This window comes from Gopherus flavomarginatus, chromosome 6, assembly GCF_025201925.1.
Source record: "Gopherus flavomarginatus isolate rGopFla2 chromosome 6, rGopFla2.mat.asm, whole genome shotgun sequence".
In the NCBI taxonomy this organism is placed as follows: domain Eukaryota; kingdom Metazoa; phylum Chordata; order Testudines; family Testudinidae; genus Gopherus; species Gopherus flavomarginatus.
In genome coordinates this window covers 20943368-21055425 of record NC_066622.1, presented here as the reverse complement: position 1 = coordinate 21055425, position 112058 = coordinate 20943368, and the positions used below count along the sequence as shown (strand labels likewise).

At 43.0% G+C, this 112058-nt stretch overlaps 4 protein-coding genes across 7 annotated transcripts; 2 read left to right on the top strand and 2 right to left on the bottom strand.

The window, feature by feature from the left end:
- Positions 1-6166: 6166 nt before the first annotated feature.
- Positions 6167-25670, bottom strand: CHCHD4 (coiled-coil-helix-coiled-coil-helix domain containing 4). The gene is made up of 3 exons (XM_050960876.1): positions 25395-25670; positions 18694-18792; positions 6167-7357 (listed from the first exon to the last, which is right to left on the bottom strand). Exons 1-3 carry the CDS (start codon positions 25414-25416, stop codon positions 7065-7067), a joined length of 414 nt encoding a protein of 137 aa, XP_050816833.1. The 5' UTR covers positions 25417-25670; the 3' UTR covers positions 6167-7064.
- A 321-nt stretch (positions 25671-25991) lies between these two features.
- On the top strand, positions 25992-42378 carry TMEM43 (transmembrane protein 43). Its single transcript, XM_050960854.1, has 12 exons — positions 25992-26183; positions 27087-27236; positions 29005-29139; positions 30380-30474; positions 31099-31148; positions 32556-32625; positions 35603-35673; positions 35890-36011; positions 36770-36844; positions 36937-37038; positions 38781-38898; positions 40100-42378. Exons 1-12 carry the CDS (start codon positions 26172-26174, stop codon positions 40300-40302), a joined length of 1203 nt encoding a protein of 400 aa, XP_050816811.1. The 5' UTR covers positions 25992-26171; the 3' UTR covers positions 40303-42378.
- A 1280-nt stretch (positions 42379-43658) lies between these two features.
- XPC (XPC complex subunit, DNA damage recognition and repair factor) lies at positions 43659-65459 on the bottom strand. Of its 4 annotated transcripts, none has more exons than XM_050958366.1 (16): positions 64377-65459; positions 59718-59925; positions 58542-58660; positions 56834-56957; positions 56024-56108; positions 54369-54526; positions 54045-54165; positions 52246-52335; positions 50648-51541; positions 49993-50153; positions 49779-49860; positions 49146-49280; positions 48185-48354; positions 47695-47788; positions 46807-46896; positions 43659-45321 (listed from the first exon to the last, which is right to left on the bottom strand). In XM_050958366.1, the coding sequence occupies exons 1-16, from the start codon at positions 64489-64491 to the stop codon at positions 45109-45111; spliced, it is 2859 nt and encodes a 952-aa protein (XP_050814323.1). In that variant the 5' UTR covers positions 64492-65459; the 3' UTR covers positions 43659-45108. The 4 variants fall into 4 exon arrangements, with proteins under 4 accessions (XP_050814323.1, XP_050814325.1, XP_050814324.1 ...); XM_050958368.1 differs by lacking the exon at positions 64377-65459 and adding an exon at positions 63489-64343; XM_050958367.1 differs by lacking the exon at positions 64377-65459 and adding an exon at positions 63493-64343.
- Positions 65460-65589: 130 nt separating this feature from the next.
- LSM3 (LSM3 homolog, U6 small nuclear RNA and mRNA degradation associated) lies at positions 65590-71842 on the top strand. The gene is made up of 4 exons (XM_050958409.1): positions 65590-65690; positions 67936-68046; positions 70988-71083; positions 71433-71842. Exons 1-4 carry the CDS (start codon positions 65670-65672, stop codon positions 71511-71513), a joined length of 309 nt encoding a protein of 102 aa, XP_050814366.1. The 5' UTR covers positions 65590-65669; the 3' UTR covers positions 71514-71842.
- The last annotated feature ends 40216 nt before the right edge of the window (positions 71843-112058 follow it).

Here is a 112058-nt window from a genome sequence, read left to right as displayed (position 1 = left end):
ATTTATTCTGGTGCCCTAGGTGATTGCCTAGGCTGCCTAAATGGTAGCGCCGGCCCTGGACATAACGGTAACTAGAAAACATTTTAAAAAGACATTAGAATCAAGAGGAAGACCAAGAACAGAGTAGTCCCATTACTCAATGAGGAAGGAAAGACAACAACAGAAAACACAACAATGGGCAAAGTGTTATATGCCTTTTTTTGTTTATTTTTCACCAAAAAAGTTAGCAGTGATTGGACGATGAACATAGAGAACATCAAGGTAAGTAGGGTAGGATCTGAGGCTAAAACAGGGAAAGAACAAGTTAAAAATTAATTAGACAAGTTAGATGTCTTCACATTGGCAGGGCCTGATTAAATACATGCTAGAATAATGAGGGCACTGGCTGAAGCGATCTCTGAGCCATTTGCCATTATCTTTGAGAACTGATGGAGAATGGAGAGATCCCAGAGGACTGGAAAAGGGAAACTATAGTACCTATCTATACAAAGGGGAATAAGGACAAGCCAGGGAATTATAGACCAGTCATCTTAACTTCAGTGCCCAGAAAGATAATGGAGCAAATAATCAATTTGTAAGCACCTAAAAATAATGTGATAAATAACAATCAATGTGGATTTGTCAGAAACAAATCATGTCAAACCACAGGGTAGCAAGCTTTGTGGGTAGAAAGAAAGCCCTATATTTGATATATCTAGGCTTTTGATACTGTCTTCATATTTTAAAAAGGAATACCTATTTACAAGCAGCAAAGAGTCCTGTGGCACCTTATAGACTAACAGACGTTTTGGAGCATGAACTTTCGTGGGTGAATACCCACTTCGTCAGAGCATCTGACGAAGTGGGTATTCACCCACGAAAGCTCATGCTCCAAAACGTCTGTTAGTCTATAAGGTGCCACAGGACTCTTTGCTGCTTTTACAGATCCAGACTAACACGGCTACCCCTCTGATACTTAATATCTATTTAAAGTGTTATAAAAAAGATATGGTTAAATAAAACCTCAAAAGTCCCACTAACTCCCAAAGGAGCTTACTTGGTTCCTGGCTGTCTGTGCTGTAACTCAGGGAGAGGCATGCTGTCCCTGGGAGGAAGGGGGGCCAAAGGCAGACTCAGAGTCTGCTAGGCAACCAAGAAGGAGAGAGAAGAGACACTGTTTGGAGAGGCAGGGGCCCCCGTTGGGTTGAGGGTGGCAAGCAAGGTGCCTGTATAGCCACCAGTATGCCTGTTAAGAGGAGCAGTGACTGTGAAAAAGGAGGGGAGGTAGTCAAATGATCGAGGGGGAAAAAGCCTGCTAAGAAGAGCTAGCTTGATCAATAGGAAGTAAGATGTCCTGCCCTGGAAGCATTGGAAAGGGGAGAAGCCATTTTGGAGGAGTTGGGGGCCAGCCATTGCAAAAGCAGGACTTGCTTGTGGTGAGGTCCTGAGTCCCAGGCCTACATGCAGGGTGCCCCTGAGAACTGGCCTCTGGGTACCTGGCAGCAGTAACCTTAAGCTTGGTCCTTTCCCCGTTCAAGGTGACTCACCGATGTATAGAGTTTTGTTGGGAAAACTCCCTACCCAGCCAGGCTGAGTTAGCCCTCCAGCACCCTAGATCCACTCAGTTACCACATGGCAAATACTGCTCTTGCTGCTAGTTTAGGGCTGCCTACTTGCTGTGAGGGTATGTGAGCACTACAGTAGGAGACTGGAGTTCAGATTTTAGTAGATTAACTACAATTTGTACCTTGAGCACTGCATCCCTTGGCAATGAGGGGAAATCTTAGGAACAGAAGCAGCTTGATTCCTGCATGAAGAAGATGCCTGCCAACTAGTTGTTGAGGAGTCTAGATTCATCTCTGAACCAGAGTATCATTTGCGGAGTTGTGAGTACACCATCTTTCAGTCAGTCAGGGAAATTGATAGTCCCCCCTGCATTGTGTCAAGCCAGGCTGTAAAGGGCTGGGGATTTTATTATCTGCTGTCTAGTAAACTTGGGGAGGGACACACCATCTTATACCCACATGAGAGTTTTGTGGACTGTACTGAACCAAGTCAGCCAAGCTGCTTTGCTGCTACAGACGATATCGTTCTCACACGTCATCAAGGGACCCTGCAAAGTACACATAGCAACAGGACACTAAATTTTACTTTTGCTCTCACGGCATTCGACTGGGAAAATTCATCAGTTTGATTAGTGTGGCACTGGTGACTCAGTAACATTTTACACTGTCATATTTACTTTATGTTTAATATAATTACTCTGTTGAATATATTGTGTGGGTTTGTGTTACTTCTTGGGAGTCTCCAACTATCTGGCAAGTAAAGGGGGTTACTCTGTGATTAGAATTTTCCCTGCCAAGCTGCCCTGGTGATCCTGCAAGTGAAGAGTGATGGGGGTGGAGGCACTGCCAAATCACTTCATAGGGGAAGAAAAAATGGAAGTTACAGCCTGCTGTGATGAAGGCAGAACCCAGATGAACCCAGGCCTCTCAATCAAAAGTTGTAAGGAGATTGCTGTTAAAAGGAGGTAACCAGGTGGAAAGGGGTGCTACCCACTATTAAACAAAGACTCCTTCGACAACTTTTAGACCTAGATTTTGGCTGGTTAAGACTGCATAAAACTGATGCAATTGTTGGCAACCCTTTAACAGGCAATTCATTTCAAATGTTTAGGTGTATTGTTACGTCTCTCACAACGATTTAAAAAAGGGATAATTGAATCAGTAATTGTTTATATATTAAAAGATTTTTTCAAGGGACACTAAGGAAGTGGGTCATACCTAAAACCTTAAGTCAGATGGCAACAGTCCAAGTGGACAAGCATAAATCTTTATTCACGTGCAGGTTAGATCAGCAGCTTCACTTCGTCTTCTTTACTGTCTGACTCATAAGCTCTTTACTTTGTTAATCAAGATAAATGTGAATGTAATGCAACAAATTTACATAGAACTTGTCCACAGTTCCTTTAGACCCCTGCAAAACAAGCTCAGGAATATCCCAAGACCAGACACTGAAGATCTGCCACTTGAAAAAAAATAAGATATGTTTGTGGCAGAGATCCAGTACATCTTGTTAAAAGTAGTAAACAAAAGAAATTGAAAAGGCAGAAGTATTTGCCTCATGCAGGTCTCTATTCAATCTCCTGCAACTAATAAAAGTGAACCCTTGTCTACAATTTCAACAGCCTGCCACATAATGTTGGGAAGCATTTTATCATGTTACTTGTTAAAATAGCCTTGATTGATTATAGGTTTAAACTGGAACATGCATGTATAAAATAGAAATAGCACCAACAAAAGGTAATAATGGTGAAGGTGTAGTATGATGGAGTTGTACCAGCCTTGCACAAATACCCATATTAACATAAAAAGGAAAGGAAAGGTTATAGCAACAATCTCAAGCCCAGTAACACTAATATATGTTTCTTTTATCTGTCCTCCTCTCCTCATAAGAATGGCCATACTGAGTCAGACCAAAAGGTCCATCTAGCCAAGCATCCTGTCTTCTGACAGTGACCCAAAGCCAGGTGCTTCAGAGTGAATGAACAGAACAAATAATCAAGTGGTAATCATCTATTTAAAACTAGGAAGTTTCCTTCCTATCTTGAGCAGGCAGCATCTTCATACAATTTTTCTAATATTTCTAAGGACATGGATATTAATCAGAAGAGAGAACTGTTCTGGAGACTGACTGATTCTAGTTGCAATTAAGTGACAACCGGACTTTGGGTAAGTCAGATAGCCTTTCTGTGCCACAACTGTTTCAGCTGTAAAATGGTAATATTTAAGCATCTGCTCTGTTAGTAAGTCCCCATACCACCTTATGTAAAAATGCAAAATACATTATATGACTAATGGATTTTAAATCCCAAAAGCAAGGGTTTTTTACACTGTTCTACTCCTGTTAACACAGCAGAGTACTGTGCGCACATACCATGACGAGGAGAGCAGTGAAAGAACCTATACCAAATGAACTGCATACTATATTTTGGCTTGTGCATCACTCTCCACTAAATAAGCTTTTAACAGACTTTTAGGTCTCAAGTGCACTTTGTAGAGCTAGCAGTTAGAAATGGTCAAAGGGTTTTTTTTGGGAAATTAGCAGAACTGATTTGCAAGTCACTGAAAAATAATATGTCTTTATTCCATTTTTAAAGCCACTTTTCGAAGTGTAATTGCATTTTAAGGGACAGTACAAAAAATAAGTGGTAGCTCAACTATTTTAGCCATTAACTTCTAGATTTTTGGTTAAGAATGAAATTTCTATTGAGTTCTCTTTAAAAGGGAAACCATCATCTCCTGCAATTCCAGAATTCCCTTTTATAAAATACTCAAGAGGTTTTAAAAGTGGCTGGGTATCTACACATTCTGTGTACATATAGAAACTTTTGTAATTTTTACTTAGATTGTCTGATCCAGGGACCATCCTTTTCTTCGATTTATACAACACCTAGCACAATGGGATCCTAGTCCATGACCGGGACTCCTAGGCACTATCTCATTACAGATAATTTAGGCAAAAAGGAACCTTCAAGTATGGTGTAAATACAAGAACCTTTTATCATCCAGTGTCATGCAGCCCCATCTGGGGTAAAACACTGTAACTGATCGACAGCGCACAGAGTCTGGAACAAGAAATTACAACAATGGAAATGGCATTAGAATGCCATTAGAAATGGCAGGAGGCAACTTAGTTTTAATTTAGGACAAGTTACCCAATCTACTCTTAGTTGTAAAATTGTCTACTGAAAGTTGACATTGTTTTGGTTAGGAAATTAACTGTAAGCTCTCTGAGGAAAGGACTATATGCTCCTTCGTGTTTGTACGGCATACAGAAGGTATAACTAGGAACAAATACATAATAATTTTTGACAATATGGGACATGCTGACAAGGGATTGAAGTATGGATTGAGACGCAACACAAATACAAGGCTAGAACTTACACATTCTGTTTTCAGTACACAGATGCTTCAAATACTCAGTTACAGATAATAAATCCTAAAGAAGCAAGGTGACAAGACAGCGTGAGAAAGAAAAGCACACCACAGAAGCACAACAGGCAAGCAGTTCTTAGAACAGAGCACTCCTTCACACTGTGGTATTCCTTTAACAAGTCGCAAGCTGGGTTTCCTTTTGAAAACAAAGGTTCAGGTACACGTGATTCGTTATCAGTGTTCAGTATTTATCTGTTTGCCTGAGATTTCATTTCTCCATGGCCCAATTGCCTAGTCATCAAGGTTTATCACTGTCACTTTTGTGCCCACTTTCTCAGGTTGTTAACTTGGCATCTGTTTTGCTGACTGTTTCATGCACAGACTGAAACTTTTGCTTCTTTTAAATGCAAAGTCTGCCCAGAGTACTCGCTATCCATCCCCCTAGGACTGAGTTATTACCAGCTGCCTAATCCTGGATGAAGATTCAACTACTAAGAGTGCAAACAGTACTTTAGAAGCTAGCAGAAGAGAATAAACAGGTCCATTTACACTGAAATAACTTAAGAAAGTAACACTAAACCAAAGTATTGATATAGGGCAGTGTTGAGTGATGAAGCCAAAGGTTTTCAGCCACCAAGGGAGGCAAGCATCTAAATATTATCACACCTGCTGGAGCGAATTAATGCTATTGTAAAATGTACTTTCCTATATTTAGGTAACAACTGATTAATGAGTGTGAAGGCAAGTTACAGATGGTACTTACATATTATGAAAGGGATCTTACCCAAGGCTTCAGTATCACACTGACTATCATGCCTGTCTTTTTGCTAGTGAAGAGGATGGTATATGTATTATCCCTTTGACCTGCAAGTTGTAATCCAATGTTATTTTTATATTAGACTGTCCATATACAAGTGTAAAGCAGATCATCTCTTTCATTTTACATACACTTAACTTGACATGATTCATGGATTATGGCAAGAGGTCCCTGTTGCCTCACAGCCACGATGGACTTCTGAGATGTGTCCTGTAACCATCCCACTCTAGCCTGAGGAGCTGCTTTCATTGCTCATGCTTCTCAGAGAAAGGAGGAATAAGCCATACACCTGGTAAATATAAAAGTTACTACTTTAATCTAAGAGGAATTTCAGATGAGTTCAAAATCTCTTTACAATATAAGACAATGTCATGCTTTACTTTCAAACCAAGCACTACTAATTCAAACAAACAAACAAACAAACGACACAGGCTTCTAAGCAAGGTAAGAAGATTTTACTTTTTTAATATGTGCTCAAGTCACAGTATCTGCTCTGAGGGTGTTACTCCAGGTAACATTTCAATTTATTGTCAATGGTATATTGTTAGAACTTGTCTATACAGAAGGAACAGGCACTAACAGAGGGACCCCAAAAGCAGGGCTTTCAGAAAAAAGGAACACAGTGATCAGCATTCTTCCCATTCACTTGATAGTTTTATCAAAAACTGCTCAACACACCACCATTTTCAAAAGGCAAGAGCCACATTCAATTCACAAAATTAAAAAAGCCACACATTTTAACTTTAGTTTTCAGGAAATCTTTACCTGGAATCAGTAGTATATGCAGCCAATACCTTTTAGTGCCATTTGAAATTATGGAGTTTGGAACTTCTAAGCTTAGCTCCTTTCCAACTTTAAGGGCTATTCTCTAGCAGAGAAGCTTTAAGAAATTCCACAAAATGCTTTTCCTATCAACAGCACAGAACACATTGAAAAGGAACAACTACTGATCAGAATGAACTGAAATGGATATAGACCGGACACGCTGGCTAATGGAACTTTTTGGTTGAAAAAAGTATGTTTTATACTTTTAAAGACATTATTCAACCCAATCTGCAAACTGAGAACTGGAGAAAATTGATTTTAAAGCAGTGGCTGTACCCACTAACAGTTTACACAGTACCTACACATATACTTGCTCTTTCTGCAGTGTTTACTTACAAGACCACAGGGCTGAGGTCTCTGCTCCTGTAATAACTTATTTCATACAATATAGTGTATAGAACATTAAAGGTGAAACACTTCTTGAAGACTCAAAAGACAGACACTTTTCAAAACGTCCATGTCTCTGATTTTTAAGGAGTGGAGACAAGAGCCTCCATGCATCTTCATTAGCTAGATCCCTTCTCCTCTTTGGCTACCACAGCCTCTGCAGGAGTAGTTTCCAAATCTTTGCTCTGATTTTCTCTCTCTTCATCATCTTCTTGAGGGTAAAGGTCTGGATACTTCTGCATGCACTCCTGCATGGCACGGAACTGGTCCACACAGTCCGATCCTTTTATTTCTTCTGTGCTATAGTGGAAACAGGAAAAGGCCGATTTGAATTGTTCCCCACAGGGACCACTAGCCATTCCACCAAGGCATGGGCAATTCCAATTGATATCTCCATTAGGCAATATCAATCCTGAACAAAAAGACAAAGACAGAATAAAAATTAGGTGTCCTATGGGTTGTCGTCTTGGTTTTTAGGTGAATTTTGTTCTATGAAATGTACTGGGTGACAGCATTGAAGTCTGAGGTTCTTTATTACATGCACAAAACCAGTACAGCATCAACAGTGGCAGTGCAAGCCACCCTTTATTGCCTAGCCAATCTGCCTCAACTCTGACCCGTATGACTCACTGCTGAGAAAGGGAAAGAGGAGAGGTTAGTTAATAGCCTCGTTCAGTCTTTGGGAAAATAAAGAAATTATAGGGAAGGAAACAGAGAAGACAATGTACAGATGGAAAAGAGGACACAATGACAACATCACAGGAAAAAATATCTGGATCTATTCTAGGAATGAAAACAGAAACCATGAAGGCAAGAAGTTAGTTAAACAGCTTAACAAGATCAAGAAATGTAAGCTTGTAAAAAAATAAAGTGAACTGATGATGTTATTATAGATTGTGCTACTTAGCCTTCATCCCCCAAGAAGATAACTTAAGGTTGCCTGATACTTACCACTATAAGACCCTGTTTTCAGTCGCTTATTATGTTGCCAAACTTTAACTGTTTGGACTGAAATTTTCCTTGATGAGTGTCTGCCTCAGTCGGATTTATTTTTTGAAAATTTAAGCCATAAAGCTTTGGCCATTGCTGAGAACAAGGCTAGGAAAAGATGTTTTGCCGTGTTAAAAAATTTAGGTGACTTTCTTTGAAAACTCCAGTGACCCCATGTTTGTAGCAGGGGCTTGAAATTTGGTAAAGCAGTAGCCTTTAACATCTAAAATCTCCGAAGATTCTATCTGCACTGGGCCTACTAGTTATGTTACCCCAAGTGCTTGGGGATCACAATTCATGTTTTATTTTTAAAAAACAAAAATGAACAAAGTAGGAAAAACAATAGCTAAGCACTCATTGTAGTATACACACTTAAAATGTTTACTATTTTTTACCCAAGAGTCTTGTGAGTCTCTGGAGTTCACTTCCATTCAACCAGATCAGGTCAGAAGAAAACAGCATTTACAACTGAAGCAAAGTGGGTTTGGTTCAGCACCCCAGAAGGCACTGAATTCTGACTATCTGCTTTACACCAAGCCTAGTAGTAAACTGCACAGCTCCCTTCGTACCATTTCTGTGTTGGAAGTGCTATTTACTACCCAAAGACTGGGACATTGTCATGCATAGATCTTTTGGATACGCTCACAGAATTGTCACTTATCCTGCTGGACAAAATCTCTTTCATGGATAAGATGTAGCTAGTACAGTCCATCATCTCTGGCAAACCATGGCTGAGATCCAAGCTGGGGAGGAGGGGAGAAGCAAGCAGGAGGTCATAAAAAAAGTGGATAGCCTGTTGCAGACTCTCTATTGCTAGGGATGATATAAAGCAGAAGAAATGTAGGTTGATCTTGCAGTGTAAAAGAAATATGGTTTTGCTTTGTAAATAGACCAAACTAGAATTTGAAGTCACTGAGGGACATTAGGGAATATCAGCTATTAAAATGACTTGTTGTGTCTCAAATACTTTAAGAACATAGAAAGTTTTCTGAAATTAGCCTGATCAGGGCATTGCAATAATAAAATTCCTTGTCATACAATCTTCAATCTGAAATAGAAATTATTAGTTTTAAAACTCAAGACTGCACGGTAACACAAAGTTCAACTGTAAATTATGGCTTTCCACACATGAATCTTTGGCACATACTCCTGGGATAGTGTAGAAGTAGAAAAATAGGTATAACTCCACTAATTTCACCATTAAGAAGACACAAGCTTCTAAATACCAACTACACAGAAACCACATTTTAAAAGAAAGCTGAACGAGAGTAAGAGTTTTGTTCCCTGTGGACCAGAGGCACAGAATAGTCTCCCTACACTAAAAGTGATATAGTATATTGGCTTTTAAAAAAAAAAAAATCCCTGAACTAATAGAAAGTTGCACTTTTTCTTCTGGAGGTAGTCTGCAGGACATTGATCCTCTAATCCAGACCTACTGTTAAGTACTAGTTGAGGCTCACTCGAAGACCACTCAATTTGCATCATAATAGATCCAGGACTTAGGCTGGCAATTAGTTGCAGAGCTCATCCAACCTAAACCCTCTTAGCTAACGGAAATTGATAACATCACAGCCACAAATAAAAATGCCTGTACTTATGGCAATACTTGTTTTGTCTTCTCTAACCTACTTAAGTGCCTATAATTAGGTTGTATCAGAGATCTGCATTAGGACTCCCTTTAACGGTACAGATTAATTCTTGGAATATTGACTTCTGTTGTAATTGGCTTGTAATGTAGATACATAGATTATTAGGGTTGGAAGGGATCTTACGAGATCATCTAGTCCAATCCCCTGCTCAAAGCAGAACCAATCCCCAAATGGCCCCCTCACGGACTGAACTCACAACCTGGGTTTAGCAGGCCAATGCTCAAACCACTGAGCTATCCCTATGAGCTCGTATATCTATTACTTACTGCACCTCTAAAGTCTTTCCTTTATTAATGCTTTTAAGTGGCATTCTGCTGGGCATTAACTTTTTTAAATCATCCAACGGTGTTATAAGAACGGCCATATGGGGTCAGACCAAAGGTCCATCTAGCCCAGTATCCTGTCTTCTGACAGTGGCCAATGCCAGGCGCCCCAGAGGGAATGAACAGAACAGGTAATCATCAAGTGATCCATCCCGTTGCCCATTTCCAGCTTCTGGCAAACAGAGGCTAGGGACACCATCCCTGCATGGCTAATAGCCATTGATGAATCTATCCTCCATGAATTTATCTAGTTCTTTTTTGAACGCTGTTATAGTCTCGGCCTTCACAACATCCTCTGGCAAACATCCTCTGGAGTTCCAAAGTTTGACTGAGCGTTGTGTGAAAAAATACTTCCTTTTGTTTGTTTTAAACCTGCTGCCTATAAATTTCATTTGGTGGCCCCTAGTTCTTGTGTTATGAGAAGGAGTAAACAACACTTACGTACTTTGTCCACACCAGTCATGATTTTATAGATCTCTATCACATCCTCCCTTAGTCATCTCTTTTCCAAGCTGAAAAGTCAGTCTTATTAATGTCTCCTCATACAACTGCCATTCTATACCCTAATCATTTTTGTTGCTCTTTTCTGAACCTTTCCCAATTCCAGTATATCTTTTTTGAGATGGGGAAACCACATCTGCACACAGTATTCAAGATATGGGTGTACCATGGATTTATATAGAGGCAATATGATATTTTCTGTCTTATTATCTACCCCTTTCCTAATGATTCCCAACATTCTGTTCGCTTTTTTAAGGTACTTGACTTGGTACTGCATGACATTTTGATTAAGAAATGTGACTGATATAAAATGAACCTGGCACCCATTAAATGGATTAAAAACTGGCTAACTGACAGGCCTCGAACTGCAAACTGGGAATCATTATCCAGCAGATGTGTTTCTAGTGCGGTCCCACAACGATTGGTTGTTGGCTATTGAAAATTTTTATCACTGACCTGGAAGAAATTATAAAATCATCACTGACAGACTTTGCAGATGACATAATAATCGGGGGAATGGTACATGCTGAAGAGGACAGGTCACTGATACAGAGCAAATGGGATCACTTGGTAATCTGGACGCAAGCAAACAATATGCATCTTAATACAGCTAAGTATATATCTAGGAACAAAGAATGTAGGCCACACTTACACGATGGGGGACTCTATCCTGGGAAGCAGTGACTCTGAAAAAGTTTTGGGGGTTGTGACAGAGTCACTGCACCTGCGCTTCCAATGCGATCCAATGGCTAAGAGGGCTAATACGATTCTTGGATGCATAAATGGGGGAATTTTGAGCAGAAGAGGATTATTTTACCTCTGTATTTGGCACTGATGTGACCTCTGCTGGAATACTGTGTTCAGTTTTGGTGTCCATAGTTCAAAAAGGGTGTTGATAAACTCGAGAGGGTTCAGAGAAGAGCCATGAGAATAATTAAAGAATTAGAAAACACACCTTATAGTGACAGACTAAAGGAACTCAATTTATTTAACTTAACACATAGAAGGTCATGGAGTGACCTGATTATAGCTTATAACTACTACGTGGGGAACAAATATTTGATAATGGGTACTTCAATCTTGCAAACATATAACATGATCCAATGGCCAGAAGTTGAAGCTAGACAAAAACTCAGACTGGAAATAAGGCATACATTTTCAACAGTGAGTATAATTAACCTTGGAACAATTTACCAAGGGTCACGGTTGATTCTCCATCACTGGCAATTTTAAAATTAATATTAGATGTTTGTCTAAAAGATATACTCTAGGAATTATATTGAGGAAGTTCTATGGCCTGTGTTATACAGAGGTGAGCCTGTATGATCATAATGGTCCCTTCTGGCACTGGAATCGACAAATTTAAAATACCCAGAATGCAAGAAGTGAATATTAGTTTGGCACATCCTGTATATTTGATAAAGACACTTAACATTTACGTTTTGTACATATTTAAAACACAGGAGTATAAACTGCAAGAAGTGCATTGATGTTGAATTAGCATTCTTAAGAGAACCTTTGTTTTAACTTCCTTACTTTTGAACATGTTAAATTCATAATATTAACATTTTAGTTTCTCAATCTTCTTCAGACACGCTCCCCATTCAAAAAAGCCTCAGGAAAACCCCAAAACAATTAGCCTTGAGGAACTTGTAGGCCCTTCAAAATTAAGTTATTGAAGACTAGGAGCTTACAAGCTCTGTTAGTTCCTTTGGCAAGACTGGAAAGCCATACAATTCTCTCTTGCATTGCAAAGAGGAAGTCAAGTTATCCCCCTCATTTAAATTTATCCTCAAAACTCACTTCTACTGTCTCACCTATGAAAAGTTTAAAAAAACCCACAAAAGCACTAAAGTTAATGGAACTGTCAAGACATGTATCCTATGTGATCTTGTAGTATCCTTTTCGTCCACCGACATTTTTTGAGGGGTCTGTTTATGATCCTCGTTTGTTGTATAATGGGAAGTTTCAGGGAAGGGCCGGTGCCTTCACTAGCAGTTTTGGGAACCACTCCTGCCACTAGACAATGATTTCAATAGAGAACCTGCTTTTACACTGAAATCTATTTATTGAGAATCTTTTGTGATTAATGCCTTCTACTTAAAACATTAGTTATGCTAATAGTGCTGTAACATTCACAGAAGTCACCTGGCATGCACAAAATATTTAAAAAACAATCATAAGAGGTTTCTTAATTTTAAATTATATATATATTTTGCAAGTAATAGGAACAGATCCTCAGTTAGGAACAGTCACCCTGAAAAATTCAACACCTGGGATGTTCATCTGTTTGCACCGTGGAAGCAAAAAGCAAAGTCTTAAATTGGGGAAAATATTTTTTCATCTTTCTGTAATTCAAAAGCAGATGAAGAGATTCTTAGGCAATTTTCCCAGCCCATACCTGCAAAGAGAGGATGTTATAACGAGAGTCACAATGTACCTTTAGGTACAACTTTTATGTTCTAAAAGCTGTAATTTAAATCTATCTCAGTTTGTCATCCCACTTAGCTGGGAATCATCTGCAGCTTTGCCCATTGTACTTTTAATACTTCTGGCTTAGAAAGTGGGCTCCAGACATAGGGAGGTGGTGGAATCTCCTTCCTTAGAGGTTTTTAAGGTCAGGCTTGACAAAGCCCTTGCTGGGATGATTTAGCTGGAGATTGGTCCTGCTTTGAGCAGGGGGTTGGACTAGATGACCTCCTGAGGTCCCTTCCAACCCTGATATTCTATGATCTTACTGAAGAGAAACAACACAATAATTAGGATTTTCCTATGCAATCTATTCATCAAACACTTAATAAAGAATCTTTGATGTAAAAGAGGAATTTAACAACTAGAGCTACAACAACAATTATGCTTTGTATTGTAATACCAAGTGTCAGGAAGGCTGCAAAATAATGATCACATTCTACATAAATTTAAAGGTTTTACATTATATTAGGACTCAGTGCAGATTAAGGCATTTATATAATAAGCATATTCCTCCTTAAATGTGATTATTTTGTGTATGGTACAGTAAAAAAAAGATCAAAAGGGCCATTACTGTGAATTATGTCACAGAAGCTGAACACTGGAAATCAGATCTCCTGTTCAAAGTATAAGCTAAATTAAAAAGACCAGCATGCTACTTTATGAATGGCTACAAACTTTTCCAATTTTCTCTTAAATAAAAATCACACAATAAACTAGAGCTTCTGCCCTACAATGCTTCAAAATGTTTTGCCCATGTCTTTCCCCTCCATTGATTTCCCTTCCCTCAGATACAACTGCAATCTGTGATACGTGAATTGTTTATCGTTTTTTGATTTGCTGTGTAGCAGCTTTGGAGAGCTGAAGTGAGAAACTTTGAGAAAACCCTTAAATTGTGGCAGCAACTCACATACAGTATTTAATGCAAAAACCATCTTCATGTTGGATCATAACCTTTCTAATGGAAAGACAGAGATAAGATGTCCTTTTCATTGCAAGATTTCCCCAACACAACTAGCTTCTAGCCTGTTCTCTCTCCTCCCCCATCCATAGTAAGCCTGGACAGGCCAAACTGGGGATTTAAATCCAGAGTACAGCTATCTGGTGGTCTAAAGTGCTGGAATTACTGCTTTGTGAGAGGACACATATCTCCCTCCCACCAAAGCCCTTCCACATCCAACATAAACATGGCATTTCACTAGCCTTCCAGATGAGTTGTCTTGGTCACCTTCGAATTCTGCCCAGACTATCCCACTGGGAAAGGAACTAGATTCTATGACATACTAACTTCATTTATGCAACCACTGCCATGAAAGAATAACAAAGCAACTTGTCCTTACACGTCCCAAGAGAAGAACTATGCGCAGAGTTCATGTTCGAATCACTTGTATCTGCGTCACACCAATGCCAAGAGATCCTTTTCTTCCCTCTTTTGATCTGGCACTGACAATACAGCAAACCTGACTGGCTTGCTCGACCATAATTATTAATATAAGTCAAAATATCATGAACTGTTGTGGCTCAGTTCCAAGGAGTTAAGTTTACATTCACACACTCCATTACTAGAGAAGCCCTCCTTGTTGAAGACATGACTTCCAGATCAGAACAGAAGTGATACTTTTAAAAAATTCCAACACACTGTCTTTACAATGATAATGGGAGATATTCTAAGACTTGAAGCAACTTCCTATAACCCAAGACTGCATGAATGTTAGAACTTGCCAATATAAGCAGCAGTCTTTTTTGTTCAGTTGCACACCACGTAAGGTGATTTTTCATTCTATGAACTGTTAAAATGCATTATAAAATCTCCTAGGGCTTATGTTCTCCAGATGTGAGGTTGTGGTGGGATCGTTATTTTCGGCAGTCTACTTTTGCAGAAGAGAGACAGGCCAAGCAGAAGGGAGTTGGGATCTTACCACCATCATATTGACCAATGAAAAAGATCATCCATCACAGGCTATTAACACTATAAGAGAAAATGGCTTTTTCTAAAATGTCTGAGACAGCATTTAAATATGTTTCTTCATTGTTTTTTCCACATAGTACAATAACTGGCTGATCAGATAAACTTCTCTCAGAAAATGCTTTTAATAGAAGGGTCAACTAACTACAGAACTGATTATTTGTAGATATTGTGGGCTCTATTCTCCACTGTATATAGTCAGGAAGTTGTATATACAGACATAAATTGAGAAGAAAACAGGTGCAAATACAGTTTGGATTTCATGGCCAGTACCAGATTCTACCTGAAATCTTTAGAATCTGATGCACTGATTTCAAAATGGAGATGCTGACAAATCTTATCGTGCAGATTGGTGAAAACAAAACTGCTGTTTGAGCATTGGCTCTTAGCCAATAACACATCTTGACTGAATATACGAGGGGTAAAGGAACTCCTGACAGACACTAAACTTTAGCTTCTACACATCCTTCTGAAATAAGACACACACAATGGAAAGTTTAAGGGGGAGAACAAACTACTACTATTCATCTCAGAAAGGGTGTAAGGTTAATCTCAATCACACCAAGGCTGCCAGTCCCCTATATTGAGAAAGCCAATTAAACTTATTTTGAGCACCGTATTCGAGGTATATCATCAAGTACTGTGTAAGAATGTCTGTTTCTACTTATTTGCTACTGTGAAGTTATGTTTAATCATCTTTTATTACTAGCTTTCACAAGAAGTTCCACATGGGCTGTTCTCTCAGCCTACATAACACTGTCTTAAATTCCCATATATTGGGCTAACACTAATAATGTCTTCGGTTAAACAACTGCACACACCAGGGTTAAATATTCTTCTAACATACATATGCTATCACATCCTTATTGCGATATTCTGAGGCATTGCTCTTCACTTAATAGATTCTAGCAGCCTTCTGAGTGGCTGAACTCACTGATAGCCAAGAGAGTAGGGTACAGAGCACCTCTCACCACACTGTCCTAAGCTTCAAGAGACATTTTTTACTTCGAATCAAGCATGCCATGGGAAGGAGTCTGATAAGTTACTGTTCTGCCTGAAAGAAATCTGTTCACCTGACACATGTGGCATCTAAAGTCATGAAAGATGTCTCTAAACCCTTGTCCCAATTTTCATTTAGATCATTACAAAGGTCAAAGGATCCAAGGTGAGGATGTGGTCAGATACAACTGTTCACTCTGAATAATGATGTAAACAGGCTCAGAATCTGTGCAGGTAGGTGAGGAATGCTCATTTTAGCACAAATCTATGTATAAAAATAAAAAAAAGAGTTTAATTATACAGGACAAGATGGTTCAAATTAGACTGTGTACTGTCTGTCTGTCTGTTTAACATAGCATCACCAATATCCTTTTCTGGGTGCTAAATAATGTGCGAATACTGCCCCCTAGAGATTACAATGCTGGGGCAGAGTTTCTGCTAACTATTGTATGTTTAACAGATTTTCAACTGGAAAAAGAAACAACTTACTCAACTTCAGTCAAAGTTGGAGGCAACAAGACTTGAGACTTAGTATGCCTCAATTCATGCAAACTGAAGTAGATGCTATAGCCAAATTTAAAACTGCAATACCTGAATTTATGCACCCAAATAAAAGTGAGCAGTTTTCAGAATTGCTTGAGTGTCCACAGTTTCAATTTATTTCAACAGGAGCTGTGAATCTCAGCACCTCTAAAAATAAGATTGTTTCCATTTAGTTCCTCATATTTCAAACAGTTTCCTTTTGTGCCTGGTGAACATAAAAGCAATCCAATAAATCTCAAATCCAGTCTTAAATTTTCATGGACATTTATTAGCCTGAGTCAAAATCTATCCACTCAGGTTTTACCATGACTATAAACTAAGGTATTTTACTCACCGATTTTAAGAAAAAAGATTACTTGCCCAAGGCAACCACGATTTTACAACGCTTAATTCCTTGTTATTTTGTCTCACAAAAAGATAATAAATAGCCATAGTAAAAGCAGATAGTTCTTAAATTTGTTCACTTGCAGATGTGAACTGTTTAGCATCAGTACTAGTTTATCTTGCATGATATTTTGGCAAACAACATTTGCAGTTTGGAACTGAAAAGTTACTTGCCTCTTAAGGCATTAGTGACAATTGGATCCCTTTATAGTTGTCATTATGTGACAGGAAGAGGAAAATAGTTTTAGACTTGTTGAAATGGGTTACTGGGTACAGAACATGACAAGGTCATGAGTGTAAGTCACTTTCACACTAACTGGGATTTCTGAAAAATCTCAGACTACTACTGCAACAAACTGCTCTGTGTGCTAGACTGCAGAATTAAATATTTCGAAGGACTGGATAGGGACTGAAGTAGTTGAGACTGAAGGTGGGACCATTAGAAAACCATACAGAATAAAGAAGTTAGAGAAATACTAAGCTACTGTATAGAATTAAACTGTGTTAACTCCTCTTCTTAGTTAATCACGTTTTGAACAGGTCTGTCTCTGATTTCTAAGAAAGAATTAAATTGTAGAATTACAGAAAGTTTGTTGATTGTTTGCCAAAATGGCAAATAAACTATGGTCATACTGTAACATTCTATACCTTGGGCGAGCGTAACCCCCTATTCCTCGTTTTCATATAATTGCGATCTTGCATATAAAGCATGCCTTGTGAGGTATCAGGGGAAAAGTTATGATCTGCTGAAAGTCATTTCTCTATCCATATATGTGTATCATTAATGCATATGAAGTTATGAGAATTGTGTTGTACGGCAGTCACTAAAACATGCTGTAAGTTGAGGAATCAGCCAGGTATCAGCTCTCCAGAGGCAACAGCAAGGAAAGTAACCAACACTCGGGTGGGGTGTCGAACAATCATCAACAGCCATTGTCCAGCAAGGGAACTACAGTGCAATGACTCATCTGCATGAGGTCACACCAGGGGAATTGCTCAGCCTTGCTTGGAGAGACTCAGCAATGCCTCCCAGACATACCTGGACTTGTGCTCCCTAAGACAGAGTGGACACATACTGGGCCCTTCTCCTGCTCCCACCTTCGCTGCAAGCAGCTAAGACACTGAGAAGAAGACAAGACTCCAATAGAGGAGAGTGGCCCGGGTTTAAGGAACAAACCTGTATATTAAGGACTGCAATATCCAGTGGGGTGAGAAAAACTGGTTAATCTAGATGTTGCCCAGTCTAATAGGGTTGAGAGTTTAGACTGCGTGCTAATGTTTTATTTTATTTTGGTAACCACTCTGACTTTTTGCCTATTATTTAAAATCTATCTTTGTAGTTAATAAATTTGTTTATTCCTGAAGCAGTGCGTTTGGTTTGGAGCATGTCAGAGACTCCCCTTGGGATAACAGGCCTGGTGCATATCAGTGTCTTTGTTAAACTGATGAACTCATATAAGCTTGCAGCATCCAGCAGGCATGACTGGACACTGCAAGACAGAGGTTCCTAGGGTTGTGTCGGGGGCCAGAGATACTGGCTAGTGTCATTTGGTTGCACAATCCAAGGAGCAGCTTATATACCAGCTGCTGTGTGTGAACAGCCCAGGAGTGGAGGTTCTCACAACAGAGCAGGGTAAGGTTGGCTCCCAGAGTCAAGGATCGGAGTGACCTACCAAATCAACGGTCCAGATAACACCAAAGGGGAATGTCACACCTACAGACAAGGATTATGTCTCAGTTTAAAAATAAAAAGGAAATTAAAGTAAAATTAAGAGCAAGCTTAATGGTACTGCCTTAGGAAAAAGACTGACCTAGCTTTTAGAGATTCTCTGAGGACCTACTCCACTAATTTGAATGGGAGCCACACAAATAGATTAGATTGTTACATATATGTCTTACCATCCTCTTACCAAATGTTACTGACCTTGGTCTTCATAAGGGTCATTGGGGTCATCTGCTACCAGTTCTGCACTGCTTGGCGTCTCATGGTCCTCTTTGGTCACGAATATAATTCTGTCTTTTCCTAAGGAAAGACAAAAAGCAAGAGTTCAGAAAAAGGATTAAGCTGAGACAAAACAAGCCATTTACAAAGCCGCTACACAGTACAAGCTTTTGAACTGTTCTGCATATAAACAGATGCATTCATTTTAAGAGCTAATGAGTCTGATCTATTTGGCCCTGTTTAGGCTTCAATTGGAGCAGTGTTTGGTTTTGGGCATCACATTTTAAAAAATACAAATTGGAGAGCGTTCAGAGGAGAGCCGCTAAAAATGACAAAAAGGATTTGGAAAATAAGACCTAAAAGGAGAGGTTAAGAGAATCAGGCTATGTTCAGTCTAGAAAAAAAGATGACTGAGGCGAGACAGGATAACTGTCTACAAATACATAAAAGATGGTATGAAGAGGACAGGGATCAATTATCCTAATTAATCAACAAGGACAGAGCAAGACATAATGAGCTTAAGATACAGCAGGGTAATTTAGGAAAAATATTCACATCTTTATAAGAACAGTTAGGCAATAGAACGTGATGCCAGGGGAGACGTAGAGGGGTCCTCATTGAAGGGATTCATGGCTACCATAGGTGTCCATCTATCAGAGCTTCTGAGTCAACTGCTAGGATTCATGGAATAGAGGTTAGAAATTACTCTGGGACTCACTATTATTTGTATTTCAGTGACACCTAGGAACCACAATAAAAAAATTAGGGACCCTTTATGATAAAAAAAACAGTACTTCCTTATTTACTTTCTTCCTACCAGTCATGATTTTACAGACCTCTATCATATCCCCCTTTAATCGTCTCTTTTCTAAGCTAAAAAGAGTCCCAGTCTTATTACTGTCTCTTCGCATGGAAGCTGTTCCATACCCCTAATCATTTTTGTTTCCCTTTCTGTTACCTTTTCTGAGGTGGGATGACCACATCTGCCTGCAGTATTCAAGATGTGGGCATACCATATATAGAGGCAATATGATATTTTCTGTCCTGTTATCTATCCTTTTCCTAATGATTCCCAACATTGTCAGCTTTTTTGACTGCCGCTGCACATTGAGTGAATGTTTTCAGAGAATTATTCACAATGACTCCAAGATCTCTTTCTTTCTTAGCTAATTTAGACCTCATCATTTTATATATGTAGTTGGGATTATGTTTCCCAAGGTGCATTACTTTTCATTTTTTAACACTGAATTTCATCTGCCATTTTGTTGCCCAGTCATCCAGTTTTGTGAGAACCCTTTGCAACTCTTCACAGTCTGCCTGGGACTTAACTACCTGGAGAAGTTTTGTATCATCAGCAAATTTTGCCACCTCACTGTGTACACCCTTTTCCAGATCATTTATATGTTAAACAGTACTGGTCCCAGTGTAGACCCCTCAGGGACACCACTATTTACCTCTGTCCATTCTGAAAACTGACCATTTATTCTTAGCCTTTGTTTCTTATCTCTTAACCAGTTACTGATCCATGAGAGGACCTTCCCTCTTATCCCATGGCAGCTTATTTTGCTTAAGAGCCTTTGGTGAGGAGCCTTGTCAAAAGCTTTCTGAAAATCTAAGTATCAGAGGGGTAACCGTGTTAGTCTGGAACTGTAAAAGCAGCAAAGAGTCCTGTGGCACCTTACAGACTAACACTTCGTCGGATGTATTCACCCACAAAAGCTCATGCTCCAATATGTCTGTTAGTCTATAAGGTGCCACTGGACTCTTTGCCGCTGAAAATCTAAGTACACTATATCCAATGGCTCACCCTTTTCCACATGCTTGTTGACCCCCTCAAGAATTCTAGCAGATTGGTGAGGCATGATTTCCCTTTACAAAAACCATGCTGATGCGTCCCTCAACAAATTGTGTTCATCTATGTGTCTGATAATTCTGTTCTTTACTATAGTTTCAACCAATTTTACTGGTACTGAAGTTAATTTTATTGGCCTGTAATTGCCGAGATCACCTCTGGAGCCTTTTTTAAAAATTGGCATCACATTAGCTATCCTCCAGTCATCTGATACAGAAGCTGATTTAAATGATAGGTTACATACCACAGTTAGTAGTTCTGCAATTTCACATTTTAGTTCCTTCAGAACTCTTGGGTGAATACCATGTGGTCTTGGTGACTTATTACTATTCAGTTGATCAATTTGTTCCAAACCTCCTTTAATGACACCTCAATCTGGGACAGTTCCTCAGATTTGTCACCTAAAAAGAATGGCTCAGGTTTGGGAATCTCCACCACATCCTCAGCCGTGAAGACAGATGCAAAGAATTCATTTAGTTTCTCTGCAATGGACTTTACTGTCTCATTAGACAGTAAAGACAGGACCCAAACCATATTCTCTTGATGCATATAGGCAGGATTTCCACTAAGATATACTAAGGCAGCTAAAAATGGCAAATGTTTGGCTAATTTCAGGTGAACTTGAAAGGTCAAAGCCATAAGGCACCACTGGCTTGCTAAGAACATCTGCAACCTCCCTCTGCACTCGCCACATATGCAGATACAACATAACTTAAAAGCAAAGTAACCAGCTTCCCACTGATCTTTCCCACACATCAAACACCAGATAACTTCTTTTATAGTCTTTCAAAATATTAACTAGCTAGCACTAGTTAAAGTTTAGCATAGAAAAAACAATGATCAATCAATAAGTAAGAAACTATGTACAACATTACACCATTTATTCATGTAGTCCAATATTCCTCCTCCAACAGAGGAAGCTAGAAAACCCCATAATATATCTAATCAGTTGTAGGCAGATTTTATTAAGGTGCACATCACTGGAGTAGAGTTGCACAATGCTGTACAGTTGGAGCTGGGGGTTGATGTGGGGGAGACACCGCAAGGGTTAGGAAGGAGTTTATCTTATGCCCTGAGGCATTCGAAGTGATTAGTCTTATCTTGGCAGGCATAGCTACTGTCAAGGTGACCTAGAAGAATTACTGCTCTTCAGGGGAGACATGTCTGTCTAGCATGCATGTAAGGTAATCTGCTACAGGGCAGGTAGCACTTTTAGGCAGTCTTGACTGCGACTTGTCAAAATTTATTTATTTTTGCAATTAGTTACCATAAGAACTAAAACTCAGGTGCAGGTCTGTATATATCCTGTTTACAATCTAGATAAACAGGAAACTGGCAGCTATTAACTTGTAACCAAGGTCACAGCTCATTTCACTGAAGATCAAGGAAGATGAAAAGTTATAGTAATTCAAAACTGGCTTGGATAGCAAAACCATCAAATGGACTGAGAGTTGGCTAAAGGGACACAAACAAAGGGTACTGATTAATGGCACATGTGCTGAATTCCAGACAAGTGTCTAGTGGGATATTAAGGCAGTCTGTATTAGGGATGGATTCAATAATGATCTAAATAAACAAGTAAAGAGCGTATTAAATTTGCAGATCATATTAAATTAGGAAGTGCTGTGAACACTACCAAGGATAAAAAAATACAGTCTGCATAAGATTTGAAGAGTGTAAACACTACAAAGGTAGAACTCACTATGATGGTCCCAGGGTATACAACTAGAGCAGGGGTCCCCAACGTGGTGCCCATGGGCGTCATGGTGCCCGCCGGGGTGTCTAAGTGCGCCCACGTACTGGCTGGCAGACGAGCATCCGCCGAAATGCCACTGACAAGCAGCGTCATCCAGAGGCGTCGCTGCCAAAATGCCGCCACTGCCTATTGACATTGCCGCTTGTTGGCAGCAATTCGGAGCATGCTCGTCCGCCACCACGGTCCTCCGTGGTTCATCGTCTGGCGCCCGCCAGACAAAAAAGGTTGGGGACCACTGAACTAGAGTAATGAAAAGTTTAGGGGAAATGTAGGATGATTCTCAGAGTAAATTTTTCTAACTGAAGTCTATGAGACTGCAGAATAGTCTCCCAAGAGGAGTGTTGGAAACTTCATTGGGAAACAATCCTTCATTTGGGAGGGAAGAGAAAGGGTGATATACAAAAGTCTCCCTTCTGTCTCACATTTCCATGAAGCTACCATAGTAAATCAACAGGGAGGGTGGGATTAGAAATTAAGGCTTTCCTGGCTATCAGTAACGTTATTGCCATCAGCGGACACATACAAATTCCAAGATGTACATGGTTTGGTGAAACGTTTACTAATGTGTCTGAAATATATCAGTTAAATGTGTGAAGCATGACAATTGCTATTTCAAACACTGTACAATGCATGACTGCAAATGCTCCACTCTGTCAAACTTTGCCGCCATGAATAATACTCAAACAAATTATTAATCAATTTGTAAGCGCCAAGAGGATAACAGGGTTATAAGGAATAGGCAGCATTGATTTTTCAAGAAAAAATAATGACAAAACAACCTACTTTCCTTCCATGACAAGATTACTGGCCTAGTGACTAGCAGTGAAGCAGTAGGTGTGATATATAGGGTCCTACCAAATTCCTGGCCATGAAAAACATGTCTCAGACTGTGAAATCTGGCTATTGTAGGGAAGTTGTGATATTGCCACCCTTACTTCTGTGCTGCCTTAAGAGCTGGGTGGCCAACAGCAGGGCTGGCTCCTAGGCAGGGGTGTATGTGTATCATGGGGCTCCGCACACTGCCCCCACCCTGAGCACCAGCGCTGCACTCCCATTGATTGGTTCCTGGTCAGTGGGAGCTGGGGGGTGCCTGCGGGCAAGAGCCACACGGAGCTGAACCTGCTGCTGGCCACTTCTGGGGGGCAGCATGGTCCTTGGTGCCAGGACAGGCAGGAAACCTGCCTTAGAACCCCCTTTGTGCCCCTGACCGTGAGCCGCCCAAAGTAAGCATGTGCCCCAAGCCCCTCGAACCCAGAGCCCCCTCCTGCACCCCAAAACCCTCATCCCCAGACCCACCTCAGAGCTCACACCCCCCAACCCAGAGCTCTCTCTCACACCCTGAACCCTCATCCTCAGCCCCATCCCCTCCCATACCCCAACCACCTGCCTCAACCCGCAGCCCCTGCCTGCACTCCGAATCCCTCAGCCCCATCTCCCAGCTTGGAGCCCCCCTCCTGTACTCCAAACCCATCATCTGCAGCCCCACCCCAGAGCCCATACCCCCAGCTGCAGCCCTTATCCCCCCTCACCTCAATTCCTGCCCCAGCCCAGAGCCCCCTCCCACATCCTCAACCCCCCATTTCTGGCCCCACCTTGGAGCTCGCACTCCCAGTTAGAACCCTTACCCTCCCCGCACCCTAACCCCTTGCCCCAGCCCAGTGAAAGTAAGTGAGGATGGGGGAGAGCAAACCACCAAGGGAGGGAATATATTGAGCAGAAGTGGGGCCTCAGGGAAGGCGTGGGGCTAGGGTGTTCACTTTTGTGCAAGTAGAAAGTTGGTAACCCTAGTGATAGGTGGTCAGGTCTCTGTAATGCCTCATACAGCACAGTACCCAGCAGCACCACACTAGGATACCCGAGTCAATGTGGAGCCAAACAGGCATGTCCCCAGTATGTCTTACACACCATCCTGTGCAACTTTGGGGTTCTCCTTGTTCTCCGATCTGAGTACTGACCTAGCTCAGATAGTGAGATCTACCACAACCACAGTGCAATCTGGCTACAAGACACAAAAATTACCATGCTAAATTTAATAAGTGGTCATATAACCCAGTGTTACATCTCCAGCACAGACAGCACCAGCCCTTCACAGGAAGGTCAAAGGTAATCAGATAGTGGACAATTAAGTCTTATCTACACAGTGTGACAATGCTGCACTAGAGGGATGTGAATCCTAAAGTGCTGAAGGCAGAATGTTGGTATGCTTCAGAATTCACCCAAGCCCCAAGGCACCCTGATGATGACCCCTGAGAGTAGGTTCTTACTTAACACCTGCTATAAGATGGCTTGTGCTGCATAGTACATGGGTTTTATTTATTACATTCTAACATAACTGGGTATTTTTACCATGAGTATGTGTGCAGGGCTGACGTGGGGGGGGGGGAAAGGGGAACAAATTAGCGGGGCCCAGCGGTCATGAAGGGGGCCCAGGGCCTGAGCCGGTGGACCCTTGCTGGGGGGGGGAGGGGGATTTTTTTTCCACCAGGGCCCAAACCCGCTCCCAGCGGCCCTGTATGTGTGCCTAATCCTTATTTGATACCGACTAAACTCTTGGCTTCAGAGTGACTTGTCAACTCTCATTATTTTATCACAAATCTCATGATATCGGATGTATTTCTTAACACTGCAATTGTTGGAATGAAGAGAGTCAATTGTATTTTTTATGAAAGTAACCCCTAATTGTCATGACTGAGAGCGAAAAAAAGCACGAAAATGGGACACGAGCAAGCCCTAAAGGCTCAAAAACCAGAAGGCAAACACGGGCGGGGGGAAAGGCTCCTGATTTGTAAACCCCGAGGCTAGCCGCACTGCACTCGTTAATTATGGCGCACGAAGCAGCACTGCCCTTGATGGCTGCGCAGGGCGCCGCCTGTCCCCATGTGCTGGCGGGAACGCAGCTCCGGGGGCCCGCTACCCCACGCTGTGATCCCCCCTCCCCCGTGCTCTCTCTCCCCAGCCCCTCCACTAGCCCGCAGCCCCAAACCACCGCCGGCCCGGGCCCACCTGCCCCGAGAGCAGGCCCTTCTCACCGCCACCCCCCGCAGGCCCTTACGCCCCTCCCCTCCCGCCACGCACCTTCTTCCCTGCAGTAGGACATGGTGAGGGGTGGGGTGGTCTCTCTCCGCAGCTCCGGCCCGCGGCGACTGACTGACCCAGCCAGCGACCCGTCCGCCCCGCCAGCACCTGAACCAGCGGCAACCGGCGCACCACACGGCGACCTCTCACCCCGCTCCCAGAAGGACCCCGGGCTGCCCTGCACCGCGCCTGATTGACAGCCGTATTCGAGAGCCTGAGGGCTGCGAAGAGAGCGCCCTCTAACGGCCGTAGCTCCACGGAGGAGCAGTTAGGAAAGCAGGGGCCGCAACAAAAGGACCAGGAGCTTTGCCGTCCACCCTTCTGCCTATCCCAGCGTGCTTTGCGTTTTGCCGCGCTTCTTACAGACCCAGGACTGCATTTCCCATCGTGCCCTGTGACAGCGAACTTCTGGCACGCCTCTGATTCGATTGCCCGAACGAACGCATGGACTACATTTCCCAGCATGCCCTACGGCGAAAAAAACGCGAAACTACATTTCCCAGCATGCCCTACGGCGAAAAAAACGCGAAACTACATTTCCCAGCATGGCCGACGTCAACTCTCAGTTTGGAGCTACATTTCCCAGCATGCTTTGCTCTAGGGCTTAGCTGTCGGGCTAAAGTTCTATATGCAACAGTGTGTCCCTGGGGTGGCAAGTTTCTCGCTGCGCTGCGCTGCGCTCGGAGTCTGTGCGTCGGGGAGCGGGGCAGCGCGGGCTCGGGTGCCCGTCTCTGCTGCGTTAGGCCGGGCTTAAGCCGCGCCCGGCTGAGGCTGAAGATGTCCGGGCACGTAAGTGTGGGAGTCCGGGTGTGGGGAGCCTTTGTCTGTCCGGGAATAACTCACCTATCGCCCCTGTCCCCTGCCCTCCGGGACGCGGTGACACCTCGTAGTCTCCTCGCTCCTCTGCCGTGTTGTATTTTAACTGGGCAGCTTCCTGGTGCTGCGGGAAATGTGTGTGTGGTTGTAAGAGGCAATTTGCACGTAGGATGTAAAAATTGTGTTCTAGCCAATGCTCAGATTGGAACAAAAAGTGATGGGATGGTCACTCCCTTCCTGAACACTTTCTAAAAAAAATCCCCAAACCTGCACATCTTGTTTAGCTGCCTAAAGCAATTATAAAACTGTTTCTAGTTATTCCTCACCACCAATATAAATACCGAGTGCCTCCGCGCCAATATTATCTTGCTTTTAATCTGAAGACAATAGAATATTTGTTTAGATCAAATCAGCTGTCTCCATTTATTGCCCAAGATGCTCCATAAGAGGGAGAGAGGTCTTTACTTTTGAAAAATACTGTCAGTTATTCCATAGTAATGTAAAATATTGTGTATTAGTCACAGCTCTACTTTTATATGGTAGGGATGCCAGGAATATATTTAACCTGCCAACGCCCAAATATATGCTACTAGCACAAAATGAGAAACCTAACAAAACATCGCAGGAAGCTTTAAAAAATACACTGGACTATTATTGTGTAAATTACCTCATTCAATAAACCTCAGTTTATTTACAATTTTTCTGGTATAAATAACTAAAAGTACTAAAAGTGAGGTGAGACAAATGTTAACCTGGGACAGAGATCAGGTTTGCTCTAAATCAGGAGATGTGCCTTTTAAACAAGGGACCCCGTGAGTGGCAAAGCAATTTCTGCCTTAGCTAAGAAGTTATTTAGTGTTTGTTTTTCTTTACCAGTTCTCTGACACAAGCAGCAGGAAAGAAAATGTTAAAATCACAAGTGAGCCCAAGCCAGGGTTTCTGGAGAGACTCAGTGACACTGCTGGAGGGATGCTGATTGGACTTGCGGCATTTTCTCTCTCGTTCTACCTTCTTTTTACCAATGAGGTAAGTGAAACGCTGTTGACCTTTGAATTTCTTTTCAAGTCCATGTTCACCTCTATGCCCAAAGTCCAGTGCTCTTCAAGACAAAGCTCTTCTTGCTGAAATATTTGTAACACTATGTTGCTGAACTGTTCAGATTGTCTCCAGGATTTATTAGTAATTTACACTTGAGAGAGGTGGCATGTATCTGGAGAGCCTGAATTGCATCCTGGTCCTGTAACATCCCGTAGAAGAAGGGGAATATGAGATGGGATGGTAGAGCCATATATGGAGATTTTATCTAGAACTGAGTGTGGCACGTAGAGATGGATCTTATCTTACTCAGTCATATTCTATTGGCAGTGGAGTCGATTGATTGGGAAGTGCGGAGAAAGGTGGGTCAACAGCACATGACAAGTGTGATTGGAAGAGGTTGCATGGACTTGCATGTGTGTGCCATGTTGCTAGTGCACAGCTGAGAGACAGTTGTAGTGAGGAGGGAGCTGATGTTCTGCAGGAGAACAGAATAAATCACTATTGAATATGGAAATTGGAGGTTGTCTATCTGGCTTGTTTCACCAGTCTCAGAAAATGGCTTACCATCAGCAAGCGGGGTGATCATTTTTATCCAGCCTGGTTTTCACACTCTCATTGCTTCCTCATTCTCTTGATATATTGCAAGGCTAAATTTTCAGTTAGTTTGATTCTACTTGCATGAAAGGAACTGAATACATCTAGCCAAACTGGGCAGATAAATTATCCTTAAGGTTATTTAATGCATTATGTTATTTAATGCATTATCCTTAAAGTTATTTAATGCATTATGTCAAACTGTCTATTTTAATTCGTTCCTAGGATGATCTTGGGCCCTGATTCTACAAACATGCATGTTCTCAACTTTACTACCATGAGAAGTCCCATTGAAATCAACAGAACTACTCATGATAGTAAAGTTAAGTGCATGCATAAGAGTTTGCGGGATTGAGCCCATAATCTATTATCCTGAAGGTATTTATACTTAGAGCTGGTTGGAAATTTTGTGGTGGGTGCAGAATTTTGTGAAATTGTATTTCAGATTTTCATCTATAGTTTCTAACCATCGCTATATAAATGAAGGAAGGGAACTGTTCACAGGTTTAGGAGATTGTAGGACAAGGAACAATAATCTGAAAATAAAGCGAAGAAAAAATTTCTGAATAGTAAATCAGAACAATTGGACAGTGGAACAGACTCACAATGGTACCACCATTGCAATTATTCAAAAACAACAGGTAAGGTAAAAGGTGAGCAGGAGTAATTTCAGGGTTTTAGCCTGCAACTTGTATGTGCCTGCAACGTCCATCAAAGTCATTGTGAGCGTTACATGCATAAGGATTGCCGGATTGAGCTCTCATGCCAGTGTAATCAAGAGCAGTTCTGTTTTCTTCAGTAGAACTACATGTGTGGATACTGGGTTTTTTTTTGTTTTTGTTTTGTTTTTAGGGTGCCACCTGTTATTGCTAGTCTGATTATCCCACAAACTCTTACTCATGGGAATAATCCCTGGGCACATAAGTAATGCCATTAACATCGGTGGGGTTACCTTCACAAATAAGTACTACTCTCTTAAGTAAGTATCAGACATAAGATTGTGACAGCTTGGAAGTGCAGATGTGTTCCTTGGTTACATGCATGGAGGCTGAACCTATTAGCGCTTCATGGAAGCTATGGCCCCAACTCCTGCTAAACTAACAAAGTGACACTCTGTGACTGTACCTCAACATGTTCTTTTTTCTCTTTTAATTGACTACAGGGACGAGCTTTGAAGACAGCCACTTCCCTTGATGAGGGGCTTTCTCTCGTGGTCCCTCTTAACAATGTTCACAGCGTGTCTCAGCAGAATGAGGGAAAACTAGTGCACTTGTCAGGTGCCCTTAGAACATCAAAGGTAAATAAACAATAGTTGGTTTGAAAATAATGCATGAACTAAAAGGAAGGAAAACTCTTTACTGCCAGATTAAACCCATGCTTGCTTGATATGAAACACTACTGTGGGCTGTAAACCTCCCATCTGAAAATGTTCCTCCCTATTCCTGTGCTGTGTGTTTGTGTCTTCAGGAATGCATAGCTGGCTCCCAAAGTCCTGAGGATCTTTAGGCTGCAGAGGCTGTGCATCTTCTGGGTTATTCCAGAGATGGTGATGTTGTTTGTGGTAAGCTCTTTTTGCAAGAGAGAATGTGATGGAATAGCGGCCAGCAGAAAAGAACAAAAGGTTCTCTTCAGATGGGTTCATGCATGATTTAATGCAGTGTTTCCCAAACTTGGGACACCGCTTGTTTAGGGAAAGCCCCTGGTGGGCCGGGCTGGTTTGTTTACCTCCGCGACTGCTGATCCAGCCTGGCCGCGGTTTGCTGCTCCAGGCCAACGGGAGCTGCCCACACTGCTGCCAGCAGCTCCTATTGGTCTGGAGCAGCAAACCACAGCCAGGCTGGACCCGCGGACGCGGAGGTAAACAAATCGGCCCCGCCCACCAGGCCCACACCTAAACAAGCGCCATCCCAAGTTTGGGAAACACTGGTTTAATGGTTAGAAGTGAGAACCAGGAATCCTGCCTCAATTTCCTTGCTGTGCCAATGACTTGCTATCTTGGATTCTTCAGGTCAAATTCACCAGTGGTATAAGCAGATAGGGTGTAGTCCTCTCTGTTTTTTAAGGTTTTACATCCTATCCATCACTGAGATATCTTTGTGGCTTCCTGGAATTTCACATACTTTTGATAGCGATAAATGTGGTGTCTCATCTACAAAATGGAGATACTTTCTTATCATGTGATTTTGGGAAGCTTAATTAATGTGTGTAAAATTCTTCAAGATCCTCAGATGAAAGAAGCTACAGCATAGAAATTCAGAGAAATAACTGTTCCTGATGCGTTGTTATACTTTTATTCCATCATCTGTCTTGCTGCATGTCACCAGGGCCTTTTTCTTTTAATTTTTATTTCAGAGTGGTTTTTGAAGGAAAAATTTTACATGACATCCCCTTTACTTTTTCATCACAATAAAGTGAGCTCTCTCCAAGATAAATTCATAAGTATCTGCTCTGCTGGAATCAATAATGAAAAGATGCAGTTTGGAGTTGTCTGAGATACAGCTTTTTAGACTGACTTGTATTTTATTTATATCCTATAGCCTTTGTTTGATCCCAGCTATGGGCTCTCCATCCAGGCTGTCAAACTGAAACGTCAGGTGGAAATGTATCAATGGGTAGAATATGAAGACTCCAAGTAAGTCATTAGGCTCATTATTTTGACTTCTTACTAGAATCCAGTCACAATGTAAGGAAAAGGCACTGGCTAATTAACTTTTTATTTTATTATTTTTTTTTTTTTTTTGGTAAAGTGATGGCCCTAGAGCCCTTGAGTTTTCACAATTTCATTTAATTTTGGTTTAGTGATTATGGCCCCAATCCTGTAATGAGCTCTGTGCGGGTGGATCCAACTGCAGGAGAATTCCAACAACCTCCAGCAGTATGTGAAATGTTTTCCCCATCCTCTAAACTCATATAGTACTATATCAGACCTCTTGAAATCTAAGATACAACTGTGGCTTTTACCTTCTATTTTCTGATATTCCTTAGGCTCCTCCATATCGGGCTCCCCGCCACTAATCTAGTGGACACCTCCCTTCTAGTTAGTTATATGAGAAGGGCAGGGTGTGTGCCACTTCATGATACCTGTCCGCACGATCCCCCCAACCTTGCCGTCCAGAATCCATTACTTAGGGAAATGTTCACTTCATTCTAAAGATAAGTTTTTGGCTTGTGTTTGGTTTCGCATTGGCTTCCTTAAGTTTCACTTGTGCAGTGGGCCCTGTCCTGACCTTCATGCTGTGTGTGTTTTCTTCTGCAGAGAATATGAGGAGAATGGCGAAATTAAGAAAGAAACAAGATATTCGTATAGTAAGTTTATAAATGCACAGTACAAAAGTGCTTCTCCCCCTTTGAATCAAAATGTGGTTTGCATGCTGGTTTAAAAATAAGTCCTATAGTGCCCTACTAGGAAGAGAGGAAAGGGGTTTGGAAGAACAGGGAAAGATTCGTTCCATGCTCCCTTAGCAAATGGCAGAGACTTTGTTCCATGAGGTAATTGAGACGAGGACCAAACTGGGACGCTGTTCATGAATAACCTAGAAATCCCAAAATGTCTTCAGGCTTGGATAGTCAGAGCAGGTGACTGGGAGGAATGGCATGTGTACTTCATACTGTATATGTAATGTATTGAGAGACTGCTCAGGCACTGGTGTCAGCCAGTGGAAACGCCCAGTATCTTGAGTGCCTCCGCCTTTTGACAAGCATTTGGCAAAAACTATAATGCACATCTGGCAGAAGTGGTAGAGAGGATTATTTTCCTCTTATTCTGAGCTACCCGATGGCAGAAAACAAATACTCTGAGTCATCACATCTCAGGAGATTAATCTCTGAGCCTCATTTGTCCCTGATTCAAGCACATGGGCATGTAATGTGGGTATGTAACAATCCATGTACATGATTATAAAAAATACCGTCAGCCTGTTGGAATATAGAGCTCCCTGATACGGCGTTATATCAGGACCAGAACTGTGGCTGTCAGCTAAAGGAGCTGCCCCACATCAGAAAGGAACTAATATAGACTGGACTGGTGTGTTCCATCCAATAGTTGTCAGTAGGTCACACATGAGAGCATTCCATGCAAGCACCCCCACTTCACCCTTTAATGTGGATCCCTTGCTTTGTCTTTGTCCCTGCATGGAAACATGGTGCTTTCCTTATTTAGCAGATGAGCTGCACAAAGAAGAGGGAAGAGATTATAATACTGCAGGCGTAAAAAGGAAGCTGCCAGAACCGTTACTGAGAATCTCAAGAAGCTGCTTTATGTTTCTTTGTGGTGAAGACAGTAGTACAACTTTGTGTCCTACTGGGGCTTCTTCCCCTCTCTGTCTGCTGTATCACCACACTGAACCAGCTTGTTCCAGCAGAACAGTTATCCCTTTCTCAGCCAGCCAGAAATCATCCAGTGATGGGAACTGGGGTGGAATCCTGGATCCACTAAAGTCAGTGTCAAAACTCTCATTGACTTTAGTGGAGCCAGGATTTCACACCAAGTAGACTTTCCCTAAATCCTTCCATTCCTTTAGAAATATGTCATGAGACACGGGTGTATATATAGGGTACCTTTTTAAATATACATCTTGGTGTAAAGAATGTTACTGCAGGTATAAGGCACCTTGTCTAAAATTTGTCGTCTCCTTCTGTGGCATTTAAGCAGAACATTCTTGATTTTAGTGTTTTTAACTCTTCTCTTCCCAACTTCTATCCCATTTTCCTTAGACACTGAATGGAAATCAGAAGTTGTGAACAGCAGAAACTTTGATCGAGAGATTGGCCATAAAAACCCCAGGTAATTCTGACTTCTGTAATATAATATTTTGAATTTGATACACATGCTAACTGACTAATCATTACAGCACTCTCTGAGGTAGGTGAGAATTATTGCTATTTTATAGGTGGGGAAACTGAGGTACAGACACGGTGGGGTACCACAGTGAATCAACAGTGGAGCCAAGATGAAGTTATGTATATTATAGCTAATAATTAATAGGCAGGGGGTCTTCCTGACTTCCAGCTGTATTTTGTGCCTCTGGAGTGTGCTGCCTCCAAGTATGAAAACTAGAAAGGATTCCTTTCTGACTTTCATAATCCACCAGTGAAGCATGGAGCTATTAAAAATACAAAAATAGAATGACATCCCGTGTGATTGTCATGCCAGATGCAATAGTGCACGCATCTTTTGACAGCGCATATGCAAGATCACAGATTTGTTTGTGTCAGTCACTTAAGGCATAATTTATTTTTAATTACTCCTTGCTGCCAAATTTTGACTTATTGAATTATCATCTTTTGATTATTTTTGTAAGATCCTTGGGGCAGGGACCTTCTTTTTGTCCTGTGTTTATACGGTGCCTAGCACAGTGGTGTTCTGATTCACAAGCTCTAAGAACTACGGTAATACAAATAATATTCCATACAGGTTCTTACACCACTCTCAACATGGTAGTATCTGAGCATTTTCCAGTGGTGTGATGTGGCAAAGAATGTTTATATGGATAGGTGGGAAAATGGGCATTTGGGGTTTTGCAAAATCTCTGCATCTTTGCTTTGGAGATTTGGACTTTCACAAATGTCCCATAAACTGAAGCATTTTTATGCAAGTGTGTCATAAACAGATAGCTAAGGGTTAATGTTCTTTTACCTGTAAAGGGTTAACACAGGGAACCAAACACCTGACCAGAGGACCAATCAGGAAACAAGACTTTTTCAAATCTGGGTGGAGGGAAGTTTTGGGTGTGAGTTCTTTGTTCTTTGTCTTGGGTCTGTGCCCTCTCAGCTATGAGAGGGATTTTTCTATCTCCAGGCTTTCTAATCTTCTGTTTCCAAGTTGTAAGTACAAGGATAGTAAGACAATAGGTTTATATTGTTTTCTTTTGTATTTACATGTGTGTAGTTGCTGGAATGTTTTAAATTGTATTCTCTTTGGATAAGGCTGTTTATTCATTTTTTCTTTTAAGCAATTGACCCTGTATATTGTCACCTTAATACAGAGACTATTTTTAATGTCCTTTTTCATTCTTTTTATATAAAGCTTTCTTTTTAAGACCTGTTGGAGTTTTTCTTTAGTGGGGACTCCAGGGAATTGAGTCTGCAGCTCACCAGGGAATTGGTGGGAGGAAGAAGTCAGGGGGAAAATCTCTTTGTGTTAGATTTACTAAGCCTGACTTTGCATACCCTCTGGGTGAGGGGGAAGAGAGATTAGATCTCTTGGTACTTGTGTTTCCAGGACTGGAAGCAGGGAATCTCCTAGGGTCGTCCAGGGGGGGAGCCTGGGAGGAAGTAACAAGGAAACAAGGGGAGGGGGTTATTTCCCTTTGTTGTAAGACTCAAGGCATCTGAGTCTGGGGGTCCCCCAAGGAAGGTTTTGGGGAGACCACAGTGAGCTAGGCACTGTATAATTCCTGCCTGGCAGCAGCAATTACCAGGTCCAAGCTGGTAACTAAGCTTGGAGGTTTTTCATGCTAACACCCATATTTTGGACGCTAAGGTCCAAATCTGGGAAGAAATGTTATGACAAAGTGGAATTTTATTTCCAGTATATTCAATGTATTTTTAACAAATTGACACCGTGACCAATGCAAACAACTTAGAGCTGCTCAAAAACATGGCAGGGTGGAGGGACTGTTATGTGTCAGTTTTCCTTTATTTTTTTCTTGACATTTTCCAACCAGATATACCATTAAGATTATTATTTGAAAGCAAATCACATTCTGCTTGTAGGACTGCCATAGGAATAACAATAAAATATGTAGCAGCACAGAGTCAAATGGTGTAAGCCATAAAAGCTGTGAATGCCATTGTAAATGAGTTACGTGCCTGACTCAAATCCACTGGTTTGAACACTAAAATTTACAGTTCATACCTTTCTGATGGGAACCTATGTCTTTCAAGTTGGTTTTAAATGTGTCAAAGTGCCTTATCCCCTCATTAGCTATTACAAGTGTAAGAGAGACTCAGATTCTAAGAAACAGTTTGTAGGAAAAAGATACGGTCTTTGAATTTATTCTTTCTTTTATAGGGTGCTCTCTCTATATGTATCTTGGGCTTTGAGCCTTCAAACACTTACGCATGTTTGTTTTACTACCACGAGTTATCAATGGATCTGTTTATGGTAGTAAAGTTAAGCACATGTGTAAGTGCTTCCAGAACTACTGAGACTTCAGCTACTAGTATGTCTTGATCATAGTTTTTAAGTACCAACTTGGGGAGAAGAATTCTGATAGAGGGCTTTTTAATTTACCAGACACAAAGGCATAGCAGGATCCAGTGGCTGGACGCTAAAGCTAGGCAAAGTCAGACTTAGAAATAAGATTCATTTTTTAAATCATAATGGTAATTTAACCCTTGGACCAAGTTACTTAGGGATGTGATGGATTCTTCATTATGTGAAGTCTTAAATGGCTTTCTAAAAGAGATGCTCTAGCTCAACTAGAAGTTATGGACTAGATGTGAAAAATCACCTGTTATAATTCTCTGACCTGTGTTATGCAGGAATGAGACCAGATGATCATAATTGTCCCTTCTGAGGTTAGTAACTACTAATGGTCCTATTACTGTCATATCTGAGCACCTAACAATCTTCTAATGTATTTATCTTTACTTTATGGCAGTTATTTAATTATCAAGGACACTCTTACACTCACAGGTCTTTGTCTCTCTGTCCTATCAGTATGCGTACAGTATTTTGTGCTTCTGGGTATTCTATATTGTTGGTCAAGTGTGCTCATAATACTCGAATTTATACAGAGGTTATTTCTTTCCCCAAGTGCCATGGCTGTGGAATCTTTCACTGCAATTGCTCCTGATGTCCAGGTGGGCAGTTTCTTTCTTTCAAAAGGTAAGGGATGTTTTTAATTTATATAATAAATACTCACTGGGTCAAGTTCATCACTGGTGTAACACTATTAAGCTCACTGGAGTTGCACTGTGGATGGCTTTTGGTTCATTACCCTTTGGGATGGCAGACTTTTAAATGGCTGTCTAGGGCTGACAAAATGGATCCTGAAGTCAATGCGCCACCTGAGACCTACATTTGGATCTTTATTCTGCTCAGGTCTTATTGAGAAAATTGACAGTTTTAAGCAGATGAGCCTGTCGAAATTGGAGGATCCGCATGCTGACATTACTCGAAGAGGAGATTACTTTTATCACAGCGAGAATCCTGGGCGTCCAGAAGTAAGATGAAGGGGCTTTGTAAAGTCCATCAAGGCAACAACTAAAGTCTATTCATTGAAGAAAAAGTAGGGTTTTATCCTACAAGCTGCATACCACTCTCGTCTCCCATTGAAATCAATGGAAGTCATAGTGCTGAGCAGCTTGCCAACTTAGCTTTGACTGCAGAGCTAATGGAAGAGTGATTAATTTCTGTATATCAAAGGAGCTTCTGATCCTGCCCTCACCCTCCTCTTTCTCTTCTTGAGTGTCTTCTTCTTGCATGTTAGACTGACAGGCTAAGAAGATGCTTTTAAATTGAAAGAAACAGGAGCAGGGCTACTGCTATTCTCACATAGGTGGGTTTCATCGGTGTCTGTCTGGTCGGTCTGAGTTAGGTCTGCTCAGTGCAAGTGAACTGAGCGCAGTAATGAGTGAGCCAGGTCACTGCTGGCTGGCACTGCCTGCCTGCGGCTGAGGAGAGCTAGCTGTAACACTCTTTGGGAGCCCATCCTTTCAGCTCCTAAATCAGACAGAGGGGAAAGTGGCATAAAGCTTGCTCTCATTTGGGACTTGAGCTGTGCTGTCTCTGCAGGCTTCCCCTTCTGCCAACTCAGTCTGGAAAAATCACAACCCAAGAATCCTACCTGGCTGTGCCACATGCTGGTGCAAAGCCTTATGGCACAGCATCCTCCCATGACATTCCCGTGCAGAGAGGCTTTGCTGGGAATCTTTTGTTGAAGTAAATCTTTATGAACTTATGATGATTTCCCTATTTTCAGGTAGGAGACCTTCGTGTTTCATTCTTCTATGCGGGTCTGAGCGGAGACAAGTCCCACCGTGGCCCAGCAGATGTGGTAAATCTTCAGGTTCTCCAGTAATTTTCTCCTTAAGGCCCCAGTGCTGTAATAAGTAAAGCTCTTTGATTGGTTCTTCTGCCTCTTGTAAGGTGACCGTGATTGCTCGTCAGCGAGGGGATCAGTTGGTTTCGTACCAAACTAAGACTGGAGACATTCTGCAGATTCTTTATCCTGGCGATCTCTCTGCTGAGGTGAGTTATCCCGCAGCATGAGTAAACTATTGGAGACCGTGAGCACTGAAACTGGAGGAGGTAGCAAGAAGTAGGGAATGGGACCGTGAGTTTCCTCCCTCTTCACGTTCCATTTGCAGGGGAAAGATCGGGTGGTAAGTTACCAGTCTGCTACTGGACAGGAGAAATCTGGTCTGAGTATTCCCTTTCCTGCCTCTAATCTTACTGCTGGAGGGCAAGAAAGTTGTGAGCCCGTGTCCACCTCCCTCATCCTCCCCACCCTGGTCTTTGAGTATGCCTAACCTTTGCTCTGTGTACTCTTACCCTATTAGCAGCAGCCAGTTTGACTGTTTCATTCTTGCTCATTAAATAGTGATTTGTGGCTAAAGTTACCACGCAAAATAACTTCCTTCTGCTACTGCTTACTTCTGCTGTAGATGAGAGAGTGACTCTGGGTACAGTAATGTCTGTTAATGGACTTAAGATATTACCTCCCCCATCTTGCCTCTCTCATGTCCTGAGACCAACTCAGCTACGACAACTCTGTTGTAAATTCCTTGCCCCCACCCCATTGTTTGCCGTTTGTTTCATGATCACCCACATACTTTCTAAAGGTGATATTTTAAGAAGTTAGTTCTTTAATAAAGCCTGTAATTCCACCCCCATACCTTCCAAAATCCTTCCCTTTTAAGGGACCTAGATGTTAAATACAATTATTGTTTAGTAAAGTTGGGTAGGCAGCTAACTGGGTTCCAATAAACCTTGCATGTTCCAGCAGTTTGGTGATTCACTTACTCCCCTGGCAGGTTGGCTTCTGTTAGTGATTGTTTTGTACCATGCTACAAAGATCCTTGATGCCAAGTATTTGAGTTCCCAAAAGCAGGTGAACTGGCTCATGCCTCAGATTGATCTGGAAAGAGATAAGAAATAGTAACAACTTTCACTGTATGATGTGAACCTTAATACATTTTAACTTCAGCAGAAACTGAGACACCACCAATGTAGAAATTGGTCCAAACAGGATACAAGTAGTTTCCAGGAGGTGTCTTACTACTATAAAATCTTTATAAGCAGTTGCAGAGCATCTCAAAGCATGTGTGAACTTAATTCATGAATGTAGTACATGTGGTTCTGAAAATCTCCTTTACTAAAACTGTTTGCTAGGCAGTGTCTTGTTTTTGAAACATGCCCACGTTTCTAGTCAGCAAAACACATGCATCTCTTCTGAATAAAAACGTTAATTAATATGCAGCTTTTACAATTTTCCCTGGTCCCAATGGAGGTTGCTGATTTTAGTGCATGTGTTTGAATAAGGAGAGAGAGAAGGCAGAAATCTTTACAGAGGTGTAAACACACTAGTTTTTGATTAAATGGTTATCGGAGTCTTTCTTGATAGGGAAATGGATGCTCCTTATTTGAGTTCATCAGCAACAACAATTGTGCTCTTTTCAGGTGTGTCCTCACCTTTAGTCACAAGGTGTGACAGGAAATGTTGTGGACCAAGTTAAAACTCCACAAAGATGCCCTTGGCCCTGCCCTTTGGCCACTGCTGTAACATGTTGGGCTGCTGTTGAGGGAGGGAAAAAAGCCACATTTTAGCCACCAAAATAGTATTGCAAATGACCCTGTATCTCTTGGGAAGCATTAATATTTCCAAGCATGATCAGCTGTGATGTATTTATTCATAAGGTTCAGGAAGCAGCAGGATTTGAGGCTGGAAGAAACCCAGAAATGAGCAATGTGTAACAGTGTTTGAGTTTCAGGAGGTGTTTCAAAAAGAGCATGAAAGTAACACCATGAAGACCTGGGCTCTCCGTGCAGCTGGCTGGCTGGCGATGTTTGTAGGCATCAACCTTATGACCAGAATCCTTTACACTTTGGGTAAGTCTGTTACTAGAAAAAGAGCTCAGTTTAGAGATGGGACCTGACTGGAAATACTGGATCCTAATGATAAAATGACCAACACACAAAAATGAATTTTTTGTGCGGAGAATTTGAATCGGAATCTGAGCTTTGCTATTGGCCTCTCAATCAATAAAGATCAGAACCAAAATCCGAGATCCAAACATCTGCTTTGTGGGTGTATGAAATCTGGATCAGAACTTTGAGACTTGAACCAATGTAATTTAAAATGTGGATTAGGTCACAATTCATGGTCTTGTCTCTCAGTCTAATCCCCAGCGGATGCTTACCCTGTGCTTACCAAAGTCAGAGACTGATAACACAAGCTGGGCAGGTTCTTTAAAGAATGCCCCATGCATCTCTATCAGACCTGCTGTTGATTCCAAATATAGAACTGCTATGTCTGAAATCTGAATTGTTGTGATTATTTGTATTGCAATAATGCCTAGAGTCCCAGGCCACCACTGTGCTAGGTGCTGTACAAACACAGAACAAAAAGATGGTCCTTGAATTATTTGTATTTTAGTTTTAAGGCAAATGTTACAAGAAGAAACTTGGCAAAAGAGCGGTTTTTACATTAAACTTGGATAAATTGAATTCCAGAGCTACCTCTTGTTCTGAAATAGCATCTGTCCCATATTTTGAGAGAAACATTCATGGTACTTGAGACTCTTCAGGGAAGTTTATGCAATTTCCAGTTCTCAGTGAAATGTGACCAGTTATACCTAGTCTTTCCTCTTGTGACATTCACACACATCTATCCTATGTATTTTAAATGTAAGTAGAAGGATGGCCTTGTAGCTATGGGACAGGCTCGGCCATTAGGAGGCTTTGGATTCTATTCCCAGCTCTGCCATACAATTACTGTTTTATCTTGTAACTACTTTGCCTGACATTCCCCTTCTACCTTCAGATAGGGAGAGACCCTTAACTGCCTCCCAAAGATGTTGAGGCTTTCTTTGTCAGTGTTTGTAAAGTGATCTGAGATCCTCTGACTGAAAGGACTGTAGAAAGACCTTATCCATTGTTCATTGAAGTGGATGGATGGAAGTCTTTCCAGCTGCCAGTGAAATCAGCGGATGGGGACTCTAACCACAAATTTTTAGCAGTATTAAATCTTACAGCTGTTCACATTGTCGAATGTTTCATTTTGTGTTTTAATTTTTCTTCCTAACCACAGTGGATTGGTTTCCTGTTGTTCGAGATCTGGTTAATATTGGACTTAAAGCTTTTGCTTTTTGTATAGCCACCTCACTCTCCCTGCTAACTATTTCTGTGGGATGGCTCTTCTACCACCCACTATGGGCTCTACTGATTGGGTTGCTGTCTGCTGTTCCTATTGTGATTGCAAAATCACGGGTTCCACCAAAGAAGCATCAATGAAGATGGAAGAATTCCTTTTTTTCCCTTGCACTTGGACCCGGTTTTTCTAATCCTTTGAAGCCTAGTGCATTTATCACGTTTCAAGCTATTATGACATGCTTAAGGCACATTACAGTTCAGAATCTTGACTCCCTGCACCAGAGAGTCCAGTAGGAGACCGAGATGCAAATTTTTTATGCTTATTATACATCCATGGGAAAATGTAACTGTAGAAGCTACACTTTGAAGTGGGTGATATTCTGTGTATTTAGAGGAAGAAGCAGCATTTGTTACTTAATTATTTTGCCAATCCTTACTTATTAAAAGAACAATGATGTGTGCTGTTTACAAGGCAATATGGACAGATTTAATTAAGCAATCCATGATATGCAATCTCTAGCAGATTATGTGCCTGCCTCTCATTTAACTATTCTATTTTCTTATGTACACAGATAAATATACTTACGTTGACAATGTTTTGAAATGAGTGTTTATAGACAAAATGCTGCTTGCACCTGAGTGAAAGCTGTGTTATGCATTTAATTTGTTTTCAGTAGTTAGAAAGCCAGGTATAATGTGTAAGGTTTCCAAAAGTAATAAGTGATTTTGGCTGCTCAACTGGTTACCTTTTAAAGGGGCCTGATTTTCAGAAAGGGACGAGCTATCACCGACTCAGAATCAGAACCCTGGAAGCTGTCTCATTTGGGCACCCAAAGTTGCTAGCATGTCTACTTTGTTTTGTAAAACTTTAAAACTGATTTCAAATTCCACCTGCTTAAAGGGATAGTTTAAAGTCAAAATTATGACTTTAGACTAAGAACTGATGTAACCTGCAAAACTAGTGTAAATTCCTGTTTTCCCACTTATTTCACTTAGTTTGGCTAATGAAAGATGCATGAGAAACAAACTGAGTACTTGTATAAGCTGTACTGTTTGGATTTAAACACTTTCCTGCAGAGTTTGCAACTGCCTCATACTTAAACACTTTAATTGAAATTTAAAAAAAATTAGTTAATATTTTGTAAACGTTAGTAACCTAAATGTTAGGGTTTGTCATATTGGGGCCGGGTGAGGGCGCAGCAGAAGCAACTCCACATCTAACCTCTCATTGATTGTTTACATTTTTCTGCCAACACCAGTATGTGTGTTTTTGGAACCCCTTCTGTATTATTTTAAAAAGTGTATTTGCTTCTAACAACTTGGGGCTGTTTTTCAGCCTGCATTTTCCTATGCTTCCACTTTTGTAAGCACAACTGATGTTTAAGAATACCTAATTCCATGCACAAAGCAGGAACGTGGCAGCTCACTGACCTCAACCTGAGTTTTCAAAAGCTTCCTTCCCCTTGCTACAATATTTTACTTGAATATATCTAATGGCTGAAAAAGAGGATTTTGCTTGCTTGAGATCTTAAAGTTAAACAGGAGAAACTACACCAAAGCTGAGGAATGTGGAAGGTATAGTCCTTAAATCCACTTAACCCATACAGTTGATATATTTAAGGAATCAGGGCATGTGATTTTAAAATCAATTACTAATGCTAATAAATCTAGTACCTACAGTAACTTATCTAACAGCCCAAGGAATATTTAAAAGTTGGCTACAGTCTGAGAATTCAAGGCTTGGTGATGGGACAATTTTTGAAAGTTTTTTTTTTTTTTTTTTGCACAAAACTATTAAATAGAATGGTTTGTAAAATAGAACTCTATTGTTCATTCAAGAAGTAGCGACTGCCAATCATTGTTAGGTGGTGCCCTTTTATTCCTGTCGGTATCCAGCCAGTGTTGGTTCAGTTTCAAGTCTCTAGGGCCCTATGCTGCCCCTAATGAAGTCAGTTGGAACAGGCTCCTAGGTAGGTTGCCTGGATATACAAATAGTCTATAAACTTATGCAGTGTTCATTTGTCTGCTACTTAATCATTGCAGTATATCTTCTAGTACCTCAAATTGTGTTTTCCTTTTGGGGAAGAATGTATTGAACCTGTACTTTCAAAACAAACCCCAGCCAGCATTCAGCTACTGTACAATGGAGACTCTTGAAATAGTTTTCTGTGGAAGTGCTGAACTTTTGTATGTTTTATTAAAAGAAAGTTTCTCAGATGGTTGTGTGTGTGTTCGGGTTTTGTAACTGGGCTTTGATGCTAAAGATGCTGTAACCACAGCTGGTCTGAACTCTTCTGGAGACTGTTAAACACAGTGAGACATACAGCTTGTAGACAAATGAACCCATTGCTAAAACTACACTGAAGAAAAAGACAACTGTTTAATTGTAGATTTGCATTCAAATTTTTCACTATCAGGAGGCATGTTCATATTACCTGAATTACTAGTATCCATGGTAAGATACTTTATCTATACTAGCAACAGCATGGTGGAGTGGTTTAAGAGCACTAGAACTTGGAGAGAGGGTCTGTTTCCTAGTTTGCCACAGACTTGCTGTGAGGCCTTGAGCAAGTTGCTTAAACCTTGGCATACATTTCCTTATTTAACTGCAGCAACATTCCTTCCTCCACCACAACCCTTTGAAAGGCATTATACAATGGAACTAGAACTATGGTAATGGTTCTAGTTCCATTAGATTAAATATTTAGGGGCTTTGGGCTTAATTCTACAATCAGAACAATTTTAAGTACAGATCCCTAATAGCTTACTTTGTACACATAAATAACAAAGCACAACTCCATGTAATGGGAGGTGCATTTTCTTTGTAAGCAATATAGCCAGAATTGGTGTTTTCATTGCATATATACAACCAAGGTTTTTATAGTAATAACTACAGCAATAAAATTTCTTATGCTGGTTATACAGGATAGGAACCTCCACCAGTGACAGTCCAAAATTCAATCTACATGAAGCTCTGTTAGATCTAGGATATTAGTTGATCATGCAATGGATTCCAGAGTCATCTTCCATTTATGCCTAGCTGTCACTCCATTTCAGGGCTACTTAAATCAATGGAAAGACTCCCAAATTTCAGTGAGAGCTGGATTCTGGCCTTTACACTGAAAATGGTTCAGGGTATGAGCATGTCCTCATATGTATTTGCACAGGAGGACCCAGACCCTGAAGGGGCCTCTGGTAATTACTGCAGCATTGTCAAATCTTGCAATATGTAGAGTTTTTCTTGAAGCCTCATCTGCAGTCAAGTTACTACCTGAGAATCTCAGCATTTAAAAAAAAAGTTTAATATGAACCCTAAAAGCTCCAAGAGCAGAATGTAAAGAAACCTAAATTTATGTGTTTTGAACACTCAGGACTGGTGATACTGCTGATGTAATACAGAAGTGTGAGAACTAAGCTGCCTCAAGTCACTGCTTTTTTCCTTTAATTGTTCATTGGGAATACAGATAAGCGACCCATAGAAATAACAGGGACCAAGATTGATCTTTGCAAACACTTTATTTTTTTTCCAAAAATTCAGTATAAAAATATTTTTCTAAGTATACATAAGTACTAAAGCTTTTTTGTCTTGCATTTTTAACCTCTCCGCTAGGATTACAATTAGTTTGAGCTTGTGGCATAAGACAAGGAAGCAGCAGGCTCTTAACATTACTGTATTCCTCCCATAACTAGGAGTTCTCTTAAAGAGAAATTTAGGTCCATTTAGGCCCAACTATAGGTTTTCTAAAAATAATTAGTCTCTCATTTCATTTTTAAAAAAAATCCCATAAACAGTTTGCATGGATTTAGACATTCCTTTACAGTGCTGCAGAGAAAGTGAAACTTGTTATGTATAGAGAATGGGTAATAGTTTCAAAAGTGCCCCCAAGTCCCACTGACTTACTTCTGGCCATGGTGCTCTTGCAAATTTTGCCTCAAACTAAAAGTTCCTTGTCTGCTTTCGTTGTCCAAGCTATGCCATATGCAGACAGTCAACAAACATTAAGGGTGACAAGTTAGTTATTTTAGTTTAATGATACGGTGGTGACAATATAAAATTTTTTTAAAAAATGCAACATGGCAGTGTCCCAAATTATCTCAAGACTTTTCTCTCTAGAAAGGATTATGGAGGCAGGGAAAAGATCAAGGACTGGTAAGTAAAATAAGTCAAACTACGCTCAAGAAATCTGTCCTTTGCAGAACGTGTAAATATTAGGGATCTGCCAGGTTATGAGGTGCTACTTGATTCTTTACATTTCGCCCCTTGTGATGGACTACAAATGTGAATAAAATAATCTATTGCACTGCTGATTTGAAACAATATGGGTTAACTACCTATAGCGATAATAGGCCAATAACAGAGTACACAAGGGACTGACTCCTGGATAGCAGCTACACAAGCTTCTGTTTGTCAGTAAACAAGACTTGGGGGAAGGAGATTGTGAAAGTGATGCAGAAATAGGTATACTGCAGGGTGACAATACTTGTCAAAGGGGAAGAACAGCTGCAATGGGTCACTCGTCTCAGAAGGTATATGATATCGACAAGTCTGTTCCTCAAAAGACTCCACAAATAAAAAGGTTACCCATGACTCCAAAAGAAATGATAAATCCAGTTTCATCTTTTTAGAACTCTTAATGCTGGATCAGGGAGAAAGCTTGAGATTACACTATGGAGAGAGTCCATCTCTGACCACCAGAAATGCTTATACACTGGAGGGCTGAAAACACACACCGGCTGGTATGATCCTGTTGTGATGTGTTTACCTACTGCCACATCTGCTCTTTGCTCTAGCTATATAATTATGACTCATTCAATCCCAAGTAGGCAACTAGTAGAAAACAGCAAACATTTTCTAGCTCTGAAATTATTTACAAGATAGTTTTAAAGAAAGCACCTTTGTCCTTGCATCGGGGAGTTGAACGTAAAGGGTTTAGCACTCAGTTCTGGTCACAACTTCTCAAAGGGGAACAAGTGCGCTACTTCTCCTCTCATCTCACGCTTGCTTCTTCTGCCTTTTTTCTCTTTTCTTTCTTCATCCACTTGTCGATTCTGAGGCCAAGAAACAACCACATCTTCGGCTGGAGTCTCTGAACTTGGCTTCCCTTCTTCATCAGAAGAAAATCCAGCTCCTTTCTCCAGCATGGAGCTGGATGCCTCACTCTGGAAAAAATAAGCATGAATATTAGGGGCAGACATGCCAAACCCACAAAAAAACCCACAGAAATTGGATTTGTTTTTGGCTTAATTGGCTTGCGAGTTGCTTGTTGGCTAGTTTTTGGCTTGTCGCTTTTTTTTTTTTTTTTTTTGATCAGCTCCTAGCAAGGAGGGGGAGAGAGTCTGGGGTGCACAGCAGGCCCACTACAGTCTCACACTGCACCCTGGGGAGATCTAGTCACAGAATACTGGGGTTCTTAGGGATTGGCTTGTTTGGGTCTTGTTTTGAAATGGGATTAGCTTGGTTTTTGGCTTATTGTGAAAGTCTAGGTGCTTATTTACCACTTGAAAGCTGGCAACTGTGGTTAAGGGGTGTTTTTTTTTTTAAGAGTCCTTTTTTGTCATAATATATAGTCTCATCACCACAGAACATGCTGCTGTAGTTAGCAGGAGTGATCTATAACAGACAAGCGGTACATTTTATGTAATTCTCCACACAAAGCAGTATCAGTCCATGTCTTATACATGCAGCATTAATTCAAGTTCAGAAAGAATAATCACTAGTCAAGAGAGTGTAAGAAGAAACCAGCTTTAAAATCTGACTTATCACCAAGCATGAGGAAAAACATACTTAAGGACAGAATCATTTCACTTCATAACCCAAACCAACACAGGTCACTTTGCTCCTCTGAAAACTACGTGTGGTTTGGACTTAGAAATTCAAAATATGAAGTGGATATGTCAGAAAAATAGGGCCATAATACAAAAGCAGTTGCCTGGTTGTGGAGTGCTCATCTTATGTTAAATAGGGATGAGATTTCAACTGACATGATTGAGCTGAATTCTTGTTCAAACGCCAGTATGAGCTCCTATTCAAAGTTAGTGTGAGAAGAGGGGAAGAAAGCTTTGCATGAAGAGATTTTGGAAGTTCTCTGATGTACCAATTGAAAATTTAGGATTTTGGATATAAAGCAAGACAGGGTCAAACGCTGCTAAAGATTACATGCATCATCCGTCAAATGACTAAGCATGTAGTGACCTTGACCACCATCAGCAGTGTTGAGAGAGATGTAATTAGGCTGCATCAATAGAGAAGACAGCAATGGTGCTCAGTTAGCTTCATCTGTTATGACAAGCCCAGAAGTGTGTTCACGGGCTGCAATTAACATATGGAAAGGCCAAAGTGAGCACTAGACAAGTTACAATGTTAGGTATATTTTAAAATGAATTGACAAAACATTTAGTTGGGCTTCTTGGGCCCCCCCCACCTTTGACCATCACAAGGGTCAAATCCTGCTCACAATCATTTGAGCTGTCCCATGAGTAAGAAGAGATTGTAAGAACTGAGGGGGAAAAACCAGACTCAAGAATCCAGTGCAAATTCCACTACCACCATTTTCCTGACAGGTCTTAGCACTGCCTGGCAGGCAAATTCTGCCTTGGAAAACTCCTTAGTCCTTACTGGTAGCAGATATACACACGGATTCTTACCTTTCTGCAGTAGCGTTGCTTCAGTCTCTCTCTTATGAGAAGTCCTTTTGCCAGCAATTTCCAGTTCCCCAGTGCTCTCTTCTCTCTTTTCTATGTGCAATTGTTATTTCAAAAAAAGAAATCCTTAAAGTCAGGAATTCTGATATATTCAGAACCATACAAACACTCTTTGGTGTTTAAACAAAACGGAGAAATTCTGTATATTAATTGAAATGTATTGCATCACTCCTGAGCATTCAAGAGGCCTATTTACCAAACATTATATTTTAAGAGGTATCTGTTTGTACAGGAATCACTGTATTTATTCCATCATATAACTTTATACCATTTTACTCACTATCAGCACTGCAGCCAGTATGGCTTTTTGCAAAGTCACATCTCACAAGCCCAGCAGTGTCAGGATTGGTCAGTACTTGTATAGGAGGCCCCAAAAGAACATGTCAGTAGATGCTGCAGGATATGGGGCATTCGTCTCTGAGTCATGAATTGGGCACTTTTCTCAAAGTCAGTACTGAATCAATGCCCCACTAACCAGGACTGCTGGAAGGGCCATCATCTGGATTAAATACAACACTGATGTCATAGCCACTTATCATTTTTGAACGAGCAGGACTGCTGGCCCTCCTTCCCTGGCAAATTCCAACTTGGATAATTATACTGTGCCTAAAATTTAGCCCAGGATATGGACAGAGTAAAGTGCTTTGGGATCCAGCTGGACAAGTGGTTCTACTGAAATGTAAGATTGTGACCACTAAACATTTACATTGGCTCATCTCTGTGTTTAATGCTTGCATAGCCCCCACGTTTGACTGTTATTTTATATAACTGTAAGTGAAGGTGACTTATTGTTCAATATAAAAACAAAGGCCCTGTGAAAACAATTCTCACCTCCTTTTCCCTCTTTTCTATCTCTGCCTGCTCATTCTCCCAGGCTGCGATGAGCACCTCTTTGTATTCTTCACAGACTATGTAGCCATCAGTACTGGAAAGGAGAATACATTCACCTATCAGTTTGTGCACCCGCAAAACAGGCCAAGTGCTAGAGGAAGAAAGGAAGCCAGCCAATACATATCGATGCATCATAGACAGAAGACTACCGAGTATTGACAGAGAAAGCAGAATATCTCACATGACGCATCTGCAAGGGTGGTTTCCCTACTCTTTCAGAGCAAGAGCAGGCTGCTAATGGAAATGAAAGGACAGGCTGTTGAGCTGAATTCTGTGATGTCATGTGCCACAGCTTGCTCTGAGGTGTTCAGCCTCTACAGCAGCTGACAGTGAAAATGGCATGGTATCGCCCCTTAGCAAGGAGCACTCACCATACAGTTTACAAAATCCTCACAGGTCAAACAAACCAGAAAGCAGGCACATCACATACACTGGGTGCGAGTAGCCACCGTGAAAATCAAATCCAGTGATGGCTTGAACACAGTCAATGTCCAGTTTCCGTGCCACTCTATGCAGGTTGGGAAGCTTTAGCTGCACACAGCCTATTGGTAACATACAGGGCAGGAAGAGATACACGTTTCCATATTCATTCCGGGGAACCTGTTATTGAGAAATGAAAATAAAAAGTGAAGCTCATGCTCAGTCAGAAGATGAATGGAAATTTCTCCTCTTATTCAGAAATAGATACATTACAAGCGTCTGCTTAGTTATCCTTATTCTGAATGTCTGATTAGCGACACTCTGACAACAATTCTTTAATAGTCAGGACACAAGCCGTATTTTCAGACATTAGCCTACATTTTGCAACTACACTGACAACCCTGGTTTATGATTACCATCTGTGCTTCGTAACTAAGGGCTTGAAAATTAAAAACGAAAATTAACCCAGAATATGGTAGGGTGTGAATTTCAAGCGGATTAACTATTCCCAATTTTTCTCCATAGGTGGATGCTCTTACACCAGAACAAGAGTGCCTTATTCCAAATTAACTTAATTCACTTCCAAAGTTAATCAAGAGTAACTCTTTCTCCATAGGTGGATGCTCTTACACCAGAACAAGAGTGCCTTATTCCAAATTAACTTAATTCACTTCCAAAGTTAATCAAGAGTAACTCCCCATGTTTGCAAGCCCTGAATTGCAGGCACAGAATTCCATAATTATTTCCAATCATAAAAATGGAGGCCTACTTAAGATGGGACTAAAATTTGGGCAGTTAACCAACATAATCTACAAATCCCAGAACTTTGGGATCCAGAAGCTGCAGACTGATCTACCACTAACACAAAGATGCTCTAGAAAAATAAAGCCTGTCTTCATTCCAGATTTTTCATTCATATCACACACACACACACACACACACACACACCACCTCTCTTCCCTCCTGCCTACCCTTCCGTCGACTGCCACAGGAGGCTGGTACTCTTCCGTCTGCCACAGGCCAAACAGCCCCAAATCCTTTTTCTCCCTGTTTGAAGGCTCTGCCAGTCGTGCTTTCCTTGCCTGGTTGGAATATCCTTTCACCATCTGTGTAAACACAATGGCTGCATTTGTCACACTTTAGAAACAGACACTAATCTGGGATCTCAGATTTTATTTGGGAGACCGAAAGAGAAGGGTATGGGAGGAAAAGAGTGCTCTTTCTATAGCTTTGACATCTGTAACTTACAGCTTATGCTTGATGCACCTAGGCACGTTGTGAGCAAGTTGGGGCCAAATCTTCTAATTCAAGGAAGGATCCTGGAAGGCTCAGAACAGAATCTAACGAGTGCAGTTCTGCTAGGCAGGAGACCTCCAAACAGGGATGGTCCCTGAGAGTGTGAAGAGCACATAGTGGAGTTCTAGTCAGAGCTCGTGCATGGCTGGCTGATGGATCCACAGCAGCAGGGCAGCTCCTTGCAGCCTGGAGGGAAAGAATCCCCCCTACTACCTGCCAGTGCAAATCTTGTCTGTGCAAAAGGTATAAAAGCAAGGACTATTTATCCAGAGAGGGCAGTGCAATGACATCATTCCAAGCTCCCTTACCTTATAGGGCACTTCCCCAATTCTCACCACTCGAGCTTGCTTCAGCCAGGTGTCCCGGGAGTGCAGTGTGTGCACACAGTCTCTAAAGAGGCCAGAACAAAAGCAACTGTCTACACTCTTTCAATGGATTGCTAAAATACACAGAACTGTCTTGTTGATATTCAATTTAGCTACCTATATAATTTTTACGATATGACAAGCATGTATGTCTCACCTGGAATATACCGCTTCTCCTCTGCAGTATCCTATGATAGCAGCAGTCTCAGGGTAGATGGCCTCATATTTCAGGATATGCCTCTTCAATGCATAAAGAGGGTGATTTTTATAATCTCCAATGGCTGTCGGCAGCGGTTGGTCTTGAAGCTTAACTAGAAACTGCATGACCCATGCAAATAATAGTGAATTTAATAGTCTTTTACACCAGCATTTTACAAGAAGAAGAAACATTGTACTATAAACTTGATCCCCCCAAAATCAGAAACCCATATAAAAGCAGGTAATCCAAATGACCAAAGGCATCCCTGGTGTATCTCCTTTGGTGTTGATGGAATTACACCACAGATGAACTTGGTCCAAAGTGTTTAATGACAAGGGCAATGCTGTTCTATGCGACAAGTTACAAATGGGTCTGTCCTCTGCATTTGTTCTCTCCAGATTCTCTCCTAAACAGCCTCCATTTTATTTTATTTCTTGTAACTAACATATATACGTTCCCCTTAGTGACCCCAGATATAACACACACACATATGAATACAGCAAATATTCTGGCACCAAATCCCAGCATCCCTTCTCAGGGAGTTTCGCCAGACTCGGGATGTCAGGATTTGGCTCTTGGTATGAAATGACCTGAATGTCTGGTGCCCATTTACCTCCCTTTCTTCCTTCTTCTCTCTTTCCACAAAGGGGCTTCTATATGGTTCCAGCGTGTCTTCCCACCACTGGGGATCCACACGACATTTCCTTGTCGAAGTCATCCATGCTGGGTCGTACCTTTGTGTTATGTCCTTTACGTGCCCATTGCTGTCAATCCCCACAATATAGGAAACTGGCTTGGTGGCATATTTGAAACACAGAGAGGGCTGGCCAACGATGCCACGAACACAGTCCACACACACCCACCTGTCTTCCCGCTCAACAAAGATTTCCAACCACTGATCTGTGCCTGTCACTTTCACCACCTCCTGCTCCTCATCATCGTCACTAGAGATGATTTTGTTCCTCTTCCTGGGTGTATTAGAAGAGCCTGGAGAAGCTGCTTTTGACAGCAACTGCTCATTTCCACCTGACTTCTTGGGCCTGTTTGATTCCAAAGACCTGGTTTTCCTGCTGTTTTCAACTGCTATCCTTGCTTTGTGGGGCCCCGATGATCTCCTCTGCTTCTTAGAGACAGTTTCAAAATCCTCATCAGAGAAATTACTGTCCTCCTCCTCCAAAGCCTCAAAGTCAGAATCGCTGCCCTTGTCACTTCCACTCTCCTCTTTGTAAGACACTTTCAAGGTCACTCTTCGTCGGCAGTTGTTTCTGGGCATGTGTGCTCTTTCCTCTTCCCCCACGTTGCTTTCATCATCACTGGATTCCTTTTGTTCCTGGCAATCCTTGATCACCTTTGACTTACCTTTCCTTTTGGTTCCAGAGGTGTTTGATTCCTTGCAATCTCCTTCACTCTCTGTTAGAGTCTCCTGTTGTTTGGCTGCTTTGCAGGAGCTTTTTCTTGACGGAGCCTTAGGTTTTTTGGCAGAATGCTTCTTGCAGGAGCTCTTGCCCTGACAACAAACGAGACCATCTTGATTTTTCTAGAGCAAATAATGTTTGTTAGACAAACTCCGACTTCCACTAACTGGGCTAGGTGGAAGCAGAACAAAGCTTTGTGAGTACAGTACACTGCTGTTAATATGCAGGCTTTAGGGAACTATAAACCTACAGTCAAACAGCTGGAGAGGGCCATTTGGTGGGCTTCAAGAGGCTGTGCTCTGTGTTCCTAACCCCAGAGAAGGAAACACTGGCTAGATACATGAGGTGGCTGGCTTTAAAGGATCTGAGCTTGTTAATTAGTCTCCATCACAGATGTCAGAGATGGAAAAGACTTATTCAATCATTCAGTCCAACTCTAGTATTTCATCCAGCCTAGTTTTAAAAGTGGTGGAAGAAATTCTACAGCTTAAATCCTTGTCTCAATCGCACCAGTTCAACTTGAGGTGTGGCTTTAAACTGATTTAATTTATACTGGTGCAAAGGCTGTGTGGACACTCTTACTTAAGTTAGCTAAATCAGTTTAGCATCACACCTTAAGTTAAACCCTGGCAACTCTGCCCTAATACAGCTCATTGTCACGAAGATTTTTCTGACATTCAGCCTAATTTTTTCTTCTTCTTTAACATCATGTGACACCTAACGATCATCCTCTGGGCCAGAGTGTGGCCCCTAAAATAGTCAATTCTTTTTTTTCCACAATCCCAATGAACCCTACCTTTCCCGCTGGCTCTTTGAGGGGTATGGGTTGCAGAGACAGCACAAGCCGGCACAGCAACTGTAACGCTCGTAGAATAAGTAAAAATACCTATTTAAGAAAAAAGAAAAGACTTGAGGTTAGGGATGGGGACAGAGGGTTGGTTTTTTGTTTTTTTTAAAGTATGAACAGCCATCTTAAAACCACATTGGAGCCAGATTTTAACCCAAAAGTCAGTTTCATCCAGATCTTTCAATGTGTGCTGATAAAGATTCATTTCAATTACCTCTAGTACTTACATTGCGCCCATTACCACAACGTCTGAATGTCTCACAATATATGCATTTAATGTATTTATCCTCACAACATCCCCATGTTATAGATGAGGAACAGAGGCACAAAGAGGCTAAATGACTTGCCCAAGATTACAAAGGAAGTCTGTGGTGGAGCAGGGCCTTGCACCCTGTCCTCCCAAGTCCTAGTCTACTGCTCCAACACTGAACCATTCTTCCTCTCAGTTCCTCATTCCTGAGGTAAATGGAGCTAAAGAAGACAAAGTGGCATCTCTTTCAAGAATGGATTGACTAAATTATGTATGCTAACAAGATGTTACTATAAGAAACATCTGCCATTCATGTGGACACTGCAATGATAGTTTAGCAACTGTAACCTACTATTAGTGGTGACCCGCTGCCTGTTTTGTTATGTGGGAGTTCAGCAGAAATGGGGAAGAATAGATACATTCAAACCAGAAGCATTCAAACTTAGGCATGGTTCACTCTGTCTGTGCTCTTCTCCCGCCAATGTATGTAAGCATGATTCCTCAGTTCCTACCTAGATGTATATCTCCAGCCACAGCAAAGACATTCTACAACTAGACCAAGGCTGCAATTTCCCAGGTTTCCAAGGACCATGATGGACGTGTGGGCAGAATACCTGCAAAATGGCAGTTCACATGTTGCTCTCCCAAAGGATGGGAAACCTTCCCTCAATGTTCAGTTTTATGCTCATGAATTATTTTTCTTTAACCAGCAACCCCTATGTGAACTGGAAAGACATGACTCTAGTTTGCCCCCCTACCCCAGTTCCAAAGTCACAGGCTGACTTATTGCCAGATGCCTTAAAAAATAGTTGTCAGTTAAAGCCTTCAGGCTGCTCTAAATCACACCTGGCTGCCCTTGGCCTCAAGTGCTCATTCTGATTGCTCAGGATTGCCTCAATGCAGTGACATCTTGATCACAACTCTTTTTTCAGGTAAACCCCCTAAACTGGGGACCAAGAAGGGGCTGTGTGACCCCAGGAATTGCTTTACAAAAGAGGAGATAGTTAATCTGTCTTTGTAGTTGCTTTGCACTGCCAGAGCAGATTCAGGGGTAATGATTTTGTAGTTGCTTTGCACTGCCAGAGCAGACTCAGGGGTAATGATTTTGAACGAATGCACATACTTATCTGTGAAGCCACCAGCATCAGGACCAATTACACATTAACCCAGTTGGATATTGCCTAGAACAGAGGGCCAAAAATCACCAGGTCTTCAGTTGGGTATAGCTTAGAACCAGGGCCTAATCACAGCAGGACCCCAGTGAGTGCTTGTTCAGGTTATAAGGCACATATGTCATTCAAAGCACAGAGGCTATGTTTAAAACAGAAAAAAATAAAAGAGAAAGCTAAGGCCCAGAGATGATATATCAGTTTTCTTCAAATCCAGCTCCGCCTCTTGAACCTAACCTGCGACCTCTACAGCAGTAATACTGCCCCAGTGATCTGGCATCCAAACCCAGCAAGCAACCTCAGGAGCTTCCAGACTTCAAGTCACTCACATGGACCAACTCTTCATCATCTCTTGCAGCATAGATGGCAAAGCGCCTCTCTAAAGTGGACTGCAGGCTCTCTCGATCATCAACAGAGAGTTCAGTGTTGATAGTGAAGGTTGCAACAAACCTTGAAGAATGAAAAATTCACCTTAGTGTCCAGTTTCCTGAATGACTTCTTCATAGTTCACCCCTCCCTTAAAAAAAAAGGGGGGGGGCGGATTTTCCTCAAACTAGTATTTAACAAGATAAATCACTTGAGCTTGGGTGACTACACTCATCAACCTTGATCTCTCTCATATGAGAGAGCTGGATTACAAGGGAGGGTCTTACCATTTCACCAAGTTGGAGAGGTAGAGAACGTCTATACGACCTGCAGGCACTTTAGTGAAGCGGGTGGGGATGACGGAAAGGCCAATAGCCTGAAGATCTGGCTGACTGCAGACCCTGTTCCTATGGAAACCATTTGCTAGCAAACACAGTAGGTGAACCTGGAGGAGATAGAAAATAGGTTTTAAGATTGAAACAGCCAGTGTTTTTGGTATAGTTAATGACTTTACTCCTCTATCAACAGCCAAGGATAGGGCAAATACAAAGGCTCTTCAGCTAATACAAGCAGCCATATTAATTCAGGTGCAACACCATTACAGTTAACATACCAGCATGAATCTGACCCAATAGCTATATGAAGAAGGAGATGCCAAGATTCTCAAAGGAGTTGTGGCCACGTAAGCCAGAGGAGAACGTGGCCTTTTGTGACTACAATTTCTGTAGCCTCTACTGGAACAGCATAAATTTTGTCTTTCAAATTATCAGTTCTAAGATCTTTGTTTCAATTCCCTCTCCATGACACAATTAGGGAAGTGAAATAAGGATAGCTAAAATAGGAGGAGCAGATTTTAAACTATACCTGAAATTAATGCACAATGAAATGCCAGTTAAGTTCCCTTTTTGACAGACGTGTCCACCTACCATCTGGAAACACTGATGAGCTTTGTTTAAAACACTTCCCATCATTTGTTTTCTAGGACTAGGCACAAAACAGATAGAAAACCAACATTGTCTCTCTTCCCTTTTGAAAGAACTGTCATTGCTTCACCTGAGAGCAGAAGCAATATTCATCTCCAAAGACAATTTCAAAGTCAAAAACTAGTTCTTATTTTAAATACTTTTTATTGTACTGGATTTCCCACCCTTTTCCCATAGCCAGTACAGAAACAGAAGCTGGAAGGAGATCTGCCAATAACAAAACAATTGTAAAATCATGTACATATGCCTTCCTAATTTAACTCAATGTATCTAGGTACTTATCTGGCGACCCTCACCATATCTGTGCACTATACAATAATGGGTTTACTCTTGCAATACTCTAGTGAAGTAGGAAAGTCATATCCTTAGATCTAGCAATGGGAAACTGAGGCATAGAGGAAATCTGTGTCAAAACAGAAATTGAACCCAGATCTCCTCAGCCCCAGTGCCTTGAACACAAGGCCATCTTACCCTTCAGTGCTTCAGAAGAAGGTGATAAAGGCCCTGATTCTCAAAAGGTATTTAAGTACTTAACTCCCACTGATATAAATAGGAGTTAGGTGCCTAAATACCTTTGAGGATCTGGATCAAAATCCCTTTGGTGCTCATCAGTATCACCAGCCCCAAATGTGATGAATACTTTAACTCCATGGATATGACCAGGAATCACGCCAGTTCAGAAGCTAATCCTATACACACCACTGACATCGATTTTGTTCCTGAATTCCAGTAATCCAGATTCTCCAAGCAGCAGGGAATTCCATATGATGGTCAGAGAGAAACCTGTATGTGAATTTGATTGGAACTTGGCTTTCCTTTTAATTTCTAGGCATGTCCATGGATCATACAGATTAGAATTGGCTCTAAATGTCATTGTGCCTTTTCAATCACATACCACAACTGTTCCAAAGTCTTCATGATCTGTACCCACTCTGCTACATTGCTTCTGTGACCCTCACCTTATGTGTATCTTCATGAACTTCCTTGCTGAAGCGTTTCATCATTCTCCGGAGATAGGTCTCAAATTCGGCTTTCCTTTTCTCTCTGCAAAGTGTTATAAAATAAATGAATGCTGTAATGCCCTATGGACCTACCATTCCAGATTCCTGACCAGGACTCGGAATAATCAAATGTGTCAGAGAATCAATTCCAGGTTTTATACTAAGACCGGTGCATGCTTTGGGAGAATTCAGTCAATTCTATGCAACAGTTATGAGGTGCAGATGTGATTAAAAAACTGTGAGCTCTTCATACCTTACTACTGAGACTTAGTGCCTTAATTTAAAGAGCTGTCAGTGTAAAAAAAGGTACAGCAAACTAACAAAAAATACTTAGTACTTATTTAGCACTTTTCATTAACTAACTAACTACTCAACCCTCCCAATACCTATGTGAATTAGGAAAGAAAAATACAGCATACAGGTAACAAGATTCTACCTGTAACTAGGATTTATAGATCTATAAGACCAGATGTAAAATCTTAGCCTCGATACCCAAACTTGTGACAGGATATAAGAGGGCTGTTCCTAACTGAATTTACAGACAGGGTACTACTATATTAAAAAATCTTATGGAAATGGGAAAAGACAAAGAAGATATATGCCGGGGTGACCAACCTGTGGCTTCGGAGCCACATGGCTCTTCAGAAGTTAATATGTGGCTCCGTGTATAGGCACTGACTCTGGGGATGGAGCTACAGGTGCCAACTTTCCTGGCTCTCCTGCTCTACGCACTGGTCTATGCTGCCTCCCCTGTATAACTGATCTTACCTTCTCTCTCTTTTCTTTGCCTGCTCTGGAGTTTCAATTTCTATCTCAACTGGTTTGCTGGGCAACACCAGTGCAGGAAGGGCAGCAGCTTCTCCTGATTTATCCAGGACAGGATCTTCGAGTTCTGGAAATGTAAAATTAAAATTAACACCCATGGAATCAATGGCCCTGGGGAGTCTCTCCTCTCTAATTCATCTGTTCAAACGCCGCCAAAGTTGGACTGCCAAAAGTCGCTGCCATTTGGTGTCTTTTCAGTAACCTATGTTAAATGATCGGATATTCTGTATCTAAGGTATTCACGGAATGCCAATCACTTTAGTATCAAGGTATTGACTCAGTCCAGTTTCTAGAAGACAGGTCTCCCTTTCACTATACTACCATCACAATCAACCCCCTCTATCAGAAAGTCCATAGAACAAATAATTACTTTAAAATTGGGTTGAGGAACATTGGTGGAGCAGCATAAGGGAAGCTTTGCATTGCTACGGGCCGTGCTAGGTTTGTTGTGGGGACACAGCACTTGGGTTTCAGATCTGTCTCTATGGCACCTTACAAGTACACTACCTTTAGACAGTTATTTGTAGAATAATCTTCATTAATATTTTTGTGGACTAGATGCTCCACATTAGGTGGGAGCTGAAAATGCAGCCTTCTCTACAGCACTGCAGCCCTATTTAAAGTAACACTTTCTGGGACTCTACCATGCGTCCTGTGGTAGAGAGATATTATTACGTATTGTAACAATGTTAAAATTCTACCATAGCCTTGGTATTCTCAGCTTCACCCTCCAGCTTTTGGAGCTCCTCTTCCCTTGGTGCCTTAGTCTTAGTGAAAGATTTAGCCTGAATGTATCAGTTCAAAAGGACTGGAAAGACTCAGGAGTGTTTTTAAGTACAGAGTTCACTTCAGTAGGCATACATTTACAGCTACAATACAATTCTGGTTTTCACAGCCTGGTTTGATGGCCAGCTAAATGGTATCTGACTGAATGACTTAACTTGCCCAGTCCCCATCTCTAGGAAATCACAGTCTGATTCTTCTGTTGGACTAATTCTAAGCTTCTCTCAGGCTAAGGTGATATTTCATATTTACAAATAGTTCAGGAATTGCCACGTATCGGGTAGCAGCATTGCTACACATGTTAATAGGTATCAGGTGCATAAAATGCAGAGCTGTTCTGCTCACGGACACTGGCAGCCAAACTAGGTGGGTCTTAGTAACACCAACTAACATACATATAAGGGTCCCTAGTGAGGCAGACTGAATGAGGGGCAGGATAGAGAGGTTCTGCAGGAAGGAATCCTAAACTCAGGGGCAAATGCTAGGAACCTTGTATTATTTAAGTAAGCAGTAAAGGAAATTCCAGAAAAGGGGTATAGCTGCTCTTTTAGCCACTGCTTGTGCAAGAATAACATGAGGCTAAAATGCCCCCTGCTGGTAAGTATATTAATTTTAGTTTGGACCCATCTTTAAAGACTCATGAATACTGGGATGTTCAAAATCTTGATCTGTATATTAGATTAGATTCTTTATAAATATTTATATGAGATTCAATTAAAAAAATCTATAGCTGTAATAGTGACTGTAGAAACTATCTGAATCCAAGACAGATGTTGCATCAGAATCAAATAAATCATTACCAAGAACAACAGTATATGACACTATTTAGAGCACAATAGTTGATAAGGCCACTGTAAAAGGCTGTTACCTTCCACATCCTCCCACTCATCCTCACTTCCATCATCATCATCATCTTCATTCATTTCTTTTTTAATAGTTGACTGTCTCTTCAAAGTCATCTCCTTCTGAGAGGGGCTCGATAAAGCGCTATAAAGATTACAAAAGACAACAAAAAAAGGCTATAAGAGTGTGTAGTTTGTTTAAAAATTGGAGGAAAACAATATTAAAATAATAGAAAAACAAATACAATGTATCTGTATTAAAAATAACATCTGCAAAGCCTTAAAATATTTGACAAAGCAAAGCACAAATGCAAAGAATGTATTTGTACTTGTAAAGTAAAACATCTTTGCCATAAATAGAGGGAGAACAGTAAATATGCAGAAATATTCTTCCCAGTGCAGTGTGTAATGTTAGGTCCCCATCTTGTAAGGATCTTCATGGAGATGGATATCTGCACCCTCAAAAGGACCCAGGGAAATCAATGGGACTCTACATAGATGCAGAGATTCTGTCTCCATATAACATTCTGCAGGACCAGGGCCTTACAGAATTCATGCATTGAACTGTTAATCTTGCTGAAGCCTCATCAGTATAAGAAGAATAGGAATTAGAACTGTGTCTGTTTTGCTATTTTAGTAAATTTTGTTCAGGTTGGCTAGTGAAACAAGATCGATCAGTTTCATTTCCTGCTATTAGTCCATACAAAAGCTTTGTATTAAAAAATGTCAATAAAATGTCATAGAATCAAAGAAGTGTAGGACTGGAAGGGACCTCAATAGGTCATCTAGTCCAGTCCCCTGCACAGAAGGCAGGATTATTACTTCCTCTGTTGCAATTTAAGCCCATTTCTTCTTGTCATAGGGTTACATTCCTCCTCCCTACCCTCATTTAAAAGACAGACAAACCTGAATTTTCGGCCTAAATTACTTCACAACTTCCATATAAAATTACAATTATTTGTATTAAAACTTGGAAATGTCTCAAATATTAGCTTTCCACCTAGAATGAATTTCAACGGCCTGATTCTGCAAACTACCATGCACCAAAATAATTATGCTCAAGTGCATATTGGAACTATGAGGTTATTAGTGTGAGTAAAGGAACTTGTGTGTACATGCAAGATCAGGCTCTAACTAAACACATTTAAAAGTGAATACAATATTGTTCCAGACTGTTAAGCTGATGCTGTAGATTAACTTACCTGCACATTTCCCCTTTGTTATGATTCCCTTTGTTTTTTACAGCTGTGTTATTTTCCTCCTTCGCAACTGATTTTGCTCCTTTTTGCCTTGAAGATCTACCTGGTGGGCTATGAACTTCAGAGTCACGATCTCCTTTCTTCTTATTATTTCCACTAGGAACTTTTGAAAGATTCTTCTTCATACTGGGCTTTTCCTCTTCAAAATCATCTGAAATGGATTAGAGGGGAAAAATATATGTCAAAGAGCAAAATCCTAGCTACAGGACAGAGTAATAAAACTCCCAACAACTTCTAGGGAGCCAGCATATCACTCACAAGCTGAAAGGAAAAATGAAGGCTTAAAATGAACATACTGCCTATGAGAATATTTTCATAACAAATGTGAAGTGTTTACCAAAAAGTGCATTTGAAGCAAAACCATCAGGGAAATATAGCAGCCCAATATACACAAGATATACAATAGCTGCCCTTACCTATGATGGTGGATGAAAAACAAATATTGTACTCACCTATTGCAAAAGGCTTTTTTCCCCAGACAAGTGGAATTTTGCAAGACTGATTTAAAGCACCTCTTTTCTGAAGATTCTCCCATAACAATAGCAAGACGCTTTCCTCATCACACCTGGGTGAAACAACAGTGCCCACTGTGATGGGTGCATTATGCACATATGAGATTGGATTGATGGGCACAATCCCCTCATGCAATGTACCAAGTTTTTCTCCTTTTTTAGAATATGGCATGGTTCCACAGAATTTATTTTATTTGGTAGCCAGTATATAGGAATAGTTATGTCATATCTATAAGAGGTTTCCAAAGCCACTCTATGTAAGGAAAAAAAATGCCAGTTACCTAATCCCTTATGAGTTATTCCATGTTTCAGGGAGGCTGCTGGTGTCCAAATGACATACACACTGTTCCTGAAAACACTCCATTACTCTACTCATGCATGTAGCCCCTCTGAAGTAAATGCATAAATAATAGGGCTATTTGCATGAAGTCACTTACTGCTTAACTGTTTGCAGGATCAGGCCCACAGATCAATGTATTCTGGGTCAGTATGTTAGGGGGCTTATTCCTTCACTCTCTCACTTCCCTGGTCCTTCTCACATGAACAGAGAGAAACAAAACCCGAAGTCCAAAGGCACAAACAATTCAATGTTTATTGGGGTGAACTTCCAGCAAGCATGATTCCAGTTTCCTTACTTAGTGTCCCCCTTCCCAGCTCTGACACCACAGAGCCTTGCTGGTGTCCCTGTTCCTGTTCCCATCCCCTGTTCCCATTCCCCCTTTAGTAAAACATGATCCCAATTCCCCCATCCCCAGTCCCTGTTCCCATTCCCCCCCCACACTTCCGGATTGACTGCAGACTATATAGTAAAACGTGATTGGTTAAGGTATTGCTAAGCAGAATTCATTTTACTGAAATTTAACTAACCAATCCTAACATATTGTAACATCGTTATTTAACCAATTATATTTCACCACCTTCATTGGTTTACACCCACCAAAATTAATTATACAGGAGACAGGAACAATTACAGAACCAGACAGAAACCATGCAAATAAACATGCAGAAGAACATAGAAGTGAGGATTTCACAACTACATCTATACAGACATAAGGGTTTTCCAGCTGTGTCTATTGATAAGTGAGTTCTTGCCAGACAGGATGCTATCTTCTACGCTCTTCCCTTTCTCTGGAGGTGATAGGAATATCAAGACAGGATTGTATTCCTCATAGCCCAACAGCACCTTATTTCAATGTGACTAGTTTGGAATGTGAGGATGTGACCATACACTTCCCAGCTTATGGCTGCCTAACTACATCTTAGCTGACAGCCTTAGCCTGTCACAGTAAGAGAAGGCCATTCCACAGACAGTGATCTTTGATTCTTCCTTTTATATCTCTATAACTAGCTAAGTGATAAGAATACACCTACATTCTTAAAGTATAGGCCTTTGCAGACAGGCCTGAATATCTATTTCCTAACACAGTATAGCAGAGAAACACCAGTCAATGTAATTTTGAAGGAGCTGATTTTTTTCCCCAACGCTGTTTATAATAATTTACTCGCTGAATATTCCTCTGCCTGTAGCTGTCTTTGTAATGATGCCACTTTGAAGAAAGCTTTGAAGGTCACTTTTAAGATCATTTGCATGTGTAGAGCTAGCTGCAGGATTAGGACCTACATTTTTATTTCCTAATAAGTAGAGATTATCTGTTATAAAATTACAGCTTCTGGAAGTCTGAAAGAAGCAAGAAAACTAGAGAGATCTCTGTTAACTCTGCTTATCAATTTTACTGAAACAAGCTTTCTTATTTCAAGTCAGTTCACATACGACCAAGCAATTGCAAACCAGTGCAATTGTAAATATATATCAGAAGCAGAGTTGCCAACTCTTATGATTTTATTGCAAGTCTTGCAGTATCTGCTGTTCAAGGCACTGCAGAACTCACAACACCAGGGGGAGGAGGAGAGCTAAGGTACCAGCTTTGCACCCTCTTCATACTGGACTGCTATGGAAGCTAGAACGACTCCCAGCATAACATAGGCAGCCAAGCAAAACTTGAAAATGTGACCTAAATGTACGATAAGTAATAAACAACAACAACACTTCAGAAGGCAAACAAGAAGACTTTATGTTTTTACAGTCTTGTGATTTTTAAGCCAATACCATGCATTCTGGGGGCCTGAGTCATGGGTTTGAACATCTGGGATTGGCAATACTGCAATGGTTGGTGGGCATCCACAATGGACCCAATTCTGAGACCAGTAATACTGGCTCAAATTCAATAAAATTTTTAAAAAGCAACCTTGAGAGAAAATTTACTGAGGAGAAAGGCCTTTGTACTTTAAACATTCCATTTAAAAAAAAACAAACAAAGGCCCCAATCCTGTGAACTGCTCTGTGACACCACACTCCTGGGCCCACAGAGTAGCCTCCTGTCTTTAACAGGGTTTTACATAGGCACCAGGGTCCAATAATATTCTATCAAGGCCTACACCAATTCCAAAACCATTATTTCTTAAACGGTGATTTTATGAGAGGCCTGATTTTTTGAGGCTCTCTGGGTATCTTCAACTCTCACTGAACAGGAGTTACAGGTGCTGAGCACTTTGCAGGACCAAATCCAGTATGTTGTACAGAGCAGTCACAGAAAAGCAGGACACTAAGGACACTACTCTGAAAATTTAGGGTCTCTCTCACAAGTTAATGAATGATACAGATTGCTTGGAACTCTCACCACATCATCTTCTACACCAGTGGTTCTCAGACTATTGTATTGGTGACCCCTTTCACATAGCAAACCTCTGAGTGTGACCCCACCCCATATAAATTAAAAACACTTGTTTATATATTTAACACCATTATAAATGCTGGAGGCAAAGCGGAGTTTGGGGTGGAGGCTGACAGCTCGCAACCCCCCTTGTAATAACCTCGCGACCCCGAGTGGTCCCAACCCCCAGTTTGAGAATCCCTGTTCTACACCTATGTGAAATCCAGAGAGAAATAGTACGCACGGAAGATGTGGTAAAGGAACAGAAGATACCATACTATAATATTAAGTATGAGCCTGAGTGTTGGATGCACAAGAAATATAGGATCAGGCCTTAAGAGTTTATAGTGTTTCTTTCAGTTAGCCTTATCCACAAGCAGATGTACACTCAATCAAGTTCTACTATTATTTGCATTAAGAATGGTCTGAATTCCATGCTTATATTTTACACAGAGGATAATGCCCTAAAGATCTGTTGAAATGACACGCACTTACTAAAACCACAAGCTGCAATCCACCCTAGAACTTTTCATTCTTCTTAGTTGCACCTGCCAGACCAATTCATTTGATCCTGCCCTCGTTCATTGTGACAAAGGTTTAGACATCTTGGATTCTCTACAGACAGCACTAAGAACTTCACTCAGTTCTAGAGAGAAAACTATCTTGCTTATGTAACATCTGTACAATTTAAATGAGGCATACAAAAAAAGTTAAATCGGTCATGATCACATGATTACATATTGCATAAGGGACAACATATCAGCAGATGGAGTTAAACACTAACACTATACTATTTAGTGGCTATGAAAAGAAATTGTGTTTTTAAAGGGGGTATATCTGCTGTTTAATATTCCAAATGCTCTATTAAGCTCTAAACTGAAAACAGAGACAAAAACAATTCTAAATAAACCTTTTTTTTTTTAAAGGTTTAAACTCCTATAAAAACCCTGTAGGAAAACTGAAGTCACAGAATGAATGCAGCCAGAAATAAACACTAAGGGGGAAATTTGGTTTGTTCTTCACAATCTAATTAGAAATGCACTTTGGACAGCAGGCCAGAGGCTTGCAAAAACGACAACATTTAAATGAGGGGAAAGTCCAAAAAATCAAGTAAGATTTTGAATGTCCTATGGAAATATGGTACCAAAAAATCCTTCATCAGCACAGACGAATCATTTAAAAGTCATTTTTAAAGTAATTCCAAAGGAGCATGTTGGTGGAAGGGGAAATCTCGCTGACCCCCTCCAAATGAATCTCCGTCCCCCAGCCTGCAATCAGGTGACAGGGGCTGCTTCTCCTTGATTTTATATTCTCCGTGATGCTTATGCAACTGCTTGCAACAGACGCTGGCGCAAGAAAGAGTCTATTTCTACACTCACCGTCTGATTCTCGCCTGTGAGTTTGGGGGGCCCTGGTGGCTGCTGCAGCAGGCTCTCCCTTGAACTTCTTGCTGGCAGCCTTTCGCTGCAGGGAACCTTTGCGCTTCCTGCCCATGCTGTTTCCTCTTCAAAGCTGCGTCTGTCAAGGGACCCAACCAGAGACTGGCGGGGGGCACAAAGTAAACACGGCGGAGATGAATGCAGCCCCCCTCCTTTGGCAAGGCCTTTGCACGCTTGCGTACACCCTGTGGCCTCCCGTAGCTCCAGCAAAGCCCAGGGGAGGCTGGGCTTACACAGCCGGCTCCAACCTCTGTTCTCTCCTCCCCTTCTACCTGACGTCTCTTCCGTCTCGGCCGGGTGGGCTGCAGCCCGCAAGGGCGGGAGATGGCGGCGCCGGTCACATCGCCTTTGTGCAGAGCTGCCTGGGGCAGGATCACGGGGCTGCAGTTGTTCTGCGCGGGGCGCTGCACAGGCCTGTCGGATGGGGCTCACTAACGGCCCCTTCTTGGCAGAGGTTGTGTCCGCTCTGCCCCAGTCCCAGGAACCCGTGCTCCAGGCTGGGCCAACGCCGTGTCCCCATGACGTGCCCCCCGGGACGGGAGTGACTGCGGACAGCGGCTGGAGCGCTACACCGGTCACACGTGCCAGTTACTTGTCGCCACTCAGCTTACAGCCCCCGGGCTGCCTGGCACTAACCCGTCCTGTGCTACCGCCACGCCCCGTGCGCCTGCCTGGGGGCAACGCTGCTGAAGCACCTGGCCCGGTCCCCGTGGGGCAGACAGGCCTTGGGCGGACCCACGCTGGCCATTAGACAGTAATTCCAAAGGAGCCTGTGGGTACGGCCGGGCAGTGCCTCAGTTTGCCCATCTGTAACGTGGGTCTTCGCCACGCCCTTCGCGAGCCAGCGCTCATCCTACCCATTCCCCTGTCCCGGGGGGGGGGGAGCTGGGCCACGCCCACTGCCCGGCCCTGCTCACACAGCGTCTAGGGCAGAACAAAGGGTGATGGGGAGAGGCACCTAGAACAGCCCAGGCCACCCCTAGCTCCTCTCTCCACCACCCCCGCCTGCCTATGGAGCACCCCGAGCGCCGGCTCCGCCCCTCCCGCCAAGCCCCGCCTCTGCCGGCCTGGCCCGACGAACAGCGCAACTGCCACTCTAGCCTCGCTTGGAGACCGCGCCACGCCTCCGCCCCTACGCAATGCGTGTCGTCACCACCCTCCCTTCCTACGCGCCGACGGCTCCTCGAGGGGCGGTAGATTCGCGCGAGAGGAGGCGGGGCTCGCGTTTGAAAGATGGCGGACGAAGTCGACCAGGTGAGTGACTCGCGCACTGTTTGGCGGGAGCCACGTTTGGGGCCTCAGTGTGGGGTCGCGCGAGGCTCTCCCCTCCCCCTCCCGGGGTTGGGTCCCCTCTCGTGAGGATCCCTCCCCGCAGCAGGGTCGCCCTCCCGCCTGGACGCTGCAGCTATCGGCCCCCTCTGTTACTCCGCTTCTCCCCTATTCAGAGAGTGCCGGGATGGTTAATGAATGAGGCTCACGGGGGGCAACCCAGGATCTACCCCGCCCTTCCCCAAAGCCCTGTCCCGCTCTTTCCACCCCTCCCCTTCTTCCTTCCTCCCTCGCTCTCCTCACTCACTTTCACCAAGCTGGGGCAGAGCGTTTCGGTTCAGGACAGGGTGTGGGGTCCTGGCTCTGCGGGGGTCAGGCTGGAGTAGAGGATTGGGGTGTAGGAGGGATTTTGGGTGCTGGCTCTAGAAGGTTGAGGTGCTGGCTTCCACGAGACAGCACTTAACTTGGGTGGCTCTCAGTCGGTGGTACAGCGAAACTCCCTGCCTATCTCGGCCCCATGCCACTCCCGGAAGGGGCCAACGTGCCCCTGTGGCCCCAGAGGGGGGTATATGGCTCTGTAAGCTGCCCTGCAGCTCCCGTTGCACATAGCTTCCTGCTCCTAGTCCGTGGGAGTTCGGGAGCAGTGCTTGCAGGTAGGAGCAGTGTGGGGAGGGAGAACCACCCTCCTGGTCATCACTGGTCCAGAGCATGCTTCCACCACTCCTGAGTCCTAGCTCAGCCAGAGGGGCTTGCTCAAGAGTGACATGAGATGCTTCCTTTTTCCTGGGTTAGTAAGCTAAGGCAGAGCAGGCAAAGGACAGTAGTCTTCAATTACATGAAGGGGGGGTTCCAGAGAGGATGGAGCTAGGCTGTTCTTAGTGATGCCAGATGACAGAACAAGGAGCAATGGTCTCAAATTGCAGTGAGGGAGGTCTAGATTGGATATTAGAAAAAACTATTTCACTAGGAGGGTGGTGAAGCACTGGAATGGGTTACTTAGGGAGGTGATGGAATCTCCATCCATAGAGGTTTTTAAGGCCTGAGTTGACAAAGCCCTGGCTGGGATGTTTTAGTTGGGATTGGTCATGCTTTGAGCAGGGGGTTGGAATAGATGACGTCCTGAGGTTTCTTCCATCCCTAATTTTCTATGACAGAGTGGAGGCATGACAAAAAAGAATTGCAGAAAGCTGTAGCCTTTGACATAAGGCAGACTGCATGTTCCTCATAGAACAGCAAATCTTTAACCTCTCACTACTGCATTTTACATCAAAACTTTTTCCTTTGTTTTAGTCTTTACTATGATCTTTGCTTTATTAAAAAAATAAAAATCTAACTTGAATTGTTCCTTGTGTTCTTAGTGCCATTTCAGTGCTGTTTTGTCTCCTGGAACCTTAATATTGTCAGTGCTATTATCAAGCTTAAGAGATGCATGGCTTTATGTTTCCTACTTTTATTGCAGTTTTTGTTGAAGGTGAAGCTGAAGGAATAATTGTGAAGGAATATAAAATACAGATATCGGAGGGGTAGCCGTGTTAGTCTGGCTCTGTAAAAGCAGCAAAGAGTCCTGTGGCGCCTTACAGACTAACAGACGTTTTGGAGCATGAGCTTTCATGGGTGAATACCCACTTCGTATTCACCCACGAAAATTCATGCTCCAAAATATCTGTTAGTCTGTAAGGTGCCGCAGGACTCTTTGCTGCTTTTATAAAATACAGGACACTTACCCCAGTGACCCCAATCTCTTTGGGACAAGGACCACCATTTTGTTCTGTTTGAACAATGCTTAGGACAGAGGGGTCCTTTTCCGTGACTGGAGCTGCTAGGTGCTACAATAATACAAATAATAATTATCCACCAATGAGAACAGCATAGTTAGTGACAGTGTAAGCTTCTCTACATCCCCTGCTAAAGTATCTGAGATCTGACCGTGTGTGCTGTACTTTGAGGGCAAAAGATATATTTGGTTCCCTTTCTGTTCAGGTTTCTGGCCTGTCCATTAAGACTGCCAGTAAAGGGTCCCAATTGTGATGGTAGTGTGGACGTACAGGCCACCAAATGCTCGTCCTATGGTAATGATTTTTGGTTGCTACTAGCTTGGGCTGGATCAAATATCTGACCTGAAGGTGAAAGGTACTTTATCCTATCCCTGAGAGAGAGAGAGACTGCTTTTGAACATAAAAGTTCAGAGGCTTTTGTGTATATTGTGAAAACTGCTTTTTATTTTTTTTAGCAACAAACAACAAATACTGTAGAAGAGCCACTGGATCTGATCAGACTCAGTCTTGATGAACGAATCTATGTGAAAATGAGGAATGACCGAGAACTTCGAGGCAGATTACATGTAAGTAAAACACTGTGGCAAGATTTAACACTGGTGTACTTTTAACTATGAAATAGTAGATATAAAAGTCAAGGCAGCTTATACTCATAAAGGTTGGTTGCTTTGTGGTATTCCATTCAAGTTCATTTTTAAGGTCTGTTTAAAGTATATAGAAATTTCTTTTGTGCCTGACATGTTATCTGAGCATGTCTTGGTATCTGAGCACCAATACCTGGAGAAGGTAGAAATCCTTGTCTTTTATTCTGTTATCTTAGAATGACAAGGTATTGGATTTCCTTTCCTGCCATTACCAGTTGTCTTTACAACATGATGGTTTAGGAGAAATCCAGCTTAAACTAGTTTAGAGCAATGTTGCTTGTGGATAGAACACAGGACTGGGTCTCAGCAGACACCCAGGTTTGTTTCTTGCCTCTGCCACTGACCTCCTGAGTGACCTTGGGCAAGTCACTTCAGCTCTCTAAGCCTCAGTTTCCTATCTGTAAAATAGGGATAATGATACCAACCTTTTTATAAAGTACTTTGAGATCTGCCGATGAAAAGAGCTTTATAAAAGGTAGGTATTGAAACATTCTCTAAAAGTATTGGTATTTGGGCTCAAGCTGGTGTCCTACAGAAGTCTGTTCTGTATTCAAGCAACTTTCAGTGATAATGACTTGCCCCTTGCTCTCACAAGTTGATATCTGGCTTTTTGTCAGTCAAAGCATCCCTCCTGAACACTGCAATGTGGTATAGTCCTCATCTTCAAAGTCCCAAATGGGCTATCCCAAGGATGATAACCTTGAAATGGCTTCAGCATTGGTGTGGTTCATGGCGTGTTGCTGTAATGTGTTGGGAATGGTCATCTCTGATTAGTCCTTCGGAGTGCTACACTAGCTGAAATTCTTATGTGGCTTATTGAGTTGGCCCAGGTAGATCTAGTTTCAGTATGCATATTGGAGATGAGGGATGTAAAAGATTAACGCTGGTAAGCATAGTCTTACTGGTTAACTGCCTTAACTGTTATCCCGGAGCAGGCTCAGCCGCACTCCCTGCCTGGAGTGGCCCAAGCCATGCTGGCCTGATGGGCCCCAGCCGCTTAAACAGTTAACTGTTTAAATGACATGTTTTAAAATAATTTAAATGGTTAACTTTTTAAACAGTATTTACATCCCTACTGGCCATGATTGTGTGGATTTTTACTGTTCATAAATAACTAAATTAAAAGGGTCACATTAAGGCCTTTGTCTATATTGTTTTATGACATCTTGAAAGCTTGAAATCTGTTTCCTGTAGGAACTTTTATTTCATGAATACATAGGTGTTATGTCTTTGTACTGCTGGGTTCTACCTTGCTGGCTTTTTAATGGAAAAAGCTCATTGAATTTTCTAAGGAATACTTCAAATAGAATTACATAGTTAAAGGTGGAAGTCAGGGGTCAACATTTTGTCTGTTGTTCATCCACCACGTCATCACTGTGAAGCTCTGTACACATGAAAATGATAGTTCATGAAAGAGTTCCTTCACTTAGAGACAGTGCCAAGGCAAAATAACCTGCACATAGAGCAGATACCACACATTTGTGTCCAATCTGTGATCAGTGCACACACAAAACCCACACTAGGTTGCCAATCCTGCAGCCTTATTCTTGTAAGCTTTCATTTATTTCTGTGGGGATCTTGTCTTAGGTGAAACCTTCAAGATTAGGCCCTATATATATAGGGTCTTACCAAATTCACAGCCGGGAAAAACATGTTATGGACTGTGAAATCTGGTCTCCCCTGTGAAATTTGGCAATTGTAGTGCAGACCAGATTTCACATAGGGGAGCTGAAGAGTAGCAGCTGCTGGCTGGGAGTCCAGTTCTGAAGACAGCATTGCCACCAGCAGCAACACAGAAGTGAGGGTAGCAAGGTATGGGGGGAGGAGGTCATCGCTTGAAGGGGGGCAAGGCCGGCCTAAAGGGTGGGCAAGTGGGCAACTGCCCAGGGCACTGTAGTCGGGGGGGCACTGTGGTAACCCCTGTACACACACAGCCAGCTCAAGGCCCCTTTAATTGCTGAGCCTGGAGCTGGGTAGAGTCAGGGCTGGAGATGCCTCAGCCAGGGTCTCCTACTGTACGCTGGGCTCCAGTTGTTAGTCCTGAATGGGGTGGGGAGGAACAGGACTTTCTCTTCCCCTGCGTGGGCTACTTCTGGGGCCAGGTCAGGCCCAGCTCTGGGAACCTCCCCAGGCTACAGGAAGCTCTGCAGCTGCTGACTGGAAGCCAAGCTCTGAAGGCAGCACTGCTGAAATGAGGGTGGCATGATACAGTATTGCCACCCTTACTTCTGCACTGCTGCTGGTAGCAGCATTGCCTTCAGAACTGGGCACCCAGCCCGCAGCTGCCTTCCGGCTGCCCAGCTCCAAAGGCAGCAACGCAGACGTAAGTGTGGCAATACTTTGACCCCCTACAATAGCCTTGCAACCCCACTCCCACAATCCCATTTTCGGTTGAGACCCCCACAGTTACAGCACCTTGAAATTTCAGATTTAAATGTTTGAAACCAATGAATTTATGATTTTTTTAAAAATCATATTACCATGAAATTGACCAAAATGGAACATGAATTTGGTAGGGCCCTACCTATATAACTTTAGTAATCTTAAACCTGTGCTACTATAATTTGGTTAAAGTATGTGACAGCTGAAATAACTATCTGAAAGAAAATTAATGTGTAAAAGTAAAAGTTGTACTGTGTTCACTAGTGCCAGTTAAATTAACACTAATGTTAAAATACTGGTATATTTGAAGGTCAAAGCAATTGATTATTCATTAGTCCAAGTTGAAATACACTAAGAAAAGGTACTTTCATTTTAATCAGTTTGTATTTGAACTGCTTTGATCTACAAATATTTAAACACTTTTTTTGTTGTGTGGTACAGATTGTAAAGAAAATAATTTAAACTGGTCTCATTCTCACAGGCTTATGATCAGCACTTAAATATGATTTTGGGTGATGTTGAAGAGACCGTGACAACAATAGAGATTGATGAGGAAACCTATGAAGAGATTTATAAAGTAAGGGATTAAATGTACTTATGTTTGAGAAAAGAAAAACGAAAAGTACTTTCTAAGTTGAATGTTTTATCGAGTTAAACTTAAAATTGACAGATGAAAATTAATTTTTGATAGCTAGATTTGAGCAGGACTTGATTTAAAGCAACTTCAGTCAAATTGTTATCAAAGTAAAAGCTACAGCAAACCTGCCTGCTAACTGTATTGCTCTGTGGATAAGACTCTAAGTTGTATTTCCTCAAAACTTGCTTTTTATAAACTTCTGATATCTATTTCTTTGAACATGAATTTAAAGTTGATTACATTTCTCAGATGCATTGTATAAATCATGCTTTCCTTTCCTTCCGCTTAGTCTACCAAGAGGAATATTCCAATGCTCTTTGTCAGAGGTGACGGCGTTGTGCTCGTAGCTCCTCCATTGCGGGTTGGCTGAAACCATAAAGGATTTTCCCTGGTTGGAAAGCTGCTCGCTTTGAGATAAGGCTCCTGTTCAGATCACACTTCTGTGCAAAACTCTGTGCATATTTTTATATGATATTGTTGGTTTGTTTTTTGTTTTTTGCACCTGCTTGGCTTGTGGATCATTGAAAATAACCGACAAAAATGATGAAAGGACGGTATGAGGCAGTTTAGTTTTCGAAGAGTAAATTTAAATGTTATAATACAGGTGTCTGTCAAATCAGTAAATTAATCTTTTCAGTTTTACAATCTTGGCAATTGCTGAGTTCTGATCTTTTTAATAAATATGGTTTATCTTTTGGATTATTGATTTGTCATCAATTTTTGGTATATAAAAAATAACCTCTTCAACATGCATCATATTTACAAATTACAACTTATTATGAAATTAAGTGAATTTATAGTTATTTTATGGAGGAGGTTAATACTATTTTATGTTGCATTACATCTTTGTTTCTGCTAATTTTCAAGGGTTGCAGCTTGTAGTGACTCTTTATACAGGGCACTGTTGTATCAGGCAGACAGAAGTGACTGTTTTGTGCCTAGTCTCTTAACATGTATCCTTGTGTATGCACATACAGTTCATGATTTCTAAAGTGTAGAGTCTTCTGCTTTACACTGGGACAGCCCTAGTAACTATTATCCAAAATCAGTTTTGTCAAGATTTGTTGTCTGAAAAATCAACCATTTGTGTTGACCATATGCATAAGTAGTTACCAATGTCTTGCAGTCTATTTGGAAGGTGTGATTCTGGTAGCTGATGGGAAGCTGCTTTCTTTAGACTCTTAAAGGCTTACTTTAAACCACAGTGCATAGCAGATTCTGCAAGACCGTTAATCCCCATGTGTAAAATGGGAATCCTGATACCAACCAAATTTGTAAAGCGCTTTGAGATCTACTGTTGAAAAGTTTCAGAGTAGCAGCCATGTTAGTCTGTATCCGCAAAAAGAACAGGAGTACTTGTGGCACCTTAGAAACCAACAAATTTATTTCAGCATGAGCTTTCGTGAGCTACAGCTCACTTCTTCGGATGCATGGAATGGAACACACAGACAGGAGATATTTATACGTACAGAGAACATGAAATAAATTTGTTAGTCTCTAAGGTGCCACAAGTCCTCCTGTTCTTTTTATTGTTTAAAAGGACTGCCTGAAAGCTAGGTATCTATGCAATTTATAATGAGTTATAAAATGCCAGCTACCTGATTGGGTATATTTCCCATTTCAATAAATTTCTTTGGGCTAGATTGAGGATGCTGGTTCTGTACTCTGCCTGTTTCTGAAATAGTGCATGTTTAGCATTTTAGTTTGTAATAAAGGCCAGCACAAGCTGCTGTCCTGAATAGCTTTCTCCTAGAAGAGAACACCCTTCTTGATCTACAGTGCCGCTAGTTTGTGTGGCCAGAGTAGTAAGAGTGCCAGATGTGTTAGACTCTACTTCTGGGTTTGTATTCTAAAAAGAGAAAATGCTGCCTTTTATGCCAAGGATGATCAAGAACCTCCACATTGCATTTGGTCTGTATGTTTTTGCTCCCTGTATTTCAAGAGAACCTGGGTAGAAAGCCAGTCATGGCAGTGGTCTTCAACCTTTTCATCTGGCAGGCTCCAGACGAAGGACCATGGCGGCAGTCGAGCATCCGCCAAAATGCCACCGAATTTCGGCGGCGATGCCTCTCGATGATGTTGCTTGTCGGCGGCAAGTGATGTCATCGAGAGGCATCGCTGCCAAAATTCGCATTGGGGACCTCTGAGTTATGGTTTCAGTGGAATACCTTAACTTAACTTTTCTGTATGTTTCATAATATGAGGAGCTGTAGTATGATTTTCCTGCGTTTACAGTGAGAGATGTATCTTCAACTATGTGAAGTGGAAACAATTGCTGAAACAAAGTTCAAATTACTGCAGGTAACTACAGTGCATTAATTATCCCATTTAAAAAAGATAGCCTTCTGTTGAAAGCAGTAGAACTTTTAGAATGTGATGCAAAAAACATGCTAGGTAAGCAGATTGTTCCAGTCGTCTCCACATGTAAAAATAATTAATCTAAGAATAGTGCTTTTGTGTTTAGGCACCTCATGTAGCCTTATATGCTCTCTTCTACTAAAGGGAAAGAGAGCAGAACAAGGTTGGTGGAGCAGGGAACCAGTGACTTTGTAGCAAGCTTCCCTCTCTATGCTGTGTTTGATTATTGCCTTGGCAGCTCTTCTGCTCTAAGTCAACTCTGTTGTGAGGTAAGGAGAGCAGCTGCAGTACATGACCTACGTTCATATCCACGCATGAATTAATGCTGTTCAAGTTGCACTGACTCTTATTCACTACCTGTATCGCCTTTGATGAGATGTGGGGCACCAGTAGCACCAGAGTTCCTTCAGATGCCCTGCTCCTATATGCAGTTGTGGAGAGCTCCTCTTATGAAAGAGGCTGCAGCTTCCTTCTACTACTGATCTACGGTGGAGGTAATATGCCCCATCCACTCTGGTTTTCAAACCTTTCCTGCCTTGAGAAACTCATTTCAAGGAAACAGATAAACCTCATTCAGCACAGCAGACTAGAAAATGCCCATAACATGTAAACATCTAACCTTCCTCACTTAATAGCTTCTTCTGGTGAAGTGCAACTCTGCCTTATTTCTGTCTGCTGCTGGTATTTAATGTGGTGTTTCAAAACAGGTGCAGCCCTTCCTGTCAATTGACCCCAAAAAGCCTCTACTCCATAGGTGAGGTGTGGGATGGGTATTAGGTTTACAACTACTTCTTCCCTCATGACTATATCTGCCTGTGATTTTTCTGTGTAGATTAATTTGAAGCTGATCTTTGAATTTTAACTCATTCAAAACACTAGATGGTGCACTGTTCCCTCAAGTTTAAGCTTGGTTCACCTTGCCTGATTTTATCAGTGATGTATGTTTGAACTGTACCTATACTCCTCAAATTAGTCATTTGTTTTTAATTTAAAACTGCCATCAAATGTGATCCTAATTACTTATGCTGAGCAGTAGAGTTAGACATTCAAATATGTCTTGATATTTACATAGGCACAAATGACTTCGGGGGGCAGAGTAAGTATAAAACGGCTTAGTACATGTGCTCAGCATTCATAGGCACAGTTTGACTTCTATATTTGGGGGGGCAGCTCCAGTCAGCCAATGGGACACACATGGGGGGCAAATTCTATGGCTGCCCAAGGTTTGCAGTTCGGGGTGAGGGGCAAGGTCCCTTCCCACTCCCTCTCTCTCTCCCTCCCATGCCTGCATTATGTCTGATTCAAACTCCCATGTCCTAGCTGGCTGCTTTGCTAATAGCACCGGTGAAACAACACCATTTAAAAAAAAATTGTGGTTAACCGCTCAGCTGCTGCTGAACACTCCTTGAAGAACAGCAGCACAGAAAGCATGTGTCAGTTGTGCCTATCACCACCACCACTGACTTCAGTATTCTGTAGAGAATCAGCCTTGATGTGATTAAAGCTCAGCATTAGAAACAGGTCAAGCTTCTGAATGTACATATATCCAATTCTGTTTAAAACATGACAAACACTTGTTATTTCCAGTTACTGTCACCATATTGTTCTTTATTTTCTTTCTGAGCCAATGAAAGTCACTTGGATCAAATCTGGCTAATTGAAGGAGGAAGGACCAGCATTAAATATTGAGTTTGTAACTCTTGCCTACAGACAGGTTGTATAGGCTATGTTTTGGTTCACGGAGTTTCTCATTCTGTATCTAAGGTAGGCTCTGTTTCCACACCATGCTGTCAGAAATATAATTAAGGTGGGGAGGGGCAATGGGTAGGGTAACTGCATGGTAGTTTGGGTGGGCTAAGCCTGTTACCTCATTATCATCATGGCATGATTGCTACTCCCTGCAAAGGAGAGATTTGGCTTAAATAGTAAGGGTATATACTACAAGTGGGTTAATGTGCTGCAATCGCAGAGCTATGCAGGGGCTCAGGCATGGAATAGCAAAGGAGAAATGTGCATTCATCCACAACAGGGAAGTTTGCAAAGCACTTGGCTACACAATGCTGTGCTCCAATTTTCTAAAGAGGGTGTTCCTTTTATATACTAAACAAAAAGAATGGGAAAGGCAAATGAAAAGTTCAAATGAAAAAAGATAATATCTAATTGAAATTTTTATGGGGGAGGAAGTGGGGAAACAAAGATGAGTGAAAGGAAGGGACTAGATGATGTGGCCTGGAGAGGAAAATAAACCATTGAAGGGAAGAGGTGCAGTTAACTGCTTCTGAGGTAAATTTTGCATTACTGCCTAAATATATTTGAATGAGAGAAGGACCCACTTCCAAACTTTGGATCAGAACCACCTGGCCTTTTGGGAAAACGACTAACTGCCTCTGGGGGCAGAATAAGGTATTTCAGAAAATTCTGCCTAATCCTGTGAAAAGATTTGGTGGTAATCACTTATTCATATGAGCACTTTGTTCGGGGCAAAATTCTTTTCTACTATCCACAGGACTTACCTTGACTGCACCATGCATAAAGGATAATAGGATAGTGGAATCTAAGCCTGCTGTGTGAATCAGAAGGGGAAATTTAACCCTTAGTGCATAATGCTTTATAGCAGGGATGGGCAAACTAGGGGCCACATCTGGCCCCTAAGATCTTTGGATCCAGTCCATGAGATTGCCCCCCATGGCGCTGGGCTGGAGCCCGAAACCCTCCTGCACCCTGCCCCTCAACTCCCTTCCCTAAGCCCCCTGCCTGCACCTCACACCCCTCCTGAACCCCAACTCCCTGCCCTGAGCCCTCTGCCATACCCTGCACCCCTCCTGCAACCCAACCCCCAGCCCTGAGCCCCCTCCCGCAGTCCGCACCTTCCTGCGCTCCAGCCCTGAGCCCTCTCCTGCACCCCAACACCCCTCCCTGAGCCCCCTCATACACTCCGCACCCCTCCTGTGCCCCAATCCTTTGCCCTGAGGCCCTTCCTGCACACCACACTCCCTCCTGCATCCCAACCCCCTGCCTTGCATACAATTTCCCCACCCAGATGTGGCCCTTGGCCCAAAAAGTTTGCCCACCCCTGCTTTATAGTCACATAATACGCATTTGTATTGCAATTACTGAAATAGTTTAAACTTTGAAAAGAAAGCATTAACTTTATTGGACCCCAAATTATAATTTATTTCTGGAGATGTTTGAAATATTTTGCAGTGGGCAAGATCCTCAGCTGCAGTAAATTGACGTAGCACCACTGACTTCAATTTAACTGACTCTTGCAAGCTAAGGGTCTGGCCCTACAACTTTTATGTAGATATGCTGTTGTATAGTTTAGATTGTGAACTCTTTGGGGGCACAGAGCTTGTCTTTGTCTAATACCTAGTACAGCCCTAATGCTATATAAATTATAATTCTGCATCTCTGGTTTCTTAAAATTTAAAACTACTTTTTCATTATTATACTTTATTCATCTAACACCTTACAACAGAGTGCTTTACAAGTATAACTTCCTCCAGTCATAGCCAGTTGAATCATGTAATCCAACCCCCTGCCAATACTTTACAATATATTCTCTAATAATTACCTAGTCCACTTTTTAAATGACTCAACCAATGGGGCTTCCACCACTTCCTTGGGGATATTTTTTATGGACTGACTGTAATCACAGACTTAGCCAGTGGCACCGTATGGCTCCTCATTTAAAGGCACTCCATGGCAGCCCTGGTCTGCCCTGGTCTCCCAGTACCAGGCCATTTCTCTCCAGCTGCTGCACCTTTTTCATAACACCCAGCTGCTGCATGCAAGGGGTTGGGGGAGGTGTTCTCTTGGGGGAGAATCTCTAATTTGGGGTTGGGAGGGTGCAAAATCCTATTAGCTGTCAAGGGTGCCAAAGCATTAAGGGATTTTCTATCATTCACTGTCTAACAAACCTCACAACTGAGACACTTTACTTGCTATTTTAAATTTTTCTTTGCTCTAATTTCATTTTATGATCTTCTTTGGGCAACACAATCAGCACAAATGCCACACAAATCGTTACTCCAAATGTGTTTGTGAGTGCGTCGCTCAACACCAAACAACACAAAATGCTTGTCTAAAATTTTGTAACGAGTCACTTAATGGCTTCTCCAGTGCACTCTATGTAAATCACAGAGAACCTTGATTAAAAACGATTTTTTGTTGTTGAAACTGAGTCTCCTTTATAAACTTTAATTTAAAAGGCTTATAATTCTGAGCATCAGCCTAGCTGTAGCTGTGTATCTAGGTCTTCCTCCAGGCCTTTCAAATTATGATTGTAGGGAAAAAACTTGAACCAGGGAAAAGGTGGACTAATTCTTGAGCTGCTGTTTAAATTATCTCTGCATCAGATGACTCTGACTTTGTCATGTTCATCCTTAACAATTAATTTCTATAATAATGTTTCTTTTTAACATTGTAGAAGTGACCGTTTTGTTTTTCTTTTCTTTACGTAGTAGTGACACAGATTAGGCACAATTAAAGGAACATCATTTAATTTTTTTTGCCTCAGATAATTGCTGTGGCTTCCATCTCAGGCTGTGGATCTTGCAGTCAGAAAGTCTGTGAAATGATTTGCTATGTTCTAGATCATCCAGTTCCGGGACTTTAAAATAAAATTGCTACCTCTCCCAAGTGTATAGATGTTGCATGCTTCTGATAAGCAGAATTCTGGGGAAGAACCGAGGTGTTAACAATAAGCATGGAAGCTAATCTGATTTGTCTTAAATTGGATATATTTATGACACATTCCTCCAAGCTAAATTTTAGTTGCCTGCTTAATTGAGGCAAGAGAGGAAGTTCCAGTGCAAACCAACAGAAGATACTATATTAAAATTAAACATAGTTCTTAAAAGGTCCTTATGATGTACTGGTTAGAGTAGCCGTAGATCAGGGGTGGGCAAACTATTTGGGCTGAGGGCCACTTCTGGGTGGGGAAATTGTATGCAGGGCTGAGGCAGGGGGTTGGGGTGTGGGAGAGGGTGCGGTGTGCAGGAAGGGGCTCAGAGCAAGGGATTTGGACAGAGGAGGGGTGCAGGGTTTATAAGGGGGCTCAGGGAGGGGGTTGGGGTGTAGGAGGGATGTGGAGTGCAGGAGGAGTGTGGACTACAGGCAAGGGCTCAGGTCAGGAGTTGGGATGCAGGGTGCGGCAGGGGGTTGGGGTTCAGGAGGTGTGGGAGGGGGCTCAGGGCAGGGAGCTGGGAGGCGGGGTGCAGGTGGGGTTCGGGCTCTGGCCCGGCGCTGCTTACCTAAAGCGGCTCTGGGGTGTCAGCGGCGCCCACGAGCCAGGGTAGGCTCCCTGAATGCTTGCCCTGCCCCTGGCCCCACGCTGCTCCAGGAAGCACTGCGGCCTCTGGGGGCGGGGGCACAGGGCTCCGCATATGCTGCCCTTGCTGTGCCTCCAGGTACCTCCCCCAGAGCTCCCATTGGCCATGGTTCCTCATTCCCGGCCAATGGGAGCTGCAGGGGCGGTGCTTGGAGGCAAGACCAATGCACAGAGCCCTCTGCTCTCCCGCAGGGAGGCCGCAGGGACATGCTGCTTGCCGATTCTGAGAGCGGCATGGGGGCAATCCCACAGGCTGGATCCAAAGCCCTGAGGGGCTGAATGTGGCCCACAGGCTGTAGTTTGCCCACCCATGCTGTAGATGATCGCTATTGCCCGTTGCTGGTGTAATTCAAACCTGCTCATGTGTTGTGTTGCTTTCTAATGGCTGCTCTACATATATGCTAAATGACTTAATACTGGTACCGGTAAATGGAGATTCTTATGGTCAAATGGTAAGGTTTGTGGCAATTGCTTGTCCTGGCTTCAATCCCCAAACCACAACTGTAATTTTAAATGAAAACCGTTGTGGCTGCAGCCCACAGATTTATGACTCCCTCTAGGCATGAGTGCTCCAGTCACTCTTTAATCCAAGAGCCAACCACCATGTCTGTCTTTTCTTTCATGTGTGATAATGTGGGTGAGGTAATATTTTATTGGATCAACTTCTGCTGGTGGTGAGATACAAACTTTTGAGCTTACAAATTTTCAAGGGACCATTCAAGGTGAAGTAGTCTGCAAACACCTCTCCGGTCATAGGGGGAAATGGGGGGCTGGGCGGGAGTTTGGAGGGAAGGGGTAAGTGGATTATAGATTGTTGTAATAAGCCATAAATCCTGTGTCTTCATTCAGTCCATGATTTTTAGTATCCAGTGTGGCAAGGCACCTCTTCTGGCTCAGCTGGCTCAGTGTTTCCCTGTCTGGCAGTGAGGTCCTGGGGTAAATCGGCCTCCACTCGGGACAGTGTTTACTCTCCCACTTGGCAGTTTATTTCCCAGTATTCTCCAGAGAAGCCTAGGATGGGCTTGAGGGAATGCCCCTCTGCCAAAAAAAAAAAAAAAAAACCACACAAAAAAACCCCAACCCAAAACAAAAGGAAACCAATTCCAACTGAAGGCAAGGGAAAATACCTTTCCCTCCCCTAACTGAGAGTGAGTGGCCTTGCTATTGGCCCTGGGGTGCCAGCCCTTCCCCTAGACAGTCAGTCTGTTTTGTAGCTTCCTCAGCAGGGAAGAGAGCAGCCTCCACTCTGGAGTAGCTTTTCTTCCGTATTGCTACTAGCCCTGCAGCAGCTTGTCTTGCTATCCCCCTCGCTCACCTGAGGAAGAGTTTTTCAAAGGTCTCAGACAGCCCTTAATTGGACTCGGGAGTCCTGAATTGGCCTGAGGTAATCCCTTCTCAGCTTATAGAGAAAAGGGCCTTTATCATTCTGGGGCTAATATATATGCTTTCTACCACCCTCTTATAGCTGTTCAGCCTGCCTTTGTCACACTAGCATCTAGCCAAGTGATGAATTTAAGCTTCCAAGCTCATCTTTTGAAGGTGTTGTGTAGGATGAGAATGAGAACTCAGATAGAGAGTGATTGCTGTATGAAAAGCTTGCACCCACAGGTGATATGGTGGTTATGTCTTATAATTTTTCTGTGTGAGTTCATTCGAGAGCGTAGTGATTGTCTTGTTTCACCCACATAGTTGTTGTTCTCCTTCTACAGCTGGTGAAACCACAGCACAAAGAGATGAAGTAACTTGCCATAGGTCCAAGTCAATGTAGAAAGCAAAGATCTGCTGATTCCTGATCCAGTGCCTTATCCACTGGACCAGGCTGATGTGTCCTTTAGTATAATACAGCATCTTGTAATCGCTAATTCCTATTTGAAAAGGAGGCAACTCCTTCACCTTATTCAATACTAGTGATTCTCTTGTCTAATTAACACAGAAGAGCTTTTAAGAAAGTAAACAAAAACATTGAACTAATCTCTCTGGCTCTTTCTGCTGTAGCCAAAGGCTATAAGAGTGTTGTCAGTTGCAGCATACTCTGTAGTGCAACGGATGTAGTCATTCATTTGTGCTTCTCACTCTTCTGACTCATAAGCAGCCAAGGAGGGAAAGCAATCATAAGCATCAGTAAGCACTTGACAAACATCTGCATATTGATCAAGTTTCTATGGACACTGCATTGATTTCAAAGAAGTGATGTCTGATGGAGTGGGAATCATGGGCAGCCTAGATCTATCACATTAAGCAAATCTCTGAAGCTCTATTTAAACTGTATACGTAAGACACGGCTGCTTTCTCAATCTGAACTTATTTACGCACTGAAATGCAATGCATGAGGCTGGTTTGATGTTCATGGGGCCCCAGGCAAAAGCAGGGCTCCAATCTGCCATAGTGTGGAAGGGAAGGAATTATATAACAAGCTACCTTCTCTGATCCTGTTGCTAAAGAAGAGATCAGCCAGTAAATTGCCTCCCCAGTCGCTTTCTGATACTGAAAGAGAAGATGAGGGAGTGAGAGGTGTCAACTTTCTTTTAGCTGCTCTGAAGGGAGATGTGACCTGCCCCTGAGTTGCAGAACATGCATTGAACCAGCTCTCAGATTGCTTGGCTTGTGCTTAATGTAGCCCTTCCCTGTGGCAGCAGCCATCATAGCTCGTTAACACTTCAGGCTTTTAACACTTTTTTTTCTGGTTATAGTTAATGATGGGTGCAGGGCCGGCTTTAGACCTATTCCACCAATTCCCCCGAATCAGGCCCTGCACCTAAGAGGGCCCAGTGAGAATCCCTTCTCTGGCTAGAGGTGCCTTTTTAATTTTTACTCCCCTGGCGGCGCTCCGAGTCTTCGGTGGCACTTTGGCAGCGGGTCCTTCAGTGACGCCGAAGACCTGGAGTGAGTGAAGTGCCGCTAAGGACTCGGAGCACTGCCTGGTGAATACAAGCCCCAAGTGTTGGGGTTCTTTTGTTTGTTTTTTAGTCATCCCTGCCAGGGCCCCGTCGAAACTGTTCAAATTGGACCCCACACTTCCTAAAGCCGGCCCTGGATGGGTGAACCTCTGAAGCCGTTGCATTTCAGTTCCAAAGAATATCTAGATTTTTGGAAGCCTCTCTCAGACTACAGCTTGGAAATCTGGCTCCCTTGCAAGAGCCATTGATACTACAGAGAGAATTTCTTGCTGCTTCTGTTCTTGTTAGAGATGAGGCCAACCCTCCCTCCCACTCACACACCTACCTGCATTTTGGGGAAATTTGAAATCAAACCAAATTTTGCCACTTGAAACCACAATATTGAGGGTACTTGATTTAAAAAAAAATGCAGAAATCACCAAATGTGTTTGAGCTTTAAAAGTAAATTGTTCAAATTAAGTGTGGGTGAAGGTTCAGGTAGGGTATTTTTATTTGTTTCATCCAAACCTAACTCACCCATCTCTAGTTGCAACAGAAATGTGAAAATCTTGCAGCAAGATATTACAAACAGAGCATGAAAATTTATGATGTAAATGGCCAGTTTGCCTTGAGCACTTTTTCTCCTCCATAAGGCCTTGTTGCATAACAGTTCCCTTCAGTGTGGCTCTTGTGTTTATGAGCTGGATATTTGTGAAGAATATATCAGAATATTTTCCACTTTAAGGGACCAGCAGGCCCTTGGAAATTTTGATAGGTTTGAGTTTGAGGCAATAGCAGGCAGGGTAGCAGGGGCTGGTCTCCATTGGGTCATTAGCCTAAGTTTCCTGCAAATAAAGTTGGGGTTTTTTTTGCGAGTTTGCATAAGAATGGGATATACTCTGTGTTTTGCTACACTGCAAGCTTGATGCTGTCTGGCTCAGGGTAAGGGGCAGTAAGATTGTCTCACCTCTTGCTTTGGTATTAAATCATCCTACGGATAGAGACAATTCCTGACCATCACCTCGTACCTTGGAGCGGTTTCTTCTCAATTTTAGATTGTGCAGAAGAATGCTAGAGTAGAGTAGCAGCTGGTTTACAGAGATGATGAGCCCTCATGTGAATAATAATACTAAGGAATTAAGCACACTTCGTCTGTAAGCATGAAAGCATTTTACAAAAGTAAGCCTCATTATCTCAGTTTTTATAGATAGGGTAAATGAAGCACAGAGATTAAAGGACTTGTCCAAAATCACATAGTGAGTCAGTGGCAGAGCTGGGAGTAGAACTGAGATCCAGTGTCCATAATTGGCACCACACCTCCTTCCTCAAGAGGAGTCCTACTGAGTCTTACATATAAGGGCTGCATTATCAGGTCCTGTGTGATTCATTGTGGGATTTAAAGGACCTGGAGCTACACTCCTTACAAATTACGGAAGCCATGATTTTGTATTAGAGCTTCAGTTGTCACCCAAATACCATGGTACTGGGGCCAAGGTTGTTCAAGAGCTCGCCCTGCCTATTTTGCAGATCTCTTTTAAGGTAACTGGTCTGTTTTGGAATCAGAATTCTGAACCTCAATTTTCAAGTGTTAATTTGTCTATCAAAAGTCTGTTAGTGGTGAAACTTGTCATGCAAATGAAACAGCAGAAAATTCTGCTTCCAGCTACATCTGTCTGGATTGTGCTGGGCAACCCTTTCTCCTCCACTTCTATACATCATCTCTAACTAGCCCCATGCAAAAGAGAGATAGGAAGAATGGTAAGAGATCCTCAATTTGGCTGCGTCAAGAGCTCTTTACAGACCTGAAAATAAAAAAAATAATAAAGTGGAAACAATGACAATTGCTAAGAATGGGTATAAATGAGTAGCACAAGCAGGTAAAGACAAAATCAGACAGGCTAAAGGCAAAAAAAGACAACTAGCAAGGAAAAGAATAGGTTCTATAAATACATTATGAGTAAGAGAATAATGGGGGAAAGTGTAGGTCCCTTACTTAACGAGGGAAGGGTTGCTAATTACAGATCACATAGAAGATGCTGAAGTGAAGTGCTCAGTTTTGCTAAAAAAATAAATGAATTAATGATGACCCTACGCTTAGCACAATTAATATTAACAAGGGAGAAGAATCTCACCTCAAAACAAGGAAAGAACAAATGAAAGAGTATTTAGATAAGTTAGACGTTCTTAAGTTGGCCGGGCCTGAAGAAATTCACCCTAGAGTATACATAAATTAACGGAAGCACTCTGAGCCGTTAGCAGTTATTTTTGATAATTCATGAAAGGCAGACATGGTCCTAAACAGCGTCATCCAAAAGGGGAGAAAGAGCACCTTGGGAGTTACAGACCACTCAGCCAAAGTTGGAAAGATACTGGAACAAATTATTAAACAATCAATTGTTCAAACCTGGAAGATAAGTGATAGCTAACATGGATTTGTCAATAACCAATCATGCCAAATTAATATAATTTTCTTCTTTTACAGAGTAACCACAGTAGTGGATGGAGGAAGCAGTAGATGTGATACAACTGAACTTTATTAAGGCTTTTTCAAACATGGGCAAAACGTTCAGCATGGAAAACTGCAACCTGAATGGTTATAATTTGGTAAAGTTATAAGCTGTTGAAAATAATTTATAATGGAAAGTGTTAGCCACTTTGAAAGCTATTTACATGGCAGTCATGTCTTGGAGTGCATTGTGCTAGGCACTGTATGAAACGAACAAAAGCTTACAATTTAAGTAGAGGACAAGACAAGAGATGGCTATAGACGGGAGATCAAGGAAACAGTACTGGTCAGCATGGTAAGCACTAGTCTTGGCATACTAGTGGCCTAGCCATTTTTTGTAGGCATCACAACAAACAAGAGTTTTAAGGAGGATAACGAGGTCATTATCCTGATGTTTACAGTAAGCTCCTCCCAACCACAAGGGGCACACGTGACATTCTCCTAAGCAAACTAGGGAAATATGGTCTAGATGAAATTACTATGAAGTGGGTGTGCAACTGCTTGAAAGATCATACTCAAAAAGTAGTTACCAATGGTTCACTGTCAAGCTGAGAGGACATATCAGGTGGGGACCTGCTGGGATTTGTCTTGGGTCTGGTACTGTTCAATATTTTCATTAATGACGTGGTTGATGGAGAGGAGAGTATGCTTACAAAATTTGTGGATGACACTAGGCTGGGAGGGGTTGCAAGCACTTTAGGGGACAAGATTAGAATTCAAGATGATCTGGATAAACTGGAGAATGGGTACAAAATCAATATGATAAAATTCAATAAAGACAAGTGCCAAATACTACATGTAGAAAGGAAAATTAAAATGCACAAATACAAAATGGTGACTAGCTAGGCAGCAGTACTGCAGAGAAGTATCTGGGGGTTGTAGTGTATCACAGATAGAATGTCAACTGTGCAATGCTGCTCAGAAAAAGGCAAATGTCATTCTGTTATGTATTAGCATGAGTGTTGTATGTAAGATATGGAAGGTAATTTTCCACTCTACTTGGCACTGGTGGCCTCAGCTGGAGTACTGTGTTCAGTTTTAGGCACTAAACTTTAAGAAATGAAGCAATTGGAAAGAGACCAGGGAAAACACTAAAAATGACAGGAGGTTTAGACAATATGACCTATGAAGAAAGGTTGAAAGAACTTGGCATGTTTAGTCTAAACAAGAGATGGCTGAGGTGGGACATAAGTCTTCAAATATGTAAAGGGTTGGTATAAGGAGGGTGGTGATCAGTTGTCGCTATGTCCACTGAGGGTAGGACAAGAAGAATCAGCTTAGTTTGCAGCAAAGGAGATTTAAATTTGATATTAGGAGAAACTTTCTAAATACAAAGATAGGCTTGGTAGGATTCGATTTGTACCGTTAATCATCTTTAAACATCAATTTCACACACACAAATAGATGAATCAATGAAAAAAATCCATCAGTAGTAATCAAACAGGGTCTCCGCTTCCCTGGAGAGAACAGCCTCCCCTGTACCTAGCAGCTGCAGGGATATGGTAAACTGGACCCCTCAGCTGCACAGGGAGCCCCCTGCAAACCCCACTTTCACTGGCCCCACAGCTGTACCAGCATCCCCCTTTAGCTCCTCCTGTGAAACCATGAATATTTAAATTGATTTAAAAAATAAATAAATATTGATATCTATTGAAATTACAAAAAAAAAAATAAAAATCAAATCCTGCCAAGCCCAAGTATAGTTAAGCACTGGAACAGGTGACCTAAGGAGGTTTGTAATCCCTGTCATTTGAGGTTTTTAATTAAAGTTTAGACAAACACCTGTCAGGGATAGTCTGGATATACTTGGTCCTACCTCAGCACAGAGGGATGGACTGGATGGCACCCTCGGGTCCCTTCCAGCCCTGCGATTCCATGATAGTGGTGAAAAACACTTCTGCAGCACAGGAATTGTCTAGCTGCTTATCCCTTTTGACATAATGTCAGATATTTTCTATACAGATAGGCCAAAACTGAAAATCTGGACCACCTCTAAACACTGAGGAAATTTACATCTAGATCCAAATTTTGCAGAGGAGGGGGGGGTGATTTCTAGTATCCTCAAAGCTACCTCTGAAGTAATATTTAATTTATAGTACCAGATGAAATTTTCTGATCTCTAGTAATCTCTTGGCTATATCTGTTTACATACCTTTACAGTAGGGCTAATACTTTGGATTCCATAACAACCCAAATAAAGCTGAATATATCTGCATTTGTATTTATGTTTGCAATTTTCATGGGCATTTTAATGCCTCAAGGAACCCAGTTATAAGGACCAAATAACACACAGTTTTTTTCTTCCCACATTACTTCCACCATCCAGGTACTAAAATACTGTAAGACTACAACTCACATTTTTTTAATCCCATACATTTGCAGAGAAATTACGATATGCAATATTTAGACTCTACAAAATTACAATCTTTTATCCATTCCTTTTGGTTCTACAGTAGCAATAAACTTGCAAATGCTATTTGAACATCTGTACCAATATCATGGATGAAGCTGGTGCACCAACAAAGAGGTTCTGGCATGCTAAGGCTTTATAAATATGTAGCACATAAGAAGAATCAGTGGACTGAAGGGTGAAAATGTATACTACAGGGTGGCAAACTTAGTGCAACCAAGAGGCCTGTGAGCAACTTGCTAGCTATCTCCGGTTCACACCTAGGGATCAGTCCTGCTCCCACTGAAATCAATGGCAATACTTAGTTGTCTAAGTGCAATAAGATGTAGCAGATTGCATCTGAAGAAGTGCGTTTTTTTTATCCACAAAAGCTTATGCCCAAATAAATCTGTTAGTCTTTAAGATGCCACCAGACTCCTTGTTTTTGCAGATTGCAAGTGTACTCATTAACTGCAGGACCCATCATGCAATGCCCTGTTTCTGCTCAGAGTAAGAGAGCCTCTGTGGGCTTCTCTGTACTCAAAATTAAAACTGCCACATTGTGGAACTCTGTGTGGGCTGTATTTGGCCCACAAGCTGCACGTTGCCATCCCTCATATGCACTGGAATATAAAACTTTCCAGCCTAAGACAGATTTTGTTTTGTTTTTAATTGTTTAACAAAATAGAACTTGAAATGAGAGGGACTTAAGTGGGAGTTTTACAATGCATGAGCCAAAGCTAAAGGAATTTTCATTTCACCCAGGGCTTACATTAATCCCTGAACATCTCTTCGGTGTTGAGAAAACCACCATCTTAACTGCATGATGAACAGACTACTAGCATGGTCACATGATAACCTAGATGCAACAAATCAGTAGAGAATATGCTATGGAGAGCAATCCTACATTTCTTGTGGGTGGATGGACTAGATGAGCCAACCATGAGTCTTTTCCATAATTTCTGTGAATCTCTGATCAACACACCATCTGTGCAGCTATGTGATGGGGTGATGAAAATGATCCTGATTCTTTAGAAACTTCTCAGATGTCAGGATTTATAAAGTTCTGGGACTTTTGCCATTGTATTCAGTGGAGCCAGGATTTATTTCAGCCCTTGGCTTATAACTAGGTTAAACAAATAAATACAATAGATCTCTAGCAGAAAAGTGTAGGAACTTTATTTTAAAATGTTTGACGATGCAGAGATGCCTGGTGTGTTTTATTCAGAAACTTGAAAATATGAACCAAGAACAGTGAAGCTAATGTTGAAAGTACCACGGAAAAGGGAAGATTTAATTATATAATTTATTGCTAAGCATGTATTACTGATGTATATAACAATTCCCAGATCAAAGGGTCTGGTCCTGCTGTCTTTAGTTAGGTGAGTAGTCCCATTAATGCCTGATCTTGTTGTATGTCAGATCTATAATCCTGCTGTATCAGATGACTAAAGAAATTTCAGTTAGACAACATGGACTTCATCACCTCTCCGAATCTTTTTTGGTTTCTCATATTGTACAGTTAGAAGATATTTGTTTGGCTTGTAGCAAAATACTCATTTTTCTTCAGATTTAATTCTTAACTGCAGTCTCAGCTAACATTATAGGCAGGTCTACTACACTATGGGATTAAGTCGACCTAAGTTATGCAACTCCAGCTACATGAGTAACGTAGCTGGAGTCGACGTAGCTTAGGCCAACTTCTTGCAGTGTCTACACTGCGCTGGGTCAACAAGAGAAACTCTCCTGTTGACTTACCTTATGCTTTTCATTTTGGTGGAGTACCGGAGTCCACGAGAGAGCAATTAGCGGTCGATTTAGTGAGTCTTCACTAGACCCACTAAAACGACCCCCCGTGGATCGATTGCTACAGCACCAATCCATGATAAGTGTAGACAAGCCCTAAAGACTATTCCCATGATAGGAGCAGCTAAGTTCATTGGCTTGTGTATGTTTCAGTCCCTACATGGTTGATCTCCAGTAGACCCAATTTACTTATTTATAACCCTTCCCTGATTGATCAGTATAAAAAATTTCACTTCCAAAGACAGACCCTACCTAAACAGCAAAATACCCTTTTTGAGTGATGTGCAATGCAGATGCTGACATAAGTATTTGCATTAATTTCTGCTTTTCTTCATTTCTTCTCAGGAAATGTTCACTCTCCTAAAACTATCACAAAAAAACAGTACGCTTAGGTTTTCTTACCCTTCATCTGAAATGGCTGTTGTTAATTCACTAGGCTGCTGTAGGCGGCTACAGTAGCTAACACAGACTGTGCCATAGTCATTTCACTTTGTTTGGCTTGTTTCTTTGGCAGAATAAGAGAACTGTTGTGAGTGGGAAGTGAGGAGATTTTGCACTGAGAGGGAAGGAAGTTTTATGTTTGCATCCATCTGTGCAAATATTTCAACATAGCTTTCTGCAGCATGCTGTCCCCTTACAGCAGGGGTTCTCAAACTGGGGGTTGGGACCTTTCAGGGGGCTGCAAAGTTATTACATGGGGGGTTACGAGCTGTCAGCCTCCCCCAGCATATGCATCCAGCATTTATAATGGTGTTAAATATATAAAAAAAAGTTTTTAAGGTAGAAGGGGGGTCGCATTAAGAGGCTAGCTATATGAAAGGGATCACCAACACAAAAGTTTGAGAACCAGTGCTTAACAGTAAATGCAATGGCATGCAGAATGTAGGATGCCATGGCTAGGCATGGGTGATGCTCAAAATGTCTTGAAGTTCCAGAGTGATAATCAAGGTTTAGATTCTAATTTGGGCATCTTCAGTCTTGACATAGGGCAGGGAATATCCTCTGAAGAGGTGTTTTTGAGTGATTCCCAACATTTCCTACTCTTGAGAATTTCTCTTTCAAAAATCCACTTAATTATATATATATATGTCCAAATATATTCTTAAAATTACCCTAGCTGTTATTTAAAATTATTATTTAATGTAGTATTGAATACTTAGATGGCAGTTTCCAGTGTTGTGTCCCAGGCTACTGGGAATTCCTAATTTTAGTTTGATCGCATTGGTTTGTAGTTATGAGCGGCGTTAATCCTATTTGTATGGCATTGGTATCCATCAGAGTTTCCTAAACTCCCAAAGTCCTGTCCCAGCATGCACTGGAGCAAGTGTAAAACCAGGATGGGTTCTCAGGAGGGACACTCTCTAGGTGTTACAAAGTCCTGGGGTGGAATCTTGACCCCTCTAAATTCAGTGGGGCCAAGATTTCACCCCAGTCAGGAATCCCCAGACGATTACACTTTACATCTTCAAAGCACCTTACAAACATTGCCTAACCCTCACAAGCTCTTTTCGAATAGACAGGAATTCCTAGACTCAGTCCAAGATATTTTGGCAACAGGCAGATTAGAGATACAGAAATGAGATGCAGGGGTTAAGTGATTTACCCAAGGCTACAACTGGAGGAACTATATGAACCAGGATTAGGATTAGCCAGACATTCCCTGTATTCAGTCGTATTCTCAGACCACTGAATCATGCATTTTTCTGTTATTGTTGTTATTTATTATTTGTATTCTGGTAGCACCTAGAAGCCTCGGTTGAGATCAGGATCCCATTATGCTAGGCTGTATGTTAATTCCTAGGAAGCAATCCCAGTGTTTATATTTTTAGTCCATCCTGATTTCAGGAAGTAAATGGAGGTGTGAAATTTAAAGTGGAAATTAAAGATCGGGGAAGATCCTCAGCTGTTATGAATTGTCATAGTTTTGTTGAAGTAAGTGGAGCTATGATAATTCACAGCAGCTGTGGATCTGCTCCAAGAATGTGTTTTCCAAACTTTTCTGGATGTTTCAAAGGTTTCATTTGACTTCTGGAGCTATTAAAACCAGTTTTTCATCCGTATCATTTTGTCTGCATCGCTCTTGTATCCCCAGTGACAAGTTCACTTTCTAGAGTCAGATCCATTAGGGGCTGGAACTAGGCAAGTGATCTCCTCTATGTACTTCAGTTCTCCCTTGTGATGCCCACTTTATCCAGTACCATATCACTTTTAAGTAGCAGGGCCAGTCATAATAGGTGCTTTGGAAACAACTGACTGCTTGGGGATCTAAGGGGCAAAGGCTCAGAGGCGCCAGTACACTGAGGGCTTGTTTGTGTCCTACTAAAAAAGCCAAGTGTCACGTCTCTGTGCACAACTTTTAAATAGCTGCGCCTTGCCTCTCTTTCTAACTTGAAGGAGGCAGTGATCAGTACATGTGGCTTTGCTGCTTACATCCCTGCTTGTCAAGAGAAGCAGGTAAGGAAGAAAATACGTTTCCTCACTTGAAGTCCTTCCATGTGATGTTTATAAGCTCTCTGTAAGTGAAAACCTTTGCCATAAAGGAGAAGCATCCAATACTGGCTAGTGCTAGAGGCAGGATGTCAGATCAGCTTCTCATCACCTATTTTTACTATGGTGGTAGTAGCAATGATAATGGAAAAGGGAAATAATGATATTCACTTATTGTCCAGCATAACCCATATTTGCTTTAGGCAAGAGGGTGAATACAATTCTTTAGGGCTAAATTAGACTGGACAGTGGTCTGACCTGAGATGGAAAATCCTATGATTATTAAAAAAAATTCTCCCATCTGACACCATAAGAAGTGTTATTTTCTAATCTTGTGTAGGGGGCCAGAAGCTTCAAGGCAGACCCTGCTGAACAAAGACCACCAGCTGAAAGAATAACACCCATTTATCTGCAGTGTCAAACTAGAATCTTCAGAGAGAAGGTGAGCACATCATCCTACTCCAAAATAATACAGGATGTACATGATAATAGACAACTGTTTTTTCCTTATGGCTATCAGGCAGGGTGCTCACTAAATTCTAATATTACCATCTGATAAAGTGACCTGCTTGTAAAAGGGTTGCAGTCCACTTAATAGATTCATAGATTATAAACCCAGAAGGGACTATTGTTGTAATCATCTAGTCTGTTCTGCTTGTAGCAGGGTGAACACCACTACAGCCCGGAAGGGGTTGGAAAAGCCCTGCAGAGGGCTGGGCAAGGGAGTAAAACCCTGGCTGACTGGGGGAAGTGGCTGCAGCTGGGGCCCAGGGCCACCCGGGGGGGCAAATGGGGCAATTTTCCCCGGGCACCGCAGGGACCCCTCAGCCCCCCCTCCACCTTCCCCCATCCCCTGGCACCTCAGCGCGCTGTGTCAGGAGCGGCCATGGCCAGCGCTGCAGCAGCAGGACCTGAGCTCCTCTCACTGAGTCAGAGCCGCGTGGTAAGGGGGCGGGGCTGCAATCTCCGGTCCCACTGGAACCACACCGCTGCAGCGCTGTCCAGGGGCCAGGGCAGCTCCTGGACGCGGCGCGCTGAGGCTCCGAGAGAGGGGAGAGACAGCAGTAACCCAGGAGCGGCCCTGGATAGCGCTGCTGGGGGCGGTCAGGGGATGGGGAACAGGGGGCTGGATCTTGGGCATTCCAGGGACCTGTCAGGACTTCTGCGGGGGAGTGGATAGGAGTCGGGGAAGTCGGGACGGGGGGGTTGATAGGGGGTGGCGTCCCGGGGTGGTGGTGGGGGGGCGGGGAGAGGACAAGGAGCAGGATGGGTTGGGGATTATGAGGGGGACAGTCGGGGGGGCAGGAAGTGGGTAGGGGTCAGATAGGGGGCAGGGCCAGGCTGCTTGGGGAGGCACAGCCTTCCCTACCCTAAAGCTCATTCAGCAGTTTGAGTCTAGCAGACAGCTATTAAACACAAAGAGCCAAGCTGTTATCTTTTCCCTTCGGGCTACCATTCCTTTCACTTCTCAAATGCCAAATTATAGTCTCCATTTAATTTCAGTGCCATAGGGAGATTCATGTCAGAGGAGGGTAGCTTCATTTAAAATTAGCCACTTTAGATTAACAGTGATAGAGCCAAGACAGCCATGAGGGAGGGATCACATGAGAAGAGTAATATCATACACCATCTACCTCCATCCCAACCCTACCAAGGGAGACCCCCCTCCCCTGCATTCCCCGAGGCTCCAGAGTGGTTAATTCAGTGGTTCTTAAACTTTTGTGCTGGTGACCCCTTTCACATAGCAAACCTCTGACTGTGACCCCTCCCCTTATAAATTAAAAACACTTTTTTATATATTTAACACTATTATAAATGCTGGAGGCAAAGCAGGGTTTGAGGTGGAGGCTGACAGCTCGCGACCCCCAGTAATAACCTTGTGACCCCTTGAGGGGTCCCAACCCCCAGTTTGAGAACCCCTGGGTTAATTTAATTTTAGCACCCTGTGTCTATTCACATGCATGTGCTATTTTGAGCATTTCAGTTTTCACAACATGGGCTCATCCCAGATTCTGGAACAAGCTCAAATGCTCAGTTCGTGGAGTCTGTACATAAGCTATACTAAAGACAAACCTACAGTAACCATCTCCAGTTTATGAGGAACCCCATGGAACCAGTCTCTAGGAAACAGATAAATGCATGGAGGTTAAGTCCATTAATGGCTATTAGCCAGGATGGGTAAGGAATGGTGTCCCTAGCCTCTGTCTGTCAGAGCGTAGAGATGGACGGCAGGAGAGAGATCAGTTGATCATTATCTGTTAGCTTCACTCCCTCTGGGGCACTTGGCATTGGCCACTGTTGGTTGACAGGATACTGGGCTGGATGGACCTTTGGTCTGACCTAGTATGGCCATTCTTATGTTCTAACCTAAATGAACCCAAAGTTATGGAGACAGATGTGAGTCAAGGAAACGAGCAGAGTATCAGAAACCTGGAAAAATCTGTGGATGGGCTCAGGCATTTGGTCACAAGCTGAGGTGGTTCAAAAGTTTTGGATTTTTTTTAAGCAGAATTTTTTTATTGTTTCTTTAAACAATCAAACACAGCAAGCAGCAAATATTTGGCCACACACTTCTGAAACCCCAAACCATGTTCAGGTTTTGGCAGACTAATTTCAGCTTTTCAATTAAAAAAAACACAACAAATTTTGAAGGAAAGCAGACATTGATTTTTACTGCTTTTAAAAAACCTCTAGTTTTCGATCCAAAAAAAGTTTTGACAGAAAATATTTGTCGAACCATTTTAATGAACTTTAGTGCCTTTTAGCACTAGCTGATGCTGAGAATCAGTGATACCTTGTAAAGGTGACTTAAAAAGAAGTTTTCTCAAAACTGGGTTTGTGCCAAGATGCAGAAGGTTTTTAAATGTTTGTTTATTTTTCCCAGGGCTGTGCAGGGGGAAGTGGCGGGCAAGTGGGGCAATTTGCCCCAGGGCCGCAGGGGTCCCCATGAGAATATAGTATTCTATAGTATTGCAACTTTTTTTTATGGAAGAGGCCCCCAAAATTGCTTTGCCCCAGGCCCCCTGAATCCTCTGGGCGGCCCTGCTGGGGCCACGCCCCAAACTAAGCAACTGGGCCTTAAGAAGGCCAGGGAAGCCAGAGGGAGCAGTCTCTCTCTGACTTGAGAGGGAGACATGCCTGGCTGCTGGGGAACTCGCCCAGGGGACCTAGAGGGAGGCAGGGCTGGGGAAAGGCCATAGGATCTGGGAAGCCCTAGGCTAGCAACTCCCCAGGCTGCAGGGCCTAGTTCTAGGCCTCCTAGGTACTGGGCTTGCAGAGTGGCAGCCGGAGGGTGGGTAAAGGCAGCCAGTCCAAACCCCATGTTGCCTGTGATGATCGGCTGATAGACTGCAGTCTGCCACAGGGCATGGGGGCTAAACAAAGACTGGCAGTAGCTATGACTGAGGTGATGTGAAGATAGGAGGTTTGGGGTTCCTTGGGGTGGGGAAACCCAGAGACTGTGGGGTACTGCAGGAGGCAGAACCCTGAGATAAGGGCAGTGAGGTCCTGGGAGGGACACTGGGGCCAACGGCAAGTGGATCACCGGCCTGCAGAGGGTGCTCTGGGGTCCAAGAGCTAATTCCCAAGGATGACCAGCAGGAGGCGCCGCAGGGGTCGTACTACATGCTGTATATATTATGGGCCAGAAGACTTCCCTGAATTAATTCCTGTTTGAAATAGGGCATATATTTAGGAAAATATCCAATTTTGATTTAAAATTTTCCAGTAATGAAGAATCTACCACAACATTTAGTATATTGTTCCAAAGGTTACTCACCCTCACTGTTAAAAATCTTCACCTTGGTTCTAGTTTGACTTGTAGCCACCACTAGATTTTTTTTTTATACCTTTGTCTGCCAGATTGAAGAGCCCTTTATTATCAAATTTCTGTTCCCATGTAGGTACTTACAGCCATGATGTAGCTAGGAGTGGACATTTGGGTGGGCCCCCATTTATGATGGCTAGACCATGACCAAAGGTCAGGTGTCACAGAAAGAGCTTAAGCCATGAGGGCCTTAAATCAGTGCTCCACCAGGTTCTCTTCCCCCCCTACCCCCGCAGCAGGGTGCCAGCCCCACGATTCCTTTGTGGCTCACCATCCTCCATGGGTTATTCACTCCAAGCCCCCCAGATCCATGCAGGAACCACCCCATTCTATGGCCCCCTTACCTGGTATAGGCTAGCCAGGACATGTATGGAGTACACAGCCTCCCCTTCTGCAACATGCACAACATTAACATCTCTGTGATGTTAACACACTAACACACCAGCACTGATAGGGTTAAAGTGGCAAGAGAGGCCAATTAATCTTAGGCTGCACTTGCTGGGGAGCTAAGGGGCAAGGAGAGTGATTGAGAATGAAGCTCACCTGGGCAAGAACAGGCAGGGTTTCTATGCAGGAGTTGAGGAAGGGGCTGCAGGGAGGTCAGTCTTTAATAATCACACTCCCTGATAGAAGGGGGAAAGTAGGAGCCAGAGAGAGGCTGGGGAGGAAGCAGTCCAAGGAAGCAGCAGTAAGATCTGAAAGTGATAGACCTGAACTGCTGGTTTGAGGGTCCCAGGATTAGAACTTGGTTTAGCGGGCAGGCCTGGGATCCCCTATGAGGCATTGCAGGAGTAGTTCAGTCAGCATCGTGGAGACAGAGACTGAGACTTTGAGGAAGAAGACTTTGATAAGACCCTGGAAGGGGAGGGTGATCGTGATTTGGCCGGAAGGCTAAGCCATGAAGGAGAGGCACTGCAGTTCCTATCTAGAGAGAAAGGGACCACAGAGTGAATGACTGAGGCAACAGGCTCAGTAACTGCAGGAGAAGACATGGACAGTGATAAGCTAATTCCCCAGATGACCAAGAGGAGGTGCTGTTGAGCAGTGAGTACCATGCACCCTATGACAACTCTTTTGTATTGGAGGGCAAGAACTGTCCCCCTCCCCCAAAAACACTGGGTGTTCCCTTATAACAGTGCCCTGCCACACCAGCAGTGTGGACACAGAGGCCCCACATAGACACTTCTCCTTTGCCCCAGTGGAGTAATTGCTTCCTGCTGGCTCTACTGTGCTTCGTAGACCCAGAGAGATCTTCAGTCAGTGCACAACCTAGCACTTTGGCTGGCAGGTCAGAGTGGACAACAGGGTCCAATCCTGCTAGTCCATCCATGGAGGTGTCATGTTATTGCCACGACTGTTCTGGGCCCAAGAAATGCAGACCATGTCTTTCCACCTCCTTGGGAGGAGTTATGATCCCAGGCTGATTTGACTTTTAACTCCATCAGGCACTGCTGCCTGCTGGAAAGGGTGGAGAGAACAGGCCCATCAGGGGCAGCACCAGCACACAGCTGATGTGGGTGTATACAGGGCACAGGCTGCAAGAGAGAGCAAGCCCCAGGTTCCCTTCCCTTGACAGGCAGGAAGGGCATGGCACGGCACTCGGTCGCTAGTATGCTGTGGTTCTGTGTCATGAGCCAGAATATTGAGGCTAGACAGGGTGTGATTACAGAGCACCCCAACACTCTATACCATGCACAGGATGGGGGTGCTGCCCCCTTCCACGCCACTCCCAACTGGTGCACAGTCAAAGCCCCATGGAAGCTTGAGATGTCTTGGGCTGGCTCCTTCCACACCCACAGCAGCCTCAGTGACCTCAGGGGAAATTGAGGCCAAGAGAAGGGATGTGGCCCAGCACATGCAGCCAGCCAGCCAGCAATAGAGGAGGGAATGGAATCCACAAATCCTAACGACCTTGTTGTCTCTCCAAGAAGGCCAGAGAATCCCTTACCTGGACCCAGAACTGGCACATGCAGCAGTGGGCTGCTGGCATGAACCTCCCTGAGATAGGCATTGCCTCACTTGTGCACCCTGACAAATAGGAGCACTCACATGGTTTGGAGGGGGTATCATCAGCAAGAGTGGGAGCTTCTCTCAGTACAGGGAAGAGAGTGATGGAGCCTGCACTAGTGTGGCCAGGAACAAGCCCCAGTGTTGAACCAGGCATAGGGCAAGGCCCTGACAGCACTGGGGGTATCTGGATCCTGGTCCAGTTCCCCCAGTTCTGGGCTCATTGCACCTCTCTGCCTCAAGAGAAGCTGGATCCCATTCCAAAAAAGGGACTGAGCTGGGCTGGGAGCTAGTGGGGAAGGCGAGGCCCACAGGGCTGTGGCTCACTCCAGGCATTCAGCCAGACCACGGCAAGGCCTGGAACACAGCCCAGAAGCCCCATAGGTCAACCCCAAACCACAGGCTCTTGGGAAGCATCACTGCCAGCCAACGCCTGCTCCCGCAGTACCAAGGCCCGTGGGTTGGGCTGGGCCAGCAGAGCCTAAGGACAGGGGTATGCATAGCACTCTGCCCAAGGAGACTTGCCTGGAAGGGCCAGCAGGACCCAGCACCAGTGGGGCCAAGGAAGGGCCAGCTCCCCTGCTGGATGGCACTTTCTCAGCTGGCATTCGTAGAGGTTCAGGTTTGGGTGGGCTAATTGGGTAGCCCCTGCCCATGCCCCTGACTTACAGACTCTGCTCAAGTGACTCCTTAACTTTCCCTTTGGTAAGCTGAGTAGATTGAACTCCTTGATTCTCTCACTATAAAGTATGTTTTCAAACCCTTCAATCGTTCTTGTGGCAATTTTTCAACATCCTTGATTTGTGGGCACCCATACTGGACACAGTATTTCAGTAGTGATCATACCAGTGCCAAATACAGAGGTTATATAACCCCTCTACTCTTCCTCAGTGTTCCCTTGTTTATCCATCCGTAGGTTGCATTAGACCTTTTAGCCACAGCATCTCACCTGGAGCCACTCTTGTTCAACCATCTAGCCATCATGACTCCCCAAGTCTTTTTCTGGAGTCCTTGCTTCCCAAGGTTAAGTCCTCCTCCTGTAAATATGACCTGCATTCTTAGCATTTCCCCTTTAAGGATCTGAGTTCATTTTGTACTATTTGTCATGCTCTTGTGAATTTCCCAGTTGCTGTTTATTTTCTGCCAGTCTCCATGCTTGTCAATCCCTGGTGGCTGGTATTGTGGGTAATGGTCACAACCATAGGGCATGGGGTATTTAGTTTTGGTAGTTATCTCAACCAGCTGAAATATGGCAGAATAGCACTCAGCCCTTCACATGCACATATCACCCACTCTCCCCTGTCTGAAAAACAGTGGGCAACCTCAGAACAGAGGCCAAGGAATAAAAGGGTCACTCACACCTAGTTGTGCTCTCTCCAGGTATGGTGAAGGTATACTAATGGGGCAGTGTGCACAGGAAGCTTGCCTCTGTCTGTGTCTGCTCTGTGAATAAACAAAGGACTTTAGGGTGTAGCACTGCCACTACCATGATTCATGGGTGCCAGGTTTGTATAATTTTTGGTGGTGCCCAGAACGGGTCTGTCATAAACAGATAGCTAAGGGTTAATGTCTCTTTCACCTGAAGCACCTGACCAGAGGACCAATCAGGAAACCGGATTTTTTCAACTTTGGGTGGAGGGAATTGAGTGTCTGTGTCTTTGTTTTCTGGCTGCCTGCTTTCTCTGAGCTTTGGAGAAGTAGTTCTACTTTCTAGTCTTCTGTTTCTAAGTGTAAGGACAAAGAGATCAGCTAGTAAGTTATATGGTTTCTTTTCTTTGGTATTTGCATGAATATAAGTGCTGGAGTGCTTTGATTTGTATTCTTTTTGAATAAGGCTGTTTATTCAATATTCTTTTAAGCAATTGACCCTGTGTTGTATCATCTATATACAGAGAGAACATTTGTACTTATTTTTCTTTCTTTTTATATAAAGCTTTCTTTTAAGACCTGTGGGAGTTTTTCTTTACTTCAGGGAAATTGAGTCTGTACTCACCAGGGAATTGGTGGGAGGAAGGAATCGGGGAAATCTGTGTGTTGGATTGCTAGCCTGATTTTTGCATTCCCTCTGGGGGAATAGGAAAGTACTTTTTGTTTCCAGGATTGGGAACAGAGAGGGAGATTCACTCTGTTTGGATTCACAGAGCTGGTGTCTGTGTATCTCTCCAGGAGCACCTGGAGGGGGGAAGGGAAAAAGGATTATTTCCCTTTGTTGTGAGACTCAAGGGATTTGGGTCTTGGGGTCCCCAGGGAAGGTTTTTCAGAGGGACCAGAGTGCCCCAAAACACTCTAATTTTTTGGGTGGTGGCAGCAGGTACCAGGTCCAAGCTGGTAACTAAGCTTGGAGGTTTTCATGCTAACCCCCATATTTTGGACGCTAAGGTCCAAATCTGGGACTAAGGTTATGTCATGGTGTGCAGCTGGTGGGACTAGAATCCAGAAGCCAGTAGGAATATTATATTTTTCTTTTCTCTGCTAAGGGCTTTTTAGCAGAGAGAAACGGTTGGTTTTAAAAGGGAACCAGAGAGAATTTTTTTTTTCTGCTCTCTCTCGCAGTTTGTGGCTTGCATGTTAAGGGTCTTTTGTCATGCAATAGCCCTCCCATTAGGAGGCAAGTACCGGCACTTATATGCATGCAAATAAAGTGGTTTTTCTGGTTTCCCTTCACTGAACATTAGCTAGAGAGAGAAAAGGAAAATTAGCTAAAGGCACTGTTGCTAGGCAGACTTCAGGAGGCAACAGAGAACCTGCAGTTCAGAAGATAAACACCGGAGGGCACCCCAACACAAGAAAACAGGAACCATGACTTCTAAGGCAAAAATTGACGCCGAAGAACAAATCAAAGAAGCTGAACACAGGCGACAACTGGAAATAAAACAAAAAGAGATGGAGATGAAAGAAAGAGAAGAACAGATCAAAGAGGCAGCACACAAAAGAAAACTAGAAGAAGAAGAGTTGGCCCACAGAAGGAAGCAAGAGGAAGAGGAGGCGGCCCACCGCCGAGACATGGAAAAACACCAAAAAGAAATGGAAAAACAACAAAAAGAAAATGAAGAGAAGGAAAAACAGAGAAAACATGAACTGGAGATGGCAAAAGCTGGGCTGCCTGTGCCAGCCAACCCTAACAACCCGGCGCCAAATATTGCTCCACAGCACAGGAAATTTCCCACCTACAAGGCAGGTGATGACACCGAGGCCTTCTTGGAAAACTTTGAAAGAGCCTGTCTTGGGTACAGCATTCCCGAAGACCAGTACATGGTAGAATTGAGGTCACAGCTCAGTGGACCTTTAGCAGAGGTGGCAGCTGAAATGCCTAAGCACCAAATGAATGACTATAAACTTTTTCAAACCAAGGCCAGATACAGGATGGGGATAACCCCAGATCATGCCCGTCGGCGCTTCAGAACCCAAAAGTGGAAACCAGAGGTGTCATTTCCCAAACACACCTACTACATTGCAAAAAACTATGAGGCCTGGCTAACAGGAAACAACATTCAAACCTTGGAAGAACTAAACCTCCTCATACAAATGGAGCAGTTCTTGGATGGTGTTCCTGAAGACATCACACGGTACATACAAGATGGAAACCCCAAAAATATCGCTGAGGCGGGGGAGATTGGAGCCAAATGGATGGAACTGGCAGAAAGCAAGAAAGCTACTGTCAAGGGGAACGATTACCCCAGGGGGCACACAGACCACAAACCCTACAACCGAGGACAGCCAAAGACCCCACATACCACCCAAGTAAAGCCACAGATACCCTACCCTTCAACCTCACCAGTCTCCAGTAACTCACCTCGGCCCAGTGACCCATCAGATGGAAGATGCTTTAAGTGTAATGAACTGGGACATATCAAGGCCAAGTGTCCCAAGAACACCATGCGAGTGCAATTCATTACACCACCATCACACCAAAGATCCCCAGGCCCGGATGCCTCTCAAATACCCTTGGAGCGAAGGGAAAATTTGAGAGTGGGCGGAAAGAAGGTTACTGCATGGAGAGACACGGGGGCACAAGTGTCAGCTATCCACCAATCCTTCGTTGACCCCAAATTCATCAACCCAAAGGCCAAAGTTACAATTTACCCCTTCATGTCACAAGCTGTAGACTTGCCTACAGCTCAACTGCCTGTCCAGTACAAAGGCTGGTCAGGAATGTGGACTTTTGCAGTCTATGACAATTATCCTATCCCCATGCTACTGGGGGAAGACTTGGCCAACCAGGTGAGGCGGGCCAAGAGAGTGGGAATGGTTACACGTAGCCAAACCAGGCAAGCTTCCAGACCCATTCCTGTTCCTGAGCCGTCCACAGAGGCCCCGTCTGTGTTACCAGAGACCCAGACAGAGGTAGTGGACCCGGATTCCATGCCAACCACTGAAACAGCCACAGCACCTCCAGTCCCAGGCCCGGAACTGGAACAGCAACCAGCACCAGCAAGTGCAACCCCATCTTCAAACTCAACGCCAGAGGGCGCCAGCGAGCCAGAACTGGCAGAAGCAAAAGACAGCCATACCCAAAAGGCTCAGCCAAAGCCTGAAATACCCTCAGGTGCACCAGCGGAGAGCGGTTCACCAGCAACGGAAACAACCCCATCACCTACATCGCTTCCAGAGGGACCAAGCCCAAGTCCACAGTCTGAGGAAGAACTGGTGACCCCAGCCTCAAGGGAACAGTTCCAGACTGAGCAGGAAGCAGATGACAGCCTTCAGAAAGCTTGGGCGGCGGCACGGAGCACCCCACCGCCTCTCAGCTCTTCTAATCGATCCCGGTTTGTTATAGACCAAGGACTTTTATACAAGGAAATTCTTTCTGGTGGACAGCGGGAAGAATGGCAGCCGCAAAAACAGTTGGTGGTTCCAACTAAGTACCGGGAGAAGCTCTTAAGCTTAGCCCATGATCATCCCAGTGGCCATGCTGGGGTGAACAGAACCAAGGACCGGTTGGGGAAGTCCTTCCACTGGGAGGGGATGGGCAAGGACATTGCCAAGTATGTCCGGTCTTGTGAGGTATGCCAAAGAGTGGGAAAGCCTCAAGACCAGGTCAAGGCCCCTCTCCAGCCACTCCCCATAATTGAGGTCCCATTTCAGCGAGTAGCTGTGGATATTCTGGGCCCTTTCCCAAAAAAGACGCCCAGAGGAAAGCAGTACGTACTGACTTTAGTGGACTTTGCTACCCGATGGCCAGAAGCAGTAGCTCTAGGCAACACCAGGGCTAACACTGTGTGCCTGGCCCTAACAGACATCTTTGCCAGGGTAGGTTGGCCCTCTGACATCCTTACAGATTCAGGGTCTAATTTCCTGGCAGGGACCATGGAAAAACTGTGGGAAACTCATGGGGTGAATCACTTGGTTGCCACCCCGTACCACCATCAAACCAATGGCCTGGTTGAAAGGTTCAATGGAACTTTGGGGGCCATGATACGAAAATTCATCAACGAATTCTCCAATAATTGGGACCTAGTGTTGCAGCAGTTGCTGTTTGCCTACAGGGCTGTACCACATCCCAGTTTAGGGTTTTCACCATTTGAACTTGTGTATGGTCACGAGGTTAAGGGGCCATTACAGTTGGTGAAGCAGCAATGGGAGGGGTTTACGCCTTCTCCAGGAACTAACATTCTGGACTTTGTAAGCAACCTACAAAGCACCCTCCGACACTCTTTAGCCCTTGCTAAAGAGAACCTAAAGGATGCTCAAGAAGAGCAAAAGGCCTGGTATGACAGACATGCCAGAGAACGTTCCTTCAAGGTAGGAGACCAGGTTATGGTCTTGAAGGCGCAACAGGCCCATAAGATGGAAGCATCATGGGAAGGGCCATTCACGGTCCAAGAGCGCCTGGGAGCTGTAAACTACCTCATAGCATTTCCCAATTCCTCACTAAAGCCTAAAGTGTACCATGTTAATTCTCTCAAGCCGTTCTATTCCAGAGACTTACAGGTTTGTCAGTTTACAATCCAGGGAGAGGATGCTGAGTGGCCTGACGGTGTCTACTACGACGGGAAAAAAGACGGTGGCGTGGAAGAGGTGAACCTCTCAACCACCCTGGAACGTCTGCAGCGGCAACAAATCAAGGAGCTGTGCACTAGCTTCGCCCCATTGTTCTCAGCCACCCCAGGACGGACTGAACGGGCATACCGCTCCATTGATACAGGTAATGCTCACCCAATCAGAACCCCACCCTACCGAGTGTCTCCTCATGCCCAAGCTGCTATAGAACGGGAGATCCAGAACATGCTACAGATGGGTATAATCCGCTCATCTACTAGTGCATGGGCATCTCCAGTGGTTCTGGTACCCAAACCAGATGGGGAAATACGCTTTTGCGTGGACTACCGTAAGCTAAATGCTGTAACTCGTCCGGACAACTATCCAATGCCACGTACCGATGAGCTATTGGAAAAGTTGGGACGTGCCCAGTTCATCTCTACAATAGACTTAACCAAGGGGTACTGGCAAGTACCGCTAGATGAACCTGCCAAGGAGAGGTCAGCATTCGTCACCCATGCGGGGGTCTATGAATTCAATGTCCTTCCTTTCGGCCTTCGAAATGCACCCGCCACCTTCCAGAGGCTGGTAGATGGTCTACTAGCTGGACTGGCAGAATTTGCAGTTGCCTACCTCGATGATGTGGCCATTTTTTCAGACTCCTGGCCCGAACACCTACTACACCTGGAAAAGGTCTTTGAGCGCATCAGGCAGGCAGGACTAACTGTTAAGGCCAAAAAGTGTCAAATAGGCCAAAACAGAGTGACTTACCTGGGGCACCAGGTGGGTCGAGGAACCATAAACCCCCTACAGGCCAAGGTGGATGCTATCCAAAAGTGGCCTGTCCCACGGTCCAAGAAGCAGGTCCAATCCTTCTTAGGCTTGGCCGGATACTACAGGCGATTTGTACCACACTACAGCCAAATCGCTGCCCCACTGACCGACCTGACCAAAAAGACCCAGCCAAATGCAGTTAAGTGGACTAATGAGTGTCAAAAGGCCTTTACCCAACTTAAGGCAACGCTCATGTCTGACCCTGTGCTCAGGGCCCCGGACTTTGACAAGCCATTCCTAGTAACCACAGATGCATCTGAGCGTGGTATAGGAGCGGTGCTCATGCAGGAAGCAACAGATCACAACTTCCATCCTGTCGTGTTTCTCAGCAAGAAACTGTCTGAGAGGGAAAGTCACTGGTCAGTCAGTGAAAAGGAATGCTATGCCATTGTGTACGCCCTGGAAAAGCTATGCCCATATGTTTGGGGACGGCGGTTCCAACTACAAACTGACCATGCTGCACTAAAGTGGCTTCATACTGCCAAGGGGAACAACAAGAAACTTCTTCGTTGGAGTTTAGCTCTCCAAGATTTTGATTTTGAAATTCAACACATCACAGGAGCTTCTAACAAAGTAGCTGATGCACTCTCCCGTGAGAGTTTCCCAGAATTCAGTAGTTAAAAAGTGTTCTTAAAATGTAGAAGTCTGTTAGTTATATACTTAGGAGTATAGGTAAAGGTGTATGTGTTGTATTAATCTGTTTATTTTCAAGTTCTAGAAGGAAATCGCCGCCAGTGAGCTTCCCCACTGTCTGCAATTTGGGGGGGCGTGTCATAAACAGATAGCTAAGGGTTAATGTCTCTTTCACCTGAAGCACCTGACCAGAGGACCAATCAGGAAACCGGATTTTTTCAACTTTGGGTGGAGGGAATTGAGTGTCTGTGTCTTTGTTTTCTGGCTGCCTGCTTTCTCTGAGCTTTGGAGAAGTAGTTCTACTTTCTAGTCTTCTGTTTCTAAGTGTAAGGACAAAGAGATCAGCTAGTAAGTTATATGGTTTCTTTTCTTTGGTATTTGCATGAATATAAGTGCTGGAGTGCTTTGATTTGTATTCTTTTTGAATAAGGCTGTTTATTCAATATTCTTTTAAGCAATTGACCCTGTGTTGTATCATCTATATACAGAGAGAACATTTGTACTTATTTTTCTTTCTTTTTATATAAAGCTTTCTTTTAAGACCTGTGGGAGTTTTTCTTTACTTCAGGGAAATTGAGTCTGTACTCACCAGGGAATTGGTGGGAGGAAGGAATCGGGGAAATCTGTGTGTTGGATTGCTAGCCTGATTTTTGCATTCCCTCTGGGGGAATAGGAAAGTACTTTTTGTTTCCAGGATTGGGAACAGAGAGGGAGATTCACTCTGTTTGGATTCACAGAGCTGGTGTCTGTGTATCTCTCCAGGAGCACCTGGAGGGGGGAAGGGAAAAAGGATTATTTCCCTTTGTTGTGAGACTCAAGGGATTTGGGTCTTGGGGTCCCCAGGGAAGGTTTTTCAGAGGGACCAGAGTGCCCCAAAACACTCTAATTTTTTGGGTGGTGGCAGCAGGTACCAGGTCCAAGCTGGTAACTAAGCTTGGAGGTTTTCATGCTAACCCCCATATTTTGGACGCTAAGGTCCAAATCTGGGACTAAGGTTATTACAGGGTCCAAGCAGAACGGACTGGGGCAATCGCCCCGGTCCTCGTGCTTTGGGGGCCCTGTGCTTCAGGAGGATGCAGGGTCCAGGGTGGCCTGGCAATTTAGCAGGGGTCCTGGCACCAGCAGCAGTGAGTGATGCGGGCCTGCCCCAGCGGCTCCCAGGTTTCTCAGGGGAGGGTGTGGAAACTGGAAAGAGGCAGGGTAGGGGCTTTGAGGGAAGGGGTGGAATGAGGGAGGGTTGGAGGCGTAGCAGGTGTGGGAAGAAGCAGGGTGGGGGATCAGGGGAAGAGTTGGAGTGGGGATGGAGCAGGGCGGAGCAGGGGTGGGAATATATGGGGCGGAGCTGCTGCTAACCCCAAGCCCCCTGCTAACCCCCCCAGCAGAGCCATAACAAGGAATTTTTGTGCCCGAGGCAAGAGCCGGCTCCAGGCTCTTTGGTGGCAATTTGGCAGCTGGTCTCTGAATCCCTGTCAGAGGGAAGTACCTGCCGCCGAATTGCCGACAGCACTTCATTCATTCTTTGGCGGCAATTCGGCAGCGGGTCCCTGAGTCCCTCTCGGACAGAAAGACCCACCTCCGAATAGCCGCCAAAGAATGAATGCAGCGGCGGCAGCAAGTCATTCCCTCTGAGAGGGACTCAGGGACCTGCCGCTGAAGAAGCAGCAGCAGTAGAGCTGCCACCGAAGCGCCGCCAATCACGGTAGAGCTGCGCCCCTCCGCTTTTTACGCCTAAGTGAAGTGCCTCACTTGCCTTGCCCTTGTTACGGGACTGCCCCCCAGACCACCCTGGACCCTGCATCCCCCTGAAGCATGGGCCCCCCTAAAGTGCAGGGCCTGAGGGGTTGCCCCAGTCCATCCTATGGATGGGACAGCTCTGAAAATATAAGCCCCAACATAGGAGCCAGGCCCACATTCCTGAATATTGGTGGAGCACAGGCCCCATGGGCCCATATAACTCACCACCTGCCTGAATGTTTTATAAATGCTGATGGGTGGACTGGTGAAGGGATAGGAAGATAAATGGTCTGGTTCCTCTCTCCAGCATTAAATTCATGTACGGATTGAAAAATTAAATGTAATTACCACTCAGATCAAATTCTTTCAAAAGTCAAACCTGTCTAGCCCAACAGCAGATACTTGTTTTTAGGGTTGATCTTTGTGGGTTTTATTAGTAATGCATTGTTCCCTAGGGTCAGGGAGAGGAGGAGAGGGAGAAAGGAAGAACAGCAGATCTTCTTGAGCCTGCACTGTTAAAACAAACTATCTAAAACCTACGGGAGAGCCCTTAATTCCGAGAATATGCTGTACATTGTCAGCACGGTGTCTTCAATAAGTTCCTCCTTGCTTTGAAGAATGCACTACCCACTGGTTTGAATTATTTATTGGCCTACTGGGCCACCCCACTGTAATAAATCTGTGGCATTAGGATGTGATGTGATATGTTTAGGTAGAGAGCACTTTATGCCTCTGGTGATGGATATGATGATTCTGAAGTTGTTCCTCTTTCAGAGTTTGAGGCAAACAAGTTTCGGAGGGGTAGCCATGTTAGTCTGTATCAGCAAAAACAATGAGGAGTCCGTGTGGCACCTTAAGAGACTAACAAATTTAGTTGGACATAAACTTTTGTGCGCTAGAACCCACTTCATCAGATGCATCTGAGGCAAACAAGTTGAGTTAATCTTGGGCAGGTGGTGATTGTTTTTATTTGTAATCATGACGTTTATACACTGAGGTTTATGGGCCCAATCCATCTGAGGTATCACTCAATTAACAAACACAGTGGAGAGGGCAGGATTTGGGCAAATGCACTAATAGCATCCCTGGACTTTGGTAGGCTTCTTAGCCATTCCCCAGGCACTCATTTAGGGTGTCTCTGTTTGGGTTTGCCTACTTCAGACACATGGGGCCAGATTTTCAAATATGCCACACACCTGCTACCACAACTGTCTTTAGTCGAAGTTGTGAGAACTCAGCACAGGTTTCTCAAGCTGGGCAGCCAAAATCAGAGTTTTAAAGAAATTGGGCCCTGTTGTCTTGTCAAAGGCCACACAACAAATGAGCGGGAGAGCCAGGAGTAGGACCCAGAAGTCTTAGTTTTGTTACCTGTAAAGTGGCGTCAGTACTCCCCATGAGGTTGTGAGCCTTGCTTAATGTTTGCAAAACACCTCGAGGTCCTCACCTGAAATGCCACTACACAAAAGTGGACTATTATTACTTGTATTAATATGTCTAAGACCCATTGATCTATATAGCCAGTATTTAGTAACCATCCAACCAATTACAAATATGTTGTACATAACACCTACCAAAAAACCTTGTCATGGTGGTTTGAAAACCCCTTCATGGGACATGAAGCGTTTAAATGTTTAGAATATTTTGGTTCTGAACTGTTGCTCTGAACAGTCCTGTGCAGGCTTGTTTTCAGGCAGAAATAATCAGAACTTTTTCAAAGATAGCTTTATGGATGGATGAGAATAATAGAGAATGAATGGCAGGGAATTCCTGTTTGGTATGAAATGCAAGCTGTAAACAAGAATCAAAGGCATGTTCAGTTGCAGGTGAGTGGCTGGTCGTCCCACTCCATCCTACCTACATAGCACAATGTGCATGGAAGAATGTGTTGAGACAGCATGGCCTGGGTTTCAATACTTCATTCACTAGATGGCAACGTTGCACAAAGTTCGAAAGTGAGGTCTAAATCGTGCTCCCACTGATATCAATGAGTTGTGCCACTGATTTTAATAGGAGCAGAAGAGGACCCCTTATGTATATCTGCCTCTCTGTTCCTGCAGATCAGCTGTATAACTGTGTGACAGACCCAGGCCAGTGGGGTGCAGGAGTCTGGTAGAGGGCAAATATACTGGTCACTGGGTGAGTAGTTTTCTGTTCCCTGAGTGACCAGAGCAGGGTCTGCACTAGAGTAGTCAGGAACTTGCTAGAACCAATTAAGGCAGACAGGCTGATTAGAACACCTGCATCCAATCAAGGCAGGCTAATCAGGGCACCTGGGTTTTAAAAGGAGCTCTCTCCAGTCAGATGGGGAGGAGCCAGAGGAGAGGAAGTGCGTGTGAGGAGCTGGGAGCAAGAGGCACAAGGAGCTGAGAGTAGAGGGAGAGGGAAAGGGAAAGGGAAAGGGTGCGCTGCTGGAGGACTAAGGAGTACAAGCATTATCAGACACCAGGAGGAAGGTCCTGTGGTGAGGATAAAGAAGGTGTTTGGAGGAGGCCTTGGGGAAGTAGCCCAGGGAGGTGTAGCTGTCACACAGCTTTACAAGAGGCACTATAGACAGCTGCAAATCCATAGAGCCCTGGGCTGGAACCCGGAGTAGAGGGTGGGCCCGGGTTCCCCCCAAACCTCCCAACTCCTGATCAGACACAGGAGGAGTTAATCCAGACTATGGGGGAGATCACTGAGGTGAGCAAATCTGCCAATAAGTGCAGGACCCACCAAGGTAGAGGAGGAACTTTGTCACAAACCGAATGGGGCAGCCATCTGGTAAAGCCTGGAGCTATGTCAGCTATGTAATATTCAGCTATCGCCATGAGATTCGCTTATTCTTGATTCCATGATATGGGTGAAAATTCCTGCAGTTAGAGGGGATAGGATTTAAAGAGCACCCTGACAATTGCTGTGGCAACTTGTGATACACTGAAGCATAATGGCTTGTGTAATGTTCCGTGGCCTCCCACACACACACACAGCTGGAATTCATGATCTGCAGTTCCAAAAACACAAACCTTTACTCTGTGTGAGTGGGAAATGATGAATACTTCCACAGGTATAACATTCCAGGGTATTAGAGAAGAGTAGTGCACATACAATAGGTGTCAGACATCCAGAATTAGAGTTCCTGGCTCCCAATCCAATACTGAGACAAAAAGACTGATGAATTTTGCCTTTTTCCCCTGTTGTCTCAATTTCCTTTCCCTTTAGTTCAATGCATCCACCTCTTCTAAACATGGGAATGAGTGACAGGGGATAGATCACTTGATCATTACCCTTTCTGTTCATTGTCTCTGAAGCACCTGGCATTGGCCGCTGTTGAAAGACAGGATACTGGGCTAGATGAACCATTGGTCTGACCCAGTGTGGCTGTTTTTATGGACAGATTTTGAAGATTTTCTATGGTAATGAATATTGTAGAGAAAGCATATTAGGCTCTTCTATTCTTCCTGTCCCATGCAAGAACAAAGGGACATTCAATTAAACTGAAAGGTGGAAAATTCAAAACAGCTAAAAAGAAATACATGTCATCCAGCATATAATAAATTGTCATATTAATTAGTGGGGTTTTTAAATAAAGGTCTCAGTTACACTATAAAGAAAATGTTATATAACTTTGTAAAGAAGCAGAACTGGGTAAAGATTACTTTAATCTGAGGGCCCTTGTGAAACCTGTTTGGGATACAGTATTGTGCCATACAACAAACCCTTAAAATTACTTTAAAGGATATTTTAAAAAATTCTGAAATATAGAAAGATTTAAAGAATATATACATTGAATGGCTGCAATTGCATGTTCCAGTTGGTTAATCACTTGCATCTACGGCAATTGCCCATGCAAATTACACATTCACTTGCATTGCATGCACATTTTTGTGCTTGCAATTTTAGAAGTGTGAGCCTCAAGAAACAAAACAAGACAGCCTCATCTGCATGCAGATATCTTTTTTTTTTCTATCCATGACTACCTTAGGTTGTTCATTATAATAGGATGGGTGCATGATCTGGAAAGCCACTGTGGCCGGTATAGTACCTTTTTAAGTGAGAGGACACTGTGTCACGGTGACTTTGCTGCTCCCTTTTCATTCTACAGTCTTCTACTCATGTTGATTCCTCTAATAGCCGTGTTAATGAGGCTTGTGTAAGGCAGGGCTGCTGCACTTGGGGGTGACTTCCACTTGCACATGCAGACTTTCCAGGTGTCGTGGGGTATGTCTGTACTGCAGCCTTCCAGCCCAGGTAGACAGACTCGAGCTAGGACACTACAATGTGGAAGTTGCAGCTTGGGTTAGAGCTCAGGCTTTCAAGCCTAGAGATTCAGATGGTCCACAATGTCCATACTGCCATCCTTAGCATGATAGCTTGAGTCCCATTAATGCCAGTGTTACCCGGGCTTGGAAACACACAGCCAACTGCAGTGTAAACATGCCCATAGGGTCATGTTCCTTCTCTTTTCCCTCTCCTTTTTTGGCCCTGTGCTCCGCCCCTTCCAGAGCCCAGCTGTGCAGAGACAGATTGCTCTGGAAAAACACTAGTTCAGTATCAACTAAATGAGTGCTAGTTTGGCACATTTCTTCTTTTTTTACAAATAAGAATTTGAGTAATTGCTGTGTGGTTTGATGGGTTGGACAGATCAGGACCCTTCTGTCCTCACATCCTTCCCCGTGACCCATCCATTCTTCATGTCTTTCCCTGTGACCCCACCTCTTCCTGCCACATTTCTTTGGATTCCTTTTCGTCATTGTCTTGTTTCCCTGTGCCCTCCTGCTTATTCCCACCCATCTGCACTTCGAACAGGCTGGGGTCCTGTGGAAAAAATAGCGTGTGATCATGTAATTAAAGACTACTGTAATGCTGTCACATTCTGGAGAGCAAACCACACCAGTGAGGGGTTGTCAGATCCTGTTACGTTAGGTGCCATGCAGTACAATTGGTTTCAGGATCAGCGGAAAAGCCAGGAGAGAGGACAAGAAGAAGATAGGACGCAGAAAGGAGCACATAAGGGAGGGGAAGATATATCAGGTTAGAGTCCTTGCTGGTGCAGCAATGATGGTCAAGCATGCTCAATAGAATATCAAGATCTGGTGTCACAGCAACAGTCCTTCCATTGCAGCTGCAGTGATGGTAAAATAAAGGTTCTTCTTTTGTTCTCCCCCAAAGTCTCTTTTTAAGGGCCCCAAACAGGCAATGGACGGAATAATTCATCCCCTTATTTCATCCACCAATTAGGCCTAATTTCTGAAATACCAATTTTGGTTCATTATTTTCCAATCCTCTATTCCCCTTGTTTACCACTCCTAATCTTAACACAGTCCTTGAATGGTATCAGTAAACCCTTTCTGTTTAAATTAATTCCGTCTTTCTGTCTCCTTTCCACATGTTTTCTTAAACAGTTTTATCTAACAAATCATGTGAAAATTCATGAACCTTAACCACTTTCCATCAATTAGGCTTTCAATGAAAGTAGGCCTGCTATGCTCCAATTATTACAACAGGCCCCAGTGTGTGGATGTTTATTAGACTGCCCCACTGTAAATATATGCTTGTCTCATGTAACAGCTCTCTACCATCTTTATTTTCTCGTTTCTTTCTCAACATGTTTCTTAAGCCTCACCTAGTGTTTACCAACTCCTGCTGTCTTTGGTTAGTATAAGAAGCAATACTATGGTCCTGCTAGCTGCTGATGTACAGGACTGTATTTATAAACCAGTTTCCATATTAGTTTGATATCAGAAAAATTTTGCTGTTTAATATTTAAACAAAACCTTTCATGCAGCAGCATGGGGATGGGCCTAGATAATCTAACAGATCTCTCACCTTCAATTTCTATAATGCATTAACAGTAAAATTCTTATTATTAAGCCAGCTTTAAAATGGGACAGAAAATGATTTTCAAGCTTTTAACAGGCACAGACTCAGAAAGCAAAGATATATTGCCTATCTCCTCTCGCTGGTGGACTCAGCTTCCATCCGGTAGGTGTCACAGATGTTACAGGCTCAGATGCTCCAGTTCTAAAGGCAGATGATCAGCTTTTTGTTTGCTTTTATGAATAGGAATGTTTATTATCTAGAGGCAGGCCTAGAATTCACCCTGTGTGACATTTTGTATCTTCCCTCTGTTCCATGGCCACAAACAACCCTGAAATTGTGATTCACTCTC

Excerpts from the sequence above, each read along its gene's own strand:
- CHCHD4 (XM_050960876.1), bottom strand. The coding sequence starts at position 25,416 with ATGTCCTACTGCAGGGAAGAAG. Across the intron at positions 18,793-25,394 it reads GTCCTACTGCAGGGAAGAAG|GAAAAGACAGAATTATATTC; the intron begins GTGCGTGGCGGG and ends GTCTTTCCTTAG. Across the intron at positions 7,358-18,693 it reads TGACCCTTATGAAGACCAAG|GATTGATATTGCCTAATGGA; the intron begins GTCAGTAACATT and ends CTTTTTGTTCAG.
- TMEM43 (XM_050960854.1), top strand. Across the intron at positions 29,140-30,379 it reads GTGCCCTTAGAACATCAAAG|CCTTTGTTTGATCCCAGCTA; the intron begins GTAAATAAACAA and ends TATATCCTATAG. Across the intron at positions 32,626-35,602 it reads ATTGGCCATAAAAACCCCAG|TGCCATGGCTGTGGAATCTT; the intron begins GTAATTCTGACT and ends TCTTTCCCCAAG.
- XPC (XM_050958366.1), bottom strand. The coding sequence starts at position 64,491 with ATGGGCAGGAAGCGCAAAGGTTCCCTGCAGCGAAAGGCTGCCAGCAAG. Across the intron at positions 56,109-56,833 it reads GCAAAGAAAAGAGAGAGAAG|AGAGAAAAGGAAAGCCGAAT; the intron begins GTAAGATCAGTT and ends AACACTTTGCAG. Across the intron at positions 46,897-47,694 it reads TAGAAAAGAGGGAAAAGGAG|AAAAGAGAGAAGAGAGCACT; the intron begins GTGAGAATTGTT and ends AATTGCACATAG.
- LSM3 (XM_050958409.1), top strand. The coding sequence starts at position 65,670 with ATGGCGGACGAAGTCGACCAG. Across the intron at positions 65,691-67,935 it reads TGGCGGACGAAGTCGACCAG|CAACAAACAACAAATACTGT; the intron begins GTGAGTGACTCG and ends TATTTTTTTTAG. Across the intron at positions 68,047-70,987 it reads AACTTCGAGGCAGATTACAT|GCTTATGATCAGCACTTAAA; the intron begins GTAAGTAAAACA and ends TCATTCTCACAG.